The 126,942-nt window shown below is 32.8% G+C and overlaps 2 protein-coding genes and 4 long non-coding RNA genes across 19 annotated transcripts; 4 read left to right on the top strand and 2 right to left on the bottom strand.

Annotated features, from left to right (window-relative positions):
* The first annotated feature begins 50,613 nt into the window (after window positions 1–50,613).
* LOC105341011 (uncharacterized) lies at window positions 50,614–51,870 on the top strand. The gene is made up of 2 exons (XR_010712173.1): window positions 50,614–50,648; window positions 51,382–51,870. It is a non-coding gene; the product is annotated as an uncharacterized lncRNA (long non-coding RNA).
* Window positions 51,871–58,971: 7,101 nt separating this feature from the next.
* Window positions 58,972–77,908, top strand: LOC105346523 (sodium-dependent proline transporter). 3 transcript variants are annotated; one of them, XM_066079728.1, is made up of 14 exons: window positions 58,972–59,248; window positions 60,327–60,458; window positions 60,904–61,171; window positions 61,257–61,389; window positions 61,958–62,098; window positions 62,749–62,852; window positions 65,316–65,440; window positions 65,762–65,874; window positions 66,109–66,240; window positions 68,803–68,902; window positions 69,249–69,349; window positions 75,096–75,272; window positions 75,724–75,853; window positions 77,720–77,908. In XM_066079728.1, the coding sequence occupies exons 1-13, from the start codon at window positions 59,113–59,115 to the stop codon at window positions 75,829–75,831; spliced, it is 1,770 nt and encodes a 589-aa protein (XP_065935800.1). In that variant the 5' UTR covers window positions 58,972–59,112; the 3' UTR covers window positions 75,832–75,853; window positions 77,720–77,908. The 3 variants fall into 3 exon arrangements, with proteins under 3 accessions (XP_065935800.1, XP_065935799.1, XP_011453444.3); XM_066079727.1 differs by having other exon boundaries at window positions 77,717–77,908; XM_011455142.4 differs by lacking the exon at window positions 77,720–77,908 and having other exon boundaries at window positions 58,973–59,248; window positions 75,724–75,927.
* Window positions 77,683–94,104, bottom strand: LOC105346521 (E3 ubiquitin-protein ligase Midline-1). Of its 7 annotated transcripts, none has more exons than XM_034481542.2 (10): window positions 93,988–94,104; window positions 87,751–87,875; window positions 82,549–83,304; window positions 82,356–82,451; window positions 82,024–82,254; window positions 81,291–81,313; window positions 81,034–81,161; window positions 80,422–80,573; window positions 80,048–80,258; window positions 77,683–78,806 (listed from the first exon to the last, which is right to left on the bottom strand). In XM_034481542.2, exons 2-10 carry the CDS (start codon window positions 87,835–87,837, stop codon window positions 78,520–78,522), a joined length of 1,971 nt encoding a protein of 656 aa, XP_034337433.2. In that variant the 5' UTR covers window positions 87,838–87,875; window positions 93,988–94,104; the 3' UTR covers window positions 77,683–78,519. The 7 variants fall into 7 exon arrangements, with proteins under 7 accessions (XP_034337433.2, XP_065935797.1, XP_065935798.1 ...); XM_066079725.1 differs by lacking the exons at window positions 87,751–87,875; window positions 93,988–94,104 and adding exons at window positions 84,702–84,881; window positions 85,502–85,682; XM_066079726.1 differs by lacking the exons at window positions 87,751–87,875; window positions 93,988–94,104 and adding an exon at window positions 86,817–86,965.
* Window positions 94,105–97,540: 3,436 nt separating this feature from the next.
* Window positions 97,541–119,183, top strand: LOC105335557 (uncharacterized). Of its 6 annotated transcripts, none has more exons than XR_010712169.1 (4): window positions 97,541–98,328; window positions 98,735–99,580; window positions 118,530–118,686; window positions 118,918–119,183. It is a non-coding gene; the product is annotated as an uncharacterized lncRNA (long non-coding RNA). The 6 variants fall into 6 exon arrangements; XR_010712170.1 differs by having other exon boundaries at window positions 98,220–98,328; window positions 99,550–99,580; XR_010712168.1 differs by having other exon boundaries at window positions 98,227–99,580.
* On the bottom strand, window positions 113,893–117,654 carry LOC136273945 (uncharacterized). The gene is made up of 2 exons (XR_010712167.1): window positions 116,444–117,654; window positions 113,893–114,189 (listed from the first exon to the last, which is right to left on the bottom strand). It is a non-coding gene; the product is annotated as an uncharacterized lncRNA (long non-coding RNA).
* A 4,455-nt stretch (window positions 119,184–123,638) lies between the features above and the next one.
* Window positions 123,639–126,431, top strand: LOC136273381 (uncharacterized). Its single transcript, XR_010711575.1, has 3 exons — window positions 123,639–123,772; window positions 123,920–124,079; window positions 125,133–126,431. It is a non-coding gene; the product is annotated as an uncharacterized lncRNA (long non-coding RNA).
* The last annotated feature ends 511 nt before the right edge of the window (window positions 126,432–126,942 follow it).

Here is a 126,942-nt window from a genome sequence, read left to right as displayed (position 1 = left end):
ATCGAATAATTCCTGGTACGAGTTAACAAAATCCGAATGATTTTAAGTACGACTTAACGAAACCCTTCCTGATTTCAAGAACGACTTAACAAAAAAAAATCCGAATATGTTCAAGTACGACTTACAATTATTTTTGGTACGAGTTAACTTTACTTTGATGATTACGCTATTTTTTAAACCAAGGACGCGGAATCAAAATTTCCGGAAAAATCAATTTTAAAACCCCGATATCTCTTTAATGCATTGTCCGATTTAAAAAACGGATTTCAGTGTTAGATTCAGTTTGATAAGCTCTATGAAACACATATTCATTTTTGATTTGATCCGAAAATTCATTTTTTCGAAAAATTAGTTTCACTTCCGGTTTCGACCGGAAGTGACGGTTTTTTTTTAATTCCAGCCTTATTGTACATGTAAATTGCCAAATTCATAACCACAGAATATTTCAAGACTCTATCTTAAAGCGTTTTTGAGAAATGTCGCGGACAAAATGACTTTTTTTAAAGTTTAAAAATGACGTTACGTCAAAACGGAAGTGACGTTGTTATGGAAACTTTAACATCTTTGAGGCATTCTAATTGCACATAATCTCTGATAGTTTTCTTTAAATAAGTTGAAAACTTTTTGAGTTATGAAGTCGAAAAGGAGTCAGAAAAAAAAGAAAAAGAAAAAAAACTAGAGCAAAGCTCGTTGCAAAGCAACGAGTGGGTCTTCCGTTAATGTCGGAAGTAAAGCTGGAAGTTCCTGTCAGAAGCAGAGCTCTTAAACCAATAACAAGAGTAACTAAACTAAAAAGATGGAAAAAATCGAATTATTCCTGGTATGACTTAACAAAACCCGAATGATTTTAAGTACGAATTAACAAAAACCAATTTGAAATCAAGAACGACTTAACAAAAAAAATCCGAATGTGTTTAAGTACAACTTAACAATTATTTTTGGTACGAGTTAACTTAACTATAAACATTACGCTATTTTTTAAACCAAGGAGGTGGAATCAAAATTTCCGGAAAAATCAATTTTTAAACCCCGATATCTCTGTAATGCATCGTCCGATTTAAAAACGGCTTTCAGTGTTAGATTCAGCTTATTAAGCTCTACATAACACATATTCATTGTTGATTTGATCAGAAAATTTATTTTTTCGAAAAATTTGTTTCACTTCCGGTTTCGACCGGAAGTGACAGATTTTCATTTCGAGCCTTATTACAGAGGTAAATCGACCAAATCATAACCATTGAAAATTTCAAGCCTCTATCTTAAAGCGTTTTTGAGAAAAGTCCGGGACAAAATGACTTTTTAAAATTTTTAAAAATGACGTCACGTCAAAACGAGAGTGACGTTCTCTTTAAAATTTTAATACATTTGAGGGACGCCAATCTGCAAAAATCTCTGGAAATTTCATAAAAATCGGTTAAAAACCTTTTGAGTTATGAAGCAAAAAAGGAGTCAGAAGAAAAGAAAAAGAATAATAACTAGAGCAAAGCTCGTTGCAAAGCAACGAGTGGGTCTTCCGGTGGTGTCGAAAGTAAAGATAGAAGTTCCTGTAAGAAGCAGAGTACAAACCAACTACAAAGAAAATAAAAAAGATATTTTTTAAAAATCGAATAATTCTTAGTACGACTTAACAATGTTTGAATGATTTCAAGAACGAATTAACAAATACCTTTACAATTTCTAGAACGACTTAATAAAAAAAAAGTCCCGAATGTCTTCAAGTACGAATTAACAATTTCCGAATTATTTTAGGTACGAGTTAATTTAACTTCAAACATAACACTATTTTCTTAACCAAGAATGTGGAATCACAATTTCCGGAAAACTCAATTTTGAAATCCCAATATTTTTGTAATGCATCGTCCGATTTAAAACGGATTTCAGTTTTAAATTAAGCTTAATAAAAGCTCCTTTGTTGCTTTATGATTTAACTCAAATTATTGGTCAGAAGAGAGTTATTATAAAAAGACCTTATATCCCTTCTGGCCCCTAATTTGAGGGGTCAGCCCCTTTTTCTTGATATTAAATAAAAGGTCTCGCTAATATAAGCATATTTTGTTCTACAAATGTTCACGAATGGTTAACCGTTATCGATATATCTAAACAACTGTATTTTAGGGGCCGACCCTTTAACTCTTTACCGGGGCCACTAACAACAAAATTTATGGTATCATATTGTTCAGAACATTATTTTGTACAACTTTTGTTCTACATTGCTTTTAAAAAAAGTTCTCCTTTTTCAGATATTAATGATCAAAGTTTTGAATTCTGGCCCCTTGAAACCCCTAATTCCGTAATATATGACTTAGGTATGATACTGTATAGATAAACAGTTGTACAATGAACATTTTTGCTTCTATAATTAATAACAAATTATTGTTCAGTAAAGAGTTCTTGTAAGAAGATTTAAGACCCCTCTTGACCCCTTATTGGAGGGGCCAGCCCCTTTTTCTTGATATCAAATGAAAGGTCTTGCAAATATAAACATATTTTGTTCAACAAGTGTTCACGAAATGTTAACCGTTCTAAGGATATCTTTACAAATGTGTTTTAGGGGCCGGTCCTTTATCTCCTAAATGGGGTCATGAACAGCAAAATTTAAGGTGGCATATTGTACAGAACATTATTTTACGCAACTTTTGTTCTACAATGCTTTTCAAAATATTTCTCCTTTTTCATATATTAATGATCGAAATTTTGAATTTCTGGCCCCTTGAAACCCCTAATTACGTAACATATGACTTAAGTATGGTACTGCATAGATAAACAGCCCAACAATGAACATTTTTGCTTCTATAATTAATAACAAATTATTATTCAGTAAAGAGTTATTGTAAGAAGACTTTACAGCCCACTTGGCCCCTAATTGGAGGGGCCAGCCCCTTTTTCTTGATATTAAACGAAAGCCCGTGTCATTTGAAACATCTTTTGCATTACATGTTTTAATAAAATATTTATACATCAAAAGATATCACAGAAAATGTGCAAAAATTTTGTGAAAAAATTTGGTGCCAATTTTCAGGTTCAGGCGAGCTTTGAGGCCTAAAGCATTTTTCATCATTGGAAGCATGGGGGTACATCTACATACATTCATCTACAATCCCTGAAAATTTCAAGATTCTATCTTGATTAGTTTCGGAGGAGATGCGTGGACAAAATGACCCTTAAATATTTACAAAATCCTCAATATCTGAAACCGGAAGTGACGTCATCATTTGAAAATTTTACTTAATGTAGCGCCGATCATGCTTTATGCGTCCTGAAAATTTTGTGCGAATCGGTTGGATAGTTTTTTGAGAAATTGCGCTTCAAAAAAGTGAGAAAAAGAAAAAAAAAGAATAACTAGAGTAAAGCTCGTTGCAAAGCAACGAGTGGGTCTTCCATTAATGTGGGAAGTAAAGCTGGAAGTTCCTGTGAGAAGCAGAGCTCTTAAACCAATAACAAGAGTAACGATAAGAAAAAGATGAAAAAATCGAATTATTCCTGGTACGACTTAACAAAATCCGAATGATTTTAAGTACGAATTAACAAAAACCTTTCTGATTTCAAGAACGACTTAACAAAAACAAATCCGAATGTGTTCAAGTACAACTTCACAATTATTTTTGGTATGAGTTAATTTTACTTTGAATATAACGCTATTTTCTCAACCAAGAACGTGGAAACAAAATTTCCGGAAAACTCAGTTTTTAAATCTTAATATTTTTGTAATGCATCGTCCGATTTTTAAAACGGATTTCAGTTTTAAATTAAGCATAAAAAAGCTTCTTTGTTGCTTTATGATTAATATCAAATTATTAGTGAGAAAAGAGTTAGTATAAAAAGACTTAATAGCCCTTCTGGCCCCTATTTTGAGGGGTCAGCCCCTTTTTCTTGATATCAAATAAAAGGTCTCGCTAATTCAAACATTTTGTTCTACAAGTGTTCACAAATTGTAAAACGTTATCGAGATATCTAAACAACTGTGTTTTAGGGGCTGACCCTTAAATCCCTTATCGGGGCCACTAACATTTTTGGTATCATTTTGTTAAGAACATTATTTTGAACAACTTTTGCTCTACATTGCTTTTTCAAAATATTTCTCCTTTTTCAGATATTAATGATCAAAGTTTTGAACTTTGGCCCCTTGAAACCCCTAATTACGTAACATATGACTTAGGTATAATACTGTATAGATAAACAGCTGTACAATGTGCATTTTTGCTTCTATAAATTATAACAAAATATTTTTCAGTAAAGAGTTATTACAAAAAACCTTTAGAGCCCCCTTGGCCCTTAATATGAGGGGCCAGTCCCTTTTTCTTGATATCAAATTAAAGGTCTTGCAAATATAAACATATTTTGTTCTACGAGTGTTCAGGAATTGTTAACCTTTCTCAAGATATCTGTATAAATGTGTTTTAGGGGCCGACCCTTAAACTCCTTACCGGGGCCACCAACAACAAAATTTTAGTTTTCGTATTGTTGAGAACATTATTTTAAACAAATTTTGTTCTACAGTGCTATTCAAAATATTTCTCATTTTTCTGATATTAATGATCAAATTTTTCAACTTCTGGCCCCTTGAAACCCCTAATTACGTAACATATGACTTAGAGGTATGGTACTGAATAGATAAACAGCTGTACAGTGAACATTTTTGCTTCTATAATTAATAACAAAATATTGTTCAGTAAAGAGTTATTGTAAGAAGACTTTAGAGCCCTCTTGGCCCCAAATTTGAGGGGCCAGCCTCTTTTTCTTGATATCAAATTAAAGGTCTTGCAAAAATAACCATCCTTTGCATTACATGTTTTAACAAAATATTTATACATCAAAAGATATTACAGAAAATGTGCGAAAATTTCGTGAAAAAAATTGGTGCTAATTTTCAGGTTCACGCGAGCTTCGAGGCCTTGAGCCATTTTCATATTTGGAAGCATGGGGGTACATCTACATACATTCATCTACAATCCCTGAAAATTTCAAGCTTCTATCTTGATTAGTTTTTGAGGAGATGCGTGGACAAAATGACCCTTAAAAATTTACAAAATCGTCAATATCTGAAACCGGAAGTAACGTCATCATTTGAAAATTTAATAATATGTAGCACCGATCATGCTTTATCAGTCCTGAAAATTTTGTGCATATCGGTTGTATAGTTTTTGACAAAAGTTGCTCCAAAAAAGTCAGAAAAAGGAAAAAAAGAATAACTAGAGCAAAGCTCGTTGCAAAGCAACGAGTGGGTCTTCCGTTAATGTTGGAAGTAAAGCTGGAAGTTCCTGTAAGAAGCAGAGCTCTTAAACCAATAACAAGAGTAACGAAAATAAAAAGATCAAAAAATCGAATTATTCCTGGTACGACTTAACAAAATACGAATGATTTTAGGTACGACTTAACAAAAACCTTTCCGATTTCAAGAACGACTTAACAAAAAAAATCCGAATGTGTTACTGTACGACTTAACAATTATTTTTGGTACGAGTTAATTTTACTTTGAACATTACGCTATTTTTTAAACCAAGGACGCGGAATCAAAATTTCCGGAAAAATCAATTTTTAAACCCCGATATCTCTGTAATGCATCGTCCAATTTTAAAACGGCTTTCAGTGTAAGATTCAGCTTAATAAGCTCTACAAAACACATATTCATTGTTGATTTGATCAGAAAATTCATTTTTTCGAAAAATTTGTTTCACTTCCGGTTTCGACTGGAAGTGACAGATTTTAATTTCCGGCCTTATTACAGAGGTAAATGGACCAAATCATGACCATTGAAAATTTCAAGCCTCTATCTTAAAGCGTTTTTGAGAAAAGTCCGGGACAAAATGACTTTTTGAAATTTTTAAAAATGACGTCACGTCAAAACGGAGGTGACGTTCTCTTTAAAACTTTTACATTTTTGAGGAACGCCAACTTGCAAATATCTCTGAAAATTTCATCAAAATCGGTTAAACACCTTTTGAGTTATGAAGCAAAAAAGGAGTCAGAAGAAAAGAAAAAGAATAATAACTAGAGCAAAGCTCGTTGCAAAGCAACGAGTGGGTCTTCCGTTAATGTCGGAAGTAAAGCTGGAAGTTCCTGTAAGAAGCAGAGCTCTTAAACCAATAACAAGAGTAACTAAAATAAAAAGATGAAAAAAATCGAATTATTCCTGGTACGACCTAACAAAACCCGAATGATTTTAAGTACGATTTATTAAAAACCTTTCTGATTTCAAGAACGACTTACTAAAAAAAAATCCGCATGTGTTTTAGTACGACTTAACAATTATTTTTGGTACGAGTTAATTTCACTTTAAACATTACGCTATTTTTTAAACCAAGGACGCGGAAACAAAATTTCCGGAAAAATAAATTATTAGACCCCGATATCTCTGTTATGCATCGTCTGATTTTAAAACGGATTTCAGTTGTTAATTAAGCTTACTAAAAGCTGCTTTGTTGCTTTATAATAAATATCAAATTATTGGTCAGAAAAGAGTTATCATAAAAAGACTTAGTAGCCCTTGTACCCCCTAATTTGTGGGGCCAGCCCCTTTTCTTGATATCAAATAAAAGGTCTTGCTAATATAAACATATTTTGTTCTACAAGTGTTCATGAATTGTAAACCGTTCTCGAGATATCTGTACAAATGTGTTTTAGGGGCCGACCCTTTAACCCCTTACCGGGGCCACTAGCAACAAAACTTTTGGTTTAATACTGTTCAGAACATTATTGTGAACAACTTTTGTTCTACATTGCTTTTTAAAATATTTCTCCTTTTTCAGATATTAATGATCATAGTTTTGAGTTCTGGCCCCTTGAAACCCCTAATTACGTAATATATGACTTAGGTATGGCACTGTATAGATGAACAGCTGTACAATGAACATTTTTGCTTCTATAATTAATAACAAAATATTGTTCAGTAAAGAGTTATTGTTAAAAGACATTATAGCCCTTTTGGCCCCTAATTTGAGAGGCCAGCCCCTTTTTCTTGATATCAAATTTAAGGTCTTGCAAATTTAAACATATTTTGTTCAACAAGTCTTCATGAAATGTTAACCGTTTTTGAGATATCTGTACGAATGTGTTTTAGGGGCCGACCCTTTAACTCCTAAATGGGGTCATAAACAAAAGCATTTAAGGTAGCATATTGACAAGAACACCATTTTAAGCAACTTTTGTTCTACATTGCTTTTAAAAATATTTCTCCCTTTTCAGATATTAACGATCAGAGTTTTTAACTTCTGGCCCCTTGAAACCCCTTATTACGTAACATATGACTTTAGTATGATACTGTATAGATAAACAGCTGTACAATGAATATTTTTGCTTATATAACTAATAACAAATTATTGTTCAGTAAAGAGTTATTGTAAGAAGACTTTAGAGCCCCCTTGGCCCCTAATTTGAGGGGTCCACCCCTTTTTCTTGATATCAAAGGCAAGCTCGCGAAAATTGAAACAACTTTTGCATTACATGTTTTAACAAATTATGTGCACATCGAAAGGTATTACAGAAAATGTGCAAAAATTTCGTGGAAAAATTTTGTGCTAATTTTCAGGTTCAGGCGAGCTTCGAGGCCTTGAGCAATTTTCATAACTGGAAGCATGCGGGTACATCTACAGACATTCATCTACAACCCCTGAAAATTTCAAGCTTCTATCTTGTTTAGTTTCGGAGGAGATGCGTGGACAAACTGACCCTTAAAAATTTACAAAATCGTCTATATCTGAAACCGGAAGTGACGTCATCATGCAAAAATTTAACAATATGTAGCGACGATGATGTTCTATCACTTCTAAAAATTTCGTGCAAATCGGTTGGGTAGTTTTTGAGATATAACGCTCCAAAAAAGTCAGAAAAAGAAAAAAAAGAATAATAAGAATAAAGAAAAAGAAACCGTAGAATAACAAGAGGGTCTTCCGTTGGAAACGGAAGACCCTAACTAGAGCAAAGCTCGTTGCAAAGCAACGAGTGGGTCTTCCGTTAATGTCGAAAGTAAAGCTGGAAGTTCCCGTAAGAAGCAGAGCTCTTAAACCAATAACAAGAGTACCTTAGATAATAAGATAAAAAAATCGAATTATTCCTGGTACGACTTAACAAAATCCGAATGATTTTAAGTACGACTTAACAAAAACCTTTCCGATTTCAAGAACGACTTAACAAAAAAAATCCAAATGTGTTACAGTACGACTTAACAATTAATTTTTAGGTACAAGTTGATGTAACCAAGACCTTGATACTACTTTCTTAACCAACAACGCGGAATCAAAATTTCCGGAAAAATCATTTTTTGAACTCGTTTATCTCTGTAATGCGCTGTCCGATTTTAAAACGGCTTTCAGTGTTAGATTCAGCTAAATAAGCTCTATAAAACACATATTCGTTTTCGATTGGATCAGAAAATTCATTTTTTCGAAAAATTTGATTCCCTTCCGGTTTCGACCGGAAGTGACAGATTTTCATTTCGAGCCTTATTACAGAGGAAAATCGATTAAATCATAACCATTGAAAATTTCAAGCCTGTATCTTAAAGCGTTTTTGAAAAACGCCGCAGACAAAATGACTTTTTGAAAATTTTAAAAATGACGTCACGTAGAAACGGAAGTGACGTTTTCAAAGAAACTTCACAAACTTGAGGTATTATAGTTGCACACAATCTCTGAAAATTTCATTAACATCGGTTGTAAACTTTTTGAGTTATAAAGCCAAAAAGGAGTCAGGAAAAAAAATAAAAAGAATAATAACTAGACACGATCTCGTTGCGAGCAACGAGGAGGTCTTCCGTCTGATTTTAAAATTTGAGATATATGTTCGATCTTGATTTTGCTGTGAACATCTAAACATGTTTAAGAATAGAAAAACAGGGTGTACATTCTAAGGGCAAGATACTATTTTGTTTCAGGTGTAAGAGCTTTGATTAACAAGTGTTTGCAAATTCGTAACCATTCTTGAGATATCTGAGAAAAACGTTTAAGGGGCCGGTCCATTTTCTCCTTATTGGGGCCACTGTGCCAAAGTTTGAAAGTTGCAAGATTAAGGTTGTAAGATAAATATATTTGCTTCTATAATACATTACAAAATATACCTCGGTAAAAAGATAGAGAACAAAACTTTAGAGCTCTTTTAGGTCCCTAATATTAGGGGCCAGCCCCTTTTTCTTGGTATCAAATGAAAGGTCATTTAATTTCAAAGAAATTTTGTTGAACAGTTGTTAGGAAATTCGTTACTGTTTTTGAGATATCTGAGAAAAAAAAGTTTTAGGGGACGGTCCGTTATCTCCTTATTCAGGCTACTGAATCAAATTTTGAAGGTTGGATTATGTTAGGTAAATCATTTTGAGCATGTTTTTTTCTATACTGCATTTCAAAATATTATTCCTTTTGGAGGTATAGGTGATCAAAGTTTTGAATTTTGCACCCCAAAAAACCCCTAATTCCGTAACACATGAGAAAATCGTTATGTTGTTGGACTTTATAACTGCAAGATATTCATATTTGCTTCTATAATCCATTTCAAAATATCCCTAGGCGATTTGCTATAGCTATAAGATCTTAGAGGCCTCTAGGTCTCTAATATATGGGGCCAGCACCATTTTCTTGGTATCAAATGAAAGGTTATTTAATTTTAAAGACATTTTAATTAGTTGTTTAGAAATTTGCTACCGTTTTTGAGATATCTGAGAAAAACATTTTAGGGGCCGGGCCCTTTTCTCCTTATATGGGTCGCTGAACCACAATTTGAAGGTTGCATGTTGTTAAGTACATCAATGGAAGACCTTAATAAAAAGGGGAAACAATAAGGTCTTCCGTTGGAAACGGAAGACCTTAATAATAAGAAAAGTGAATTAGAAACAATAGAATAATAGAAGGGTTTTTCGCTGAAGACGGAAGACCCTAAAAATTAAAGACTGTATCTGTCTAAATCTTAATGGAAGAGTATTTTCAACTTGAACTACAATCCAACAACCCCTAGTTTATGCTGAAAATCCCCAAAAAGAGAGAAGAAATTGGCTGCGGCGAGATTAGAACACACAGACTTTGCCGGTGTCATAACAGTATATTAGCGAAGGTTCACGTCAAAACATGGCTGACGCGAAATAATTCCCGAATTTCTTTTTGAATTTGTGGCGTTCGGGACAGGAGCTAAATGTTTGTATGAGATGAAAAACAACGTGTGAGATGTCTGACTACACAGGTTTGGTAACAGCGCGAGGTCATTTGAAATATTGATGCGCGTTTGTGTCTGGAGGGGGGTGAAAAGACCCGATCTTGATTTTCGTCGTAAATAAATCGAAAGTAGAATTTTGAGGTGTGGATCTCGGATTCGGTTAACGACATTTAGAGGAAGTAAAGTCCTAAAACAATGACTGATGCATTTTGCACATGTATTTCAGTGCTGTGATTTTTTTCCCGTGTCGTTTACTATTGTGTTTGACTGTTGTATTTCAACAGGATTGATAAAATCTTTATAAATGTCGAAATAACGAAATCAGTAACACGTAAATTTACTCGGTAAAAATTTGATGAGAGTAATTTCCACAGTTGTAACATCCATAAGTAGTTCACACGTTATCGTAGCTACAGACTAAACGGAAAACAAGAAATATGCATGCAACAGAAATATTACGCGGCTGCTTACATCCCTAGATCTGTGTAAATTTTAAGTCCCTGTACTGGCTATACCCGCCGCTTGGTCTCAGAAATTTCTTTTCAATTGTTCAATCCGCTGCATATTTGGCAGACAATAAGAATGGGGTCCGAGGTACATTCACACAACATTTCACTAGGATTGAGTGAAGGGCTCGGGAGTTAGAATTTTTTTCTACAGTACATGTCAAGCACGACAATTGAAACTCAAATGCCAAAAAGTTCATAACTCTGTTAATAATGAACGAATTGGTCTGGTAATTAGTACAGTAATCTAGAATGGTACTAAGTTGAAATTAAAGGTCCGAGATAAAAGATCAAGTAAAATCGGGCCAGTAAAACTAACTGAATTTATGAAGGGGGGGGGGGCGGTCGGTGACTTCTATATTAAACGGAAAATACTAAATTCCCAATATCACTAGAGTTTGATATACATGCATGACCTTTATTTTGCTATTTACCAGCTAAACTTGATTTGAAAATAGAATGAAAAATCCTTTGATTTTAAACAGACTCTTTTCTTCAATTTCTATATCATCTTTTTCTTTTACAAATAAATCATAAATGTATTGGACTTCTCGCCCTTGTTTTGTTTCTGATATATGTATAAGAGCTTTGATTGAAACATTTAGATCCCTCTTATCATCTAATTTGAGGGGCTAGCCTCTTTTTCTTGATATCAATGAAAGGTCCCTTAATATTAAACACATTTTGTTGAACAAGTGTTTAGAAATTTGTTACTGTTTTTGAGATATTTGGGAAAGATTGTTTTAGGGGCCGACCCTTTATCCCCTTATAAGGACCATTAAACGAAACTTTGGTGGTTAAATATTATTACGATTATTATTCTGAGTATCTTCTCTTCAAGAATGCATTTCAAAATATTTCTCCTTTTTAAGAAATAAATGATCAAAATATTGGATTTCTAGCCCCTTTAAAATCCAAATTATGTAACATATCAGAAAACTTTTAACAGATATAGGTAGATAACTGGAAGAGAAACATTTTTGCTTCTATAATACATTACAAAATATTTTTCATTAAAGAGATATAGATAAAAGACTTTAGACCCCTCTTGGCCCCTAATATGAGGGGTCAGCCCCTTTTGCTTGGTGTCAGTTAAAAGATCTTTTATAGATAAATTTTTGATGCTCTACATGTGTTAGCAAAATATTGGTTAGAAGAAAGATATTCATGATCAAATCTCAAATTTCGTAAAAATTGTCCAAAAAATTTAACATCAACATTTTCAGTTCCGGGCGAGCTTCAAGAATGATCACTTCTGGTCAAATCTAAAACAAGCAAGCAAATCTACCATAACCACTCTATCTTGCATATAAATTTCAAGTCCCTAACTATAACAGTTTTTGAGGAGATGCGTGGACAATATCATGTTCCAAAATACATGAAAAAGGGAGATAATTCAGAAGCGGAAGTGAATTTTCAGACAGGAAGTAAGATGCAAAGAGATATTCACCTAAGACATCATCCCTGTAAAAATCATTAAAATCGATTGAGAAATGGCTGAGAAATTAAGGGTGACTACCAAGAAAAAAAATAATAATATAGAAGAATGAGAACGCGTAGAAAAACAGTAAGGTCTTCCGCTGAAGACGGAAGACCTTAATAATAATAGAAAGAAACCGAAGAATAACAAGAGGGTCTTCCGTTGGAAACGGAAGACCCTAATAATAATAAAAAGAAACCGAAGAATAACAAGAGGGTCTTCCGTTGGAAACGGAAGACCCTAAAAAGAAACCGAAGAATAACAAGAGGGTCTTCCGTTGAAAACGGAAGACCCTAATAACTAGTAGACTAATTGTTCTCGAACAATTAGAGGTCTTTCCACTTCATTGTTTTTTATGTTTGAAATAATATTGCTTCAATAGAATAAATTATTTTTTCTGCGTTTCTTCATAAAAAAAGTGTTAAACGATTAAGTTTGCAATTTTTTTTTTTTTGCTTAGCCTTGACCTTTGACCGTTATGTCATTTTCATCGGACAAGGTAGACGCTTCAATACCAAGTGGTCCGATGTATCTATGATTATTGATTCAAAAGTTTTTTGTGTTTTTTATTGAATGTTCGAAACTTTCAGGGGCAATAACTGCTAAAAAGGGACTTTGGACCCTGTCGGTAAGAATAGACTGAAGAAGCGTCTCAATATACTGAATACTTTAGTAAAAGTTTCAAGCATCTATCTCCAACGGTTAATTAGGAGTAGCGATAACAAGCATTTTGTACAATAGGGGCGATAACTCTATAATTGTTACATGGTAAGGGTCAAAGGGTTATATTTTGAAATGTCCTACTACATCCATGAAAAAGTTTTTCTCCACCATCCTGAACATTAGAGATCTAAAAACTCATTAATTAAGAGATTTCCAAATGACCTTGACATTTGACCTTTATATCATTTTGTTCATCCAAGGTGGACGCTTCCATCCCAAGTGGTCCGAAGTCTGTATAATAAGTAATAAAAAAGTTGGAAGTGATTTTATAGAAATGTAAAAACTTTCAGGGGCAATAACTACTAGAATGGGGGCTCAGATCATTTCGGTATGAATAGATTGAAAAACCCTCTAAGTGTACTAAAAACATTGGTAAAAGTTCCAAGTTTCTATCTCTTATGGTTTCAGAGGAGTAGCGATAACAAGCTTTTCGTACAAAAGGGGCAATAACTCTGTAACTATTTAAAAGAAGGAGCCAAGGGGATATATTTTAAAATGTCTTAAGATGTCCTATTGCATCCATGAAAAAGTTTTTATTTACTACACTAAACAAAAGAGATCTAAAAACTCATTAATTAAGATATTTTGAGATGACCTTGACCTTTGACCTTTATGTCATTTTGTTTGGCCAAGGTAGACGCTTCCATCCCAAGTGGTCCGAAGACTCTATGATAAATAATAAAAAAGTTGGAAGTGATTTCATGGAAATTCAAATACTGTCAGGGGCAATAACTGATAGAAGGGGGTCTCGGATCCTTTCGGTATTAGTAGATTGAAGAACCCTCTAAGTGTACTGAAGACATTGGTAAAAGTTCCAAGTCTCTATCTCTTATGGTTACAGAGGAGTAGCGATAACAAGCTTTTCGTACACAAGGGCAATAACTTTGTAAGTTCTGGGAGTAATCAAGCAAAGGGTCATTTGGTACTATAACTTTTAATGGCCAATAACATAAAGAAAAAATTGTTTCAATATCTCTTGAAATAAAAAAGCTGTTCCTGAAAAAAAAGAGAAGAAAAAAAATAAGAATAATAAAAAACATAAGAAATACAATAGGTCTTTCACCTGAAAGGTGGATAGACCTAATAATAGAAAGAAACCGAAGAATAACAAGAGGGTCTTCCGTTGGAAACGGAAGACCCTAATAAGAAATTTGAAAAGTTTTCAGAATGATAGTAAGGTTTTCCGCTGAGAGCGGAAAACCTTAATAAGGTGTTTCTATATATCCGGCGACAATAAAACTAAAATGCTTTAGATGGTAAAAAGCACTTTATTTGAACTTTAGGTCGGTATGGGTGATTTCTGGGAATCCAAAAACTACACCCGGACAATCCGAAACCTAATTCCTCTCTCTCGACAATGGTGTATAACACAATATAAATAAGAATTGAAAACAATAGAAATTAGCACTTAAGCACGAGTGACATATGTCATAGAGTAAAACCTCAATATGAATGAGTCAATTAAATCAAAGGTGAGGTGTAAGAGTTAATAAAGTAATTAAGCAATTATAATTGAAGTGAATTATTGTCTTGTACAAAGGGTAAGGTATATTTATGAATAGATAACAGTTACTCAAATTTCACTCCATGATACATGGCTGCAGCGAGGACCGCGATGATTTAACCGCTATGGTGTAACGCGGAAAGGATTAAATAACCGCGGGGGGGGGGGGGGGTCAAATACGGGATCCGCGTTGACGGTACTATATGGGTGATGGAACTTGTAACCTACGTGAATAAATCCACTAAGATTTAGTTGTCTTCAGGTTACAAGGTCAGGCATTCCATTTTTTTTTAAACTACCTCGTCCATGTTAAAGTACAAATAAACACAAAATGATGAAAAACTGTGCTTATAAATCTCAAAATCATTAAAATGTTGAGAATAAAATCTTCACAATGATTTAAAAGAAATGTGGGAAATTCACAACCAAATAATTCCTAACATTGTAATGTTGAAGGCACTAAACTTTAGAGACCCCTATAGTCTACCTGACTAATAACCCATACTTTCCACTGGAAATTCTCTACTTTCTCTTCGCTTGTTTCATAAGTTCACAATCTGTTACATAGTGGCTTGATGATTCACAAAATAAGCATGTACTACTCTGTTTCCTATAAGGCCTCCCTTGACCCTGGGGTCTGACTGACCTATACATGTATCCCCCTCCATATTGAGGTGCATATGAATAAGGCTGAGGAAATCCCATTGAATACATGGGCATTGGTGGGTACAAATTTGCTAAAACTGATTCCTGTTTTGGTGGCTGAATATCCTCTTTACAGGAAGTATTATCCCTCTTAACTCCAGAGGTCCCACTCTCCTTTAAACATTTATTTATGGCCTTAGTCACTGTACCTGCACCTTTTTCCCCAAGAACCGTTTAACATAAATGTCCCATGTTAATCTTGCCCTGCATCCTACTACATTGTCTATACAGTTCTTCATACACATCCATGTCCTCATGGTTCACTTTTCTAGCTAACCTAGATAATTCATCTAAACTTAATAAAATCAGTGCTTCATTGGGCTGGGACTGGGTACAGAGAACTTTAATCTTCTCCTTCACCTGCTGAATCTGTGTACCATCCTTGTCTTTGACTTCAGTTGTTGAATCTTGTAGCTTTCTACGTTTTCCCCCATTTGAATCCTAAAATGCATTATAAATCATCTGATAATGATTAACATCATAATAAGTAGTAATACTGTACCTGGTTGAAGTGAATATTGTTTAACCATTTATTCAAAATAATTAATCCCTATCAATGCAAAATAATAGGTTAGAAATCAATATATTAACATAATTTAACAATACATAATTAATTACTCATAATTACATATCACTAATAATTAATCATTCTTTGATGAAAAAACTCATCCGTTTACTAAGAGTACCTGGTCTTTGTCTGTTGCCTTCCTTGAATTAGAGGTACATGTAGGCCCTTGCTCTCGATCTGCAGTCGTTGCTGACGAGTTACCTTAATCTGGATCCTGCAAATCATGTCCTTCTGGTTGTCGTTTTTCATTAGCATGTAATATGCAGACATGGAGTAGTAACTTTGCAAAATCCTCAATATTTGGGTTCTTCCCTATTATTTTAAATTAATTTAATTCAATAAAATGGCACCACTTGTTCTTAAACTTCTATAGTTATAAATTAAAGATTTACACTGTAATATCATACATATCATTCCTTCATTCATGACAGAACTTTGTTATATTGTGAATAATAATACCTGCCAGTTCCAGTAACTCAGTCCCGTTTTCTCCAGTTAAATCCTCAACAGCCTTCAATACATCCTCATTAGACATATTTTCGGTACGCCTTGCAGAAGAAGTCCTAGCTAACTGTTTAATGCCATGCGCATCTTGAATATTCCTCAACTTTCTGATAACTGGTAATATAATAATTGTTTTTCTTTCAGGGAACGTTTTCTTTTTAAAACAGTAGGTAGCACCATCTACAACATCAAACCGGAAGTTAAACTAAAAAGCTAATATATAAATAGATCCGTACATATCAACAAATTCCGGCCACAAAATTAAAAATCATAAAGATTTAATTAATTAACATCACAAGTATGCTTGTTATTATTTACTCTTAACAATACATTTTTTTTTCTCAAATTATCCCATTTCTCGTCGCATACGTTTTATCTGCGATTTACGAGCTTCATAAAATCCATGTTAAATCAGTGCAATCATCCATCGACAGTCTCAATAAAATTATACCATTTAATCACATCACCAAAATTAATCTAACAATACCCTCATTGGCGGTAAACAATCTATTACCACCTCGCTGATTATGTATATCTGGCCCTCATGGTACCTCCAGTAACAGCCATGCCATGCGGTCGTCCTCATCGACGCCGCATCATTTTAAAATTTCACTCAAAAATCAATCCTCAGCGATTGATATTTAACTGTAAACCCACTGGCCATATATAAACCCTCATCGGCAACAGACAGCTCTACTGTCTAATATAAGAAAATATATTACTTTGCAGAGGCGGATCCAGCAATTTGGAAAAGGGGGGGTTCCAATTGATGATAATCAATACATGCAAAATTCATTATTTGTCAATAAACAAGGCCTTTTGAATGTTTTCCGTGCGTAAATTTAATTAACAGTTATCTCGTCAATATCTACATGTATTTCATACCTATTTTAATATCAGAGTGCACCGCATTTATTAAGCGTTTTGGGTTAGGTAAGGAAGATTTGCACAATTTCTAGCTTTAGAAAAAAACTCAAGTCTCCAGCAATGAGAACGTGCGTCTATGCTTAATAGAAAGAAACACTAAAAAAAATGATCTAGACTTATTACGACAAGCTATTATAAATATGAATTTTTTGGTAATTTTTTTTATGTCTTTGATGTTTAAATTCTTAACTATTTATCAATTTTGATTTCTATCGATTGCCTTCTTAAATAAAGGTCTAAATGATAGGATATGACAAAAAATGGGGATACTTTATCTGCTGAATAGATTGTAAATGTGTAATACAATGGTAAAAGCAATAGTCGTCCAAGGGAACTTGATGTGACCTCTGTAATGGGTGCGCAACATCACCCGGCACTAGTACAGATGCGATCAAATTCAAGAAAGTTTTGAAAAGTTGTTCATTTACATAATGGTTTACATATAAACCCCTCACACGGTATTTCTGTAATGTAATTTCCGATTCTTGGAAACAAAACAAAAAAAGGCTTCGTTTGTTCAGGTATGAAGGTAGCTAGCATTCCAGAAAAATAGAAATTCTTTAAATGAGCAATTTTAAAAGCATTTATTTTTAGATAATTAAAGTATTTATAGTATATATGGGAAAAATTGCCTTTAAATAGGCATTACAAGTTTTCCCAAAAATTCATATGTCCCAGAGAAAGGGGGGGGGGGGGGTCCCGACCCCCGGAACCCCCCCTCTGGATCCGCCAATGCTTTGGAATCTTTCGTAAATTATGCGGAGAGGATGGAACAGTTTTTCGTCGCGAACGAGGTAAAAGATGAAAAAAAAGTGGCGGTGCTTTTATCAGTGATTGGACCCGCAACCTATGGAATTCTTAAGAACTTGTTACAGCCACAACTGCCGAAAAACACTTCGTTTGATTATTGGTGCTTTGAAAAACTACTATATGCCTAAACCGCTAGTCATCTCTGAAAGATTTAAATTTAATAAAAGAAACCAGAAGGAAGGGGAAACGGTGAATGAGTACGTATGTGAACTGAAAAAACTTTCGTCAGACTGTGAATTTGGTGACTTTCTTAGGGAGGCTCTGAGGGATCGGTTGGTTTGCGGACTCAAATCAGAGGCCATACAGAAGAAGTTGTTGTCTGAAGCGAAGTTAGATTTCGATGGAGCAGTCAGAATAGCCACAGCAATGGAAATTGCTGATAAGGATACTATCATTCGCAGGAAATACAGAGTCGGTTCACTTCATGAATTCGAAACCTGGACAGAGAGGAAAACCGACATCAGCAGGACCTAAGAAGCCAGGATATCGCGGTGGAGAGAAGCACTATTTGGATGCTGGTAAACACAGAAACTCTATTAAATGCTACAAATGTGGGAAACCTGGACACATAGCTAAACATTGTAGAGTCCAGGGAAAAGTTTATTTGAAACAAGATAAGACTACCCATTATGTACAGGACAGTGATGAGGAGGAGGATCTGTCAATTTATTCCGTACACAGCACAAGCGAGGTCGACAAAGACAAGAGCTACTCAATTGGACTAAGTATCAACGGGTCAGTAGTGCAATTTCAGTTAGATACAGAGATCATTCCCATTCTTGGTGAATGTAGTGTGACTGTTGTATATGGAGAGCAGCATCTGACTAATATGTCTGTGCTAGTCATAAAAGGGAGTCAGCCGTGCTTGCTGGGAAGAGATTGGTTATCAAAAATTCAGATTGACTGGAAGGAAATTTTCATGGTGACGAAGGACAGAATTGACAACTTGACAAAGGAGTATGCTGATCTGTTTGAGGAGAACCAAAATCCAATCAAGCATTTCAAAGCAAGCATAAAACTGAAGGAGGAATGTTCACCAATATTTTGCAAGGCAAGACCTGTGCCTTATGCTTTGAGAGACAAAGTTGAAGGAGAGCTCAAGAAACTACAGGAGAAAGGAGTTATCTATCCAGTCAAACACAGTGAATGGGCTGCCCCCATTGTCGTTGTGCCAAAGGCGGACAAGTCCGTGCGTTTATGTGGAGATTACAAAGTGACTGTCAACCGAGTGATCAGTGAAGAGCAGTACCCTCTACCAAACACTGATGACATGTTTGCGTCCCTTTCAGGAGGTCAGAAGTTCACAAAACTGGACTTAAGACAGGCATACTCACAGGTGGAGCTGGAGAGTGACTCAGAGGAGTACCTTACAATAAACACGCATCATGGACTATTTCGCTACCGAAGACTTGCGTATGGAGTAAGCTCCGCTAGCGCCATATTTTCGGCAATTATGGACAAGATCCTGTCAGGACTACCACAAGTAGTGTGTCGAATTGATGACATTTTGATCACAGCCCCCGATGATGAAACCCATTTTAAGACTGTTAAGGAGGTATTTCATCGCTTGCGCCAGTACAACATGACACTGCGGCAGGACAAGTGCATCTTCATGGCAGATCAGGTTGTGTACATGGGATTCATGGTGGACAAACACGGGATACATCCCACAGATGAGAAGATTGCTGCAATTCGTGATGCTCCTAGACCAACAAATGTGAAAGAACTAAAGGCTTACCTGGGTTTGCTGAATTACTATGGTTCATTTCTGCAGAATCTGAGTACTGTATTGCATCCTTTACATCACCTGTTGAAAAAGGGAGAGCAGTGGACGTGGACAGATGAATGTGAAAGCAGCTTTGAAGCAAGCAAGCAGATGATTACAAAGAGCAAGTTACTGGTATTCTACGACATGAAAAAACCCCTGCGGTTAGCTTGCGACTCGTCAGCATATGGAGTTGGAGCTGTAGTCTCGCATTTGATGGAGGATGGCTCAGAGAGGCCAATCGCCTTTGCTTCTCGTACTTTAAGTTCCAGCGAGAGGAACTATGCTCAAGTGGAGAAAGAAGTATTGTCATTGATCTTTGGTGTGAAGAAATTCCACAAGTATCTGTACGGTAGAATTTTTACCCTCATCACAGACCACAAACCATTGGTAACTATCTTTGGACCCAAAAATGGTATACCTACCTTAGCCGCAGCCAGGATGCAGAGATGGGCACCAATTCTCTCAGGATATCAATATCAGATTGTATACCGTCCATCTCAGGAACATGGAAATTGTGATTCACTATCCAGATTGCCAGTAGAGGGGAATCTCGGTACAGAAGAATATGAGGATGTCTACTGCACAGGGCTGGACAACACAGAGCTACCCATATGTAACACAGACATTGCTCGTGCAACAGAGGTGGATCCTCTTTTAGCCCTGGTATTTGAACTTACCTTGAACGGCTGGCCAAGTCAGGTTAACGATCCAGAACTTCAACCTTTCTTTGAGCGCAGGAGCAGTTTGAGTATAGAACAAAGGATTATCCTTTGGGGAATCCGAGTGGTAATTCCCATGGCACTGCGTAAACGAATCATGGAGGAGCTTCATGAAGAGCACCTTGGTATGTGCAGGATGAAGGCTCTTGCACGAGGATATGTATGGTGGCCAAACTTGGACAGAAACATTGAGGAGACATTGCAGGCATGTCCGTCATGTATGTCCGTCAGGAACAGTCCCCAGTCTGCCACATTACACCCATGGATTTGGGCAACCAGACCATTTCAACGCATCCATATTGATTATGCTGAGTATAAGGGACAATCTCTACTTGTTGTTAATGACAGTTATTCAAAGTGGTTGGAAGTCATTCCAGTGAGATCAACCACCAGTGCTAACACGATTGACAAACTTCGGATGCTGTTTGCGTCAACCGGATTACCAGAGGAGATAGTGAGTGACAATGGACCACAGTTCACGTCCCATGAATTTCGTGACTTTACACGTCAAAATGGTATAAAACATACCCTCGTTCCACCGTACCACCCGCAATCCAATTGATTTGCTGAGCGAGGAGTACAGATAGTGAAGAAGGCCCTGAAAAGTAAAGATGTTGAGGGACGACAACAATCGCTAGAGCATCGATTAGCGAACTTCCTATTAAAGTATAGAGTTACTCCCCACACAACTACTGGTGTGTCACCCTCTGAGCTATTTCTGAAGAGGCAACTTAGAACGCGTCTCACACTGGTGAAGCCTGACATCGGGAAGAGTGTTGAGAAAAGCCAGCAGCGGATGAAAGACTTTCATGATCGAGGCAAGGTGAAGGTCAGACAGTTTGAAGAAGGAGACCAAGTGCAAGTGAAGACAACAATTCAGCCCGGGAAATGGAAGTGGCTACCTGGAACAGTAAACAAAGTTTGTGGTCCACTTACTTACCTAGTCCAAGTCGGAAATCGCAAAAGATTTTGTCACCTTGACCACTTGCTAGCGTGCAATGCTAAACTTCCACAAGCGTTGCCGCCCCTGAGCGACTTTTCCTTGAAGGAGCCAACAAGACCTACAGTGGATCTACCAGAGGAAGTGGATCTCCCGAATGCAGAACCTTCCAAGGAAGCAGGAAGTTCCCCACCATCTAGTCAAACGTCGAAGACACCGTCTACCACCAGTCGAGTGATGTCATCCAGGGCGGCGAACCAGTCAATGAGCATACCCTCACCACGGCCCGTGCGTGAACGCAAACCCGTCCGTAGGCTCATTGAGGAAATCTGACTTACTTTGTGACATTTGGACGTTTCTTATGATGAAAGTTTTGTTTGTTAATCTTCGTGTTAAAGGTTAAATCAAATCTGTTATTTTGGTGTACTTTAATCATTTGTTTAAATTCAAGAAAGAATTTAAGATTTTAAAAGGGAGGAGTGTAGTGTTTGCGAATTTACCTCGGGATCGAGATTGCAATAATTGTGTTGTTGAACTTTCTAGATAAACATGTGTATTTGAATTCCCACGTGTTCTGGGGATTTATTCCCGTATTTACCAAGATATTACACCACTCAGTATGTAGAACATTAATTTTATTACGGGAACCTCAATATTCATCAGACAATATTTACTACTGAATTTGGCGCTTTATTTGCTGCTGACTTTCTCTCAAACACGCTAATCGATCGACCTCGGATTGTAAAATTCACGTGCAAATCGAGTCGCCATTTTACAATTTTACATGTACAAACAAGCCAAATTTTATTATTTTTCAAAGATTTTCAGTTCAGATTTTTTGTAAGCAAATAATGGATTAAAGACATATGCGTAAAACGTCTTATGAATTTCACGGCGTGTCAGCTCGTGTACCTCTAAATAAATTTACAGCAAACGCTAGCTTTTTTGTGAGAAAAAACAATCGGTTCAACTCATGCAATATTCCATATACATTTATGGTACATTGTGAACGGTAATGTAAGATATAATAATTTTGTTCACTAAACAGCTTCTGACGATTTTTTTTCACAATAAACTGAATAACGCAATTTTAATGAGCGAATTACAATCTGTGACTTTAATCCATGTGCGCCGTCGACGTCTCTGCTATTAGAGAACCTTTTCTTTGGTGTTGGGGGGATTTTTTCACTAACAGATAACATTATTACACATGTACGTAAATATCGCCCCTTTTGTTCTCAAATGATTTTTATCTCGCGAGTACAACTCTTTTATGAGCTTTCTTCGACATTTGTTTCCATAATAGGCAGGCCTAATATATAAATGCAAAAATATACAAAATATACACACCGGTTAGAAAGTTTCATCACTCGACGAAATGCTACATCTGCCGTAGCGTATACATCCATGCTATATTTGCGATAAATAATGAAACATGAAGGCAAAAACTGTGCTCTATAGATGACTGTAGTTTTCTGCTGAGCTACAGAACTATAGCTTTCCGGAAATATTGCTGGTATTTGCGAACCCTAGATGTATTGAATATAGTACATGCAAAGAATAAAATGAAATTTGCATACACAGCTGTACGGTCAGAAAAACATGCGTTTAACTTGGAGTTTGTTTGTTTGGTGTTTTTGAAAACTAATTTTGAATAATTAATCGATATTTGTTGTAAGTTTACTAGAAGAGTTTAATGTTGAAAGTAAATTATGCGTGTTAAAGTGTACTGAGAAGCGATAAAATATACATGTGACTTTCCCAAATCTATTCAAATGATTTGAATAAATCTATAGCTAAATACAATAGGACAAATGTACTTTAAAACGTTGATTAATTAATGAAACTGCACCGACTGAATATTGTATGATTTTTTTTTCAAATTTTTATTCACTTTCGTTGTGAGCAAATGGAAATAATCCACTAAAGTCGAAGATAAAATATTGATTGACTCTTCTGTTTCATGATGACATGCATTCCTCAAGCAGGTTTTTGTAAACCACACCGTTTTCTTTACACCTAGATGTATTAACTGACTATGAGGACAAAAGCAGGTCTGATGGCCTATAGTGGTTGCAACATTGTTAGAAGAATTTCTTTATTAATTTTTCTTTGAATATTTACATTTTTTCCTTTACATTTCTTTTTCTACAAACGTATCATGTCCTATGATATTGTATATTATTTGCACAATTGTGAACATCTTGTAAATTGCCAGAACTTCTATTCAAACCCCCTGTATATTGAATAATTATTTGTTGATAAATATTACTATAAATATCACTATTAATATAATTTTTTCAATAGGGGTTGGGGGTAACTTCACTACGACCACTATTGAAATATATTATTTCAAAAGTGGTTAAGGATGCGATTCATTTCAACCACTATAATTATTGAAATAATTTATTTCAATAGTGGTTGGGGATACCTTTCATTTCAACCACTATTGAAATAAAGTATTTCAATAGTGGTTGATGATGCATTTCAGTTTTATGTCTATTATTATGTCTGTTTGTAACATTTCCTTTCTGCTAGGGGAGTTTCTTAAGAAAAGAAGTATGTCTTATGAGATGATGAATTCCTCTTTGATTATGATGTTCTTTGATTTACCTCTATTTGGTCATGTTTCCCATACCATCTGTCATCTGGAACCGAAAGTGTTATGCACAGTCAATAGGCATTAAAATAACATTCTACCACTATTAAAACATTTTATTTCAATAATGGTTGTAATGAACTGCATCCTTAACCACAATTGAAATAAATTATTTCAATAGTGGTTGTAATGAAACGCATACACAACCACCATTGAAATAATCTATTTCATTCAATATTGGTCTTAATTAAGTACATCCCCAATTTTTGAAATTATATATCTTAATAGTGATATTCATTATCACATAAATCTATAATGATATATAAGCTATAAATTATTTTTTAATATGCAGGGGTTTTGAATAGAAGTCTGGCAATTTACAACGTTGTCTTCTAGTACAAACAATTTAAAATTTCCATAAAACATGATATATCTATAAAAAGAGAAAGGTAAAGAAAAAATATGAATACAGTTCTATATGTTAATCTGCGAGGATTGGTCATTTCTGCACAACAGTGAAAATCCTACTATAAGTACATTTATATCATAGTCTTGATTACTATAACCATAAAATATGCAAGTCTTAAGTACCTTAATTGTGTATTTGAATTGTTTGTTAAATAAAAACAAATGTATATGCATGTTTATCTGCGAGAATTGGTTATTTACTTCTACACAGCAGTGAAAATTATACCATAAGTTAGTTTTATTTCATTAGTGGTTGCAACAAGGCCACGTTGCAACCACTATTGAAATAAAACCACTATTGAAATAAATTATTTCAATAGTGGTTGGGAATGCATTTCAGTAGAAAAATCACTTTGCAACCACTATTGAAAAAAAACCACTATTGAAATAAATTATTTCAATACTGATTGGGAATGTATTTCATCTGAAGAATCAGTTTACAACCACTATTGAAATACAACCACTACTAAAATAAAATATTTAAATAGTATTCCGGGATGTATTCCATTTTGAAAATCAATTTACAGACACTGATGAAGTACAACTACAATTAAAATAATTTTTTAATTGTAGCTTAGAATGAATTTCTTTATTAATTTTTCTTTGAAAATTGTGAACATTTTGTAAATTGCCAGAACTTTTATTCAAACCCCCTATATATTGAATAATTATTTATTGATAAATATTATTAAAAATATCACTATTAATATAAATTATTTCAATAGTGGTTTTATTTCAATAGTGGTTGCAAAGTGATTTTTCTAATAAAATACATTCCCAACCACTACTGAAATAATTTATTTCAATTGTGGTTTTATTTCAATAGTGGTTGCAGCATGGCCCACGAGACTGCAACTTTTTCCCCGTGAAGAAATTGAAGAAAAATGCTGTCGAGAGGGACAATAAACATACTACAATGGCATGTATGCCAAAATAATTAGTAAAAACCTGATGAGTATTTTATCCATTTATTATATCCAATCCACACTTTTCAAAAAATGTTCCCCTTTACGGGGTCAACCCAAAGGTCAAAAGGGAAAAAACCAAAATTCCCCTTCTTTATACAATCAAATATTTGGGCGTACTGTGATGAAATCACATTCAATGTGTGGTGGCTGCCCACATATTTAATGAGCCATTCTGGGGCAATCAAAATACATACATGTAGTACATGTATTACCGAAAACGGAGTTTTAATGTTAACTGATATAGATACAAACATATAGATACAAACTTCTATACTACAAAGGTTACTGTGATAAATCTTTAGCTTTTCCCCCAAAGATGACGATAAAGAGACACAGCATTTGTAAAGTGTGGATTGTGATCACAACTATGATTTCCACATAATTATCCACGTAGCAATCTCACGACCAGTTGTGCGAGTAAGTGTTAAGTATTAGTACATGTATGAGATACTGGCTTTGGATTTTCTACAACAATAATTATCATACATGTAATATGCCACTTTCAAACGGCGCCGCCGTCTAACAGTACTTTCAGTACTTTGATATTATAATTAATATGTAAAATGTTGTTTTATTTACTAATAAAAAGGAATTCTATTCATTTATTAATATTAACATTTTAGCACTGAATGCCTATTTTTTTATGTCGTCTGTCTATAATACACCAGACAAATTGAATACCGCTTATTAACTCCGAAGTTTGAAATTTGTCTGCAGAGAATATTATTATTGGACCGATGATGTAAAAAAAAATAATAATTCAATTCTTATATTTACTTTGGTTTTTTTAATCATTTTACGATATACAAACTCAACGTCTTTTCAAAGCATAAAACAGTCATGAGGCAACGTTTTTGAAAGTGGATGCCAGACTTTTTCGAAATCATTACAAGCTATATGTCAGTGTAATTGTGTTATTATTTAATCTAGATTCGAGATGTTTTTATTGTGATTTGGTTTTTTTATTCAACAGGTAAAAACCTTAATGGTGAGTATTTTATTAATATTTGTATGGGGATGTTTTCAAATGCAATAGAATATACTCATTTTTTTTACTATTTTAAAAGGTAATATTTGTATTTTGTGTTTCTTAAAATAATCTTAATTTCAATAGAAATTTACTCAAAGAGACTAAATAATAAGTAGGGGGCTTAATTTGAGCGTTAGTTAAGTACTCGTTGATTTATTTGAAACTGTATGTCCTTTTTCAAATAAAACAAGAGATGTTTGTAAAACACTTATGCCCCCCCCCCCTTGGAAATATCCACAAAGAAAATGAGCAGAAACTGCAAATATTTGGAATTTTTTTAAGTCCAAGGGGTATAACTCAATATATACCAAAATCAAACTTGACCTAGATATTATTTTGATAAACCTGTATACCAAATTTTATATCAATAGGTGCACCCTCTGAAAAGAAAATGAGCGGAAACTGCAAATAACTGGAATTCTTCTACATCCAAGAGCCATAACTCTGTCGAAAATTGCTCATTTTCACCCAACATCGAACTTGACCTAGATATTATCATGATAAACCTGTATACCAAATTTCATTTCCATATTTTCATCCCCTGCGAAGAAAATGAACGAAACTGCAAATAACTGGATTTTTTCTACGTCCAAGGGCCATAACTCTGTTGAAAATTGCTCTATCGTATGCAATATTGAACTTGACCTAGATATTATCATGATAAACCTGGATACCAAATTTCATTTTAATATGTTCATTACCTGCGAAGAAAATGAGCGGAAACTGCAAATAACTGGAATTTTTCTACGTCCAAGGACCATAACTCTGTCGAAAATTGCTCGATCATACCCAATATCGAACTTGCCCTAGATACTATCATAATAAACCTGTATACCAAATTTCGTATCAATATGTTCATTACCTGCGAAGAAAAAGAGCGGAAACTGCAAATAACTGGAATTTTTTTAAGTCCAAGGGCCTTAATTCTGTTGAAAATTGCTCAATTGTACCCAATATCGAACTTGACCTAGATATTATCATGATAAACCTGTATACTAAATTTTATTTCAATATGTTAATCCTCTGCGAAGAAAATGAACGGAAACTGATGGAGGACCGACCGACCGACAGACCGACGGACCGACAGACAGCAGCAAAGCAATATGCCCTCCCTTCTTCGAAGGGGGGCATAATAATGCCATTATAAGAAACACCGACTAAGAAACTTTTAAGGACATTTTTAAAGAAAATTTTAGTCAATAACCAACGTGACCGAGTGATAGTCAAGTATTCGAATACTCGTTGACAACCCCTAAAATTTTCAAATATATAACCCAATGAATGAGTTCATCTAAAGTTGATGATCATGTTTAATATTCGAATGTCTATTATGTAATCTATAACCCTTAACGATATCATTCAAATTAATTAGAACAATAATGATACAATTTGTGTTATAATTTTCCAAGCACCCCTGATATAGAACATATTTTAAATTATGCAATGTTTATCCAAATCCAAATGTTGGGAAAACATCCTAAAGAAATTTTACAAGATATACAGTTTTTCTACTCTCAATAACAATGGGCAAATATCATATAAGACGTATAATAAGTTTATGTTTATTTTTTTTTTTGAAACCTTACACCAACCTTTGTCCCCTCCCTTAGTTCAAAAGTTTTATATGAAACTTTAATAAAGGTGTACACTGTTTGAACTGTTGGTCATGTGAGCAATATGGTCCATACGGTCAGGGCTCTGCTGTTAATGTTAGGCTCCATTGACAATTATACATGTTTATTACATTTTAAATAAATATTTGTTTTAAATTCCTGGGTATCTTTCAGGCATTTCAAGAGATCTTTGCTTGGTTATGAATCAGAAGAACTAATTAAAATGGTGAAATCCATTAGTAAGCCCTTTAGGTCTTTATGCTTCTAGATATGGGGGATTTACTGATTGATGTAGAATGCATGTATATTTCAACGATAATGTTCCTGTGTGAAAAATTCTTTATTGATGTACACAAAATCCGTTTTCAAATATGCTATTCTTCCCACGCCCCCTTTTTTTTTTATCATATTCTATACACAAATTTTACAAGATATACAGTTTTTCTACTCTCAATAACAATGGGCAAATATCATATAAGACGTATAATAAGTTTATGTTTATTTATTTTTTTGAAACCTTACACCAACCTTTGTCCCCTCCCTTAGTTCAAAAGTTTTATATGAAACTTTAATAAAGGTGTACACTGTTTGAACTGTTGGTCATGTGAGCAATATGGTCCATACGGTCAGGGCTCTGCTGTTAATGTTAGGCTCCATTGACAATTATACATGTTTATTTCATTTTAAATAAATATTTGTTTTAAATTCCTGGGTATCTTTCAGGCATTTCAAGAGATCTTTGCTTGGTTATGAATCAGAAGAACTAATTAAAATGGTGAAATCCATTAGTAAGCCCTTTAGGTCTTTATGCTTCTAGATATGGGGGATTTACTGATTGATGTAGAATGCATGTATATTTCAACGATAATGTTCCTGTGTGAAAAATTCTTTATTGATGTACACAAAATCCGTTTTCAAATATGCTATTCTTCCCACGCCCCCTTTTTTTTTTATCATATTCTATACACAAATTTATGTTACAATTTGAATTACATTTTTGGATGACTTCAATGAATTTCTTATTAAGATTTTTTCTAATTTACATTTTGCATCTTTAAACATTTGTAACTTTTTTGTTGCCTTTTTCTAATTACATTTTAAACAATTAAACTTGGTTTTAGCTTACATGAGCTGAAAGCTCAAGTGACCTATTCCGATCACATTTTGTCCGTCGTTCGTCCGTCCGTCTGTCCGTCTGTAAACTATTCACATTTTGGACTTCTTCTCTAAAACCGCTAGGCCAATTTCAACCAAAGACCAAAGGCACGAAGCATCCTAATCGGAAGGCAAATATAAATAAAAGACCGATCTTTATTTAAAGCGGAGAAAACCTCGAAACTGTAGAAAAAGAGGATGCACTTTTCAAAAATATTTTTCTCAAGAACTACTAAGTCAAATTCAACGTATTTTAGCATAAATAATTCTTATGGAAAGGAAAATATAAATTTCTAAAATTATGCACTAATTCTGCTTTAAATCTGAGTTATTACAAAAATAATATGAAAGGAAAGGCGTGTTTCGATCACTTATAGCTTAGGGTTCGGTATTCCATACGAGTCTTGGTAAAATGGGTAGGCAAACCCGGCACCCCTGCGAATGTTATTGTCATTTAAATTTTAGACCACGTGGTTTTTTTTACCTTTTTAGTTTCGCAATAAAAATTGTGCCTCGTGTTTATAGTCTATTTTATAGAATCTAGGTACTTGTAATAAAATATAAAATCTAGACATTTGTTGATTTTAAACTTGATCTTCATTGATTAGTGGATAAAATGAGTTCTATAAATAAATGTGACAATATAAAAAATAAGTTTTTACTTTGATGTTGTAACAATTAACATGTATAGAAGCAATTTTCCCAAAGGATTAATTTTCGATCCGCGCCTGACCAAGTAATAGCATCGATAGTGAAACAGACTATCATTTTTTATGCAGAATGTTCATAAAAAATGGCTCCATATACTAAGTTTTTTTTTCAAAACAGACATCGATTCTTTTTTAAAAAGCATTGTATTACACACTACAAGGATCAAACATCGATGTGATTTTATCAAGCAACCCAATGTTTATATTTTCAACCACGTGTAGAGTGAACACGAACGATAACTCTGTTCTGAATATCATCGTTTAATTTAAATAACTGCTAGATGATGAAATAAGACATACATTTTTTTAGATTAACGTGAACAAATCTCGGAGAAGTCTCGTTTGGATTTACGGTAGTGTATATTTATCAACGACATTCCGAACACATTTGCAGGGGTGCCCAGGCCGGGGCGGATCGAAATTTTTCAATTTACGTCGATGATAATTAACCAATGTCATTGAAATTTTTAGGATATGTTACAGACCAGTATATTTGTATTTGCTGTATATACTGATAGACAGCAATGCGTATTTTGGAATTTATTGATGATTGTTGATTTCCAAGTTGGTAAAATGTGTAGGCAAACCCGGGTCGACATTTTAGGGGTTTGTGGACTTATTTAATAAGAAACTTAATAACTCATGTTTTGTTTAAAGCAGCCATGACGTATAATAAACGGGTCGATCTGATCTGTTTAATAATTAATATAAAGTTTTTAAAAGATGCTTTGAGTCATGGTTATATATCATGTTATCAAACATGGATCAGAGTTAGGGAGAGTTAACTCCAAAGAGCGTTCAAATTCACTTTTTCAGGATTCTGATTTGTTTGTTGTGCAACAGTTTGCGTGCGAAGGGAATCTTTGAGACATGCAAAATACATTCGTGCCGATTTTGTAAAGTAAATTGAGGTTAAATATTAATGCGTTGACAGTTTTCACATACATGTATGACGGTGATGTAAGCTTGTTTTGATTTTCGTTTCGTTTTCATTATTTATGCTTTGTAACCTAAGCAAATTCTGATGTATTAACAAAGCACTAAAATACAGTTCATTCTTTCGGTAATTCGGTATGATCTTTTGCGTAATGGTTGATTAATGCAATGTGTTTTGTTGAGATATTCAGCATTTTCTGGAGCTGATTCAGTTTAAATAGAGTTTAATATAGCTGACGGAAATATGTTATTACATATGCGATTCATTTTGAAAAATAAATTGTGTTCTTCATTTGTTATAGTGCATGTTTCTTATGTTTAATTGTTTACAATTTCTACTTAGTAATCATATTTGAGTGTTAAGCTTCAAATTATAAGCAAGATACAGTGCTCTGCTCACAATTCTATGTTTGTACACAGATCTGAGGCCATTTTTTTATTTTATTTTTCATTTAAATGCTGAATAGGAAATAACAAGTTAAAAATCTTAAGCTGAATGTGGTAAACTCATGTGAACAAAGTATGACTCAAATCTAGCAGAATTGTGAGCTCTGTATCTTGTTTATAATTCTACGATTGGCGCTGGAATTTTGGTTGAGCATTAGAAATGTCTCGCTAAACGTTAAATACTTATACAAAAAAAAATCAAAGGATGATATGCTTTAACTACTCTCTGGGGACCCCTCTTCATACAAGCATGCGCATATCGTATTTGGTTTGCTTTGAGGCTATGATTATAGTGGTGGATCAATTTTCCAATTCAAAGTACATGTTGTACCCGAAAGTATGCATGTTATACTTTACATGTACCACTGAATGTGCATAGTTCAAGTTGTTCATAACAGTTTATATTAATGAAAGTAGAACAAATGCATATATTCACTTCATAACATAACGAAAATTTAAGGGAAAAACAGTTGATATAAAAGATGCATATATTAAAGGTTTCAGAAACTAAATATATGACAATTAAATGCATTGTAGATGATACTGAGGCACAATCGTAAATATTAATTGAACGAACAATGCATAGAAATTAACCCCAATGTTCTTGTAAACTTCAAATATTTATAGGGTACAGTAGATATGTCCGCATAAATCTGCAGAATGATAAGTATGCTTCATATAGATATTTAGACACTTTCAGTTGCTGGGATAAGGCTTGATTCTTTTTTATCATATCACTATATTATTTATAGAAAATAATATGACCATGAGTTATAAACAGCAACCAACTGAAATCTAAAATATCTACTGCATAAATAACATTACATGAGCCTTGTCCATGTCTACAGAAGGAAGAAAAGTTCCATCATTTGTTCCAATATCGAAAGAATGTAGACAATGGCATGGAAACAATTCTTGATTTTCTGCGATTAAAATTGTAATAGTTTTGAAATATATTGTCAACAATTAACAAGACAGGAATAATCAACATTTGAGGCCGGGGTCTCCCCAACTCCCTTTCCTGTTTTTGGTTTAATCGATTGATTGTTTTGTTTTGGTTTTTTCGAGGGGGGGGGGGGTTGAAAGTAATATATACTGTAAGTATAGAGGGAATTATTCGCCCCCGTTTAATTTTTAATCATTTAACCCTCGTTGTCAGCGGACAAATTTAAGACTTGTTGATTTTCACTGTCTAATATCAAGTAACGTTAGTAACAACTGTGACTTGGTGAATTCACGACAGAGCGAAACTGTTTGCAAGTGCAGAAGGGCGGAAGTTACGCGAGACGAAAATAACCCTGTACACAGTATCTTGATTAGAATAAAAATTTGAGAACACCCTACCTATCTGAAGAAAGTTTTATAAATAAAAGGTTTCTAAAAGTTTAAATGAAAAGGCATATAAAAAATCCCCCACCCCCTCTGGCTAAGACATTCTGCACCTTAGCGGTTTTAACAAGTACATTTGAGTTTTACTTATATCCCTATCTGCTTTGGGTTATTGGGGTGGGGGTGTATACAATTCTTTATAATTATAATAAGTATGACAAATGCAAGCTAGTTAAATGTGTAAATAATGCACACTGTTGTTAAACTGCTAATACAAAGCTTTTGTATTGTCAGTCGACAACTTCGGGAAAAAAACATCCCTTGATATACATACATCTTAAATATGATGAAACAAAACTATCATCAACTCGAGTAAATAAAGATCTATTCAGTTAAATGATACAAATAAACAGCACATACATATGCACGAAGATCATTGATAGTACATGTAAACCATACCTAATTAAAAGAATTACAATCGATGTTAAATATGAAGGCAGTTATTCACTTAATTCTAGAATAAATAAGATTAATGAATTTTATTTCCGAAAATTCAAGGAAGTGTGCATGTGAAATTTTAAAATCTTCAAGAACCTTGACAAACGCTTGTCAGTAGATCTGGAATTGATACACACTCTGCACGCTTTAAAAACATATATTTTTAAGTAATATTTTAACAAAAATTGTACATGTATCTAAATGCGAGTTTATAAACAATCAAAATACATGTAGCTTTCATGCAGTTTTGTAAAGATACTAGGGGTAAAAAAAATGAAAATAAAAATGTATACGTGTTGTAAAGTTGTAAGTAATATAAGTAAAAAATATACAACCACACACAAGGACAAATTACAACTGTAAACGTTTTGCGTTGCTCCTATTCAAAGGAATATTCTCAATATTTTGAAATCGGTTTCGTTTCATAGGTTCAAATTTGATTAGAAACATTAAATTCTAGTCTATGCTTACTGAGTATTGATTTAAAAATCAATAATCTATTCGTACTTATGTATACATCTATCTTTTTGGGGAATACATGTTCATTTTTGAATTATAGCATCTTTTTAATTATTGTGTTTATATCATTTATCGGGGTATACCCATCTTTAATTCTTCATACTTAAAGTAGATTTCCTTAAAGAGTAGTAATGTATATTACACGCTTTTAATAAGGTAAGCCCATTAATTATCAAATTGATTTAATCTTAATTTATTTAGAAATAGGAACAGTTATCGAACAATAGGTATTTTTTAAAGTTTACGTACATGTACATGTACAAATATTTCGATAAATGAGAATTTTTACCCTTAATAACACGTAAAACAATTAAAAAACAAAACACTCGCCATTTTTGTGCACAGACTAAGGACTTACGCCTACCCATAAGCAGGCGTAGATTTAAACCCAAATTTAGTCCCGACTAAGTTTGCGCCTTTTTGTGAAACGCAACTTAGTCTGGTTTTGAGGTTTAGTCCCTGATTTAGTCCGGACTAAGCTTACACCTGGACGTAGGCCTTTTTGAGAAACGGGCCCCTGGTAATCCCGGCAATCTCACGTAAATAATGAAAGCTAACTCTTACGTAAATAAAGTTGACAAATATAGTACAACAAAACATAAACAAAAAGTCACCATTTCGCTTGTTACAAACAGTTATGATATTCATATTGATAAAAATAAATGGATATTGCTTAACAAAAATGAATATTTCTATTGTGACTTTAAAAAATTGCAAGGATAAGTATAAAATTAAATCATTTGCATTATTTCAATACTTGAAGACTTTTATAATCAATTAGTTTATTCTTCCTCGTTATGATAAAACAGGACGGAAATGAATTTTCAGTTCTGATTCCTTGATTCTCGAAAAAGTTTTATATTTATGAAATAATTGAAACAGTTATGGGAATGTATGTGTGCATTTTATTTTGTTTTCTATGTTTTGATATAGTTATTGGGATACAATTCGGTGATCGGGGAGTGTGTGAGAATTCAATGACAAAAACAATGTGAGGTTATTTTCTCTTTTAGTTCACACATTTTACTTGCCATTTTAGCAGGAATTGGTGCGCTCTTTTGTCTGCAATTCAATTTTTTCGCTTTCAAGTATTTCATATTGGTTGTTACATCATATATTATAAATGAATTGTTTAATTGTTAACTTAAGTAATAAGATGTTTTTTTAAATCAAATGAATTTATTTGATCTTTGACACGTCCTGGAAAAATAAATAATTTTCATTGATAAGTTTAAATCTTCCATTTGCGTGATAGGCCTTTAAAGGTTTCCGACCAGAATCTTGTATTGTTCTGTAGAGTTACTTAATCTGTTTTGAACATTAAACAACTTTGCAATATATTTACAAGTTTCTGTAATACCTATTTTACAGCAAAATAGTTACTTTAGTAATTAATACTGTCATGCTGACACATCTTATAAAAACGTATTTTACAAAGCAAATAGTGTAAATATATGTGTATTTAATTGACAGAAGTCCATATTTAAAATGTTGTTTTCATGCTATCCAGGTGTTGCACAGACTTCATGTATTATCCTCTGGAGGATGTTTGCAAACGTAAGTAAATAGTATACATTAATTGCACATATCGTTTTCTTTACTAAACAGTCGACAAAAGATGAAATTTCCATCGCATATAAATAGCAAATATCAGTATTTAATACATGTGCGAGTTCTTTTCGGCGTTTTATACTGTTCTAGCAAATCACATGCAATGAAAACATTATTAATTTGTGTTTCTATATTTGTTGTATGTATATTACAAGCATGCATAGGTACATTTGGTGACAACTGTGCTGGTGGACCTTGTCAGGATGGATATTACGGACATGGTTGTAAAGAGAAATGTAACTGTAACGAACAACAAGACTGTGACAGATTCATAGGATGCGTCATGAATAGTACAGGTTAGATCCAATCAATTTAAAACATATGAACAAATAAATGAACATACTTAACTCTTTAAAATATCTTCACTTGCGTAGCTTATGATATATAATGTAGCTTGTCTTGGGTGTTTGCCAAATTAAGAACATATTACGAACATTTATATAAAAAGGCGCGTTTTCAAACAACATGAAATTACATGGGCATGTTTACATTCAATACCTAGACCGGTAATTATAGATAATTTATAATATTATAAATAATTATTTATTATTATTCGATTTTTTAATATTGTTGGTATATATCATCAACTGAAATGAAGTAAATTCGAGTCATCTTGTACTCGAGCAGCTTAATTTCACACAAATCCGAACATATTTCATAAATTAAAAGTATTGTTTTTTCGTGGCTGTTCTTTTGTGTCGAAAGTTTCTCCTTTGACAACACCCCTAGCGTTGTGTTCTTTTGGGGGTTTTTAAGGAAGGGGTGTTTACTTTCGTAGCTGTGCCACTGCTATGATATTGACGTCGAAGTTATTATTATTATTTTATAATTTTTATATTGACATTAATATTTACATGATGTCATTCATGTTAAGCGACGAGACTTCAGAATTGGATATAATTCAATACAAATGAACTACTTTCTCTAGCGTTAGTATTTCAGAGTTTATTTTTCAAACAGCAAGGTTAACATTATATAAATAGTGCCTGTTTAGGATTGTAACTGTTGAAATTGACACCCTGAGAAAGCCATTGTCAACCGATGCGAAGCGGAGGTTGACAATGGTTTTCAAGGGGTGTCGATTTCAACAGTTACCCTCCCAAACAGGCATTAATTATTTTATTACACTGAATGTCTTAATTTTAAAGACAATTTTACTGCTTTAATATAGAAATAAAGTTAATTCTATGGCGAACCGTACGCGCATAATTTACGCGCATATAAAAATTCGTTGTGTTACCCGTTGCCAAGTGTGTTGCTAACGCTGAGGGTAATAGAACGAATTATAAACTGTGTCTAAACCAATCAGATTTCAGTATTTAACATGGAAGTATAATAATGAATATTAGCCTGGCTTTACATGTAACTCCATAAATACGGTCGGCCGAATGTTGACTGAAAAACGTCGAAATAACTCTAACACTGTGCCGGATAATTATGCCAGTGCTAAAGTGACATTTTTGCGCCCGTTTATGAAGCAGTTTCGTAAGAATCTATATACACCAAGTGATAGATCATTGTCTAGAGAGTATGTAACTACTTTTGTTTTTAGTGTGTCTCACCTGACAGGTGAAATATTTATTTTTGAAAAATAATATCCCGTAGGAAAACAATAATTCTCATTGGAAAAATAACTTTCTTACTGGAAATATTGAATATCCTTTAGGATTTTCTGAAAGTCCTATAGGAATTAAGTTTCAAAAGTATTAATTTCCTGCACGAATTTGATTCAGACAGGTAGCTTTCCTATAGAATATTAAGATTTTCGAGTGGATTTTAAAATCATATAGGAGTTTTCTTCAAATCCTATCGGAATTTAAACTCTTATAGGTAAAGAAAATTCTTTTATTCCATTAAGAAATTCCAAATATCCTATAGGAGAAATTCTTTTTCCTAGGGGACAAATAATCTTCTCGTAGAAATTCTTTTTAAAAGGTGGCTATAAACTCCTTTAGCAATGGTCTAACATATGGCATATTTGAATTTCCGATAAATGTAGCTTAGACGGGTCCACAAAGCCATCTTGGCACTGGCATAGTTATCCGGCACAGTGTTTTCTCCGTGTTTTTTTCGTTGTTTTTCGTGTTTTTTTTGCAATACAACTACGAGCTGCCATTGTCTTTGTTACTTCAAATATATATGAAGTTACTATAACGCATTCTAAGATATACAATGTATTTTGATAGTACTTACTTTCACTTTCTTTCCTCTTACTGAATTGCATTGATTGATTTAAGTGATAACTTAGATATACTCACCAATTCTGGTGCGTATGAATACTGAAGATGTTCCTTCAGTCTTTCTCGAAGACTCTTTTTGCAAAATAAAATACAATCTGGATCACAACTTTATATTATACTTACGCCGATAAATATTTCATTTATTTAAAGACTAGTATTTGTTAACAGTTAATTGAATTTATTGATATATTATCATACCAAATAGTTATATCCATCGGTTAACAAAATGAAAAATAAAATTGTGTAATAAGATTTTAAAGCATTGTGCACTATTTTTATCAGCATAATTCGGCTGTTCTAATCGCTCTTCCGTTAATGGCGCATAACTCGTAGGATAACGTAGAGATTTGGAAAAATAAATCATAATTGCAGGGAGGTAAAAAATTAAAATGTAAATATAAGCATTGAATCGTTGTTTTTTGAAAGATGTGGTATCATAACTGCAACGCTGTGTGCAAACTTATTTTCATAACAGGCTAGCGCGCGTTATTCAATTTGTATGCACACACTATTGCAGTTATGAGACAATATCTTCAAAGAAAAATGATTCAATTCTTAATTGTACTGATGCGCCGTTTAGATATACAACATGTATTCATTTAGAAGTTGAATATCAGCTTACTTTGTAGCTATAAGTCATTTTATAGTTATTGAGATGTCGTCTTTAGTATAGTTCTAATCTGTGTGATATTGAAGAAGAAGAATTTATTACATGTAGCCATTAACTTATAAAGGAAATAATTTGACTTTTGATTTTGAACACTGTTCGCTATCACCATATTTCATTCAATACTGGCTAAGTAATGTTTAAATCAAAATACCTTTGCAATAGTTGTTGGGGGCCCCTCTTTAATAAATTTATTCGAAAATTTTCAATGGATTTCCCCGATGTAATTGTCAATTGTTCTGTTTAATGGTGACTAGGGTCATCAGTCCGTGTTGTTATTATTACATTGTAACAGTATCAATGTTCTAAAGCATGCGATTCGCTCACAGCAGGCAATAAAGGGGCATGGTCACGATTTGGTCAAAATGTATTTTCTGTTTTTAGCTCACCTGAGCTGAAAGCACAGGTGAGCTATTCTGATAACATTTTGTCCGTCGTCTGTCTGTCCGTCCGTCCGGCTACCTGTCCGTCTGTAAACTTTTCACATTTTGAACTTCTTCTCTAAAACCACTGGGCCAATTTAAAAAAAAATTGCCACAAAGAATCCCTATAGAAAAGTGATTATAAATTGCAGAAATGAAAGACCGATCTTTCTTCAAAACGGAGAAAACCTCGAAAATGTAGAAAAAGGGGGGGGGTGCATTTTAAAAAATCTTCTTCTCAAGAACTACTCAGTCAAATACGTAATTTTGCATATATACTCCTTATGGAAAGGAAAATATAAATTGCAAAAATTATCGGGGAATTCTATTCAAATTTGAGTAATTTACGAAAATAAAAATAGAGATAATCGCGGTCAATCAGTTTATAACTTCGGGTTCGGTATTCCATATCGAAAACGAAAGTTCTTTGTGGATAAAGCAGCCATGTTTGAATGTTGACGCATGACAAACGAGTCAAACTGACAAAGATGAATTTACTTGTTGTGCAACAGTTTACGTGCGAAGGGATACTTTAAACATGCTAAACATATTTGTGCCGATTTCGTGAAGTGAATTGAGGTTAAATCTTTCAGTGCGTTGACATTTTCACTCGTGACCGTGGGTATACCTGTTTACGTTGTTTTGAATTTCGTTTATGCTTTTTAACTTGGGGGGAAATATCGCCTGTATTTTGGAGTTTTTACGTATCGAATCAAATATAGACTTTGGTAAATCAGACAGTTAATTGTTTACCTGCGCTAATTAAGCAAAATCTGATGCACTAACATCATATTATATTATAAATACTATACATTCTATTGGTAATTCGGTACGATCTCTACGTAATGGTTGATTATAATGCAACGTGTTTTGTTAAGATGCTGTATGGAACGCCAAATTAACATATATTCAAATATTTGTACATATCTTCAAATAATTGTACCTATCTTCAATTCAGTTGTACCTATCTTCAATTCAATTGTACCTATCTTCAAATTGAATTAGAGATAGGTACAATTCAATTATGCCTATCTTTAATTCATTAGAAGATAGGTACAATTGATTTGAAGATAGGTACAAATGCAATGAATTGAAGATAGGTACAATTGAATTAAAGATAGGTACAATTGAATTGAACCTATCTTCAATTACTAAAATATTGGCAATAATGAATACTCCCTATATAGAACGTCATTTCCGTTACGTCACAACTGGCGCGAAAATTTATTGATTATCAACTGAATTATACATTCTTTGATAAAATTATGGAAAAAAATAAAGCCAGTTTTTTATTTAGGTATATAGTGACCCTAACTACGTCACTACCCTAACTCCGTCACTTTTGGGGTATTCGAGTATACATGTTTTTGGCTTATTTATTGATATACATGCATATTTTAATAAGTAAATGATGCCTTTTGCAAATATATTGCACATTTATATATATATATATATATATATATATATATATATATATATATATATATATATATATATATGATTGTGAATTTACCTTTATTTCTTCTTTCATCTTCGTTGTTGGTGCTTCCCTCGTTTCCCTCCATGTTGAAATGTCTTCAAGGGAGCGTTCATTATTTTCAACAATACACAAAACGAATTGAACCTAGGTATAATTGAATTGTACCTATCTTCAAATCCTTTGTAGATATGTCTGAATTGAACCCATCTTCAAATCAAACTGTACCTATCTTCAAATGAATTTTACCTATTTTCAAATGAATTAGAGATAGGTATAATTCAATTGAACCTATCTTTAATTGAATTGAAGATAGGTATAATTCATTTGTACCTAGGTATTATTCATTTGTACCTAGGTATAATTATTTAGAGATAGGTATAATTATTTACACCTATCTTCAATTCAATTGTACCTATCTTCAAATAATTGTACCTATCTTTAATTCAATTGTACCTATCTTCAAATGATTTGAAGATAGGTACAATTAATTGAAGATAGGTACAATTATTTGAAGATAGGTACAAATATTTGAATATATGTTAATTTGGCTGTGCATTTTCAGTCTAAACAGGGATTGTTTTTGCTGCTAGAAATATATAATTATGAAATAGAAATATATAATTATATATATATATATATATATAATTATATTTTAAAAACGTCTGAAGATTGAATGAAAGCGCTAACGTTTTACTCTGTGTTGTCTTTCGTTTTTCAAATTTTATATATATATATATATATATATATATATATATATATATATATATATATATATATATATATATATATATATATAATAAAAGAAAAAAAGCAACACTAACTGCAAAACATAAGCGCTTTCATTGTTAAAAATCTTCAGACGTTTTACAGTCGTTAAAACTATGACGTAATTATGTTACCTAGTGATAACGTCAACAATAATACTATGACGTCATAATGCTTATTGAAGGAAACAATCATAGAATAAAGTTATATAGCGTTATATACAGTAAAACAAAATCAGAGACGATGAAACAGTCTATATCAAACTATTTAACGAAGGTTTTAGTGACTTTATAAAATGTTTTTCTTTTTCCCTTCGTTCAATTGCATTGTCAGTATAAAGTTTATAAAACGGAAAAACTGAAAATTGTCCGTGGCCACAAATATCAAGATGTTCACTAAGTTTAATTTTTCTGTACTCGGGTTGATTGACGTGTTGTTTGTGTATACGAATACGGGTGCGTAGGGTTGTTCCAGTTTCTCCTATATAGAATTCGCTGCATCCGCTACACGTAATGTTGTATATAACATCTTTAGAGGCACAAGACATGTTCGCATTAACAATAAAGTCCTTGTCCCCGAACTTGAACGATTTCCCGACTTTAATGCATTGGCAAGTTCCACAGCGGGGATCGTTACACTTGCTGACAGAATAAGATTGACGTTGAAAAGAAGACTTGCAAAGTATCCTTCGGAGATTCCTGGGTTGTCTTTTACTGTTGATGAAGTTATATTTTTTCAGCACTTCGGACATTTTTTCATCAGTTTGTAGAATGTTGTTAAGTTGACGTACGACTGGAATAATATTAATATCATTCGGATTATGCGTAGTTACGAGTGGTAATATCTTTAAATCAGAGGTGTTATTTTCAGGAGGATTAATGAGAATTTCCCTGTTCAGTGCTAATGCCTTTTTGATACCATCGTCTATGATTCCTACTGGATAACATTGTTTTATCAGGCTTGCTTTCAATTCATGTAAACGTTCATTTCTTTTTTCGTTGTCGCTAACTATGGTACATACTCGCCTTGCTAAGTTGTAAGGAATTGCGCGTTTAGTATGGCCCGGATGGCAAGAACTGAAATGAAGGTACTGATGGGTATCTGTTGGTTTGTAATACATGTCGGTGGTTATATTTTCTCCGCATTTAGAAATGAGCACATCCAAAAATGGAATACAGATCGCACTTTCATCTAGCGTAAAGTTGATGTTTGGATCCAGATTATTTACAATGTCTAAAAAGACTGTTAAATTGGCGTCGCTCTCGTTCCAGATGATAAAACAGTCATCAAGATATCTTTTCCATCCATTTTTTATATTTTGTCCGGTTTGATGGTTAAATTGCCGTCTAGCTTTTTCATACATTTTCTCTTCTAAGTATCCTAATGTGAGGGTGGCATAAGTAGGGGCCATTTTAGTCCCCATAGCCGTTCCTTTAAGCTGCAAATAATGTTTGCCGTTGAAAGAGAATGTGTTGTTTTTAAGGACTAAACTGCTTGCCTCTAGGATAAACTCTCTGCTGAAACGGCTGTTGATATTTTGTTGATACTTATTGATCCAGTATTTGAGGGCATTGATACCGAGATCTGTGGTTATGTTTGTATACAAATTTGTTACATCCATAGTGACCAACTTTGCATCTTGGTTAACTTTATCTGGTAGCGATAATACATTTATCCCCGTTTTTAGTTTAACGGCCTCTAAAACAATTACTAATGCCATCAAAATGCAAAATAATGCATATATTACTTGTATCAAACCGGACGATCTCAAATTTAGACCTATAGTGGGAGGACCTAACGCTCCAACACAACGACTGAGTCATCTTATGGATATATTACTAAAACCCTTATGCTCAGAGGTAAAAAGTTATGTTCGAGATGATCTTGATTTCCTGAGATATTTACCAGATAAAGTTAACCAAGATGCAAAGTTGGTCACTATGGATGTAACAAATTTGTATACAAACATAACCACAGATCTCGGTATCAATGCCCTCAAATACTGGATCAATAAGTATCAACAAAATATCAACAGCCGTTTCAGCAGAGAGTTTATCCTAGAGGCAAGCAGTTTAGTCCTTAAAAACAACACATTCTCTTTCAACGGCAAACATTATTTGCAGCTTAAAGGAACGGCTATGGGGACTAAAATGGCCCCTACTTATGCCACCCTCACATTAGGATACTTAGAAGAGAAAATGTATGAAAAAGCTAGACGGCAATTTAACCATCAAACCGGACAAAATATAAAAAATGGATGGAAAAGATATCTTGATGACTGTTTTATCATCTGGAACGAGAGCGACGCCAATTTAACAGTCTTTTTAGACATTGTAAATAATCTGGATCCAAACATCAACTTTACGCTAGATGAAAGTGCGATCTGTATTCCATTTTTGGATGTGCTCATTTCTAAATGCGGAGAAAATATAACCACCGACATGTATTACAAACCAACAGATACCCATCAGTACCTTCATTTCAGTTCTTGCCATCCGGGCCATACTAAACGCGCATTTCCTTACAACTTAGCAAGGCGAGTATGTACCATAGTTAGCGACAACGAAAAAAGAAATGAAAGTTTACATGAATTGAAAGCAAGCCTGATAAAACAGTGTTATCCAGTAGGAATCATAGACGATGGTATCAAAAAGGCATTAGCACTGAACAGGGAAAATCTCATTAATCCTCCTGAAAATAACACCTCTGATTTAAAGATATTACCACTCGTAACTACGCATAATCCGAATGATATTAATATTATTCCAGTCGTACGTCAACTTAACAACATTCTACAAACTGATGAAAAAATGTCCGAAGTGCTGAACAAATATAACTTCATCAACAGTAAAAGACAACCCAGGAATCTCCGAAGGATACTTTGCAAGTCTTCTTTTCAACGTCAATCTTATTCTGTCAGCAAGTGTAACGATCCCCGCTGTGGAACTTGCCAATACATTAAAGTCGGGAAATCGTTCAAGTTCGGGGACAAGGACTTTATTGTTAATGCGAACATGTCTTGTGCCTCTAAAGATGTTATATACAACATTACGTGTAGCGGATGCAGCGAATTCTATATAGGAGAAACTGGAACAACCCTACGCACCCGTATTCGTATACACAAACAACACGTCAATCAACCCGAGTACAGAAAAATTAAACTTAGTGAACATCTTGATATTTGTGGCCACGGACAATTTTCAGTTTTTCCGTTTTATAAACTTTATACTGACAATGCAATTGAACGAAAAGGAAAAGGAAAAACATTTTATAAAGTCACTAAAACCTTCGTTAAATAGTTTGATATAGACTGTTTCATCGTCTCTGATTTTGTTTTACTGTATATAACGCTATATAACTTTATTCTATGATTGTTTCCTTCAATAAGCATTATGACGTCATAGTATTATTGTTGACGTTATCACTAAGTAACATAATTACGTCATAGTTTTAACGACTGTAAAACGTCTGAAGATTTTTAACAATGAAAGCGCTTATGTTTTGCAGTTAGTGTTGCTTTTTTTCTTTTATTATATTTTTACCGGACACTGAGAAAATACTTTTGTGATTTGGATATATATATATATATATATATATATATATATATATATATATATATATATATATATATATATATATATATATATATATATATATATATATATTTATATATATATATATATATTTATTTATTTATTTATTTGTTTAAGTGCATATTTCTTCTGTTTAAATTGTTTACAAGTTTCCCTTCAAACCATATTCAGCTGTGCCAAGTTTCGAATTATAAGCAAGATACAGAGCTTTGCTCACAGACCTGAGGCCATGCTTTTGTTTATTCTTAATAGGACATACCAAGTTTAAAAATCTTAAGTTGAATGTAATTAACTCTTGTAAACAAAAAATTGACTCAAACCAAGAAGAATTGTGAGTTCTGTAGCTTGCTTATAATTCTATGATTAACGCTGAAATTTGGTTTTATCACTAGAAATGTCTCACCAAACATTAAATACTTGTACAGAAAAATTGAAAGGATGAAATGCTGTAACAACTTTTTGGGGCACTTCCTTATACGATGAATCTACACCAACTTTTTTGGTTTTTCAGACACAATTAAATTAAAACGACCTCTTTAAAACAGTTTAAAAAATTACTATTACGGGGATAAATGTATTATCGCTATTCTTAAGAAAAAAATTACAGCGGAAAACCATCTTGAATTGTAGCCTTTTGTTAATGTTGAATTTGAATCAAGATGAAAATAAAGGATGGGCCTTAATTAGTAAAATAGAGCGATATGCCTGTCAATACATTGCAGTCGGAGGCTTATTGAGAGGGGTCGGGGGGGGGGGGGGCTAGACTTGTCATGCAAAAAAGAAAAAAAAATTGAGTATGGCTATGTCTTACTTCTAACTTTGCCAAAACATGTGGGGAAGGGGGACCCCCCCCCCCCCCCCTCCACCCAGTTCCGACTCCTATGCATTGATCATACATGTACATGTAATAGCTCTTTAACATATCACACGATAACATTTTTCATTCGAGTGTATCCATCGATCAAGTGGGTAAGGTTATAAAACGTCGCACAGTTAACCCCTACAAAAAAATTAGTTTTATCTCTTGCATAAGATCTTATTTTTGGTAAAAATGGTATTTCATTAGGGTACAATGTCAAAGATTAGGTTTAGGAAAATATTACATGTAAGTGAAAAATCTGGATACAGTTTATTTTATGGGATTCTTTTTTTGTTTTTCTACCGAGGGGCAATATGGCACAATATCCTTTGTACACCTATATAAAGCCATTGTTGCTCAGGTGAGCGATGTGGCCCCATGGGCCTCTTGTTTAAATACATCACATTAAGCTAAACAAAGTTAAAACAATCATTTATTGTATATAAAACAATCAAATATTTTCACTTAACCGTGAACATTTTTTTCAAAGTGCGTTAATATCGACGATATCTTCGCATTTTTAAAAAAAAAGTTTCCTTTTTTTAAAGAACGTTGATTTGGTCCCAAAATTAACGCACTTTGAACAAAATTTTCAAAGTGCGTAATTTTTCAAAATGCGTTGTAACAACCGTACATCTTGTTCTCTAATGCATAACCGGAAGTCGATTTCATTTGCGTGATCATAAGCTTACTAATTTCCAGTTTAACTCTATGAGAAATCACAATTAAAGCGCCTTTTTAGCTCACCTGAGCCAAAGGCTCAAGTGAGCTTTTCTGATCACAATTTGTCCGTTGTCTGTCGTTGTCGTCGTTGTTGTAAACTTTTCACATTTTCATCTTCTTCTCAAGAACCACTGGGCAGATTTCAACCAAATTTTGCACAAAGCACAACTAGGAGAAGGGGATTCAAGTTTGTTCAAATGAAGGGCCACACTCATTTTAAAGGGGAGATAATTGAGAATTATTGAAAAGTTAGTATTTTTCAAAAATCTTCTTCTCAAAAACTATTCGGCCTGAAAAGCTTAAACTTGTGTGGAGGCATCCTCAGGTAGTGTAAATTCAAGTTTGTTCAAATCATGGTCCCCGGGGGTAGGGTGGGGCCACAATAGGGGGATCAAGTTTTACATAGGAATATATAGAGAAAATCTTTAAAAATCTTCTTCTCAAAAACTATTAGGCCAGAAAAGCTCAAATTAAAATGGGAGCATCCTCAGATAGTGTAGATTCAAGTTTGTTCAAATCATGGTCCCCGGAGGTAGGGTGGGGCCACAATGGGGGGATCAAGTTTTACATAGGAATATATAAATCTTTAAAAATCTTCTTCTCAAAAACTATTAGGCCAGAAAAATCATCCTCAGGTAGTGTAGATTCAAGTTTGTTCAAATCATTGTCCCTGGTTGTATGGTGGGGCCACAATGGAGGTATGGATTTTACATAGGAATATATAGAGAAAATCTTTAAAAATCTTCTTCTCAAAAACTATTAGGCCAGGAAAGCTCAAATTAAAATGGAAGCATCCTCAGGTAGTTTAGATTCAAGTTTGTTTAAATCATGGTCCCTGTGGGTAGGGTGGGGCCACAATAGGGGGATCAAGTTTTACATAGGAATATATAAAGAAAATCTTTAAAAATCTTCTTCTCTTTTCTTATACTTGTACAATTGCTGGATAACATTTTCTGTTTTCTTCACTATTTTAAATTTAGCATGATATACAAAATATGATACTTTAAAGAGATTTGCTCAATAGGTTTTGGGTAGCCATTTTGGGTCACCTCTAGTCTGAAAATTCTGCATCACATATTAATTATAGTAGTATATTTATATTTTACAATGCCAAACAAACGATATTGAATAAAGTTGTATTTAAAAAATTACATTTTTACAGATATAGTAAGAGACTATATTTTGTGGCGGTAGGTTTTCAAGAAGGAAATGAACAATTTTCATAACTCACTTGTTTTAGAGTACTGTTACTTTAGCTTCCTAATTTTCAGCGCAGACAAATATTCTAGATAGTTTGTGTATTACGATACATTCATGATGTTTTATAAAAACATATTTTAACAATATTTTTATATTTCAATCAATATATTTTGGCATAGTTAGCTTATACTTCATAGAAGTCAAAAATAACTCCAATTTTGGCCTAAAATTAGCTTATTTCATGCTATATCTCAAATATTTGAGATGTGACCCCTACTTTTTTTCCTTTTAAATGAGACATTAAATGTATGTCTATTTGTATGCAAAGTTTTGGAAAGACAACATTACTAAAAAAAAAATTATTTACGTTATAATTTAATTTCTCCAAAATTTTGTAACATCTATTGTTGTGTTTATGTCCTGGCCTTTGAAGCCACTAGTAAAGCAAGAACTTATAAACTTTGACTCAGATTTTACTTCTATAGTTACTACATGTACATATGTTCAACTTCATGCTGTATTAAAATCATAACTAAATAATAGTTCAAACTATAAATATTTGTTTGATTTCTTCATTTTGTCAATTTCTCTGTCAAATTTTAGCAAAACTTTCGGGAGAATTATCATTTCTGTTTCGGGCCAAATGTTTCCAAAAAATGGCATTTGACATGGGTCACAAATTAATTATGTCCAAGTGGTTTTCGGATGATTGTTATGACTATTATTTCAGATGCCTTAAAATTACTGATACATGTCATACACATTGCATTTCAATTTAAAATCAATCAACAAGAAATTTTAACTGTGTATGCTTGGCATAGATTCGATACAAAGCTACAGAAAAAAATAAATACTGTTAGTATAATTATAAAACGTTTGCACACAAACAGCACATTTAATATCCAAACTGGTCATGCTCGCTATTTTAAGCTGAGTACGTCTAACTCGAATGACTTGACCGCAACACACAGAAATAAATACGCAATATATTCACTCCGAATACTGCATACCGGTGTTTCTTATAAAAACCAAAAAAAATTTGAGTGTTAGAGCTTCTTGAAGACTTGTTTCCGGTAAGCAATAGCTTACTGTAGCGATACATACGCCTATAACTATCTGCTCAGTTAGAGTAACATGTACGTGTGTATATAGGTTAAACATACAACATATATCCAGTTTAATGTTAAAGAGAGACTACAGCTCATTTTGCACAAATACTACAGAATGACAGTTTCTCCGTAACTTAAAATAGTTTTCTTGCAAAGTTTAAAGTATGGACTTTGCAAAAGTTACGCTTTGTAAAATCTAAAATTTCTCAATTTTTCACCAAAATTTTAGACGGCCTTAACGGTAAATATTGGTAGTCCATCCTTTCGTTCAACACCGTTTGCGCATCGATTGTGAACAATTTAGCGTGGCTTTCAGTAAGAGGATGAAAAGACCACGAATTTCAACAGATTTACCTAGAAAATGTTAAAAAACGATGGAAACAAAACTCAAGTGTGAACTTTATATCTTGTAAGAGAAGAAAATAATAATGAATCCCTATGTCATCAATACATTATTTTATTATTTTCTTTTATATGAATATGATGTCGTACCAAGTGTAGAAATCTAGCGCAGACAGACAGACAGACAGACAGACAGACAGATAGATAGATAGATAGATAGATAGATAGATAGATAGATAGATAGATAGATAGATAGATAGATAGATAGATAGATAGATAGATAGATAGATAGATAGATTTGTCTTAGTAAAATAGCGGGTAATAATATCTTTTTAAGATAAAAATGATTTCACCAAAGGACTTACTAGTGAGGAAGAACAAACTGGCAATATCATCGGCAAAATCATACCAGTCGTATTTGGGGTCATTTTCAGCGTTGGGTCAATTTTTGTTGTGTCATATTTTGCACTGAACCAAAAGTAAGTATTTGCATGTTTATCTGTTGAACAATGTGAGTTAGGGAAGATTTTTATATCTTGCTCATCATTTCATATTTTACTGTTTCCTTGAAAGAACTTTTTAAATGCATGCTTGCCTATTTATCAAAATAACTAATATTATCAAAAATTTAAGAAAATTGAATGTATTTTAAAGAAAATTGTCGTAAATGTCGTTAAGAAAGATTTATATTTTGATGTCCTTTTTAGTTCATCTAAACTGGAAAAATTAAGTGAGCTTTTTGATCACTTTTTGTCCGGCGTCCGTCTGACCCTTCGTCCATCTGTAAACTTTTTACATTTTTAACTTCTTCGTCTGAACCACCAAGCCAGTTTTAATCCAACTTGGCAAAACATCCCTAGGTGAAGGGAAGTTAAGTTAAAAAGAAGGGTCACGCTCACATTTAAGGGGATATAATTAAAATTATTTTGTTCAAATTTAAAAAATAAAGTGTGTGAAACATTCGCAGATAGTGCAAATGCATGTTTATACAAAACATAACTATCAGGGGTAGAGCCACAATGAGGCATGAGTTTTAAGATAGAAATAAAGATTGATAAAAACTTCTTCTCAAAAACCATTAGTCAGAAAAGCTGTTGCCTGTGCAGAACACCATCGGGTAATGTAGACTCAGGTTTGTTCAAAACATAATCGCCGGGGTTAGGGTGGGGTCAGAATGAAGGCCAATCGCGGCATTTTTCTTTACATATTAATAAATAGTGAAAAATATTTGAAAAATGTTCTCAAGCATCATTTGGCAAGAAAGGTTAACATTTCATGGAAGCATCCAAAGATAATGTAGATTAAAATTCGTTCAAATCATGATCCCTGGGGGTAGGCTAAAGCCACGTTGAGGGTTGAATTTCAAATTGGGATAAACAGAAAAATCTTTGAAAATCTTCTTTTCAAAATATGAAACCAAAGGGGTTCGATGTTAAACATAGGAATATGCGTAGAACCTTTTGAAGATCATTTTACACGAGACGAACTCTACCGAATTGTCTACCTACATGTATTTCAATTGATACCATGAAGTTAATTTGATCAGTTATGACCATTGTTGCTCAGGTGAATGTTGTGGCCTCTTGACTTCTTGTTACAACAAAAAATGAACAAAATTATAAACTGTGCTTATTTAACTATATATCGCCCCTTTCTGGTTTATTCTTCTTTGTGGAATAAATGTTAATTAATTTTAACGGAGGTTTTTGATAAATGATTAGGTTTTTCAGTTCATGTACATTAAGTAATGTTTGTTGACCTTATTATTATATAAATGGCCGCCGAAAAGCGAGATCTGTCGTATTATGAAGTAGACCAATATTTTTAATTCAAAATGTAAAACTGCTTCATTTTTATAAATCTTTAAAGATCTCGGGAACTATGATGTTTTACTCTGGGGAATAAATCTTTAAATTTCCGTCACCGCCATACAAAAATGTAAAAAGTTAACAAGTTTGATTGGTAAAAAATTTTATGAAATGAAATACAAAGACGTTTGCAAATTTCAGAATGATATTAAACCAGATAATTTTAAATTGTATTTTTAGGCTAAAGTTTCTGGGAAAGCAAATATCAGGTAAATAAAAATATCTAAACCATTAATCTATAGCTCAAATAATATCAAGCATTTTTTTTTACCCACTCTTTTAAATCTGAAACACCAAGTCTTTGATTTTCACATTAACAAAATAAATATTGTTTCGTAATACTTTAAAAGACCCTATGCAAATTTACATTTGAATTACAAATAAAGTCTGTCCCAAGTTAATGCTTCCATCAATTTTTGATGCTTTTTAATAAAAATACACATACCTGTGAAAGAAATACAATTGAAATCGATGAAAGGGAATATATCCAAGATATCTTCATTGAACAGTTATCCTTTTTCACTCATAAAATTTCACAGGAACGAAAACAATTTTCTTACGGAGATTTAAATGGGGAAATGTTTACATCTTTTCTCCATTCGGAATACATCGCGCATTTTTTACAGTTATTATCCGGGCTTATTAATGGCTGATGCAATGCAAAATCTTCGTAGACTTTCAATTTTGGGATGTGTATTAAAACCTGAAGCGGTAGAGGGGGCGTTTCAAAACAAACTGAACATTTTTCATAATAGTGGATGAACGTTGTTGGAGCACAAAGGTATTTACTATCATTGAAATATCATGCAAAAAGTGGTGGAAGCAAAAACTCGGCACAGAGTAAACTAAACTTCTTTTTGTGAGCTACTACGTTCGACAAATGTTTATCAGGTGAACGATGTGGCTAATGGGGCTTTAGCCTTACATCTTTATCTTTTTTAGGGTTAAGTTCTGGTCAAAATCTTCAAAATACGATTGAAGAAGGTTCTGAAGAGTCTGGCGAGGATTATTCTCAGATGACGAGAGCATCAAACAATTACAACGTCCTGAGCTTCAACAGAAAATTTAATGCCATTTCCAGAGTCAACGCAACTGAAGAAGAAGATTTCTACGATGATACAAGCGCCGGTGTTACATGTACAACAAATAACGGTACAAATAATGGCCAAGATAGCTACGTGACACTGGCCCTGACAAATAACCACGTGTTACCCATCATAAGAGATAATATTAAGGAAGTTGAGAACAAATGTCAAACTGTTGACAATAAAAAAACGTGTGAGTCCGGGGATACTTATGTCACTCTTATCCCTAATCATGTTTCCATGGCAACAAGGAAACTATAGTAGATTCTCACACTCAAAACAATCCAGTTCAATATCACAAGAGTCAGTATTAATTTTCATGGTTAACAACTAATGGTGTTAAAAATAATAAACCACTCATATTATTTCAAAAGTATCTTAGTGCCGAGTAATGCAAAACATGTAAATGATGTAATTAGTACAGTGTAAGTGTACGTTTTAATAGAAAATCCTCGTATACAATTAAACAATTTTGTATACAATATTCCTTGCTATTCATCTTTTTTAGCTCATTTGAGTTGTAAGTTTACGAAGGCTACGCTCTGCTGGCGACCTTAGTTATCAGTCTCTGTCCTTCAGTCTGTTCGTCCGTCCGTCTGTCCGTCTGATATCACTTGTCCAGAGCATATCTTATCTCCCCTTGGCCCACTCTGGCCCAAACTTCACCCACAGAGTGCCTTTCTTAAAGGGTGTGCATTGACTTTGAACCAAGTTTTTGGACTAAGGTTAAGATCTCAAAGCTGAGTTAAATGAAAACTCTTTGTCCAGATTATAAATTTTCTCCTCTTATCTGGTTCACTCTTTATCAAAAGAGTGCCTATGGATAAAGAGTGTCGAGTCAAGGTCATATCAGATTACACATAGTCTTTTTTTCCAGAATATATATACTCCATTTCCCCTTACCTCTATCTGGCTCATACTTCACATAAACAGAGCTTTTTGGTGAAGGGTGTGGAGTAACCTCAACCATGTTTTAAAGTCATGTGTAGTATAGATCATAGCACATCTCTTTTAAATTCATTTTTCGACTTTAAATTATTTCCCAGTGGCTTAATCTTCTTCAGATTAAACCGAAAAATGCCTATAGGCTTGAATCTTATGTGTGTTTATACCAACTGAAAATTTTCAAGGTCATAGGTTAAGGTCAAAGAAAAATCCTCTAAAATGCTTTTCAATTATTATTTAAGCGGCGCCCTTTGAAATGTTCACAATCTTAACGATATTTAGTTGTAATTACTGTGGCTTTATTGGTGTTAACGAAAAGTTTATTTACTTCTAAGATCTACCATTGAGTGGATTTTATTTATTTTTTTAACTTTATATATAATTCAGCTAAGAAAAATACTTGAATATTTTTCTATATCCTTATAGGGAGTCCTTATTGAGGAGATTGATAAGGCCCTACAATAATAACGATCATCTAGTCCTCCTAAACTTGTTCCGTTCTGTAAGACAACTGCATGGCTGTATTCAATTTTCAACAAAACCGAAACATTTAGACATTATACAATCAGAACCTACCCACCCCCCACCCCCTTTTGTGTCATTTTTTTCTTTATGCTGCATTTATATTAACTTCAGAATCTGATTTATAATAGATGGATCATTTTATTTTATATATGATATATAAAGTTTCAACAATACATGTAAGAGAAATAAAGTGTGACTTAATGAATGGCTAAGCTTACAATATTTGACCAAAAAATATGTTTTACATGTAAACTGTTTTGAAAAGGATATATATTATAAAAGCCCCAGCGCAATTCGAAGATTCATATCTTTGTTCTACGCTTTTAGTTAAGAATTTTGGGGGAAAATATACTTAATTTAATTGTTTATTCCTCTAGGAAGTACGTTACAATATGAAGGCGTCCAATACAACTTGAAATTTCCTTTTTCACGGAAATATATAATTAAACTTAGTTTATAATGTTATAGTTCCGCAAAAATAAAAATCTAGCTTTCATGTGACTTTAATGTGGCACTGGTACTAGCTAACCCAATTAAGGTACTACGAAAATGCAATTGCAATGATTTTATTTATATTGTCTATTAGTTCAAAATAAAAATTTGCTCACAATACTATTTAAATATTGTAGCACTTTCACTTCCAGAATGTAGATTCGCTTGGAAACCCCCTCCTTTTGTGTCTCTCCTTTCTTTTTTTTTTCGCTCTCTCTCTCTCTCTATATATATATATCAATAATTTTATTTATATTGTCTGTAAGTTTGAAATAAAATTTTAATCACAATATTATTTAAGTCTTGCAACGCTTTCACTTCCTGGGTATAGAGTCGTTTGGAGCCTTCCTGTGTCTCTCCCTTCTTTTTTCTCTCTGTCCTTGTCTTTTTCCGTCACTGTCACTGACATCAGGAATTTAAAATCTCTCTCTCTCTCTCTCTCTCTCTCTCTCTCTCTCTCTCTCTCTCTCTCTCTCAGGGCACGCAAACAAAAAAAAATTATTTGTTGAATACTACTTTTTGTAACATATATAAAAGAACTACAGGTGGTATTCATCCTCGTCGAATCATATGGTTTATGGCAACATGAGAAGATTTTAAAAACCAACCCCAGTTTAAAACAAAGATATTTTACGTTGAAATTATTTTTTTAACTACTAGTAGATCTTTTAGAATCACACACGCTTTAAATTTTGCCTAGTGTATACTTATACAAATTTTCCTAAAAGATTAAATTTTCGTAATATTGATGAATAACCTGTCGCTTTTTTATACAGCTATCTAATTTAGGTCCAGTTTCCAACATCGCAAATATAGTCTTTAATACGGCATAGTTTTATAGCTTCAAAATGAGGTGTCTCAACGAGTCATGATTTACTTTATTACAGTCTTCGGCGCTATACGACAAGTTACTTTGTAGAATGACGCTTTATCATGAAACTAGGAATACATTCATGTACATGTATAGACACATACTGCACTTGACCATACAAGGTTTATTAAAATCAATACTTACATGTAATTAGGTTTTTATTGATAATGAAACATTGGACTTTTGTCGATATAATAGGACTCATAATTTGCTCTTAAATATTTTATTTACATCAATAACAATGATAACTTTTGTAATTATGTCATGTCTATTTTATCAACAATTTCCCACATGCATCAACAGAAACTTGAAAACTATATTACACTAAAATTTCCTCAATTCTTCAAGTCAATATACAGTTTTATCCAATTAATTAAAATCATGAAGCATTTGTCATAATACCTAATTATTTAAAATAGTCTACGAACATTGACCTCGTTTCATTATCTGATGATTTAAGATGAAAATTAGTATCCTATGTCTATTTTATCAACAAGTTATAATTACGTGTAATTGAATACGTGCTTTATTTCCTGTGTATGTATCAACAGGAACTTAAAAACTATATTACACTAAAATTTCCTCAATTCTTCAAGTCAATATACAATTTTATCCAATCATTAAAATCATGAATTTTCATTTTGAAAATAAATTTACAGAAAATTAGAATAAAAAGATTAAATTAATTATACACATATGTACTACGGGTAAGTTATACTGTTGACAAGTAGGTCAGATCAAAGAGAAAGATAGTCATAATTTTTTAGGGAGGGGGCAATTTTCATCGATTTTTAAAATTGTAACTTAAACAAAATGAACATTAAACTAAAATTCACCTGGCCTATTGAAGCTATAAGTCACCTTTTCTATAAAATTATATAAATTGACATATACAGAAGATTGTTTCCATGGTTTGAGGCTGTATGTACATTTGACTAATTTTTATAATCATCTGGTAATCTTCATTTAACACTTTGAACAAATAACCCGCATCATTTATATTTGGGTGATCCTTATATATTGATCAATTATTCTATCTTATGTTACCATTAATTTGACAGTCTAATAAGAAGTGTTTTTCATCTTCGATGGAAGAGTCTAAACAGAAAACACGTCTTTTCACTTAAATACGACCAGTTTCTATACGAATAGAAAGAATGCCACATCTTAGCTGTGCCTGGGCTGAACATTCTTGTGTTGTTGTATTTGAAGTAACATACTGTTCTCTTTCACAATGCTGTCAAAGTTGTTCATATTACATGTGTATCACATTTCATGAGCGTTGTTGACTACTCTCTCCAGTGACCTATTTTGAAGCATTCTTCATGACATTAACAGTAAACACGTGCACTGAATTGTTATACATTTGTTTACTACTTTAAATGGTAATCCCTTGTCGGAAATTATCCGGGCTAAATAAAAACGTGCAAGTTGAATGTTTTAATAATCATTTTACAAAGACAAACTCTCAAATGTTTGAAGCCTTTACGGAACTTCACGTGTAAGTCACAAGCGCATAATGTAACATGATACCAAACAAAGGAAAAGTTCATGACAGCCAGTAGCATGTACTTTTTTTTTATTTTTTCGGGTTTTTCGTGATACCATTTGCGCAAAAAGTGGACAGAAGACCAACTTGAACACAACAAAAAATTAGAATATAGGTAAATGAAGCTCGAGATTATAGGTTAATTATGAAAAGGATGAAATAATCAAGAAGATGTCAGACGAGCACAAACAATCTTGAAATCCCGGAATGTGATAAACCAAAAGGAGTTTCCTGCATAAATGATAAATTGAGACACCCGAACTTTTGTTAACGTTAAAGCTTTATTTTATGCATTGTGACTATTTTGAGTTATTGTGCATCTTTTCGGTTTGTCACTATATATTTAGTACTCAACTATTTTCGTTTAGTATACAAAGGGTTTATAAAGCGAACTAATGCATGACATGATCGATTTGTAGGAAAATCTTGCATGCATCGAACTCACAATGATTATGGATTTGAGATCGATCCAAAAAGCTACAGGATACATGTATGCTACGGCAGCCTATAACTAACGCCGCAGCTTATATGAATTAAACGTCGTTACATAAATAATTATATTATAATAATCACATATGTTTCTTATGATAATTATCTTTCAAAAAGAACGACACATTGTTGACGGGAATTTTAAGCTTACGTTTATAATAAATTTTTGAACAAATTGATTAAACATGTACATTGTACATTTTCAAAGGAATTGTTTCATAGAAATCGCGAAAAAGCTTATTTTAATGACGCTTGATGAACAAAAAATATTCCCCAAAAAATCTAACTCGACTTTCCTTTGAAAGGACAATTGTGTCTCATTTCCTGGTAAAAATTAAAAAAAAAATGATTTTTTTGTGATTGTTCAACAACTTGTTTATTACAGTAAATTATCAATATAAATCAATTAATTGAAAGAGCAATAACTTGCTTTTTCTGATGATCCATTTTAAGAACAAGACAACATTCAAACATCACATCTACTCAGTTAGCAAATCACATCAGTATACAACAGCCAGAATAATTTTGTTGTGCATCCTTCTATTATGTATCAAACCCGGACTACTATATATGGAAAATACATGTACAATATTATATAATTATTAATTATCTATTTATTAATAAATTAAAAGTGAAAATTCTTCCCTGTATAACCAGAAAAAAATCTACTAAATAGTCATTTTTATATGGAAAATACATGTACAATATTATATAATTATTAATTATCTATTTATTAATAAATTAAAAGGGACCAGAAAAAAATCTACTAAATAGTCATTTTTCAGAAAGGAAAGAGGGATAGAGTATAAAGATACTATACAGCACTTGTATCACACAATTTTGGTTCCGGTTCATGTTAATATACAAAGTTCTGCAGCTGCAGGATTGACAGTTCACGTATTTTTTTTCTTGTTTTCCTTTAAAATACTGGATGATATCCCATGCAATCGAGGAAATTATTACAGCTTTATACATCAATATGAGAAAAAGCTTCATGTGTACACATATATTTGTTGCAGTTGACTGGGAAAAAATTACAAACCTTTTTATTTTATTTCAAATTAGAGAGTATGTGTACAAACTTCCTTGTTTTGCATTCATCTTTTATTCGCACAGACGTAGAATTGTTGTAACAATCTGCTCATTGTTCACACATAGTGTTTCCTCAAAATCTGTAGTGGTATAGAATTATTTCATAATCGATAGAATATATATATATATATATATATATATATATATATATATATATATATATATATATATATATATATATATATATATATATATATATATATATATATATATATATTATTTCATTGCAAGCATGTATGTTCAGGTATACTTTGATGCATATTCCCACTGACTTGGATCCGCCAAAGCGTGTCCACCACCTTACTGTCACGGGCTGATTTATCGAAAATGAAAGTAGGCTTATAATTTATTTTACAATAATTACTTATTTGATAATGGGCGCGCTTGATTTTACCAAAAGGTGTACACCGTGTACACTTTTGTTAACCAAGTGCAAAGGTGCAGCGTTTAGGTGAACACCGGGTGTACACTTTTCTACACCGAGTCAGGGGCATGTGTTGTTGGGTGTAGCACTGAAACCAATATGGCGGACGAATGTTATGAAGGAAACTTGGAAAATGATTTTAAGTAATGTAACGGATTAGAAGTCGCATCAAAGTTGTCATTTGTATGAAAGCCATTAAATTTGAAATGTGTGTTTATTTTATTGCATTTATATCACAAAAAACCTATTAATTGTCGCAGAACAGCAGGATTCTTTGTTAAAACTGCACCCATTTCAGTCATATTCATTCTTAACTTCCCTACACTATGTACACTACACCACTGAAGTGGACTTGATATACAATACAAAATTTTTACACCAGTGTATACCGGTGTACACCAAGTTAAGCTTAATCAAGAGCGCCCAATATTCAATTATACATGTAGCTTACAGACATCAACTCTCGCGTGATGAAACACTAACGGTGTAAGCATTACTCTAATGCAGGCATTTTGTAGTTAATATTAGCAAAAAGTAAGATAGATAAGTAAGCTTTCCTTCATTCGAAAACAAAATCAGAAGACAAAAGTTACGGTGTATAACACACCAAAAGATTGAAACAGTGCAAAAAGGTGGGTCCTGTGACTGATTTCAATTGCTTACTACAGTGTAGTATATTGTGGCTTGTGGGGTATGATTTAGGCAAGCTATTAGAAAAATAGGTGTTATAATTGCGGATCATGTTATTTAATAATGTAAGAACTATATCTCTAAAAATTGGTGTCAAATGAGTATTCCTTCCAATTTTAACAAAGCTATAAAACAAATTAAGGAAAACTACTCGTAAAACCATGTACATGTACTGTCAATATGCATAAAAACTAATTAAAATCAAAGATGTTAAATTAGGTAAATTACCCGATTTAATGTACAAATGTATATACTCGGATAATAATGGAAATAAAAAATTTTGAGAAAAAAGAACACGTGATAATTTTATATATCCACCCTCTAAAAAATGAATAAAATGGCCTTGTAATAGGTATATGTGATACCAGCGACAGACCCCATTATGTTGCCCTGGCAGACACAATATTGTTGTTTACTCAGTCATGCAGGACTCATTACATTCACCAAATAGTTTAGTTACCTTCACATAGATGTCAACTTGCGCTCGACATTTCCACCTCACCTGAGCAAGATGTCGCCCAATTCAGGAGATGTGCAGCGGGGAAACTGGAAAAATTGGTGGGAATTCCTGTTTTCTTCTGTTGGATGCCTTGTTGGCCTAGGGAACATCTGGAGATTTCCGTACATCTGTTTCAGAAATGGTGGAGGTTTGTAACAAATGTTTAAAATTTGTGTTACCGATGCATTACTCGTAATTGCAAAATTTCATCTTTTTTAAAATCGGAATTGAATTACAGTCAACAATCATGTAATATTTTAAGTTCATGTTCATAATAGTATTGTATTAGCAATATGTATGCATGTATGTATTAATCTATATACAAGAAGACGAACTGTTATTTTCATTTTGTGTACGAGGATTTCATTTCGCTCTTGCTTTCAAATGATGGAAATTCTATCTGTGTTCTATCTTAAGTTATGTAACATACACGTACGGTAAACAAACTGAAAAGGCTAAATTACATTTATCTGCAACAATTTTTTCAACTAGAAAGGCCCTGAACATTCATGCAGAGAAAAATGTGAATTTCGATGAAGTTACGAAGTTCTTCATCAGTGTTGCATAATATGATCCGAAGTGCAATCATTGAAATAAATGTAACATGCCATTAAAAGATACAAATAACACGAATGCGGACAAATTTAGAATACAGGGACCTGCGACATTAGGGGACCTTTGAAACATATATTGAAATAACAAGAAACGGTACGAGAAAAAAATGAAACCCTAACATCAATTTATGTTCATAAATAGAGAAAAAATCTCATGGATTCATGTGTTAATTACATATCTGTTCGGTACACCAAAAACCCGACACTATTACCTTAGCAAGTCAATCTGAAAGATGGGAAGACAAGGAAGTTAGATAAAATGCCTATTTCAGAATGGATAAGAAATAAATCAACATAAAAAAATCAACAAATCTGTTATTTTATCAAAAAAATCGAAAGAGATGTTCATGAACCCAAATCTTAAAATAGTGTCTTTGTTAAGATGACACCAGTCACGATAAAACCAGTGGGTGTTTGTGCCATCTTATTTTTCCATCATTTTACAGTATTGTAGCTAATTCAAAATATGTTTCCGTAATTGTAATGTAGTTTTTTCATCTTAAAGGAAGTACATGTAAACGACGAAAGTTAATAACTTTCAGAACGTGTTCAATTTAGGAAAAGGAGAATGCAAATTCAGTGTTTGCTATGATTTTTTCATTTATTGTTTAGGTGCCTTCTTGTTGCCGTATTTCATATTCATGTTCCTATGTGCAATGCCGATGATGTTCCTTGAAATGACGGTTTCACAGTATTCGAACCTCGGACCTGGCAGAGTTTGGGTTTGTTGTCCATTGTTCAAAGGTAACAACTGCAATTTACTGCGTATTTTACGTCATTTAATATGGAATACATTATCAAGTTTGAATAAATAGCAAAATACTTAAGATCTTTTGGCTCGTGCATGATGCACTATTTCTCGATGTACAGATGGCATCATTTTCGGTTCCGAGGCCCTCGCTTTTTACTTACTGTATGAGACAAGGCATCTAGCCAGGCCTTGTGCAATATTTATTTTCAAATGATATGTTGCTGCTTTAAAAAAAATCGAGAGAGATCTATATAAAATCATTATGGTAGAACAAAACTTAATCAATGGGGAAGACCCATTATTGCAATAATAAAAAGAGGTGCCATGTCATGAAGGATTCAGAGTTAACCTTAATAAGTGATGCCGTCTCGCTGCTGCACTGGTTGTTGTAAAGAACGAATTGCTACTGTTGTTAAAATAGAGTTTATTCTCTCTCAGGAATCGGGTACGGGATGATAGTATTGACGGGTATAGTAAGTATTTACTACAACGTAATTCTGGCATGGACATTGTACTATTTCGGAATGTCTTTTTCCTCCGATCTCCCATGGACTCGATGCGACAAGGAATGGAATACTGATACTTGCATCATACGTGGAATGAACTACACACCAGCGCTGTTCAGAAATAACTTTACAGAGAAGAAAAATGTTAGTTTCGAGGCCGTAACTTTTCATCAACATACATCTGCAGAGGAATTTTGGGAGTAAGTCATGTGCCATGCACGAATTGAATACAGTATATATCAACAGTGTTGTTGCGTAGAAAATAATACATGGACATATTTGCAGGAGAAATGTCTTGGACATGTCTGAGGGGATTGACAGTCCCGGACACATCCGGTGGCAACTTCTACTTTGCCTGTTGGCTGCATGGTTTGCCGTATTTTTATGCTTATTCAAAGGAATTAAGACTTCAGGAAAAGTACGAAATTATGTTGAATGTAGTATTATACCAAGCATGTATTCCTAACTTACTAAGTCTTACAGAAATGTATAAAAGCTTCAATGTCTGGATTAATGTCATGTAGTTTTGAAAAATACTTTAGTTAAATTTCAAAATGTTCAAAATTAAAGTACGGTATAGATAATCATGGTTGATAAATGTGAATTTAAAAAACTTTTGCAACTGTATATTTTGCTGATTAACATTTTTAAACAATCGGATGAAAAAATGTACACAAAATATGGCTGGCAATGGGCAATTTAATAATAAAAAAGGATAAATTGAGGTATGCCAGCAGTTAAGAATGGGAATCTATTAGCTTTGTTAAGACTTGATGTTTTCTTATTTACCAAAATGATCAAGATATTCACCTATACGTGTATTACACAAACATACTCATGTTAATTTACCTCCATCTTGAAATTTTGATGCAAATTGTCCAAGTAAAAAAAATTGAATTTGAATAATGCATTAATTAATTTTAATAAGTTTCTCTCATGGCAGCGGCATGACCCACATGTACTAACGCTAACACTTTGTGATTTAGGTCGTGTACGTCGCAGCCACCGTTCCGTATCTTTTCCTTTTGGTCCTACTTATTCGAGGTCTGGTATTCAACATCGATGGAGCAATCAAGGGCCTGAAAGTATTTCTAATACCACGTATGGAGGATTTGCTGAAATTCGATGTAATCGGTGAAATTTATTTCTTAAATGATATAGAATAAATTCCATCTGTGATTTAAAAGTTGTATTTTTTAGTTTTGCTAAAGCTGCTTTATCAGAGCGATATTTCTATTGAGAAAAATATTGTACAAACGAGTATTTACAACAAATTCTTCTAAGTGTATTTGATTAATATTAAAAAGGGTAAGATCGCCCATTATAAAGATTAGCATCGATTTTAAGGCATGTTTTTATTGTCTTTTTGTCGTTTACAAAATCGTAAATTAGCTGTCGAATGAGTCCGGGAAATTAAATATACGCTTCAAATAGCATCCTATATTAGTAAGCGTTAACGATGCATAGAAACCAAAGTCATTGGGGGACGAAACCAAATGGGTTCTGTTTGTAGGTTAATGGTGCATGCGCTTTCTATTTTTAGTAAAATCTAACAGAATTTTTTTATTTTACCGAACAACGAACAGTTCAAGCTTAAAGAAAACCAATTCTGCCTATGTAATTTCTTCAAGTTTTTAAAACTGTATAGGAGAATTGGATTGTATGAAAAATTAGTGGATACTATGTTCTTTGAATTGAACTGTAGGAAATATGGTAGCGACTGCTACAAGCACATTTATTGGTTTACCTATATATTACCCTTGTTCCACTGTTGTAGGTATGGTGTGACGCCGCTGTCCAGATGTTTTACTCGGCAGGCCTAGGCTGGGGAGGTATACCCACACTAGCAAGCTATAATTCATTTAACAACAACGTATTCAGGTAAATTGCGTTTAAAACTTGTTTTTTCTATAAAAAAATTCAAATTTAATTTATTTTTTTTCATCAACAGAAATTTACTAAAAGGACATTTAAAGCTTTTTTTTTAATACTATTTATAATTAAAAATATATTACACTCATCAAAATGAATTTACTAAAATTGAAACGATTCTCAAAATACAGGAATAGACTGGAAATCGTCAGTTTTTATGTTCATATTTCTTTTCTAAAAATCTTTTGTCGGAGTCCACTGGTATATAAACCATTGTTATTTTTACAATCATATCCTATCGTATCGTGTATCATTCATATCGTATCGTGCGTGTATACTGTCTTGTCTTGCGTTAATCCTATCAAGTTTATCGTTCAGTTTTAAAAGGTTTTTATCGTTTATCCTATCGTGTTCATCGTTTCGTACCATTTCATAAGCAAGTAAATCCATTTCAAAATTACAAGTCATTTCATGAGCTGTATACGAAAATTTATCAAACAAGAAATGTAAAATCTATTCAGCATTCTATCGTGATACCAATTCTTAATTCTATAAATCAATATTATCCAATATTACTTGTAAATCATATTTTTACGCAATGTAAATGAAAAAATAGCGTAAACCATCGAGGTTCTTGGGAACAAGGTAACATATTTAGCTGAATATCGTAAACATTACAGTAACTTGTATGTAACTAGATAATACAATGTATCCCGCGTAAGCGCGGAAATTAACACTTTCAACATTTTAAAATATGATACAATGCTTCATGTACATGTATATGGCCTCTATTCCTTTTGTTGCATCTGACTGGAAAAGCTGCAGACTTTTTTCATTTTATTTCGAACCAGGAAGTAGCCGTATAGCGCGTCATTTCTCTATAGTGCGTCATTTCTCTATAGTGTGTCATTTCTCTTTTCTAAATTTTCTTCTTTAGGTCTTTAGGCCAAATTTCACTATAATTATTATCACTGTCCTAAAAAAGAGTTTCAGATAAAAGACTGTAACCTTACCCGACCCGATTCAAATTCCTTGTTTTTATGCATACATCATCTGTTTATACATACGTAGATTTGTTAACTCGATTTTTATGTTTCACAAATTAATGTATACGGTTTCTACCAATCTGCAGTGGTATAAAAATGGTAATTTAAAATAGAATGATAAAATATAAGTATAAACATATCTTTTTGCATACCTTAAACTATAGTTGTCAGATCCAAGGTAAATGTCCTATGATTAACTCGCCCTATACTTTCCGCACTGACGTTGATTAGTCAACCCGCGTTCTTGGTTACCCTGTTCTGGAAAGTTCAATCCCTCAAACCTAAAATCGCAAGAAACAAATTTATTAACTTATCTTATATATTCAACATTTGTCGTATCTTAATTTCTGTGTATACCCTTAATTTGAAGTTTCCAGTAAATATACTCACTCTTTATGTAATCGTTGATATCATTTAATTGCAAGCATATATTTTTATACAAATTCCCACTGACTTGGATCTGCCAAGCGTGTCCACCACCTTATTCTTATTGTTGCTATTTCGGGCTGGTTTGTCGAACATGAAAGTTGGTTTTTAATTTAATTCTTAATAATTACTTATCAGGTAAAATTCACTAATAGCTTACGGACGAACATCAACTCACATGTGATGAATTACTAAAGGTGTAAGCAATTACTCTGGTGCAGGAATTTTGTAGTTTATTGGCAAAATAAAACAAGAGGTGTATTTTTATTTAACCCGCAATTTTGCATGTGATAGATCCTTTTGATCTCGGGCTAAAATGTCCCCGGCGATCGGCTAGGGTGTGCGGTAATAAAAAAATGTTTACAAGTCGTTCCACCGTATACAACCCCTAACGCGGGAGAGTCGACAAAGAGTATGCAGGAGCCGATTCAAACGTATGGGGAAGTCGATTTTCTCCGCTTCGGAGACGTGAGGAATTTAGGTCATGTCCTTTGTAGGTAGGTTAAACAAGTATTTCCAAAAAATAAATACCGCCCATAAGACAGCGATAGTCAAACTTTGTGATTGGTCCGAGTTCGTTATGCCTCTAGTAGTCTAAAACACTTCGAAACTATTTGGCGGATTTCAAATTTACAATAATCGGGTGGTTAAAATATGCATGGTTTGTAAAATATACGACCTGCTTTGGGTTAGAGACGGTTACAATAGTCGAACAAATGATCAATCTTGTAAGTGCAACAATCGAATCGTGACAAATCTTACGAAAAATAAATGATCAAGGCTTTTTTTTTCAGATGTAACGGTAACCATTTATATTTACCTGAAAGGTTGTGAATATAATTGTAAATTTTGAATTTGCTGGGTAGGTGTAAAGACAAAATTTACAATTTAACAACTTTGTGTAAAGTTTGTATTTACTCCTACCCACTATATTCAAATGCAAAATTCTCTGCAGAAATTTGTTACTCAAAAGTACAATGTCATAATAATTGCATTACAGAGACGCAATGATTTTACCTATTGTTGATGTTATCACAAGCGTTTTTGCCGGGTGCGTCGTTTTTGTGACGTTAGGATTTATGGCGGAAGAAGCCGGTGTCCCCATAGAGAATGTCGTTGACAGCGGTAAGATGGAAAATGTTGATGGAATGTATATTTTTCCAGGAAATAGTATAGAATATATTTGACGCATCTAGTAAAATTGAAATCAAGTTTTAATGGCGGATAATTGACATTTCGATAACATTCATTTTATATGATGGTTACATGCTTCATTAACTCGCTTAAATGCATCCCAATGAACTCTACATTTTATTTTAATTTTCATGAGGTCACCATCATACCCTACGCCATGTTCAATATCTTGTTTGGTAACACGTATAAATATTATGTTAAAATACTTGAGCATTTACCTGTTTATTCTGAGTTCCCTCGTTCCGCTTTCAGGACCAGGGATCGCCTTTGTTGTGTACCCCGAGGCAGTTTCTAAGCTTCCTCTTCCCCAGCTATGGGCAGTTCTATTTTTTCTCATGCTTTTTACTGTGGGTCTTGACAGCCAGGTAAAAGAATTTAAAAATCATTTTCATTTGTTTTTGTAGCGCTAATTAAAGCAAAAGAAATGGGGTAAAAATAGTTCATGAACTTGATTTATCATTGTTAGAACATTTACTTCAGTTGGTTTTCATTTCTTAATAAACAAATGTGTTTTTTTTATTTAACTGACAGAAACGTAACTTTTATTATTTCTTTCTTGGTCAAATAGAAATATCAAGTAGTTTCCGATTATTGTTTAGATGGTTCACGTTCAAACCCTGACAGGCGCCCTTCTGGACAATTTCCCCAAAGCTTTACACAAATGGAAAACTGCGTTAACGGGTATATTATGTTTGCTTGGATTTTTACTCGGAATTCCATGTATTACACAGGTCAGTAAATTTGATGTCTGAATAAACATTTACAACTACATGTTTAAAATTTTAACACAAATAGGGGAAGCAAGTAAATCTCTTCTTCTTACTAGGCTTTGCGTAATAAGACATAAGTTAAAGAAGTGGAATATTACCATATAAGTGCCATCGATTTGTAAACATTTATACGTAATACAAGTACATGTTAATCGGTTGCGTTCATTACTAATCATGAAAGTAGATCTTGTATGCACTAATTGATCCAGAAGAACAAAAAACGGTAACTATATATAATTTGTCTTCCGAATGAGTTAAGTTCATATAGTTTTAAAAACTCTTACACGCTTATAATTGTACTTGATGTAATTTGCCAGAAAAGAATTAGTTTGTCTTATATATTTGTTAAAACTTCTTCATTTAAAAGATTTTTTAAAAATTTGGAGCAAAAATTATCGTAGCTCACAAGTACGTTTTAAGTGAAAACAGATTATAATTTAAAAATAAAGTGTACCTTTCATATTCTTCCGGTCAACCTGATGCATACGAATAATTATTGTGAACGATTCAATCGGTAGTATAACAAATCGGCCAATCTTGTACACAGGAATAAATTGAGGAACCAAAAATTTCATGTGTATTACATATTTTGTTATGCATTGAAAAAATATATCTCCTATATAATTTAACAAATCGAAAAATGCAATAATTTTATTACTTAAGAAACAATAATCAACACCGTTACATGTACGTTATCGAAAGTAAACTAAAATCAGATTTTCTTTGTCGATCGCAGATTAAAAAAAACAGGGATTTATTCTTTCAGTGTCTGTGCCCCTCATACATTAAAATAGCACCTACAGTTCACGTAATCCACTGTATGAAAACATATTCGATGCAAGCAATAGTTATTCTTCTTGTGCTATATAACTTTTGAGTTGTACACACGTGGCAATGCTAATGAAAGAACATGTACTTAGAAAAAAGATCTAAGTCGTTAAATTTGGGACCAAGTCAACGCACTTTAAAGGTTTTTTTTTATCAAAGTAAGATAAGAGAGTACATTTTTTTTATCATAGAGACACTTATTTAATGAACTTTGAAAAAAGTGTATAAATTACAGTATTTTATAAGATACGGAGTATATCGTTTTGTATTTATTTTGCAAACACTGATCAATACGATCACCTCATTGAGAACGAGGAAGGGACAATTAAGAATAGCCCGATTACTGGTATATAATTCAAATTAATTATCCCTTAATTTTCTTCCAAAATTAATTGTATTTAACATTAAACAAATTAGAGTTAACCTAATGAAAGAAAAACTAGTTAAAGGATAGTAAATGCGTTTAACTAACGTAAAGTCTTTTAAAAAATATCTAAACAAGAATAACTATAAACTAAACAATTATAGTCTCTGCATAAACATGATGCAAAATATGTAGATGTCTTAGCAAAAACAATGCACTTTTCAAGTTCAAATAAATGATAATTTCATTGTAAAAAGTATGAGAGTTATACATGTATGTAAAAATTGAATTTTAAATAGAATAATAACAAAGAAGCAAATATAATATTGAATTTTATATACATTACTTATGTGCATTCTTTTTAATCATGTTTGTTTAAAATTTATAAAATTAAATTTTAAACAAACATGATTGAAAGGATTATATATGATATGGGCCTAAAATAGCCCCCTAAAATGAACATCATCATTATACTGTAATTATTTGCATTGTTTTCTTTGTAAGATATATATGCGATTTTTTTTTACATAGTGTTCATTTTGATTCAGCTGCCCACAATTTAGAAATATGACATCGTAAAGATAACTTTTTCCCGCCATTTTTGCATTTTTGGCACAAAACAACTTGTATTCAAGCAGTTTTTCTTTCAGAAAACAAAGAGCGCATGCTTTAACAAACAAAATATTTTAATCAGAGATGTATCTAGCCAAGGCTAATAAGTGACCAAAAAATTTTCCTTGTTCAAGAATGCGCTCTATATTTTCCATTCATAAAAATATAACAAAAACGTCAATTTTTGACTGATTTTGATTGAATTATAAAAATGGCGTCACTTCTGACGTCATATATTGCCAATGAGTGCAGATAAATCAAATAAATAGATGAAAAATATATTTTACATCAACTCCTCTAAAATAAAACATAACATTTTACTGGACCAGAAACGCTTTAAAAAATGACGAATTATGGGGGCCAAATCATATCATATATTATAGTTCTTTCAGATACATTTATATCTAATATAACAAAATGACAAATCCATTGGATTTTTATGAACAAGATATCGTTTTTCCATAAAATTTATTATTTTTGCATTTGGTACTATAGCCCAATATTTTTTTTTTTGTATTTGCGTTGACTTCATTCCAAATCCAAAGCAATTTAATTCTTAAAAAATCAAATACCTTTGTGTTCAGAGAGGCATTAAAGTTGTTAGAGGTATTGATAACCATAATGTTATTTTTTGTTCTTTTGTCTTTATATCATAAAATGTAATTTTTTATGATACATGAATGTTTATACTGTCTCTAATAAATGCTCTCATTTTGCAGGGAGGTATCTATGTACTAACGTTAATAGACTGGTACTGCGCAAGTGTGTCCGTCATGCTCTTAACCTTCTTGGAAGTAGTGGCATTAGCTTGGTTTTATGGTAATCAGTTGTTTTTCTTTTCTTTCATTAACATTTCATTAAGAGGACCAGATGGTCGTAGTCATTTTTATGCTGTTTCAATATCCTTTAGAAGAAGAGTTTGGTTTGAAGATATAAGAAAGTATTCAAATGTTTAAGATAAGGATTTTTTAATAAAATGACATTTATAGAAACTGTTACAATATCATATCTTATATTTTTTTAAAGGTAATTTGTTGACATTCCAGCCCCCTTTATTTAAATTTTTCTATTTACATTTATTTTTAAACTATTTTATTGAAAGTTAGTCCATGCATAACTAGACTATGGGCAAATTGAACAGTTGTGATTAATATAATATTTCCAGGAGTGAGGCGAATTTACGAAGATTTGGAAATTATGATTGGACACAGACCAAGTGGGTTGTGGCACGTTATGTGGCGCTTCGTGACTCCGATAGTTATCCTGGTGAGCCTTTTCTTCTATTGTTTTTTTTTTTATTTTATTCTAATATAGGTATACATTAATTATCGAAACGCTAAAAGTAAGTCTTTAAACTGTTACAGTTTAACGTTAAAATGTGCATGCAAATGAATGTAACTGGTTCACTTTGCATCGACGTTGACATCTCTACTGTGATGTCACATTTGACATGTAACATTTTAAAAAAACATGTAATTAAACATTGAATTAAAATTTTGAGACTTTAATATAATATCCAACGCAGAAGACAGAATGATGGCATTATTAAAGACTAAGTAATTGAATAAAATCGATGTATTGTCGACTTGGAATGTCACCGGACGAGGGATTCATTCACTTTACAAAGCCTTACAGCTTAAACAAGAGACCATGAGGCCACATAGCTCACATGAGCAACAATTGCCAAGACTTGTCAATCATATCAAATACAAAAAAACTGATAATTCACTAGATTAGATCTTGTTAAAAAATATCTTCAATTTCTTTCAACACATACGAGGGTTCTCGAAAAATAGCAAAGAAAAGTTGAGTTATTTATTTAATCGAAGACACTGGAAGATAAAACTTGTGCCATAAAGAATGCAAGTAAATTGCATCAAAGATATATTTCGATATAAAACAAAGTATAAGATCAAACTAGTTAATTGAAACATTAATAGATCATAAATTCGACATGCGGCACAATTCCAGAAACGAAAAGTTAAAATCGACATAAAGGAATAAAAATCGTGAGGAAAAACATTAAAAATGCATTTAAACTTGATAAATACTCGTATTCTATCATTTACCGAATAAATATTTTGGTTATAACGGATTTCTTTGAAAAATATATTTAGTCCGTTTTTTGACTTGTTGAAGTGTGTACTCTTAGAAAAAGTTGACGATGTTAGACATGTAGGCGGTTCACTGGTAACTAATAAAATTTTGTAAAAACCTTGAAAAAAAATCCTAAGCCGAATTCAAAGTTTATAAAATTAACAAAATCGCTTAGAATTAATTTTTGAAAATTAGAGGTCATGCCAGCAATGGAGGTGGCTCACTGCTAACTAATCAAATTTTGTAAAAAAAAAAAACTTGAAAAAAAAACCCTAAGCCGATTTCAAAGTTCATAAAATTGACAAAATCGCTTAGAAATTTATTTGAGAATTAGAAGTCTAGCACATTTCGGGAAGACAGACAAAAACAGCAAGTAATACAAGGCATGTTATGAGTCAGCAGGTAATATTTTGAAAACAATACTGCAATGTGAAGGGATTAGCAATGACGCAAAGACTGGAAATTTTCGACGTCACACATATTGCGCCGCCTGCCAAAACTTGTAGCAACTGTTCCTAATTTTTCTTTTTCTCCAAAAATAAATAAAGCACGGTTTTGATTTTTGGATATTGTTTGACAAAGTATTATGGAACAAACCAAGTTGTATTATACAAATGCAGTGATCAGATAAAGTTTTGTTTTTCAGAATTTGAGAATAAGATTTTTTTTTAATTAATCTATTTCTGTGTAAAAATTCAACAACTCCACCTATTCTTGCCCCACCTTACCCTCTTGAATCTACTCTACCTGAGGAACATTCCACACAAGTTTCAGCTTTTCTGTAAAAACTGCTGTTGGGAAGATTTTTAAAAAAAAATCCAAAACAATTTCAATATATAGAACTTGTCTCGCGTTGAAAGAGGGTGTGGCAATTCGTTAAACAAACTTTAATCCCCTTTAAATATGAATGCATTAAGCCATGTTTTTAGCTCACGTGACCTGAAAGCTCAACTGAGCTATTCTGATCATATTTTGTCCGTCGTCCGTCCGTCCGTCCGTATGTAAACTTTTTACATTTTGAACTTCTTCTCTTAAACCGCTTGGCCATTTTCAACCAAATTTGGCACAAAGCATCTGTGACAGCTCAGCTGTCAAATGTTCGTAACACTCGTTATACAAAAATTATTACGAGAATAATTGATATTCTACGATCAACAAAAGTCTATAGATTGATAGACATCACTACTGGATGATTACGTGTGCAATTATAAACACATCCATCAAATTTAACAAAACATGTGCGAGATCGACTTTCCATGTGATGGCCGCCATTGTTTACGATGTCGCATGTGGGTCAAATATAGACATGCTGATAGCGGTTTTTAATCACGAAAATAATAAACACCACCTACCTCCATCGAAGTTTTATTACTTTTTCATATTGTTTTACATAATATTAATTACTGGCACACGGTAATATTACTTAAAATCCATTATTTAATTCCACTATATAATTCGATTGGGGATGCAGCGTTTCCGGTTTGGTAATGTTACCAATTCGACGTCATCTGTGTAAAACGTCATCAGATCATAATGGTGATCCCGCATATCCGGTTAAAATACTATAGATATACGTGCATTCCCGCATTTTGACACAATTGGGGATTGGGCTTTTATGGAAATTACACCTACTTACGAAAGAGTAAGTCTGAGAAATTATTCGGGTGCCAGTTTATTACTTGCTGAAATACCTCTAAATGATTTATTTAGGCCCTGGAATTTATTCACTTACCAATTCTATTTCCAAGGGGAGTCTATGTATTTAAAAGTATAACCTGTGATTTGTTTGTAAATTAAATTCATCAATTAGAATTATCGGTCTTTGTCTTCTCTTTTCGTTTATTGTCATGCATTAAAACTCATCAAAAGAAACTGCGCTCGGGTACGTTACAGCATCCTTATGGGAAGGCGAATATAAATTGCAGAAATGAAAGACCGATCTTTATTCAAAGCGGAGAAAACCTCGAAACTCTAGAAAAAGGGGGTGCATTTTTAAAAATCTTCTTAACTACGGAGTCAAATTCAACGTAATTAAGCATAAATCATCCTTATGGGAAGGAAAATATAAATTGCAAAAATTAAGGGCTAATTCTGTTTCAAATTTGAGTAATTTACGAAAACAATAATAAGACAGAGAGAAAGGGGGGGGGGTCAACCAGTTTAACTTCGGGCTCGATATTTCATATATCGAAAACCAGTTTAGAGGACCAATCTATGTTAGATTTAGAACAGCCATCTTGAAGTTGAACGGAGATGAAATTAGTTGTTGTGCAACAGTTAACGTGCAAAGGGAATATTTGAAACATCGGAAATATATTTGTACCGTTTATGTGAAGTAAATTGAGGTTAAATATTTCAATGCGTTGACATTTTCATTTGTGACGGTGGTTTTAGCTTGTCTTGATTTTCGTTTAGCATGTTTAGTTTCTTTTTATTTTAACTTGAGAGGAACCATCGTCTTCATTTTCGAATTTTAAATGTTTACGTGTAGACTGGTTAATCAGACAGCTGATTGCTTACATGTACCTGCGCAAAATCTGATGCACTAACAACATATTCGGTACTATCTCTACTTCTCTTCTTAATGGTTGATTAATGCAACATGTTTTATTAAGATGCTCAGCAATTTCAGTCTAAATGGAGATAATTCTCGCTGATATATATATATATATATATATATATATATATATATATATATATATATATATATAATGAAAAATAAATTGTGTTTTTTTCTTTGTTTTAGTGCATTTTTCTCTTGTTTTAATTGTTTACAAAGGACTATATATGGTATGGGCCTAAAATGGCCCCCTTAAAGGAATATCATTATTTTACTGTAATTCTTTGTTTTCTTTGTACAGATATATATGTGATGTTTTTACTAAATGTTCATTTTGATTCAAGTGCCCACAATTTAGATATACGGCATTGTAAAGACAACCTTTCCCGCCATTTTTGCATTTTAGCATAAAAGAGCTTGTTTTCAAGCAGTTTTTCTTTCAGGAAACATAGAGCGCATGCTTGAACCAACAAAATATTTTAATCAGAGATGTATCTAGCCAAGTCTAATAAGTGACAAAAAAATTGTCCTGGTTCAAGCATGCGCTCTATATTTCCCATTCGTAAAAATATGAGAAAAATGTCAATTTTCGTCTGATTATGATTGAATTATAGAAATAGCGTCACTTCTGACGTCATATACTGCAAGTGGGTGCAAATAAATCAAACAAATACGTGAAAAATATATTTTATATCAACTCTTCTAAATTATAACATAACATTTTATTGTACCCGAAACACTTTAAATAATAGTGAATTATGGGGGCCAAATTTAACTCTTATCATATGTAGTTCTTTCTATTTACTAACCTTAGAGTCAAGCTTCAAGTTTCCGCAAGATACAGAGCTTTGCGAACAGTGCTACTGTATGTTTGTACACAAAGCTGAGGTCATGCTTTAGTTCGTTTATATTTTTAATGCAGCTATGCTGAATAGGAAATACCAAATTTAACAATCTTAAGTTGAATGTAATAAACTCATGTGAACAAAAACATAACTCAAACCAAACTATGTATCTTTCTTATAATTCTACGATTGACGCTGAAATTTTGGTTGATCAATAGAAATGTCTTGCTAAAAGGATGATATGCTGTAACTACTTTCTGGTACCTCTTCTTCAACGATGAATTGCATAAAATCTACACAAAATTTTGATAGTTTTTCGAACACGTCAAGTAAATAAATCGACGTCTTTTAAACAGTTTCCTAATTTTGACACATTGTTATTAAGAGGATAAAAGCATTATCGGTGTTCTTAAAAAATTATTGCAGTGGAAAATCATCTTTGTTTGTAGAAATTTGTTGTTTTTTTAATAAAGATGAAAATAATGGGTGGGCCTTGGTACAATAGAGAGACATGCCTTCCAATATATAAATTTGAATTATAGCTCTTTAACATATGTGACAACATTTTCAGTTAAGTTAATTCATCAATCAAGTGAGTAAGGATATGAAACGTCATACGAAATGAATCCATGTCTGGTAAACGACAATCGTTTATAATGGAGAAGGCCAATTAAATTTTTCAATGTTTTTAATTTGAGGAATAGAGCGTATTCATTCTAGTACATTGAGGTACACTTTTCTTCTTTCACATATAGGATTTTAAAAAATAAAATACAATGAATAGTGGAGGGAGAAAATGTACCTTTATTCTCTCATGTATTTTAATCGTTTTATAAAGTGGTGGGGGGGGGGGGGCTAAAATAAAGGGAACTCAAATTGTGTTGGAAGTTAACCGTGAATGCCAACTGAAATTTTAGTGATTTATATTGCATATGATCTTAAAAATCATAATAAATGGTATTCCATAAAGGTAATTATGTCAAAGATTAAGTATGTGCAAAACTAAGTGTAAAATTCGGATATTCATTTTTGGTTAATCTACCGAGGGGCCACATGGCAAAATATCCTTTGAACGCCCATATAGAGCCAGTGTTGCTCAGGTGAGCGATGTGGCCCATTTGGCCTCTTGTTTTAAAATTGGCCCACTGGCTCTGGAAAAGACGACAAGAAATGTTAAAAGTTTATAGATGGATAGACAGACAGACGGGGGGAAATTATCTATTTATCCCTAATGTAATATTCAACAACAGCACATCCTAAAAATGTGGCCCACCTTACACCCGGGTATCAAAACATTATTTTAACTAACTCAAATGCACACTGCCTCAGGAGCATTCCATTTAAGTTTCAGTTTTTCTGTGAAAATGGCTTTTGAAAAGAAGATTTTATTTTGAAATGCCATCATATTTTCAATATTTCCCAATTGTCTCAATGAAAAAGGGTGTGACACTTCATTTAACAAACTTTGAATAAGTATATTTGAGCTAATTTTCGTTATTTTTCTTAACAGATAATTTGGCTGGTCAGCTTGAGTCGGTACTCGGAGGTAGAATATGGGACTTACAAGTACCCATCTCATGCTGTTGGGATCGGGTGGATGATCGCCATACTGTCGTTAATCCTGATACCAGCTGGTATGATATCATCCATCTCGAAGACAGCTGATGCCTCAACACCCCTCATAGAGGTATGCACTTATATAGTAATAGCTGCAGTTCTGTGTTTAAATGTGAAAATTCGCGTTGGCAGAATGTATAACTTAATATCAAAGGCAAAAGTAAAGATGCAGACCAAACCTTCTCCTTTTATTCGAGCAAGATAGATCTCGAGTATTATGAGACTAAATTTTAAATTTATCCATTGAATATTCGATGCGTAGTTCTGGCTTTTCAAATTTCAAATTTTTAATAGTATAATGTTAAAATTAACCCTAATGTTCGGTAGATTGTTCAGCTCACAGTCAGACGTATCAGATTAGATTTTTTTAAAAATTGTATTAAACAATTGGCTCTTTCGTTCTTTTGTTGTTATTTTCACTTTTGGCTCATTAAGTGATAATCAAATTTAATAAAATGGTATTCTGTAAAAATGATAAACAAAAGTCCAATAAAGTACACATTTCCCTAACTATTTTACAGCGACTTCGGGTTTCTGTTCAGCCAACAGACGAGTGGAAGCCAGCCATTCGTCCCCCACCAGGGGATGTAGAGATGAGCAAAACTCTTATCTTCAATGACATGACCTGATAAACCGATAAAGGAGCTCAAGGCAAGACATGAATTTGTAATTTGCGAAGACAAAGCTGACATCGACATAAAATAATGACCCATGCATATTTTTTTTAATAAAATTGAAGCCTTGTATATAATACCACTTGTTCGTTTTAGCTTGAAATATTAACATGTACTATTAAAAATAATTCAGGAAATATTTACGTATTGAACACATATCTATACTTTTAATATGACATTTATATGTTTTTATAGCATTAATATAGTGTCAAATATAAAAAGGCCTGCGTGATTCTTTTTTCTGTTTTGTTTTAGCACAAATAATTTGTGTTCGTGTTGAGTTCATTTTTTAATGTCTTGGATAATCTTTATGCACATTCGGGATGGTGAAACGAAGACGTATTTCTTAATCTTGTGTGAAATATTTTATATTCAGTTCATGATGTTGAAATAAACCCAGACGATAATTCATGACCATATCAAAACGTTGATGTAATAGGTGTGTACTATATACATGTAGATATGTTCATGACATTATGAAATGAAAACTGTGAAATACACAGTTTCTTCCAAAAAACTTTAACTTTGGATCTGACTTTTCAATAATAGAAATCCATGAAAGGACTATTTTATTACAATACAATGTTGACAGTTAAATTTTTGGAAGCTATGTTGAAGCAAGCTACATCTGTATTACATGTTTACAGTAACTTAATTTTAAAATCCTGCCATGGTTTACAAATTAATTTGCATAATTATGTGTTACATTAAAAGTTTTGGATTGAAGATTTCTGAACTTAACTATAGCAATCTGGTTATAGATTTTAAATTATTTTAATTTTTAAATTTACAAGCTGCAATGAGTACTTAAGTCTTTTCTTTCAGATTAATTACGCAATATAGTTTGTTAAAAATATAACCAAACGAACAAACAGACAAACAGAGATGCTTTCATGTGACACTTTCGGTCATGATGTTTTAATAAGTAAACCAGCGTTTGAACTTTCAAGTGATATAAATTTGAGTTTTTATACCATGAACTTCCCCCTCCCACCCAAAGCAGAAGCAAACCCAAAAAGAATCATCCACGCTTAAAGCTTATACATCATTATGATGGGAATTTTCAGGGTTTTTGGTATAAAAAGGAAATATATAACTCACATATTAGTTATGTGAGCATTGAGGAAAAAATCCCGATCCTCAGATTTGATTCATATTTTTCTTGCTTAATTTAATGCATGGTCTTTGTGCAAAACTAATGCAAGTTTTTGTGCGCCCGTAAATTGCAACTTATTATAATGTACTTTAATCCACATTAATATCGACAGATGTCCCAAAACACCTCAATCCACGTTTGATTATGTAATTTTTATTATATCGACAAGGTTGGATTTTATATCGGGTTCGATTAACGGTAAGCACATCGGGATTGTCGATTTGAAAGCAATTTGCAATTGGAGATTGGTTGAAATGAAATGAAATAAAGTTTGCCCCTTCGCCTACTTACAGTTGTATAATTGATGGTCAACGCAGGAGAATGTAAATAATGAGAGAAAATTAAAATATATAATTAATATAAAATCCTGTTCCAAGGATGTGTTCCAATATTGACTACCGTTCGAAAAATGCAACGAAAAGATTCGATCCCGCACGATTACTTTTGACACTCCTAGCAAAATTAAATAAAGTGCTGTTTTCCCAAAAATGTTTATTTAAAAATAAAATTTGGTGTTATGACTAGTCACAACATTATTGAATAGCATTTGTTCGGTTTTATTCATTTGCATAGAGTACATGAACGTCTATTGAAGACTGTTGTAGATAGAGCTCTGTCATCTCACATGACTTAAATAAAAATAAACAAAGTTTGAAATCGCTTTATAATTTAATCTAATTTCAGCAGCTGATGTGACGAAATTCAATACTGTGAATCACACGTTCATGACCAAGTGAGATGTAAAGCAATGTTTGTGTGCGCGTGAACTGATGTTGTACAGAGGAACTAGTGTTGGGCAATTATCTTTTGACGTCATTACAAATTCCATAAAAACTAAAACATAGATTCACTTAATGAGAGGTTTTTTGTTGATAATCTTTTAAAAATCAAATTGAGGTTTATACTAACTTTATTGAAGTAGTATTACACGTCTATTTGTGTACTGGGGAACAGGAAACTTATCAACAATTACAATATTTACAATACGGAACCTCTCTCAAATAAGTAAGGTTAGGTCATTCTTTTTCTGTTCTTCTTGAAAGTGTTTGTTTTGTTTATTTATTTCAACTATAGTGTATTAACGCACTGTATGGCAACCTTGGAGACATACACCACAATCTGACTAGCAAATAACGCCTTTTATAGCATCGTGTGGAAAGGACTTGTCGGTCCTTGGCTTCAACAAAATAAACACAATGTAAAAGCAAATCAACAAAAATAGATACCAGAACTAGCAAAATATCCGCTAACTCTGTCAACAATAAATTAAACATCACAATAAACTCGATTCACTGTTGAATACTGACTTAACAACATAACAGTATGTTCAATATCACAGTCTACGCAGTGCTCAGCTGAGAAAACGTTAATAAATACATGTACTCTTGGTGTGCAAACTGTCGCAATTTGACAGTTACCTATAAATAAATTCTGATACTAAATAAATAGCATACTAAATAGTCATATGATGTTTGATTAAAAATGAATTAAGATTGTTCAGTGTGAATGACCACTCTGTTTGACACTTGGCATTCACCTCTCTGGTTGCAACCAAGGATGACAAATTCATAGTCTGTACTGGCTATCAAACCAAACACTCGGTGGTCTTGTCTTCCATACAACGATAGCGTCTTCCAGGCCCGACTCTGACCGCGGGGACGATACAGCAAGAAATGGGATATGTGTTGTTCAGCAGCGACATCTTGTGGACTTGAGCTATAGATCTGTACCGAAGTCGCGAAAGGTCGACAGAGACTTTCCACAATGACAGGTGCTGCAAATTAATACAAACAATATTTTTTTTTATATGAATCCTTAACACACGGATTCGTGATAAACGCATTGTAGTCTTTTTTGGTTTTACCCTATTTGTACCATCTCATTGTGCATGCTTTTTACATTTTGCACTCGTCTATGGCACAAAGTTCTAAACACCCAATGTGTCATTACGGTATTTTTTTTAATAAACCAGTTCAGATTATTTTTTCATTGTGTCTTACTTGATTCTTTCAAAATAATGACTATTGGAAAATAATAATTCCTAAAAGACAGTTTCCTAAAGAATACAGATCAAGAAGCTCATCGGCTACGTACATCACACATCTGAGCAACAACATAATAAAACAGCTTTATGGAATCATATACAAAGTATCTGGTCAGTGATTAATAGTAGGTCCCGTATAAAAAGGTTTTTAACTTGTTCTTTATATATTCTTATGTTAAACATTGATCCCTTTTATTCCAATGGATTATTTCATAGTCATATCACATATTTATCACTGCAACAGTTTTCAAGAAGATCTTACACAATTGTTCATATGTTTCCACAGAAGTAACAGCTTTTCTGGCCTATTGGTTTTAAGAAGAAGGTTTTAAAAGATTTTTTTTCCATTTATTCCTAGTATGTGAAAATTCGATCCCTCCCCCTAATTCCCTAAAGACCCAATCCTACCCCATTAGTAGATTAGTAAGAACAACAAACACTATTTACATACAATTTTAAGTGTAATTACGTATTTTTCCCAAGCATATGATTGGTCGACTGCTATCACATGGCCATGTTATAAATTCTATTATAAACCATACTTTACTAAAATTTAAAAAAATTAACCTTACTGTTACAGTACTAAAATAGATTTTCATGACAAAAAATAGTGTTGACATGTGCGACATTGTGAAGTCACAATAGCAAAATCAACCCCTATAATATACATTTTGAATCAAATACTTTACTTTTTTACTTTTGATGAGGAGAATAATTTTTTGTTGATTTATTATAATTAAAAATAGTTATAGCCCTTTAATATCAGTCAATACATGGTTTTATAGACCTGATAAGAGTATATCAGCCTCGAACTTCGTCCTTGGTCAATATACTCTCATCTGGTCTATAACACCATGTATTGACCTCATCAAAAAGGATATTGGCGCAAAAATTTAGAAAAACAAATGCAAAACAAATGGATTTTACTTCGAAAGAATTTAAGCTTAAAGATCAAATTTCTGATAACACACCTGGTATAACACTTTCTCCCGGTAGAAGTGTGGTACACTGGACTACTTCAGAGTTGGCGCTTCTCCCCGATTGGTTGCTGGCACTGACACAGAAATAGTACGTTGTAGACTTGCACAGGTTCTCCACTAGCACAACGACCACTCCAGAACAGTTCGGCACGATTTTCCCAAGGAGCCTGTCCTCTGGAACATTTTTTACTATCAATGTATCCTAAAAAAGTTAATCAACCAGTAATTATATATAGATGACTGACTGTCAAAAATTTAATTTAAAAATAGGCCACATTATAGACATATATAGACAGATGTCCTTTCAGAATACACATGTACTGGTTCGGTTTTTGTAATGATACAAGTGTACATTAAGTATGTACCTCGATTTCAAGACTTTTCTGCTCCTCTGAACAATAGTGAATTTCATACTGGTCTATGACGTCATGAAGATTTCTAGGAGGGGACAGCACTAAAACGACCGTGTCTTCGCTCCGGGAACAGCGTGTGACGTCAATACTCGGTGTTTCGGGGGCTAAAGAAGGGGTTACAAATTAAAGCAATATGAGCTGTAATTTTTAGAATTTTATTTTGCTGAAAATACCTGCTAGTACAATAAGACTGCATGTAACTTAAACTTTTATGATAAATAAGATTTGAAAACATCATTAATTTTTATCAAAAGAAAGATTTCTCTTCTAAGGAATATATAGCAAATCAATTTTTGTACAGGACGACAATAATTCATTTTTGCTCCAATTAAGGCTTCTTAAATGCTTTTTCCACAAAAATATGGCTATAGAAATTTTAAAAACATGATATTTCTTATCATTTTAGTAGAAAATAACATTTTCGTGAAAAACAAATTCAACTTGAAAATTGTAGCTCATATTGCTTTAATTGAATCAAAAATGTTTGAAATTACTATCAATTCTTGATAATTTGTACATTTTGTAGATAAGTAGTTTTTTGTAATAGGAGAAATAATTGTGTACCAAGTAAATAATTCATTTCTCTGATGACATTCCTTTCCTTTCTGAAGTCTACAAGCTTGCCCGGCAGTACGTCACAATCTGAGGGCTGAAACTGAGCCGTCTCACAATCGGCGGTAGCTTTTACTAATCTGTGAGAGAAAAAATAACGTCAGGGATATTTTAAAGCCAAAACTGTAAAATGTCGGAAATATGGTAATCCTTTTACACTGCAGTTTAACACTATAGACCATTCGGATTACTATTTATAAGACACTTACTTTTCGCTTAAAGTATTCGCCACCTGGAAGAAAGGAAAACAATTTTAGAGAACATCAAGTCGCATTGTCTACATATTTTGATAAATCATATTTACAATGTTTTACAAGGCACACAATCAAGTAACCACAATGTGTTTGTCCATCAAACACTTGTAAACTAGAAACAGTTGACATTAAAGATTTTATAGCCCTCTCATTCATGCTTGTTTCTTTTTAATTTAAGATGATGTCGGCCTGCCGGCGACCGACTCTTTGGTGAATCATAAATGAATGTACTTGATATATTGTAAAGTCGCACAACACTGAATTTTAAATCATACACAACTCTTGAAGTTGTGATTTTATTGGCGTTTAGTTTATTTCATGACTTATACTAAAGAAAGCTTAATAATCGTGCTTTGTACTGTATGACTTGTAAATTTCAGCAAACGAACTTGTTTGTAAAACTAAATGTTTACATTACTTAAAAATGTATCACCAAATTTTAACTGAAAATATTATATACCGACAATTTATGTCATTTATACAGTTAATCCGATATTTCGAAATGAAATCAATGAACACTGGCTATGACCAAACAATAAAAAAGAAGGATAGTAAAATGTTTTTGTTTAAAAATATGTTTGTCTTTATCATGCAATATTACTGTACATTTACCTTAGAAGGCTTTCTTATATTAAGGGGAACATTCTGCCTTTTAATTGAATTTTTAGAAAAGGGGAATTACATGTACCTCCAGAAATTCACTGACATCTTCGTTCAGCACCTCCGACGTGTAACTATACAACGCTTGTGAAGAGCCAAGGATCCGCTCCATTACTTTGATCAATTCCTCCTGCTCATTCTGTCTGATGCGTTCTTCATACTCCAGGTCCGCCAGAAAGAAGCTTCTCTTGTTCTCAATCTCGGCCAAAAGCTGATCACATTGCGCATTGATTTCGCTCCGTTTTCTATCTATCTTTTGCTAAATTAAATCAAAATTGAAGATTTATCATGCCATCCCGTAAAAATGACTAAAACTTTTTTTTCTGTCGCAAGAATATTCGCTATTCGTTAATTACTTACTTGCATTTCTTTTAAATTATCTCTCTGGTGTTGTAAGGATGATGTAACTTTCTCTTGACTGACGCCTAACTTTTGAAGATTTTTGTCAATCGAAGCCTGTAATTAGATCAATCATTAAATTAATTAAAGAAATCAATTGTGGTTTGACTTCAACAAAGATAACTTGCTGCTACATGTGTGCACTAGCACAAACCTTAATATCGGTATAGGCGCTTTCGATGGTAATCATGAAGTGGTCTTTATGGAGACTAGAGTCTTTACACAGGGTGCAGGTGGGAACGCCGCAATCTTTGCAAAACAAAGACAACTGGTCGGAATGCTTAGAGCATAGACCAGTGACTGAATGACTAACATCATCTCGTGGCGACACCAGCTCGTGAGTGTTGAATGGATCCTTCTTCTGGTGGGTTAGGAGTAGGCAGTTGGAGCAGTAGGATACGTTGCAATCAAGGCAAGATTTTTTGGCTTTTTTCTTTGACACAGAATTACAAAGGTTGCAAAGGATCGAAGAATCCTTCTCGACATCTGACTGACTAGAGAGAGACGCATCTAGGAAAGAAGAGTCTGCGCTTTTGTTTCGATCATTGGTATTTTCCCGCGAGGTTCTGTCCGCTTTGTAACGTTCAATGATGTTTTCCAAAGCGATGACCCTTGGTAAACTACCTATTCCTCCACTTACGTAGCAGTTATCCCGACACACCGGACACCGAATGAAGTTAAAATCAAACAGGTGCTCTGCACACGGAGATCTACACAACACATGTGAACAGGGTAGGATAATAGGATAGGAAAACAGTTCCAAGCAGATTGGACACTGAAGGTCACTATCCACTTCCATCTGAGCTTTTACGGGGCTTTTTGCAGGAGCTGCACGAACGTGTTCAAACGCGTGGTTCCCGTTCGTTGCTATAACGCTCACTGGACTGAATAGGAATGCATCTCCGAACTCCTACAAGTATTGCATAGATAATTAGTCACATTTCATTCCATTTCGCTGAAGACCTACATGTAAATAACAGTATTTTCAACCACTAATTCACCCAACAAGTCAAGAATGTCTTATCAACGACAAGTAAAGGTACAGAATGGTTGATATTAAATAAAAATCCATTAATTGAATTCAATTTTGTCTACAGTAACCTGATTGAAACTTTCACATATTACTGTAATTAGTCATCTACGCCTGACAAGGAACACAAAACATATTGAGTAATGTTTTCCTGTGAGTAAATATCGATCCATTAAGCACCTTAGTTCCATCTAGTTGAACACTAACCGGACTCTACTCAGTTTTATCATTAAGACATACAAAATTCGTTGAAGGGAAGTTCAAATAATGCTTGTTATCAGACTACACTGCGTGTCTCGCGGCATCTTAAATTCTTGTTTGTGCAGCAATCATCTGATGCAACACAACACCTAAAAATCAATAATTAAAGTTTTCTCAATAAACTTTTTTTCTTTGTCAGAGTGCTCTGGTATACAAACTTTGCGATCAATACTGCCATTTGCATGTGTGGGATGATGCTGTTTGAATTTATTCAATGTCTACATTTATAAGAATTCTTGAATAAAAAAAGATGTGTTTACTTTACGAGTAGAATACAGACAGACCTAACAAAAGTTGAACAATCTTAGCGATTGCTTTCCTTTTCAAATACATTCTCCTGTAAATAATTCAATCGATATGCCGACACCAAAGTTGAATAAATGTTCGGGTATACGTTTTAGGGGCCTATCTATTTAGTAAAATTTGAATTATAATACAGAATACAAAATCACAACTGACATTCCCAGTATTGAGAAGTTCCAGTCGACATTCTATCCACACGTATTCAATCTTATGAACCCCTCTTGCCTGGGTAGGGTATAATTCTTTAATCTACTTCAGAGAGAGATTTTTCATCAAAGGACGCGTGGATTAATCTTATTACGATGGCAAAACTTCTTCTATGCTTTTATTTGGTTTTTAACACTGGTCGAGTCAGCAGGTTACAAAGAAAATACTTAAATTCATGTATAAACTTTTCCACAATCATATATTTGAAACGTATACAAGTTCATGAAAAAAAAAACTTTAAAACAATTCTCTTTAAAACAATTCTCGTCTACAGTGATGTTTTTAAAAATGTATGTGTTTTATGACTCCCAATTAAAGAATATTCATTAAAGAAGTATTAAATGCAAGAGTTATTAGCGATAACTGATTTTCAGAACATACATGTACTTGATTTACATGCTTTAATATAAATTCAATAAGGGGGAAAATATTTTAAGACTAACACACGGTTTTTTTTTCAGGCTTACACATACTTCATGTATAAAATCTGCAAATCAGGCCCCTACCTGCATACAAAGAATTAAAATCCGAGAGTGAATACTGTCGATAAGTGTAGCCAAGATCCTGCTCTTTCCATAAAACAGTAAGTTTTTCCCGCACCACGAATTAAGAAGTCGCTTGGAAGGACAAATAAAGGTACAAAAGCTCTCTAGATAAGGCAGGGGGTTTGATAGGAGAGCGGCTTACTGTAAAGCAAACTTCTTTTAAAATCTGAACGAGTAGGTAATAAAGTTTATCATTACGACTACTATAGAAATGATTAACTGCTGACGTTTGTATTGTGCGAAGGAAATGTTCACAGACCTGGTTTATTTAAATTTGCATGCTTAATTCCTTACAAATTTTACGATAGGTTCTTTAAAAAAAAACTTTCACTTTTCAAAAAAAAATGATTATAAGCGCACGCATTTTTCTCCCGTTTGTTTGAAATGGTTGTGATACGTTTGAACTTGGTCCATATCAAACGTCAAGAATAAAGTCAAAATCCTTAGAAGTCCATATTGAGCTGCAGATGTGTATCGACTTTGCGTCTTTCTTCAAAGAAATCTATTGAAATGCACAGCTTGACTTCAAACACATGGACTCGTCATATCCGTTAATTTGATGCAACATGTAAACAGATTGAAGTGCATCTGCATGAATTCGTTACCGCATACATAAACCGCTACCTAACTTTGGGCAATAGATTGACATCTTAGACACAATAAGTCTTACTTGGACAGAATTTCGGATTTGACAGCTATTAGTTTCTTCACAATAAGTGCTGATAAGCAATCCTTGAGTCAACAAAAAATTAAACTCCTACCTCAATCATTTCTTAGTTGTCCGTCTCAATAAAGGGGAGCAAATCCTCTTATTACATCCCGAAAGATTTGATAATAAAATAATTAAATTCCCCTGAATATATTTTAACCCAAATTTTGCATCCAAGCCTTTCCCTCTCTTCCGAGTACGTGCAAAATCTCGTTAATTTCGCGTACAGGTGAAAGTTTAAATTCAATGTCATTGTGTTTTCTATCGATTAAGTAAAAGGGATCAAGGAGCCATGTCGAGTTCATTGTTCTTCACAAAGCTGAGAGCTTTAAATCTATTGAACTGCAGACATTTTAAAACAAATGAATATATATTATTTATACGCAAGATATTTCCTGTGATCATTTGCACAGTTGTGTTTGGTTTCTGGAATATGCAGCATTTGCAGAATTTTTCCCACGGCAACTCTTTATTTGGAGAACTGTATGGAGGTTTATGGTATTAAGTTCGGTTCATTTAACACTACAAACCCCAGGTAATGAATACATCAAAATGCAAGGCACGTCGCATACGACAATAGAAAACAACCAGGACCCGGCTACCCATTATGTTTCTTTTAAATAACTAAACAGCCAAGAAGATTAAATATTAAACGTTCCAATAGGTCCCCAAAATCAAATATTCCATTTACTTTAAATTTCACACAATATGCCATTCATTGATTTCAATCTTCTGGATATAAGTGCGAATTCATCTCGGCATAAACATTGATTACTCAATTAAATATAGACCATTTATCTGATCGATTTCTATTTTAATGTCTTTTTCCTTTCAACGTCCCATCCTTCGTTTCTGAGGGAATTTTGAGCCATCAGTTTATCAATAATTTATCACCGCTCGGCTAATAATGCTTATGAAGGATAATGGTATACATTGTAATGCAGTTATGGTCTCGTGAACCACAATTTAGACACCTACTTTTAAAATAAATACACCTGTATAAAATGTAAAGCAAAAGATTCAACCAGACAGACAGACGGACGGAGAACATGCTCACGTAAAATCACACTCATTCGAAGTGTTTTACTGACAATGAGTCTAATATTGGGGAAAAATTAATTTTTTCATTTCAGTAGGATGTACAGTATTTAGATGGTCACATTGACAAAAACAAATAATAACAAGTTAGGATTTTTTTTTATCTCATGGCACAAAACATATGTATAGAATATTTGTTCTGATCATGATTGTAAAATATATGGAAATAGTAAAAAACTTACCCAGTTAACTGAACAGTGTCTCATCATTTTCAAATTCTTTTAGATTAAACACAAAACAACCTCGTGTATAAACTCAATAAAACTTACGTGTAGACCTCATATTGATTGCTTTTGAGCTAATGCTTAAAGCCCTTGTTGTAATATTGAGGGGTATTAGTCCCTCCATTAGCCGGTAATGGATACATTGTTTATACAAACTGTCCGGAGCTGTGTAAATGTCTTTATCCAGGGACCCATGTTTACAGATTAGAGACAAATTGAGAATGAAATGCTTTCAGCGAATATATTGTCAGAATTCTCCACATGACAGGTACTTGAATCAGTCTGATTGAATGTGTTGACTCTGTGAATTAATGTTTCAACAGTGGCCATCTTTCTAAGAAATACATGTAGTTATTATAATCATATGACTCACATGTTCAATTTTATGCTCGAAAGTGCAAATTTCATGCTCCAAAAATAAAACTGCGTGCATGCGCGGACGCAGAAAATTTTTTTCCGGGGAAGGGGGGTCCGAGGAATATATATATTGTATGTATATGTTAAGCAGGGGAAATAGAGTACGAGGCATGTTTTCGGTATTTCACTATGTAAATTTACGAAATTTAAATTTACCAGAGAACCCCCCCCCCCCTTCGGGGCACTCATGAGATCCATGGACTTTACGAGTGCGTTACCAGAAGTTGCATTTTTTATAACTTTAAAACTGATATTGACTACATGTGCATTGTACCGTCGTATATTTGTTTGTCTACAGACAATATGGCTAAATATAAAACCACTGTAACAAAACCTTGGACTTTTCAGTTGTTTCAAATAGCAATGTGAACTTTTTTCTAATTAAAATTTATAACTGAATCTCGTTATTGGGCCTTTTGACATGGCTCATGGAAATCAACCAGATTTGTCTATTCATAAATTTTACGCAATCAATATTAATATTTAGCTTGAAATCATTTCGAACTTGTTTTGATGCAAGAAATATATGATTACGTCATATCGAAATCAATGTAAAGAGTACCTTTTTGGCGGGATATCTTGGTCTTAGGTTTGTTACATTGTTTGCTCGAGTACTGCTCCCATTACTAAATGCCTTCTTTTTAGACATTTCTAATCATCTGTGGTCCTTTCTCATTTGGATTATTACTGTCAAAAGAGAAAATATAAATACACGAATCTTTGATATAATTGGCATGGTTTTTATCATTGGAATAAAATAAATAAAACAGGAGGCCCAGAGGCCTTGACGGTCATTTGAGTCCCATAGCTCCTAGACCTTCATTTTGGAGTCGAGACTACTCCTCTGGGCCACAACCCCTGACACAGGGACCATTAATTTCCACCAATATTGAGGCTTTGAGCAAGTTTGTCACACTATGTACATGTACTCTATAAATTCGGCAAGAAAATGACGTTCGTTATTTCGTGTACTATAAGGTAATCAAGAAATAGATTCTTCTTTGATTCTGCTTTGTCAAAGAAAGATATTTTTAATAGTCGAGAAAAGACAATGTCATATTTACAAATATATTATAATATTGAAACTGTTTACTAAAAAAGGCTATGAAAAGAAATGGTCATCGTGGATTTGTGTCTTTAATATTCAGTTAATGTTGACTTGTAGTTATTTTTATTTTCCTCAGAATAATTGCTAGCGTACATGTAAGATGTGTGTATATCTACAGCGGATGAATGTTTATATGTGTATATATTATAAAAAAAACCATCAAATTCAAACCTGAAACCAACTTGTTTTGTGGAAGAGTCTGTGGGAAAGTAGTGTTATCTCTGTTCTGTCTATCCGTATGTCTGTCTATTAAAAGAGAACACAATTCTCAAGAAAAACCCATCAAATACCGTTTTGGGGAATTTTGACACTATCGATAGACTCAGTCATACATGGAAAAAAACTTCCAGATTTATTACTGACTTTTATTTATATTTTATTGAAAAATACAGTGAAAAGGCAAACGTTCAGTTTAACCTAGTAAATACATGTAAAACATAGATACATCTTATGAACATGTATACAAGCTTTTATTAAGAAACATCATTTAAAAAATGTGTGACTCAAAATTCATAAGCGGCCGGCTTTATCTTATGTACTACATTTATTTTGGATTTAATTCAAAGCAGTATTAAAATTCATCACTCAGACACTCAAATCAATTCAATTCTTTATTTCTTTAAGCTTTACAGCTTATCAGTATAACATATGTACAACATGAGGTGGTAGTGTATTTACAGGAGAACTCGTGCACGTACAGATAATAACATTTACTGTTATCACTATATCAGCACACATCAGAGTGCAAAGCTTAAATCCGAGTTTCTAGAAAAGTTTTCTAAATAACACCTTTTTTGGCGCCAATCAAGTAATTTAGATCGCTAATGTAGTAATAATGAGCACTATTCCTACGGTTAAGTTCACGTTTCAGAAAACGTGTTGTTGTTTTTTTCAAGAACAGTAGTCATGAAGTCTTACATTATGACGTTCTTTCAAAAGCAAATTTTTACACTGAATAAAAGTGTTGTAAGCCTATATATAACAGACACAGGATGGTTTATTAAACGTGACTGTACAATTTTTTATTATTATTTTTTTCAGTTGTCTTGTACAACATCCCAAGTGTTTTCAGTTTGTTTTATTTGGTTTATAGCTCACCAGAGCCGAATGATTTCAATTTAGATATGCACGTACATGTAACCGTTATTTCCTGTCAAAAGTTTGCAAGATAACTTCATCGACACATTATCATATTATCATTTTTCATTTGGAATAATTCAGAGGAACGAAAATGAGTTTTTACGAAGATTCATAGTAAATGTTGACATCTTTTTTTCTATTTGGAAGATACTCAGAATTCCTCGCACAATTTTTTTAGTGTTATCACCCGGGATTGTCATACATGTAATCCCCGAAGATACCTTTAATTTTAGCTAGCCGTGTATTGAAACCTGATAAGCTAGAGAACGTTTCAAATGGGAAATCTTGCAAATTTGTCATGCTTTTGAATGAACATCGTTTAAGCCCCTAAATATTTATGAAAAATGAGTAATAAGTCTGGTGGCAAAGTTCTGTCGCCACCTGTCAGATGATTATGTTGACTTGACAGGTCTTGGTGTTGACTTGTCACTTATCCACGTGTTTAAAAATTCAACACTCAAACCTTTCCACGCCCAATTTGTGCCATTCAGTTGACATAATATTTTCTGACAAGTCGATATCAAGATCTGACAAGTCGACATAATCATCTTTATTTCATCTTTATTTGACAAGTTCACATAGTTATTTGACAAGTCTGCATAAAGATCTAACAAGTTTACAAAATTATCTTACAGAAAAAACAAAATGGCTACAAGTTTGAAGAAAAATCTCATTAATATTAGTTAGTCGACTTGTCAGATAAAAATGTTGACTTGTCAGATGTTATGTTGTCTTAATAAATAATTGTGTCGAATTTTAAGATAATAATGTCAATTTGTCAAATAATGATGTCCACTTAAAAGACGATTATGTCGATTTGCCAGATCCAAATGTCGACTTAGCAGAAAATATTATGTCAACTGAATGGCAAACATTCGGCTTGGAATTAGTGTTGAATTCTTATACATAAAGATCTGACATAATTTTGTGACTAGTCAATATTAAAGATCTGACAAATCGACATCAAGATCGACATAATTATCTGACAAGTGGTGTCAGAACTGTCACCATAAACAACAAAATAATGAGGCTCTAGTCAGTATGATTATTTTCTGGCAAGTCAACATAAAGATTTGACAATTTGACATAAATATCTGACAAGTCATGTAATCATCTGACAAGTGGACATAATTATCTGACAAGTGGTGGCAGACCTATGCCTACATTAGTAAGCAAAATGTGAATCAAGGTATTTTGGGACGTAGTACATTATACATGTACATGTACTTATCTAGTATAGTACTTGAAAAGAAATTATTTAAAAAAGAAGTGACATTAAAAGAAATATCTGTATAATTTCATCCTGCATTTCTCCCTTGCATTGACTGATAGTAATTATAAAGGTAACCAAGCAAATCAAAGCTTACGGGTAGTCGGTAAATGCGTAATATTAACCCCGTGCATTTATCCGACGTTCAGATGCATCTGTGACTCTACCGTTTTTGCTTCGTTTATGTTATGGTTTCAGCTGCAAATATACAACGATATCCTTTGTCAAAAATAGCTGTTTGAGGCATAACATGTGATATTATCTTGCAGGATAAAAAACATATCAGGCACGTAGCATCGGGGAGGGGGGGGGGCAGGGGGGCCTGCCCCCCCCCCCACTTTCTCTCACAGCAACCAATTTTTTAAAATTTACATATAAAAAATTGAATTATCATGGAGTTGGCCCCCCATTATTTTTGGAGCATATAAAAAATTGATTTGAAAATAAGGAAATTAGGATTGAAATTGCCCCCCCCCCCCCCCCCCCCCCGGATTAGGGTGTTGAAGGTTTTGGGAAATTTTGCTTGTCAAGATTTTTGCTTTCAAAAACGAGGCTACGTGCCTGCATATGATAACTGTCTTATGGTAATATGTTTTATGGTGCAATCGTTGGGGCTGCTCTTAAACTGTGAAATTCACTGCCCATCGGTCAAGGGTTGTAGTCTTTTTTATTAGAATGGGGGGGATGGGCACAACTATAGACGTATGTATATATTTTTTTTATATCTCTTGAGTCACTCAGATAACCTATTGCCGCCAAATTTTAGGAAATCTAATTCTCTGTGCATTATGCTGAGAGAAAATTAAACTGTATGCATGTTACCTGCATTATAAATAAAACTGAATATAAAAAAGATATGTCATTAAAGACATAAAGATCTCTTTTTACCATTATTTTGCATTTTTGAATAAGTGTTTTTCATTCATCAAAGTCGGATTATGGGTAAGAATCCCAAACTAAAAACAAAATATCAAGTACTGCTTTAATAGCATAAAGATTTTATGAACAGAGTAGTAGAAATTAAATATATATGCTAAATCCTTTCAAGGACTTAGTATGTTTCCGATTTATCTAGATACAGACCCTGCTCTACGGTAAAAAGAAAATTAAGTTTTAGACGTACTTACTCTCGAAATAAACAATAAAATAAAGTAAAATTTGATTATCATTCTCTTTCTCAAAAATATTACCTAACAGTGTTGCGACTAGGTTTAGAGCGTTAATTTTGAATTTGAGTCTGACATCATCATTACTATTTCGTTCAGTCCGTGAATGTTTTAGGTAGATTTCGCTTCTGTTAGTTATTACAGTCAGAGCTATGAATAACAATCAATACCCGTTAGAAATAGAGGTACTCATATTTGGTGGCTGTAAACGTATTACATTTGGCTGTGTATTCTATTTAGCGCTTTTGGCGGAATGCGGCTTCCGCTAAATCAAGTACATCGTTAAATGCTATACATATATGTAAAAGAATAGTCACGTTCAGGAATACGCTAATTCAAATCTACGCCAACTTGTTCAAAAACTAACTTCCGCCAAATATCGTACCCGCTAAATATAATAGTATCGTACTATGAACCATAGTAATATCGACAGGAGTCCCATAGCGTTTTACATTTTACCCAAATTTTCTTGTAGAGCGACTCTAGATCCGCAGCTACGTTTTATTCATCTTAATTTCTGTAAGACATATTTGATTTCAGACATAGGATTGGTAATATTTACCTAAAGGATTTGGATTTTTTAAATATCTAGTTTTTTAATATTTTAATAATCGCTTGTTGGTATTATTTTGCCAGATATTAGATTACTTTCAACGGTTTTTTCGGAGGTAATGACATGATTATCATTTGGTCTGCAAGTTGCATTTGAAAAACATTATATGATTTTAATAAAACTTTCTCAAGGAAAATAAAATATGAAGGTTGTCATCAAATTCAGAAAAATTCCAACAGTATGTGTCATGCAAGTCATATATATTCTAAAACTTTTGAATTCTCTTTTCTTCCTGAATAAATAATGTGACCAAAACATTTTAAAAAATATGGTACGAGGAGACAAAAATCCGGAAGCTGTGAATGATATAGATATAAGAATAATATCTAATATAATTCTTGCAGGTTGACATTAATCTTTTTTTAATTTTTTTGCAGGTGTTTTTATAGTAGTGTAAATCACGGTTGAGCTTAGAATGGCTCATTTTTTTTACTGTAAAAAAATATGACGTTTTCAATATTGATTTTATGATATATCATTCTATTTTTCTAATAAGTTCATAGGAGGCATATTGTAGGACACATAAATATTTTTTTAAATTGGATGTATTAGCATTATATTTATATCACAATTCTTAAGACATACATGTAATGCTGTTCTCAATTATGACCTTAATCGATATAATATAATAGCCAACCCAATGTGTTCATTTGGAAGTTCAGAAGATGCATATCACTTGTTCTTCGTTTGTAAAAAGTATTCATTATTTTAAAGACAATCATTAATGTATAATCTTTTATCGTTGAACTTTTTTTAATATCATTGATGTATATTTGATACTTTGGGTTGACAAAACTTTATCATATGATGAAAATGTCAAAAATATTTAAAGAAGTTCATACATTTATACAAAAGTGTGGAAGATTTATCTAAGTTTTTAAAGTTATTTGCATAACTTTATTATCCATCCTAATTCTAATCTAGATTTGCACAGTATTACAGCATTCAAAACTAGTGATTTATTTCTATTTCATTAAGTGTACTATAACTGTTTTAAATGTTATGTAGAACAAGGAGAGGACTCACTAAGATTTTGGAACTTTTGTGCAATACTTTTGGCATCACAAGTCAATAAAATATGTTCAACTCAACTTACATATATCTGTTTGTGTGTATGTGTGTGTGAGTGAAATAAAAATCAGACAGTTTGGAAATTAATACCTTATACAATATACATGCAGGCCTTGCAAGGTGTTTTTTATCTGATAGTTTTCTTATGATTCAAGGGTTTTTCAACAAATTGTGAAAGCTGAATATAGAGTAAAGTTTTAGAAGTTGGTCATTTTTAATGTATTTAATAGTTCACATGATCTTCAAAACGTTGATACTTGTTACGTGAATACTTGTGCATGAACAAATTATTATATAATTTGATTTTCATAATTAGATTTGTTTTTTCTCGGGTTTTTAATCAAAAGGAGACATAACTCAAATTGATATACCGGTATTCATAGAAAAGTGACACACGTTTTTTTTGCGATTAAATAATAAATTAGACATACCTTTTAAAATGAAGTAATGAAATCCGTCAGGCACGAACTGTGAAAAATTTGACACCTCTCTAGCTCTGCAAATACATGTCGTAAAACACAACGATTTTTGATTCATCTCAATACTAATCTCTTAAGCCGTATTATGTTGCGGGATCTTAAAAGTCAATACATATTCTTGCGATATGCTTAACCTCGGCGGGAAAAATTGTCGAGACAGATTTTTGTTTCTTGGGAGAGATATGGACGAATCGAACATATTAGCATATTAGTGTTTTATACAACATAGAATAATTTCTAAGATACACTTTGTGCTGCTATTGATAGTTTAGATCTTGATACTGTATAACAATTTATTATCAAACTGTTATCCTTTTTTTAGATCATATGAAAATGTATTTATTTTATTTTCTTGTGTTTTTCTTTCTGTTTTCTTTTCTTTCGATTTAATGAATTGTTTGTTAAAACACCGATATGAATGCATATTAACATTTTAAATAGAATGATTGTTCCTGAGTTGGGTTGTATAACTTAATTCAAATTACGCTTCGTGAGTACACACCCGCAGCGTGACAGACAGATTAACACCATACCCATACTTGTAACATATTAAGCTCCTTTATAATCTCTTCCAATGTGACCCTACCATACCCCTGGTCATGTTAATTTGAACGAACCTAAATTTACGTTACCTGGTGATGCTGCAGAAGTTTTAGCCTTTCTGGCAAAATATTTTTAAGAAAACGGTTTTTAAAATTCAATCCCCTCACCCCTATTAAGGACCGAACCAACCCCTGGGGATTATTTTTTAAGTAAACTTGAATCTATACTACCCGAGGATGATGTTTTATTGTAATTAAGTTTTAGCTTTTCTGGACAAATGGTTTTTTAGAAGATGATTTTGAATTTAAACATTTTTTCTCTATATTCCTATATGAATATGCGACCCCACATTGTTGCCCAACCCCAAGACTGGGTATCATAATTTGAACAAACGTGTATGTACTCTAATTGAGGAAGCTTCCACACAAGTTATTTTTTGGCAAATGGTTTCTGAGTAGTTTTTTCTCTATATATTACTATGTGAATATTTGACCCCACATTTTTGCCCAATACTTACCCCGGGGTCTACCAGGGGAGGCTTTCATACAAATAAAAGTTTTTCTGACCAAATTCTTTTGAGAAGAAGATTTTGAAAGATTTTTGGGAGTTGATTTTAATCAACTCTTCTATGCAGTTTCTCAGACAAACCGAAAGTGAAACAGTGTTTGGACCTCAGCACAAATCATCGCTGCTGACAAGACTTAGTTCTTGAAAATGATTGATGAATTCGATGTAATGTATGCTAAAGCATTGTTTTTCAAGGAAACTTATTTATAAATACTTTGAAAATAGTAAGATTTTAAATGGTACGAACAATTTAAATATTTTTTGTAGTCGTATGTATTCCTACGCCAGAGTTCAATATAGTCTCGTTCAACTGGAAGCTCGGCTGTCTCCGTAAATGCTTGTCGGAGATTTACGGTGTCAGCCGAGCGTTTGGTTGAACGAGACTAGAGTTCAATATTGCTTGGATCCATACAATTTTTGAGAAATATTTTGTATCACTGATATATACCGGTAGTTTGATTGAATTAATTTTACTCTAAATATTATTTAACATGATTCATATGGGGGGTTCTCGACATTCTTGTCGAAAAAGTCCAAAAATTCATATTATAAAAATGTGCGTAATTCAAATACAAATTAGAAACTACATGTACTTGTCATGCAAAATAACATATCATTGATTTTAAGATAAACAATCATCGACAAAATCAACTCCCGTCAGTTCTTCAGTACTTTGATTTTCTATATCTTTCTATGAAAAAAAACTCAACATCCGCTATGGAAAGTATTTTCGATTTTTATTTCAGCCCTCAGACTAAATTGTATTTAAGACACTCTATATTTATCTTGTTTTTTAAGAAGAAGATCCTAAGATGATGAAAATGTAAATAGTTGACGACAGATAGACAACGGACATTTTTGTTTATCAGAAAAGCTAACTTTAGCCTTCGGGTGAGCCAAAATCGTTGCTCTAACAGCAGATAACACATTAGAGAAAGTTTTCAGCCTTCCGCTACTTGCGTAACTCTGACAAAAGGTTATTCTGTTGTGTAAATTGTAATATTTCATTTGGACAGCCAAAAGGCTATGTTTGTTTACGTTTTGAAGTCCATTTTCTTTTCATTACAATTTTGCAATTAATTTTATTGCATGTATTTTGCAAGCGTTCTGTATTCCGTTCTTCCTTTTTGTATTGTAAACGCTACGCATTTTGACTGCAGTAAACAACAACATATTTATGTAGACTGTGATTGGATATTAAAATGTTTTATCAAAAGCCATTTCTGACGTTGTTCATGCATTGATCAATACTTTAATGGCCTTGTCTCGTTCAACCAAGGCCAGATGGGAGAGGATCACACTTATTGGTCGTGGTTTGTGTAACAATGTTTTCTACGAAGAAATGACGCATTGTAAATTTATTAGTTTAGTGGGTTTACATTCATTATTTGTCAAATTGTGTATTGTTTATCCAGACCCATCAATTCATTTGCAAGGTATAATGTTTATTAAATGATTACTGTACTTACAAATATGTCAAATTGTATTTTCTTTATCAAGACCCAACATATCATTTCACCTAAAAAAAAATTAAATTGCTAAATTAATTCTTTGAAGAATGGTTTTCAATATCTTTCTATATAAAAGAACTTATTAAATATTTATTGAAAAAATTATTTAACTATTAATCTTCTGATTGAAAGTCGTTGTACTTGAGAGTATTAAACACTGCACAGACACGTATCATCGGGGGGGGGGGGGGGGGGGGGGGGCAGGGGGTTCCCCCCCCCCCCACTTTTTTCGCGTCACATTGTTTTTTATAACCATAAAGAATGAAAGTAAAAAGAAGGAATTCAAAAGAGAAACTAAAGTTACAAGCAGTTCCCCTCTCCCCACAGAAAAAAAAGTTGTAAATGAAGAACCATGTTTATAAGTGTTTTATAGGTTTTAAGTAAATAACGGCATTTTAATTTATTTGTTAGAAATTTTATCATATTATAAAGTAAAATGATGGGTTTTATATAGTATTATATCAATTTTAAAAGTTAGGACAATTTTGTAATTCAAATTGGAAAATTGCCAACAGTTTTATTTTTTAATCAGGAATATTATGAGTCCATTTGTGTTACCAAATATTGTTCCTCGATCATTTAGTCGAAGAGTAATCATTTATTCCCTTACATTCCAAAATAATAGCGAGCGCAGCTCGCCGGCGCGCAGCGCCGGCGAGCGAAGCGAGCTCTAAGAACCAGTGTGCGCGGGAAAAAGAACGAGCTAAACCTACAGTTCATCAAACAAAATTTTTTGTCTACGTCCCATAATGCTCTCTAATGTTTTCACCCGTGGTGCTATGCCGAAAATGGCCGACTTTTAACTCGTAATTTACAGTGACTTAAAGTTTGAAGACACGTTTTGAGTACGCATATGCTTTGGCGAGACTCAAAAGATTTGTTATATGCTTCCATACCTCCGTAATGAGTCGAGAAACGTAAACAAAGACGAACAAAGTCATGGATGACGTCACAGTGCACTCGCGCTATATTTCCCGCGATAAATTTAGAGGTGGATCAAACATCTGTAATGCGTGTACTAGCTATTTCAGTACAGACTGCGATACCTGCCTCATTGACGTATGATTTGTTTTTAATTTTTTTTAATATAGAGATTTTATGTATATATATTAGCAAGAGCCATACTTTACTGTCATATCGATCCATTTTTAAGCTAATTGTGTATGAATGAGTAGGGAGGAAATAAACAATAGGACATTTTGAAATAAATTAAAAAGGAATAAACAGTTAAAAAAATTATGTAGATATGGGATATAGTCAGACCATTAAATTTAAAAGTGGGAAATTACACACCTACAAAGGTACAGGTACCGGGCTCTCTCTCTCTCTCTCTCTCTCTCTCTCTCTCTCTCTCTCTCTCTCTCTCTCTCTCTCTCTCTCTCTGGGAAGTGGGTTGCGCTGTATGTATCATAACCATTAAAATTAGTACCTTTGGCATACTTATTGTAGAGCAATATACTCTCTCAAAAATTCTTTGACGTTCGTTGATACCTAAATAAAACTATAAGTTGACAATGATGCAAGGTATGTGTATACTTCTTGCTGCGCTCGCCAGAACGGTAGCACCGTAAAACATATTATATATGAGGTTTGTATGGACCAGACGTGACTGACATTATACGGACATCTGGAAGGTTATTGGAAAAGCGAGAAGTAAACAATTTGGTTTACAGTAAGTTGTTTTAGTATTTTCATTAACATCACATCCAATTCCTTTTGTATTTGATGTACATGTATCTATCGAATAATGTGTGCAGCGTCATCCCCAATTTAATGCAAGTCATTATCTAGATCTGCCTTCTCATTTATCTAGAAAAAAAAAGAACGTTAATCATATTCACCTGCACGTGATCTACGTCAATATAACATTTGATTTTTTTCTACATTGGTCAAAAAAATAGCCATGGCTTCAAACTAAAATACTAACTTGATAACGCTCAATTTGATATGTCTGTATCAATTTGTCTCTGAATCATAGAATAAAATAATTATTGAGTTTTTAGGTCAATACGATAATTTAGCTACCCGAGAAATACATTATTCACAGTTGAACAGTTTATTTTTCTCTTTGGTTGTAGTTTACATCATGGAGAATATTACAAACCTATACACAATTTACACTTTATGCGTGAATAGAGGAAAAAATAAACAAACATAATGGTTCTGTACAAAATATATGTAAAGTATAAAAGTACATTTTTTAAAATAGATGAATATAAAGGTTTTAATAACCAAGAGGTTTAGCCTTCTCGTTTACAATACTGATAAATTTACATAACTTGCTTAATAAAACCATATTGTTTGAGGAAAAAAGCTTGCTAAATTTGACAATATTTGGTCTAAAATGATTAAATTCTGGCATGGCATATACTCTTCTCTTTCGTTTTTTCAACGCGGTGCAACACAAAATAAAGTAAAATTCATCTCCAATGTCTCTTTTACATAGATTACATAACCTGTTACTTCTGTCAATGTCATTCCATCTACCAGTTTAATAGGTAATTTATGTTTTGAAGTTCGAGATCTAGGTAAAACTTGTTTCATATAATTACTTAAATTACAATTAACATTCGTTTGGCATCTTAAGTCTAAATTAATGAACAACTGATATTATAACACATTTTGAAGAATTATTCCAGATTGTTTCCCAGTTTTTATGAAACTGATCTGTTAGCTGTTGTTTTAAGCTTTTTATTAGCCAATCATCATTACCGAACCGGAGTAATTGTATATCATTCCACTTAAATAAGTCTTTAGCCTCCTTTTCATCAGGCGACTCATTGAATGAGGTTGTAAAATGTTTGGGTGTTTAAAAAAGATATCATAGCTAAAAATTTAATCACTCAACCCCTTAAGAATATATTTTTCGGCTTGTTTTTTTTTCCTATTTCAGCTGCTGTTCTGGGTACCAACGATCTCTGAAGGTATGGCTGTGATATTTTTCACGCTGATGTAGCATACTGACATAAAAGCGGAAAATTACCAGGCTTTGACCTCTGCACCTCACAGGACCAATGTTTTATGAATGTTGAACTTGCCGAATTTGTTGTGTGCTAAAAACGCCCACTACGGCTGTTATGCTTTCACACTGAAAAAAAAGGCTGAAAAAATGGCAATTTGCTAGTATATATTACCAAGCTTTGTATCCAAGGGAAAATCCTTTCTACATGTTGAACTTGAATCTGTGCTAAACGTGAACTTTAACTTGAGTTTTGTTTGAACTTTGATCTTTGAATTTGAGCTTCAATGTTGTATGTGTAGCTTAATGTTGTATATGCATATGTTTTGGGCATGCTTTTTGTTTTTGGCCCATTGCTCATGTTGATATTTGATTTGATATTTGATTTGTACTTGTACTTCATATTAACAGCCGTGCCCACATTATAGCCACGTTATCAAAATAAAATATGTTTTTGGGCATGCTTTTTGTTTTTGGCCCATTGCTCATGTTGATATTTGATTTGACTTGATATTTGATTTGTACTTGTACTTCATATTAACAGCCGTGCCCACATTATAGCCACGTTATCAAAATAAAATATGATACCAAACCTTTGTATTAGTACACTTTCTTGAGATAATCTAACGTATACTGAAGTTTATTTTTATGAGTAAAGTAATAATCAAGAGTTGTAAAGGGACTTAAGTTTATTCTATGGATTTAAAATGTGATTTTTTCGAAAAACAAAGAATAAACATTTTTAATTAGATTACATTTCTTTCAATCAAATTGGAATCAACAAGATTGATAAATGATTTATAAAATTATTTTCTATTAGAAACAAATACGCTCTACATAAATCTACATTTCTTTTCTTTTATTTACGAAAATTGTGACTGGTTTAATTGAATTGTACCTTCAAATGATTATCAAAAGACATTTAACGTAAATCTGCACCCACTAATCAACCATTTAAAAACGAGAAACAATCCTATAGATGCATGTTTTTACAATTTCATAACGCAAATCTACACGCAAACGATGTCCCCGTTCACTGCAATTATCACTTCCGATACATTTGTACGGTGATGGCTAAGGAAAGGTATTCTAATACTTACTCCGGATGCAATTACAAAAGAATGAACAGTTTCTATTGTTTTTCTGTCGTTTGATCGCGATTGGGATGACTACGTTGTCAACTAGCGCACTACGTGATGAATAGGGAACTGTAGAACTACAGAAAGGAAGCCTGTTCTGTAAAATTGTTACTTTCGATTAGGAATCATCAGATATTACGGTACTATTTGAGGTATGAACACATTCGTCTGATGTTTGACATAATCGCTGCTCTTTACTACAAGCTGCTTACAATAAAAAGAAAGAATGAAGCTGGAGGCATCGGACGATTAAATAACAATCGGTAGTCGGTGCGTATTTCATCACCCACAAGTTGATATTTTGGAAAGCCATGAATGATTCCATTGATATTTTCAACTCGGTCTAAATGAATTAGAAATGTTTCAAATTCCCTGGTCGATTTGTAAATGACCAATGCGTATGTTATAGGAGATGGAAATAGCTACAGGAAGCCATTTCTTTGTGGTACTTTTACTTTAGTGGATAGAAAAAGACGTTGATGATAAAAAAAAACCTTGGAGAATTTTGGCCTTAATTGAAATATATATGGTTATTTATGATAACAGATCAAAAATAAGGAAGCACCTTATCAATTAAATCATAATAAGAATAGAAAATCAATATCGTAAGTAGATTTACCCAGCAATTACAGATAGAGGCATAATTTGTGTTTGTATGTGATGTACTTTTCTTCCTGTTTTTGAAAGATTTTTTTCAAAAACATAGTAGTAACAAACAATTAAATAAATACGATTTCTTAAAAATGGTTTTAGAACCGTTAGGAAATCCCCAGTTGTCTGACCGAAGAATACAAAGATCATTTTCTCTGCATTAACATCATCATACATGAGTTTGACGTGTTATTATTTTTTTGATTTCCATACATTGCAAGGAAATTATATTCCTGTGAGAAAAACTTTCTTAGAAAGTCTAGGGTTATTAGGTCACCTGAATCAATCAGTATACCGAAAACATGAAATTCAAGGCCACTTGGGCAATCAGGGATTTAAGTGGAATAACACATCGTCACAAAATGGCTGACCTCTTATCGAAACGACATTTGGTTTTTTAAAAGAATTTTATCGACCGCAACATGTAACTTACTCCTTAATCGAGTGGATAAAGTGCCTGGCTTGTGATCCGTAAATACTGTGTTCGAATCCCGCAGGAGATTTTGGTGTTACTTCCTGATTTGAACTTTTTTAGATATTCATTTTTAGCCCAAAACTGCGAATTTTTCGCTTTTTTGACATATGTACAATTTATTTACCATACTATCATTTATAATCAATTGCAAATAATTTACTGTTGATTTGAGTGACTTATTCCAGGAGTGTTATTCCACCTTAAAGCCCCAGGGTGGGTCAAATATGGCCATACAATGGAAATGGATTAATTTTTTAAAATCTTCTTTCTACTTCCATAGTAGTATTGTAGTGGGAGATGAACTACAATGAACTCTTTTTCTAAATTTTGAAATTTATGTTCTCGGAGACAGGATTTTGGGAACCTTTGGTTGAAGCCAATATTGACCCATAGTGAAAATGTATTGATTAAATGATATTTCTTTCTGTCCTATCACAGTTCCGAAAGATAAACTGTTCAAGTTCATAATGTTCTGTATTTAAAATTGTGAAATTCGGTGTTGTCAATTATGGCTCCATTGAGTCTTAGGGTAAATGCTTTGTGTCGTCCAGTAATATTTATTTCATCTTGAGAAATACAAGACAAATTGTCACTTGAAAATATGAAATAAAATCTGTGTTTTATTTAAGGAGATCTACTTTAATTTCTTCTACATTGTATGATTGACGAAAAAAGCTGTATTCGTGTTGTGTACATTATAAATGAAACTTTGAATATTATGGAAGATTGACTGTCAATGGCCTTCAGTTCTCTTTTCACCAAAAATTTACAATTTTTGGCCCCTTGAGTTAGAGTATAGAAAATCTGAGATTCTTCAGTCTTCTGAGTAAAGATAATCTGAGAGTATCTTATCATTAAGATATGTTGCCTATATGGGCCACTTGTTACAAAATGAATTCTTAAATAAACCACTGAATAATGTCCATTTTGTTAGACTTTTTTTTTTTATCTATTTCGTGAGTTGCTTATTTCAATTTGTTTGCAATTAGTATAATGCAATATTTGTTGTATTTTTGTTATAAACAGAACGAATCCGCTTCAGATACACATGAAGTAGAATGTCGACATTAATATATACAATGATAAATGAATTTAGATTGGGAATGGAAGTTGACAGTGTCAAATTATGTTGTAAGTTTTGTTATAATGACTTAAATGTATTTAAGAATCTAAGAACATCTATTTTATGGATTAAAGTATCTTACTCCCACCTACAACAATTAATGTATAAGGGTGATCAATTTCAACTTAACGTTAATCTTAGTATTAGTAAAAGTACAATATGGAACAAATACTTTAAGCTCTATCACTGAGACCCAGAAAGTGCATCAAACCAATGGATTTTTTTTTCATTTTTATATAACTACCTTTCTGTTAATGATCGTTAAAGGTTATATCAGTATTTCCAAGTTTTGTTATCTATTGAAGAAAATGATAGTTCACATCAATATTAAGGAGTTATTCGTAGTTCGTAAGTCTCCATAATATTTTATGGTTTAAAGCAGGATTTTCTGATTTTTGATATCATGTCTGCAGTTGCAATTTCATAAAAAAATAAAACAGCAAAAAAAAATTTAAAACTTAATACGAGTTTACTGTTCTTGAAATGATTTTATTTTTTTTAAAGATTGAAGATGTGCATCTTTTTATTTAATACAATAGTTAAATAAGTAAGAAATATCAAAGAAAAATCATTGAAGAAAGAATCATTGAACATTATTTGGCGTGTTTAATGTAACACTAAAATATAACTCAAAACACAGTTTTTTCGGTGAGCGGGAATGGTTTGTCAATGAACATACAGTTCATTTTTTTGACTTGATATGTTGTTGCTACATTATATGTATTTCTGTTTCGTATAAATTTATGTATTTTTGAAATATAAAAGTTGCCGTACAAGAGGCAAATATTTCGACAAATCCTTTTTTGACAACCATTTAAAAGAGTTACTGATATAAACACGGGCCTGTAAAATTTCGTTTTGAATGTGTGGAAATGTTTTGGTATTTTAATTTCAGTATATATAATCACTAAAGTGATGTTTTTTGGTAGTGTTTTTAACTTCTTATTCATTGCAGTGCTAAAAACAAGGCTGCGTCTAAATTAGATCAATAGAATATGACGATATTGAAAAACAGGAAAAAGATGACAAAACTAGAGCAGAGCTCGTGGCAAAGCCACGAGTAGGTCTTCCGTTGTTGCTGCGAGTTGAAAATATATGTGATATGGAGTCAAACGATTATAATTATTAACTTTCAGTTCTGCTTTTGTTATAAAAACGTGTTGTGATTGAAAGCCTGCATATAAAACGTGTTTTGAAAAAGAAAACTAGAGGTACTGTGAGCAAGCTCACAATTGATACCCCCCGCTAAGAAAAAAATCATTACGCGTGTATTTTTGCTATTATAGAAAATATTGGATGAATCTATTTCACTGTCCATTTTTTATAAATAACAACTGCTTTATTTTTGGAAACTGTTAATTTTTAGCTTCTAATATTTCCATTAATAAGACATGACACAGACAGAATTTAGCTTTTTTGAAACAATGACCTTGAACTTTCTCAATTGACCTTGGGTCAAGGTCATGACACACCCTTTAATCATAAGCAATCTTTGTGTGAAGTAAGAATTTCCAATGTTTGCCCATAAGAAAGATATGGACCAGACACGAATTTTGCATTTTTTCTGCCAGTGACCTTGACCTGGCCCGAATGACCTTGGGTCAAGGCCATGACACACCCTAAGGTCATAAGCAATCTTTGTGTGCAGTAAGAACTTCCAATGTTTCCCTATAAGAAAGATATGGACCGGACACGAATTTTGCACTTTTTCTGCCCTTGACCTTGCCCGAATGACCTTGGGTCAAGGTCATGACACACCCTTAGGTCAAAAGCAATCTTTGTGTGAAGTAAGAACTTCCAATGTTTCCCCATAAGGAAGATATGGACTGGACACGAATTTTGCATTTTTTTTGGCCAGTGACCTTGACCTTGCCCGAATGACCTTGGGTCAAGGTCATGACACACCCTTAGGTCATAAGCAATCTTTGTGTGAAGTAAGAACTTCCAATGTATCTCCATAAGAAAGATATAGACCGGACACAATTGCACAGACAAGACGGACAGACAAGACAGACAAACAGACGGACGGACAAGGTGATTCCTATATACCCCCCCCCCCAAACTTTGTTGGGGGGGGGGTATAATAAGAAAATGTTTTAGGAAAACTATTTGTCGCACACAGTTTATGTAATCGTAACAAACATTATTTTAAAAAATGAGATATTTAATGGCGAGTTAAATTTTCAGAGGGTAGCAAGCATTGTAATAAACAGTATGTACTCATGTGTCATGTCAGGAATTTTGGTGTTTGTTTTTTTTAAACCGAACCCGTTTACAAAACACGTAACCTTTTCTCTAAGATAACTTCTTTATTTAAATATTTGTAAATTTTTGAAGACAATGTGCAATTTAGAATTGTTGCGTGCTGACAAAATTTACAGACCCTGAAACGTACTACTACAACAAAAAAAGCGTGCGACTTGCGTGCGAAAAACGTTTCGTATTAACCGTTTAGCGTTTCGTGTGAATCGTGAAGCGTTTCGTGTAAACCGTTTAGCGTTTCGGACAAAGCGTGCAGAATTTCGGACAATGCGTTTAAATCGTTTCGAGCAAAGCGTGCGTGAACCATGTGAAACGTTTATCAGATTTCATTCGGAACTCTCTGACAATTTGTTTCAAAATGGAGCCCGTGTTTTACATTACATGTACTTTAAACTGTTTGTGATTGGCAAAACTCTCTTGTAGGTATTTTCATAAAGAAAAAAAATCTAGAAGAAATGATATACTTATCTTTTTACAAAACTGAATTTATTTTTAACAAACAAAAGAAAGGTATATGTATTAAAAGACGACTAGTTACAGAGTACATGTATATATAACGTTTTTATACGATGTTTCAGTACTGGTACAGTTTTACCGGTAACGAATATTTGCCAGTATCGAATAATTTTTAGAAAAATTATTGGTGGAAGACAAAGTTGAGGTTTAAAAAAATTCTAGCTAGGTGATTATAACACAGAAATAAATATTATATCAGTGCGTGAAGTTGTTTGCCATTTGCACGATTATTTACCGAATTGTTTACAAATTAAAAATGTGCCCCAGATATGAGCTGCCGGATGTTCAAAACAGAAAAAACGAAAGCCTAACTATGAAAATAAGTTTGTTATTGATCCCTATTTAGTGAATAATTAGTAAATATAATTCATTTAAAAAGATAATGCATCATATCAAATAATAATGGAGCTTTGAATGAAATTACGACTTCAAATAGAACCACGTGTAGTTTTCCTAGTTACGGTTCATTGCGACAGAAGTATTATTTGGCTGCAAAAATTGATAGATATACGGGAAAAACAAAGGAAAATGGCAACTACTTATCATCAATTACTACTATAAAGTGTTTTTATGAAAATTCAATATTATAAAGTAACGGAAATGAAAAATGTTCAAGTCCAGTTTCAATTTGACCGGAAAACGGTATGATAAAAATAACGATCATATAATTTGTTCAAATGACATATTCCCACAATTGTTTTTCCTTGTTCATTTATAAGTCCATTAACATGTACCTCTAGTATATTTTTGAAATTAATTTGCCTCAAAATATTCGGTCAGAAGAGATAAAGGGCGCTTAATTCGATACTGAGAAACGAATTCAAAACTAGGAAACTGGAGGGGGTGTTGAAATTACTGTCTCCGTAATTCATCCTTTATATTTTCGGAAGTTTGATACAGTTTAGAAGGACAAAGAAACGCGATTTAAACAAAAAATAAAAACATTTGGAATTCCGATAATAATAGTTGCATACACGAGACACCGCATACTGATTCGTTACCGGTAAAATGACTGTACAATATTAAAATTCGCTATACATAAAAAATTAGCAGTTAGCAAAACATGATTTCTGTTGGAACAAGCCTTAATCAACTTTAACTTACACGAGCATGTTTTGATAAGCATGTATCTTTTTTAATTTATTTACATCTTATTGAGACCACTCGCGGCACACATAACCTCGGACATCGGGTGAGACCTGCACCTGGCTGAACCTGTCAATCAAACTCTGTGTATTTGTTTTCATTGGATGGTCAAGTGTCTCTTTTTTTGTCAATAGCCAATGGAAAAATTAATGACTTCAAGGTAATTGAAATCAGTATTTGATGAAGCACACAATTTAAATGATAGAAAATTGATTAATTATTTGAACAAAATTAAATGTAAACATAGAAAGAAAACATACTGATCATTTCTATGAATTGCGGTAAGTAAGTTCTTTGGAATCCCGATTATAGATATTTTTACAAGTAATTATTTTAATTACTTAAACCACTGTTAACGGAAAACAAGACGTAATTAACGCACAGGGATTTGCCTACAATGTACACAGTCATGCAATTAATTATTATGGGAATCTTTACGAATGGAACTTAATTCAAATAGATCATGATAATCTATATACACTGTACGCCGTTATACATGTAAGGAGCGCCGGTAATATATACGAAGATTGAGTCAAAAATTTAAATCATTTTTATTTCTTGTTCTTTCAATACGATGTTAAATTACTTTGAAAAAAATCCGAAATAGTAATTACAACTTTCTTTTTTGTTTAATCATTTGAATTTTTTCTGAGGTACATGGATATGTACAGAACATATTTATTTACGCGAATGATACGACATAGGAAAAAAAATTATCGGATGTTTGTATAACATTGTTTTCTAACGAATGTGACTAATTTAATTTTAAATATTTTTCAACATTATCAATGTAAATAATATTAGATTAATTTCCTGTTTGTATTTTTACATCGTATTCTCTGAAACCAATAAAAATACTAATGTTAAAAGAAAAATCAAATCCCGCCGAATACTGAAAAACCGATTTCAGTTTGTAATCATACGGATTTTTATTTTTGGTATTGACTATTGAGTTACGGTAACATTTTTTCTGGATGATTTTTTATTTATATTTTATGTAGTAAAAGCACCATTCCAACTGTTACTCAATTACATAACAATTGATGACCCGGGGCTATATATGTTCTGAGCTGTGTGCGCTGAAGCGACACTAGATTCTCGGTCGCACGTGGCGATTGATTTAACACAGACTGACCGAATAAACAAACGGTTGGGAAAGTGAAACAAGAAGAAGCCACCAAAAATGATTTTCGACAGATCTTGATATCGTTTCGCCAAAAAAAAAAATACAGCGCGAGCTCCTGTCAGCGGGGCGGGAGGAGGGGGCGGGGGGGGGGGGGGGGGGCAGCAATGAGTTCGCTTCCATAATGAAACGAACATGTAGAAAAACTACAGAAGTGATTAATATGTGACCGATAGAATCTAATCTAAAGTTGTTTAAAACTCATGTGAATATTCTTTTAAATAATCATCGAATGCCTCAACTCAGGACATTCTTTTATCGTGCTAGCACCTACCGCAAACACGTAACATGGAACTTTGATTATAATTTGATTTGATTTTAAACTACCTTGTACGCTATCGTATACACCAATGCTTAATCAACTGTACAAGTAAAATAAATTTATCTTTTCATCTTAAACCAAAATAATAGTTGAAAACATAATAAAATATAGTTGGTTCCGTGCAAAATGCCAAAATATGAAACACGAACGCGTGATAAGGTACAAGATCACGAACCGACCGCGGATCACTTGTCCAATCGTGCCGGATCTCCTCAGCCATGGGCGATGGATGATCATCATTTAAATGTTTAATATTTAGGGGGGGGGGGGGGTTGTTGTTGTTGATTTAAAACATTATTTGTACAGTTTATAAAATATTTTATATAAACAAACCAACCATTAATTTATGTCTGACGATGTTTCCGATTTGGAGTAATATCGTTCATTAATATTCATTTACACTCAAATTTAATTAAACAAATACAAAATGGACAAACTTTTATACCATAAAATTAAAACAGTTCTTGTATTTACGACTATATTAACTCAAACACGTTCATATGCATGGAAGTGTGCGTCTCGGTGTGCGAATCTTGTGTACAGATAACCGCTATGTAGTGCAGCCGTGGCTGAGATCCTCGGCCGTGGGCGAACGATAGATTACGTAAAGGTACAACGCACAGACCCACACAGCTCAGAACCCAGTAAGCCTTGAAAATTGCAGTATAATGACCTTACTCTGTCAAATAGAAGTTATTTATTTTAAACTTAAAACCCACAATTTATCTATATCTATTATTGCTTTAGATTGAGAATGACATTGCTGTTATTAATTAACTGAACGATTTCTTAATTGACACCCAATCGTTTAATCCATAAAAAACATGTGTAATCAAAACGAAAAAAATTCTTGGGTTTGCGGATAAATAAACTCATATATGAGAGACGCAACTCTCGTGTATTAGATAACCCCTGACCGCTAGGTAGTCCAGCCGCGACCATGGTGACCGATTTTCTCGGCCGCGGGCGAGGGAGAGCTTACGTAATGGTACACACCAGCTCTGATTCAAGGTAGATTTTAAATGTATGGATTAATAACTAAAATGTAATGCATAGATTTTTTTTAATTCCATATTTTGTGGTTTACTAGAAAAGAAAAACAATGATTTGTTTTCCAAATCCCGTTTTTAAGGGTTGAGCATTATAAGAACTTAACCAGTTAACAACAATGACTTAAACTCCTAAAAAAAGCACGTATTCTAAAAAAAAAAATTCTTATGAATTAATGCCGTTTGTATAAACTAGCATACTTTCTGTGGTGACTTTATGCGTGTTGTTCGCGCAAAGACTTTCGTTAACTTGTCAAATGAAAACAGGTACATGTTAACATGTAAAGCTTTTTACACTCATACTACACAAATCACATACAAAATAACATTGTAACGACCTTTATGAGATCCCAACAAACAACTTTTCCAGCGACAGCCATATCAAAATCCTAACCGTTTTTGAGTTATTAAGCAAAATTTTTTAGGGGCCATTGGCCCTTAATTTAAGGGGCCAGTACTTTTTTATTGGTGTCAAATGAAAGCCCTCTATATTTTGCACAACTTTTATTCTACATGTCTTAACAAAATATTTTTCGTTTAAAAGATATAAAGGAAAATATGTCTAAATTTTCGCACTTTTTTGAATCCTGTTTTTTGATCCCCTACCTTTTCCTAAATAAAAAACGTAATCTAAAAACAAAAACAGATGTGCACAACTACAATGTCTCTGTTATTCAAATTCGTTGGATTCCCAATCCCTGCTATCATAGTCTCGGAGCCTTTGTCTGGAAACAAAAGGCCCTAAAATTTTTTAAAAGGGGAATAACTCTTTAACGGAAAGGGAATTCTAAATTTTATGAATTGCTTCAGATAGTGTTTTGTAAAGTACATTAGCCCTAAAAATTTGAGCAAAAACCGTTCAGAAATAAGCAAGATAGGAAGCCTCAAAGTTCGCGTCTAGGAAGAAAAAAAAAAACTAGAGCAAAGCTCGTTGCAAAGCAACGAGTGGGTTTTCCGCTAATGTCGAAAGCAACGCTAGAAGTACGTCTAAGAAGCAGAGTTCTTAATCTAGTAACAAAGAAACCTAAGTACAAAAAGATAAAAAAAAAATCGAATGATTCTTGGTACAACTTAACATGATCCGAATGTTTGTAAGTACGACTTAACCAAAAACCCTTAACCATTTCAAGAACGACTTAACAAAAAATACCAATGTGTTTAAGTACGACTTAACAAATTTGACTTCATTTTAGGTACAAGTTTACTTTACCTGGAACTAAGATCTTTTTTCTTAACCCAGAATGCAAAATTAAAATTTATGTAAAAAATCAATTTTGTTTAAAACATAATTCTGAGCAACTTTTCCTCTTCACTGCTTTTCAAAAGGTTGACCTTTCGTACTGTGTGCTCATTGCGTCATTAATTGTCAGAAACTTATCGATGTTAAGTTTACTTTACTGTACTTCTGTGAATATTTTCTATGTAAAATTACTATGAACCAGACAACATTGAAATGGTGAACATTTCAAAGGGCCCCGCTTATGTTATTTCAGAGAATTCTGCTTTGACCTTGACCTATAACTTGAAATTTTTCCAGCTGGCATAGAACTCTTAATTCAATTTCATTCCCCCTAACATACATGCATTTTTGTTCAATCTGACCAAGATTAAGCATATTTGGAAAATAATCTACTATTTAAAACTAATTTTAAAAAGATCTGCTATGACCTTCACATTGACAGACTTGGTTCAAGGTCACCGCACGCCATTTACCAATAAACTCTGTAAAGGTAAAATATTAGCCAAATAGGGGCTAAAAGGAGAGTATATCTATGCTCTTAAAATATGGATTTTTGTGTGATCTGATATGACCTTGACTCTTCATCTACAAATATCATTCGAGGTCATTGCATACATTTTGAACAAAGGCATCATGTGGGTAAAGTATGAGGCTGAATGGAGCAAAGGGAGAGAAGATATACTCCGGACAAGGATTTTTAAAAATATAATTCTGATATGACCTTCACAGTTTCTTTTCACTGAAAATAGGTTCAAGGTCACTACACACCCTTTCACCCTTTACTCAAAAGCTCTGCTTATGTGAAGTCTGAGCCAAATAGGGGTTAGTAGAAATTATATATGCTCTCAAAAAAGGATTTTTGCATGATCCGATATGATATTTACCCGTTACCTAGAAATTTCATGCAAGGTCACTGCACATCGTTTAACCATAGAGACACTCTGTGAGTATTAGCCAGATTGGACCAAAGAGAAAAAAGATATGCCCCAGACAAGGATTTTATATATATAATTCTGCTATGACCTTAACCTTATACCTAAAAACATGGTTCAAGGTCACTGCACATCCTTCAACCAAAGGAACCCTGTGGATGAGGTATGAGCCAGATTGGGTCAAGGGGAGAGAAGCTATGTTCCTGTCAAGCCATCTCGGATGGACAGACCGACAAATTGATCACTAGAAGGCGCCCGCATAAACATGCCTTTTTATCTAAAATAGTATCCATGCGATCTGCCCATGGTGAAGAGTCATCAAAACCATTCATTAGCAGAATTTGATTTCCCTCCTTTTTAAGGTGGTATGGGACATCTGTCGATATTAATGTGGATTAAAGTACTATATAATTGAAAAATTTTCACCGGTTTAGAATTTTCAAATTTTACAATATTTAACCAAAATATAGCTTTTAAAAATATTTGAAAAGGTAAAAATTGTAAAAACCCCAACGGGATTCGAACTCATGACTTACAGGTTCCTAGTAAACCCTCTAACCCACTGTGCTAAGGAGTTAGGTGACCATTTTTGAGAAGAAACTACATGTACTTATATAATTACACTTTATTTTATTGTTTATTTCGATAAACAATACGTCACAACATGGAAGTGTCCCATATCACCTTAAACTCGGAACACCTCTGACCTAATAAGATCGCCGCATTAAATACAAAGTTTGATTTAACTCTAATTTGTTTATCATCAAGAAATTCTGCATCGCTGACAAATAAAGTTTTCTTCTGTATAATGAAATACCAATTAACTGACTATTCGGACAATAGCAAGTTTATTGTCCCACGTACTCTACAGCAACTATTTCCCTTGGCTTTGCCTCATTAAATATTTGCTGTCTTGGGGGACAATAAACTTGCTATTGTCCTCATACCCAGTAAATACTAAATAGGCATATAATATCCCATCCACCTACATTTCATGTTATATAACCTCCCGTTTGTAACCTTCAATTTCACTGTAAAGTCAACATATCTGTCATAGCCGCAAGTTTCACAATTTATTTCTGCTTCTCATGTACTTAAAATTAGGGGCCTTAATATTGCTTACCAATTCCAACAAGAGACATCCCTCTAACTATTGATAATCATTAAAATTCATTTCATGAATCTACGCAACAATGATAAACCTTCAAGTACAGTCACTCTCAATTTTACAAAAATATTGACGGTACTTTATCCGAAACTGTTCCTTGTATCTTTAACTTAGTACACTAACATTTTTATGAAAAGACGGTTTGTCTTAGAATAAGAAAGCTAATGCAATTCTGAGAAAAAGAATACCACATATTGCCAATTCCATTGAGGTTTAATAAAAATATGGCCATTTAAGTGAACCCACCATTTCCAATTTCCTTTAGTAAACACAGATTTACAGGGTTCTCCATAGTAAAACATCTTTATCTGACCTTTTAGAGGTCAACTTTTGTTCAACCACCTTTAAAAAGAAACCTTATTCAATACAACATATGCCTACATGATATCATGATAAAAGTTTCACATCACTTAGAAATACCCTTACATGTATACCCCCCACCCCCCAATCTTTTGATTTTCATAAAAAGTCATGGTTTGAAATGTTTTACCTAATTTTATGAAACATGTGGCAATTTCCTTGAGTCATTTCTCACACATATTTGAAAACAATCATCAATGATTCTAAAATGTGATCTTTATTTGTTTATTGTATGATTTGTACCATTTTAATTAACAAATAGACAGCTGTCCTGCTTGTGATTTCTTGTTTTCCTGAAAAAAGTAAGCTAACAATCATATTTAGTGAATATCTAATCTATTCTGATTTCTAGTCTTCTTCTAACCATGCTAAAACAGTAAGTTACAACCTACAAGTTAGACATCTGCCTTAAATTAGAATTAAATTCAAACACACCCAGGTAGCTGGAGACAGAGTTGATTTCAATGAAAAATGTTCAAATTTGACATGTTTTTCTACTTTTTTATGCATATATACCTTAAAAAGGTAGAAATAGGTTGTTTCTTGTTCATTTCAAAAGTAATTATCATAGCAGATGTTATTTCAAAGTCAAATGTACATTTACATATCCTACATGTAATCTTAATGCAGACAATTAAATAGAGGGGGGGGGGGGTTTCAATTATGTAAACACATCTAAATATCTTTATGAAATAAAAAATAAAGGAAACATAATTGTATACTTTTATTGAAAAACAAATTTTCACAGCAATTATGAATTTCTTTAAACAGCCTTAATTTTGTTTTCATAATTTCTTATCAAACACAAACCACAACATGGCATGATGCTTTCTTCAAGTTCCATTATTGTTCATGCATTATCAGATTTAATTTGAATTACCAGTAAATAGTCTGTAGAACACAAGGAATATGCATGTGGATAGAGGTGACAGGTTAATCTCAGGAGCTGACCCACAAGAATCAACAGGTACCGGTAAAAGCCATGTGGTAACAAGAGTCTGTTTTGAGCTGAAATAAATAAAAAAAATAATTAGCTGTGTTTACATACATGTACTAGTAATAGCTGTGTTTACATTAACATATGCATAGTATTTCTGTAAAAAATACACTGACCATGCAGTGTAATAAGTATATGACATATCCCAATACATGACATAACATTTAGGCAGTACAAGATCAAAAATTTGCATATCAAGTCATAATATAATATTAAAAAATTTTCATAGGTATAAAAATTGAGAAAGAGAGAGAGTTTGAGAGAGAGAGAGTTTATTACTGTACTTGTAGTGCAACAGTCAATATTTCAATTCGTAAATTACAAACGAATATTACCCACCGAACAGCGTCAAAGTACATGTACTGGTATTAGCTTCTGGTATACCATTTTTTATCAATTCTACTGTGTATTTTTTGTTTGCAAATAAATTTAGCGAGGGTTTTTGTTTATTTTCTTATAATTTAAATTACATGTTTTAAAAATAATACTACGTGTAATAAGCATAAAACATGTATGAGTAAACTTAATGAAGAATTTTTAATAGATTATTTTTCAAAGAATGTGGTACATTACATGTATGTCAATCTTTATAAAACTAGCGTATATTTCGTGCGCCATAAATTGCAAGTTTTTTGTAAATATCATTTACTTGCATGATAGGTATATATGGTCTAACCAAAATTTTCTTCATAAAGCTACAGCTGTATGTACCACATATATGTTTTGTCACAAGTATACATTTTAAAAAAAAATACCCAAATTCCAACAGTTTAAATAAACTCAACTCATTCTCTGATAAGTTCATTGTGTTTTGTGCGTGCATATCTTATTTGTCTGCTGCAACAGCAGCCAATCAGCGGTAAGCTGAATCCACAAAAAGAAAGTTTGTGTTTTAGGAGCGGGTAAATTGTTTATGCGACACTGTCAAGAAAACCACACCAAATAATAACAAGAAACATAAATATTCACTTAAATGTATTCTGTTGTAAAGTAAAGGTTTTTAACACTTATTGCATCTTGCAAAACATGTGATGACCTTAATCATCTGTCATATATCTGATATACATGTATATGTAAAAGATGGGAGAAATAACGACAGAACAAAGTGGGATTCGAACCTGGCCCTCTGAATCTCTAGTCAAGTGCTCTACCAACTGAGCTACATGTATCTGGCACCGGTATTCAAACCAGTCTGACCGTCACATTCCTCCCCCTTAAATGATCTTCACCCTCGAAGATCATCCCTGGCAGGATCGAGTTAACCTGTTAGTTCCAGGGGTTGGTCACAACACCAATATTGTAACAGGATGGGAGAAATAATGAAGGGATTTGAACCTGGGCCCCCTGAATCTCTAGTCAGGTGCTCTACCAACTGAGCTATATATATCTGGCACTGGTATTCAAACCGGTCTGATCGTCACATATATAAAGAATTATTTTAAACAATGTTGTTCAATTAAAAATAACACTCGCAACCTTCAGTTTTTGTCTGTAATTAATCAATATTGGCGTGCGATCAGTTCTCGCCGAGTACCATTTCTCACCAGTGCATTGTTACGTCATTTTATCAACACATAAAATTATATACGAAAATATGATGTAACAGTGCACCAGCGAGAAATGGTCCTCGGCGAGAACTGCTCGCACGCCAGTACTGCCAGTAGTCAGATTAAAAAAAGAGAATAAAAAATTACATTTAAAACATTAACAAGGACAATTTAAGTACACATCATTATTGCTAAACAAGAAAAATTATGTGAACTGGTAGAATGGTAGGCATAGTTCTAACTTGTAACCTACATGTACAAGTACATGTACCGGGTACCCGTTGGTCTGCTAAACCTCTTTAATGATACAATGATCGGCATCATAAAGATATTAAAGGCATGTTTTAACTCTGAAGTCTGAAGTATACAATTTTATTTACTTGAAGTTATGTCTACAGGGTATTCATGACTACATTTGGAGTCCTCTGCACAAGAATATATGATATGTTTCTAATTAGACCCTGCTTTGAATTTTGAGTTGAAAATTCACAATCTGTTATTTTTTTAAATAGATAAATTCAGTTACCCTTTCCAGTCCCCCATGAACCTCGAGCGAGTCTAAACACCCATGAAACATGTAAAAATTACACGTTATTAAACAAACACCCACACCATAACAAAAACATCTAACAGTGTGCACGTACTTACATGTACATCTATACTATATACTAAATTTTAACCAGTTAACAAGAAACTTTAAAAGTAGTAAAAGCCTCACCTTCTTCAGTAACATCCACATAAATCACACACTTTAATGTCCATCTTTTCTCCTTTATTACTCGTAGCTTATCAACGGCTGATCGTCGACAGAAGTGTGGCTGTCAGAATTTCCTCGTAAACGATTCACACGAGAAAAATATCCTCCTTAAACAAATATGTAGTATTGTTCCCTGTGCATGTTCATATGTTTCACAGCAAATTGAAAATGCATGTGTACACCGAAAGAATACACAACTTTTCTTCTGCATTACGGCTCTCTCTTTTCTACAATGCCGTTCGTTACTGTTTACATTCGGCGCGCGCGCGCGGGGGTCACAAACAGGGGCGCCCCGACAAATAGTTGCACATAGAACGTTTAAATAATGTGTGTTCATTGAATTCATAAATGATATAGATGAAAAAAATGAAATTGAATCACAACAATTTATCTAAGACGCAACACAACGTAATGCAGTAAATGCCTGGGCCTTAATGTGGCATTTGTTCGCTTGTGTGTCTATGTAGACATATTAACTCGTTCATGTACGATTCTCACATATTTGTTTTATGAAATTTGAAAACAAATATAGGACAGATCTTGTTTAATTTGATACCAAATGACATTATTTAATATATTAACAATAACTAAATTAATTTTTTTTCATAAAATGATAACGATTTTTGCTATCAGAAAAATACGTGTATGAGCTGCTGACCCCTAATTATAGGGGCCAGCCCTTTTTTCTTAATTTTAAATGAAAGCTCTCGTTATTCTAAACAACTTTTGTTCTATATGTATTAACAAAATATTTTTAGTTTAAAGGTTATAATACAAAAAGCAACAAAATTTCAGCCCCGAAAAAATCTTAAACTTTGGCGACAAATAGCTCAAAAACTAACAAAGAAATTACCAAAATTTTCATGCCAGCAAAATTATAAAATGTTACCGACAATTTCGCCAAATTTCATGCATCTATCATCTGTAGTTCCCGAGATCAACTCTGGACAAAAGACCCCCCAATTTTCAATTAAAGGGCAATAACTCATAACCGGAAGTGAATTTTAAAAATTTGAAAAAAACGTCTAGAGATATTAATATCATCTACATACCCTGAAAGTTTCATAGCAATCAGACAAAAAATGTTCGAGAAATCTCGTGCACAAAATTTGCGGGAAAAAAAAAAAAATAATAATAAGAAACAGTAGAATAACAGAAGGGTTTTCCGTTGAAAAACGGAAAACCCTAAAAAGAAAAATAATCTTTCCCGCACAATAATAGAAAGGTCTTCCGTTGGAAACGGAAGACCTTAATGAGCTTTGTATAACAGATCGATTGTCGAGTAACACAAAGACATAAACTTAGGAGTAAAAGGGGTGGGATTATAACACATATTAGACACCTCCTTCGGGATTTTTGTTAGTATATAAGAATATGAAGGCTATCACTACAATTGTTATTAACCACACGTTACTCTATAAACATGTTCAAGGTAGGTTACCTGAGTGTATTGTATATTGAGTTATCGAGTTTAATATGTCTGATTAATCTCTGTAACATTCTTTTACAAATACTTTGTGCAACATTTGTGCAATATTAGTCTATACATACTGGATGTATCGGATACTCTTAGTGTTTTGCGAAGTTATATACATGTATGTGTATTCTTAACTTTGGACCTTTTTTCAATTTAAAGCATTTATAATGGTATCGGTATGTTAAATATCATGATTCCTTTATTAATGTGGTTTTAAAATAATGTTGTTTTAAAGTGTGTAAATTGAAAATAATATAAATATAAGTAATAAGGAATAATTCTTTGAATATTATGAGGTGATAATTTCGGTGGGAGCATGGTCAACTCTATCATAAAGCACTTCTGGCTTTATTGGATATAACCACGCCCCGACCGAAATTATCACCTCATAATACTCAAAGAATGATCCCTTATTCCTTAAATATGTATTCAGCACATATTCTTAACAAGGCAATTTCGTATGAAGTTAAAAGACAGTTGATATGCTTTGGATACTACATTTAAAAATACCTTCAAATTGATCCAAGTCATTTTTTCATGCTTAACAATGTAGTTATTTTTCTTATCTAGGTGACGCTAATGATTCTGGCAATTACAATTCATATACATGTGTGTCATACATCGATATCGCCCCAGCTGACCTTAGAAAATATTAAAACATGGACAGGATATATGAACACATTATGGGCAAGAGGATTACTGACCGAGCGGGATTACAATCGGTTTCGTGAGTACCTTTTATATTGTTGTTTGGTTATACTGTATAATTGCTAGATATTCATATAGTATGTTTTTTTCTCTTCTTTGGACAACAAAGGGATAAAAACCATTTTGATTTAAATTTCCTGTTGTTAATTAAATATTTTAAAAACTTAACTTTAGTGGCTGAATGATAATAAATTAGCTGCACACAGTATTATCGGTTATATTTATGACTTACATTGTTTTCTTTTCAAAGGAACTTTAGTGAATATTCTCACATCACATACAATTCAGAATAGAAGAATAATACATAATGGTCGCTGAAAGGAAAACAACGAATCCCAACAAGTCTCACCAACTACAAGCAAACTCGCTTTGCGTTTTAATCTGTTACTGCAAGCATATTCAGCAAAAAAAATTCTTTCTGTGAAATTTGTATACATATGAACACTGTAAATTTAAACTTTACAATGTGATTTTTTCTTTGCAATCAATAAGCAAATATATATTTTTGATGCTCTACTAAGATATTGTGTTTTACTGTGAAACGATTTACAGTGAATTTGTCACATTTGCCACTAAAAGAGTAACTGCAGTGTAATGAATTTTTTATCCTTCTCTCTGAAGGTTATGCATCAGGAAATACCACAGGCACTTGACGTCATATATTTTTCTCATCATAAAAAAATATGATCCCTCTAGGCCTGTACCTAATAATAAACAAGGTACAAATCGCCAAATCTTGGAATTATCAATAAAAAAATTACCCAATAGCGGCATCTACTGCCTAAGATATGCGACGAAAGGCTAAAGGAAGAACGGAAGTTGACATTATTGCGCCATCCTTTTGGAGATCCCTTCCAAATTTAGCATTTCTATGCAAATTCAAAAGGCATTGATTTTGAATTCGATCAACATGCAAGTTAAACTAAATGGAAGTTGATGATATATACTATCAATAATTAATTTTATTACACAAAACCTATATAAACAAGTTTAAAAATGCATATGCATAGTGTGTTTTTGTCAATATTTCAAAAAATATGCATTTATAAACATGTTTCATCGATGACTTTTGAAAATGGGATTTCCAAAATTATGACGCAATTTTGTTAACTTCCGTCCTTCCTTTAGCCGTTCGTCGCATGTCTTAGGCAGTAGATGCAGATTGTGGGCTGATTTTTATTAATGACAGGTAAAATTTGCCCTCTTAGTTGAAGCGGTTGTAAACTTAAGCGTTGAAGGACCGATCGGATAATGGATATGGTCGCAAAATAATTTTCCAAATGAGTTTCAAGCAAAACTCTCAACAATGTGACAGTTTTAAAGAAATCAAAGATGGCAGCGATGTGTACCTTGTGTATTTTATATTATTAGCGGGTGCATATCTTTTTATTATTAGAAAAATATTTGATGTCAGGTGTCTGAAGGAAATACATATATGAACGAGGATGAGAAGAACTTTGTATATAAGATACATGTAGTTTATTAGCACACATTAAACGGCTTACAATCAGAATTAAATTAAATGAAATTAGTGTATAGATATTTCAGCCATAAAAATACAATATTAAACGTACATTTTCATATAAAATATACCATTAAAAATTAACTGCAGAACAATTAAAAAACATTTTTTGGGGTAAAAACATTAGTAATTTGAAGACAAAACATAGATGAGCAAGTTCTTCCAACTTCTCCAGATAAGCAACTGTGCAATTTTGAGAGTGGAATAATGTGTAAATGAGTTTTGTCGGTTCTTCGTTTGTCAAATTAAAAAGAAATGCAATTCAACTTTTCTCAATCACTGTTTGGATTTATATTCATTATCAAAATGTCCCTACCTTTATTGCCAGCAAATACAATCTTCCACTCGGTTCTGTTTTTCATACAAATTGTTAGACTCTAATTATAATTATTCCCCCTAATTATGTACGGATTTTTATGCATTTCCTGATTACGACAAAGAGCACACAGTTATTGTGATCGGTCAGTAGAGGATGCTCACACCTCAATGGTACCTGATCCTTCTTCTTATCTTTTTAGAGGTCTGTGTTTGCTCTGCTCCTGTTTTGAATTTTTCTTTGGACTCTTGATCTTAAACACTGTTCGTTATCATCACATGTCATCAATTTATACCGATAGAATTTGAGAGACTTGTGCAGAGATAAATCATTAAACAATTATACGTGTTGGTAACATGATAGGCCTTTAGGAGGTTGGCACCTGAAACACCTGTAATGTCAATCATCCAAAAACATTTATTTGTGATCTGTGTCACATGCCATTTTTTGGAAATATGGGATTCCAAACAGAAATGATAATTTTCCTGAAATTATTGCTTGATTTTGGCATGGCAGTTGATTACTTGAAGAAATCCAACAAATATATATAGTTTAAACTATTATTTGGTTATGATTTCAATACAGTATGACGTTGAGCACATGTGGTGACTATAAAAGTAATATCCAAGTCAGAGTTTAAAAATCCTTGCTTTACTGATGGCTTCAAATGCCAGTACATAATGAATACAACAGCAAATGTAGAGATTGCTACAAAATTTTGGAGTAATCAAATTATAACGCAACTAAAAAAATAAAAGTAATGTTATCTTCTACAAATAGACATACATTTAAAGTCTTATATAAAAGTAAAAAAAACTAGGGGTCACATCTCAAAAAATCTCATGAAATAAGCTAATTTTAGGCAAACATTCAAGTTAATTTTTTCTTGACTTCTATGAAATATAAGCTAAATATGCCAAAATATATTGATAGATATATCAAAATATTGTTCAAAATTTTTAAAAAATTTTTATACATTTTTTAAAATATACCTTTTTAAAAATATATAATCAGTGATCAATAACAATTAAGTTTAAATTAAAAACAAACAAACAAATTCTGGGTGTACTCCTTAATCAAAAACATTTTAATAATAGTTGTCAATACTAGTACTAGTAATCAAATCAATAAACCTAACTCTCTTGGTGTAGGTATAAAAAATAAATGAAAATTTTTCTTTTGCCAAACAGAGAGTATTTACAAAACATTGAGTTTGTTTAATTTGTCAGCTCCCAGGCAGGCATGTTCATGTAGTAACGGAGATCGGGGAGGGGAGTTCGGACTCCATCTCCACATAATTATATTAAAATAAACGTACATAATAATACAAATGAGTATGTCCCCTCCCGGACTAGGAATTTGAGGTTTGTCGTAAATGCTGGAGCTGTAGAAAATATTCTACAGGTCTTTAAAAAAATCTTGACAGCTTTCCCAATATCCCCAAAAAACGTGATTTTACTTTCTTATGACAAGGTACGTAATAAGTTAGGACAAAGTTATGCATATGGCGGTTCAAAAATTAAGGAGAGCTTCGAGAAACAGACTTAAGACTAAGACGTATCCTAAGACGTACAGAGGACGCAACATAGTCCAAACATTGTTTCATGAACATGCCTGCAGCATCTTCGACAAACTTCAATCTCATAATCCGGTGGGGTGTAATCCTTTTCAATATTTAAATTTCAATATCATTTTACTCATTTATAAGATTCTATACATTCTATACAGTGGAGGGGCCAATTAACGTACACACACACACATGTGTGTGTATATATATATATATATATATATATATATATATATATATATATATATATATATATATATATATATATATATATATATATATTTATTTATTTATTGCTTTGATCATTGATCGATAAATCAAAATTCTTTGGCTCAGGAAACTTCATTGATTTATATATCCATGCAAGCTCATTTTTTTAAAAAATCATCTTTATTTGATAATAGCCATCAAAGAATGCATATATATATATATATATATATATATATATATATATATATATATATATATATATATATATATATATTTATATATTTATATTTATATATATAAGTAAATTTATGTGAAAAAATAAAAATGAATTGGTTATGATATCTTACCTTAAGATAATCCTAAGTTATCTTTAGATGTGTTGTAAGTTGGTTTTGGTCTTATGATGTTCCTTACCTTTCTCCTACATGTAAGTCATATCTTGGGAACAATCATAGGTCATATCTTTCACATTTTCGTGAACATGCCTTTTGTTTTAAAGAGTGCCCACTTCTAGACACTAAAATGCTGGTAAATCTAATCCCCCTAAAAATTCAAAAAGCAACTTCAAACACATTTAATCAATATAAAATTTGTCATTTTTCAGAAAAGTTTCAGTTTAAAAATCAACATTGTCCATTTTCTTCATTGCTCTGTGGTCAAACGTTTTACGTTTATGGCGTTATAAATGATACTTCTAATTCACATTTTTGGGGCTCCTAAAAAGAACCAACGATAGATTTTAAATAAACTTACTGTATAATTACTGTCACTATCGTTCTTGAGTATTGTTGATGACGAAGTTCTTAGGGTTAATTGTTTTTTCTAATGTTCTTTTACGGAAAAAAAAATCACAAATCATGTTGGTATTACTTATTGTTCACACGTGTCATCTGTAGAAAAATAGAGGTTTTTATAGAACCAGTCACTTGTCAGTGTATATAAAAGATATGGACATGTACATGTAGTTAAATTCCCTTTTTTGATGTTTCATGGGCATTTGCGTCGGTGGTTCGAGGAAAACTGAGGCCCTAGTGAGTTGTAACTAAAATTATAGGCGGGGAAAGTAATCTAGATAACGTAGGAAAATCCAGGATTCCCCCTGTCTGCAAGCTAGGCCCCTAAAAACTGTTAAAGGACAGGCATGGCTGGGCATAAATGACTGCGATTAGCTAGAATTGGAGCTTCATATAATTTTCCTAAGCTACTAGACGTAATAGACGTTGTGCAATGGCATTACAGCTCTGGTGACCAAATCGATGCGAACACATTTTTTTAACAAGTTGGAGTTCAAACCTATGTCATCTTAACTGTCGCTGACAAATAATCAACAAAGCGCGTGAAATCGTGAAAACATACTTACAAAAGAATTTGAATTAAAAATCTAGTGTTTTAGGGGCGTGGAAACTTATATATAAGACATTTTACTCGATGATAAATCGTAATAAGGTTCTGTTCATCGCATTGACAAGAGGTTGCGCAAAATGAAAAAGGTAAGCAATTAAATTTTTGCTAATAATTACATCAAATCAATCTTTCAGGGAAAATGTGATTCAATACATACACTTGAACATAAAATAAATCTTACATCTTTCTTTGCAGAACGTCTTCGTTTTTTTTATTTTTTCATTCTCTCTTAGGCTGTTGTTGCAGTGCTTTTGTTGATGATTTGCGTTGTTTCATCGAGTATTATACCTGATCCAAACAGTCTGCAGTTAAATGGATTGCAGACATGGGTCCGCATCATCAACTCCCTCTCAGCTCGTGGATTGCTCACAGAACGTGACTTTAGGAGATTTAGTGAGTACAATTTTATTTCGCTGGCATATTGTTCTTTTAAGATTTACTGGGTGAGGGTAAATGCAATATTTACAATACGACAACTCTAAGTAGCAACAATGTTGACAATATTTTCAAGAGTATAGAAATACAATCAACTCCAAATCCATTAAACCTCTGTTGAAACAAATTTATTATTTTTATATGACATTGTTTGAAGTCGGTGATTTTTTTAAGGATTTATATTGCACTAAAATAAGTATTAATTTACTGTAAGGTATGTATGAGTGAAAAAGATACAAACATTTTTGTAACTGTGTGTAGGCATATTCAAATGTAAAGTTCAATTCCCTATTGTCAACATTTATCTATATGAGAAGCTGTCAATTTCATAGCTGAATATTTTGACAAATGGAACGGTGCGGCATTCGTAAAAATTCACGACTCCAAAATACTATTCGTACACTTTAGGGTAAAAAGGGTTGATTTAAAGTTGTGTGTTATTAATATTTTTGGCAAGATTATATAGGATAATCAAGGTGATGAAAAGATGTTATATTTACGCCAAGGAAAGTTTTGATAGGTGAATTTCATAATGATGAGTTTACGTGGCATAATAGACTAATACATTCTTTTATGATCTTTTTATTTGTTATAAATATGAATGTATATATTTGAACTATCAATGTCGCCAAGGCTTTCTTTTTTTTCTGTAAAATTATTGCTGTAGGTTTTCTGATAACTCCATTAATTCGATAACTATATTCCTGTCCATTCAATAAAGTAAATCCGTAAATTTCTTCTAAAGCTAAACTAACCAAACTTGATATATCTACACTATAAAATGGTTATGTATTATTGATTTTATTATACACCAAAAAAAAATAACTTCTAAATGTAAAGGTCTAAAGAAAATTATTAAAATAAGGACAAAGTACAATGATTGAAAAGCAATTTACATAACTGTAAAATATTAGCAGTTTTAGAATTAGAGTCAATTAATCATACCAAATACTTCATATTTAAATGACCAAAGAAATTATGATTTTACCAACAATACATTTTTTTTTTTAGAATCGTATATACAACTACTCCAACAGGCATTGCAGAATAACGGGACTCCAAGTTGACGAACTAAAACTGACCGTTTTATTCTAGCCCATTGCTCAAAGATGCATTGATACGGGTGTACAAATCTATGGCTAAAGCTGAAAACGTTAATTTGATACCAAAGCTTGTACATTGAGAAATAGTGTGCTTATACTGACTTAGGAAAAAATAACTTTTGTAGTTTTATTTTTAATAGTTTGCTTATACTGACTTAGGAAAAAATAACTTTTGTAGTTTTATTTTTAATGTTAAAGGAACTTAGACACGATTTGAGCTCAAACTTTTTAAAAAATTTATGGTTACAATGTTTAATATTTTTTATGCTTTGTCAAAATTTGGAAGTTACGTATGGATACAGAATTTTAAAATTTTTGTATTTGTAAACAAAGTTCGAAACTTGTTATTGTTTATATGTGTGTTATATTGGTAAATGTTTCAACCAAATGTTGCTTTCTTATGTTGATAATATTATCTATTAATACATGAAACATTTTATCTTGTTTATATTGTTTGACACAAGTCATTTTGTTAAAGAAATGGCAATTCAATCATTCAATCACATTGTAATTCCATCATTTGAAAACTAATACAAGACTCGAGCTTTGTTCACATAAAAATGAATATTAGCTCTTCTTAGTTCAGTATCTCTCTTCTTATCTTGACTTTTAACATTCAAATCGTTGTCAATCATTCAAAATGTGCAAGTAAACTATTTTATACAAACGAATTAAAACACAAAGTTTTAATCTAAAACCGTTTACAAATCCTTTTAATGGTTGCGTTCATTGCATTGCAAGTTTATTCATTCATAATATATCAACTGATTTATCAACAATCAATTTCTACAACAGGGAAACTGACTGATGCAAACATCAAACTAAATGTATTTATCCACATAATCTTCTTTCTCTTTAAACCACATAACCAATTATAAGCATGCCTTTATATTATGTGGGGAGAAAATGTAAAAATGTATGTAATAAACGCTAAATTAATGGGGAAACTGCTGCATTGAAATATATGATAGCAACAACAGGGTTTTTTATTTGAGGCTAAGGTGTTGTGTTAATCGGCTTATGCCAATGACGCATTTTCTGATTTCTGAACTAAAATATCTAAAAGTATTCCTTCATATAGAATTGTCTTTGATGCTCTATTCACACCTTGTTATATTTTATTTTTCGATGAATCAATCATAAGCTTGCCTTTTAAACGTATTTTAAAATAACGTTAACTCGGAGTTTGAGATTTCAAAAATTATTTTTAAGTTCAATTCCGGCAGTCAAATGTTATTCTAAAAATACAAAATAATAATGTTATATTAACAAATATCAATATTGATAACAATTTTTTTTAGGAAGATATGCTACGACAAAGGTAGATTAAGATTGAAACAAGTATTCCTTTTAAAGGAATGATCGGCAATAATGATATATTGATAGCTAGAAGCAATCAACATGAATAATGATATATTGATAGCTAGAAGCAATCAACATGATTAGTTTGATGTAAAATAATTTAAAAAGAATATTTTGAATCTGTACACCATAATTTCATCATTCTAAACCGTCAATAAATTTGGGAAAATCTGTTCGTAAACTCCTTGTCTAGTTTTATATTTTTAACGTAATTATTAAATGTTAATGTATCTTCTTCTTCTTCTTCAGAATACTGAGTAAGGCTCTTCAAAGAGCATTAACACGTATAGAAAGAATGAGTTGTATTAAAATAATTTAATGCGACTGAAAAACATTGAATACCATCATAACTTGCT

The sequence above is a fragment of the Magallana gigas genome, chromosome 3, assembly GCF_963853765.1.
Source record: "Magallana gigas chromosome 3, xbMagGiga1.1, whole genome shotgun sequence".
Lineage (NCBI taxonomy): Eukaryota > Metazoa > Mollusca > Bivalvia > Ostreida > Ostreidae > Magallana > Magallana gigas.
Note: the sequence above shows the minus strand (reverse complement) of the source record. Positions and strands in the feature narration are given on the sequence as shown.

What these genes read in the sequence shown, in the direction of transcription:
- LOC105346523 (XM_066079728.1), top strand. Translation starts at nt 59,113, where the DNA reads ATGTCGCCCAATTCAGGAGATGTGCAGCGGGGAAACTGGAAAAATTGG. An exon ending in TCTGCAGAGGAATTTTGGGA is followed by an intron (nt 61,172 to 61,256) that starts GTAAGTCATGTG and finishes ACATATTTGCAG; the next exon opens with GAGAAATGTCTTGGACATGT. An exon ending in GGCATTAGCTTGGTTTTATG is followed by an intron (nt 68,903 to 69,248) that starts GTAATCAGTTGT and finishes TAATATTTCCAG; the next exon opens with GAGTGAGGCGAATTTACGAA.
- LOC105346521 (XM_034481542.2), bottom strand. Translation starts at nt 87,837, where the DNA reads ATGTCTAAAAAGAAGGCATTTAGTAATGGGAGCAGTACTCGAGCAAAC. An exon ending in ATGTCAGTGAATTTCTGGAG is followed by an intron (nt 81,314 to 82,023) that starts GTACATGTAATT and finishes CCTTTCTTCCAG; the next exon opens with GTGGCGAATACTTTAAGCGA. An exon ending in AGAAAAGTCTTGAAATCGAG is followed by an intron (nt 80,259 to 80,421) that starts GTACATACTTAA and finishes TAACTTTTTTAG; the next exon opens with GATACATTGATAGTAAAAAA.